The sequence below is a fragment of the Amphiura filiformis genome, chromosome 9, assembly GCF_039555335.1.
Source record: "Amphiura filiformis chromosome 9, Afil_fr2py, whole genome shotgun sequence".
Lineage (NCBI taxonomy): Eukaryota > Metazoa > Echinodermata > Ophiuroidea > Amphilepidida > Amphiuridae > Amphiura > Amphiura filiformis.
Window position 1 is genome coordinate 59,747,831 of NC_092636.1, and position 127,806 is coordinate 59,875,636.

The window sequence follows — 127,806 nt, forward strand, 5'->3', positions numbered from 1 at the left end:
ATTATTTGTATTTAAAAGAGAGTTTTGAAAAGTCTTGTCCGAAAGGTCACGGCATAGTATAGAAACCTAGCTAATAGTTATTGTATGAAATTAATTTTTATTAAAATCAATTTCACACGCCTCTTTAATGATGACTATTAAATATTCAACTTGACGTTGTGACCACTTTCTATTAAAGTTCCAACGGGGAATTTCTCAAGTGGATCGATTATCAATTTAGGATAATAATTTAATTTAGCATGATGAAATGTATATACTATTATATAATCAACTAATAATTGTATTTAGCATGATGAAATGTATATTAAAAGCGGCTGTTACCGCATGCGGAACTGCACCAAATATTTTGTAGTTCCGCATGCGGCCGGGCATGCGAAAATAAATTTTCACTAGTATAACCAATGCGTAATTGTGCCAAATATTCCGCGTGCCTCCATATTGTCTTGATTATAATAATATGACCGCTCGTATATTGTATACATTTTATAAAAAAAAAAAAAAAAATTAAAAGGGTTTTTTTTAATCTTAAAAATTCTTCAGGTAGACCAGACAGAGACCTCCCGGGGGCACTCCCACTTTGGAGGTGACGCGTATGTAGGGCTGTTAAGACCCCCTTTTTCTGCGTCGCTGTCACCCAAAGACCCCATATTTTTTACGAACACATGCTCTGTCACCCGAAGACCCCTATTTTTCCATTTGATCTGTCACCCAAAGACCCTTACAAGTTCAATTTGAACAGCAACTTTCATTTATCACTGATTTTGTTACTTATTTTGAAAAAAAACAAAACAATGAAATTTGAAGCCATTTAGACCCGGCATTTAGAACTCGAAATTCGATTTTCGAGGTTTTTAAGGCGCTGTTTTGGCTCTCACCCAAAGATTCCATTTTATAAAAAGGTCATGTTCACCCAATGACCCCATATTTTTTACATTTTGCTCTCACCGAATGCCAAAAATCATGCTCTCACGTATCACCCAATGACCCCATATTTTTTTACATTTTGCTCTCACCGGATGAAGATTCCATTTTATAAAAAGGTCATGCTCTCACCCAATGACCCCATATTTTTTTACATTTTGCTCTCACCGAATGCCAAAAATCATGCTCTCACGTATCACCCAATGACCCCATATTTTTTTACATTTTGCTCTCACCGGATGCCCCTTAGTGCGAAAGTGTCAGCCCTACACAATATCCATTTCATTTTGAAGTGTCCCCACCCCCCCCACCCCAGGACATACCTGTGTGCCCAATACTGACTTGGTCATGCTGTGATAAAATTAAAAGTTGTTTTCTGATCTTGTTGCTGCTATTGATGCGCATGCATCGTTTGAGATCAGTGTGAATTGATGATTGATCCACTTGAGGAATGTCCGATGGGTTCTTATAATAGAACAATATCAAGTAGATTTATAATAGTCACTAATCATCATAAGAGGCGTGTGAAAATGATTTTAATATAAAATTGTGTACATATTTTAGGCCAGACTCTGCCGATCTTTGGAGAAGACTTTATTTTTTAATTACAACAATGAAACTATATGCAGAAATTTGGAACAAGACTTTCTTCTTTAAAAATTTCAATAAATAAAACATGTACAACATACTGTAGGCCTACGTATCCGGAACTGTGCATCTCGTCTTGCATTCCCTCATCATGCGGACATGCGAAAAACATGTACCGTACATCCCGCATGCGGACCTGCACCAAATATATTACATTACCGCACGCGGACATTCACATTAAATGCATGCGGAACTACACCAAATATTTGACAGTTCCGCACGCGGGCATGCGAAAATACCGCATTCGGAACTGCACCAAATATTTTGCAGTTCCGCATGCGGACATGCAACAAAATAGGTATGACAAAAATTTAGTAGGCCTACATTCGTGGTGAAAAATACGTCAGGCTCTTAGGTGTTTTTACTTTTTTTAGTAATTAGTTTTAGACAATCAATGATCGTCGCATGTAATTAATGTCGCATTTTTGTATTTAAAAGAGAGTCTTGGAAATTAAGTCGTGTCCGAAAGGTCGGCATAGTATAGAAACCTAGCTAATAGTTATTGTATAAAATTAATTTTATTAAAATCAATTTCACACGCCTCTTTAATGATGACTATTATATATTCAACTTGACATTGTGACCACTTTCTATTAAAGTTCCAACGGAGAATTTCTCAAGTGGATCGATTATCAATCAATTTACGGAGGACAGTAATTTAATATAATTTAAATATTGCACATCCCCATGCGGAAAAACACCAAAAATATTGCAAATCCCCTAGCGGAAATGCACCAAAAATATTGCAGTTCCCCACGCGGAAATACACCAAAAATATTGCACATCCCCATGCGGGAAAAACACCAAAAATATTGCACATCCCCTGCCGGAAATGCACCAAAAATATTGCAGTTCCCCACGCTGAAATACACCAAAAATATTGCACATCCCCATGCGGAAAAAACACCAAAAATATTGCACATCCCCTGCCGGAAATACACCAAAAATATTGCACATCCCCATGCGGAAAAACACCAAAAATGTTGCAGTTCCCCTAACGGAAATGCACCAAAAATATTGCACATCCCCTAACGGAAATGCACCGAAAATATTGCACATCCCCATGCGGAAAAACACCAAAAATATTGCACATCCCCTGGCGGAAATACACCAAAAATATTGCACATCCCCATGCGGAAAAACACCAAAAATATTGCACATCCCCTAGCGGAAATGCACCAAAAATATTGCAGTTCCCCACGCGGAAATACACCGAAAATATTGCACATCCCCATGCGGAAAAAACACCAAAAATATTGCACATCCCCTAGCGGAAATGCACAAAATTTTACAGTCCCGCATGCGGTACTGCACATCCCGACCTGCATTCCCGCATGCGGGAATGCAGGTCGGGATGTGCAGTTCCGCATGCGGGACTGTAAACGGAAGTGTGCAGTACCGCACGCGGTACTGCACAATTCCGCGTCCCAAAAAATAGTTCCAAATAGATCAACAACCAATCACACTGCGCCTTTGCCCTGACATCAGACGCAAATTAGTCTTTTTAATTCGGTCTTTAATTATATTTTTATACTAAGATACGGTGTACCATGAGGGACATGCAAACTTCAATCAGTTTTTGAAAACTTCAATCAGTTTTTGCAAACTTCAATCAGTTTTTGCAAACTTCAACAAGTTTTTGCAAAATTCAACCAGTTTTTGCAAACTTCAATCAGTTTTTGCCCGGGTTTTTGCATTATTATGTTGATGGATCCAAGTTGTGATAATATTGGATCCAAAACATAATAATGATAAAATTGGATGCTTTACGCCCAATATTTATTATTTTAAAACTCATACTAGCTCGACCAATAAATATGGGCTCAACCGATCCAATTTTATATCAAACTTCAATCACTTTTTGCAAACTTCAAACCCTTTTTTCGCTAAACTTCAAACCCTGTTTTTGCTAACTTCAAACCGGGGACTCGGGGGGGTTCACTCGTATACCAAAGTGGTATGCATGCTCGTCCCCAAAAACATCGAAAAAGGGTTGATTTTTGGCCTTGTGGCGGCGTCGACGTTTTTAGAAAAAAAGGGTGCTTTTCAGGTAAAGTTTCGACGTTTAGGGTATATTTTTGCAACTTCAGTGGGTTTGTTTTAGAATTTACGGTCGTGTGTCTTGAGCTCGCCACCAAAAAAAGTTGGCGACGTTACATTTTGCCAAAGTCGACTCAAAACAAATGATGATATCTCTGTCAAGCAAGAAGGTATTGTCATGCTTGTGAGCTCTTGTGGTCTCATTTTATTGCTAAATAAAATGCACTTTCAACCCTGTAAAAAGAAATACTTGAACTTTTGTAATACTGACACTGTGCTTCATAGAATTCAGAATGGGCAGGGTGGTGGTGGGGGATGTGGTGGTGGGGGATGTGGTATACACAAACTCTATGGGATTGGTATTTTTAGTGCGTAATCTGCTTCTGTAAAGGCTGATCTTTTGGTTGTTTAGATATGTTGGTTAAGGGATGTATAATGGGCGGAAACCTGGTTTGGATTCCAGAGAAGTGTGCCTGTAAGAGACACAGCCATCGGAAAAGGACCAGCTCAGATCGGGCACCAAATAAGTTAATTGCAGTTCAGAAATTGCATTTCTTTTCTCAGCCTTGGAAAAAAAACACAGGAAGAGCTGGGAATCGAACCCGGGACCTCCATGTTGTAAAACTCAGTACATTACCACTGAGCTAAGTAACTACTGCGAGAAGTGTGATAGTAATCCTTGTTATTGCTGAATAGAATAAATCAATACTTATAGGCCTATTTATCTAATGTACGATGCAATTCAAAATTAATAGACGTTCCATAGGGGCCTATAAACTATAGGAATATGTGTGGAATGGCTATAAATCGATCAATCAATCAAGTTTTCAAGTTATCAACAATCAATGATAAAGCGATGAATCATGGAATATTATTAATTACTTACTAATCTACCAAATAAATAAATAAGTCAGTAAATAAACAAATAAATAAATAGGCATAGGCCTAAATTAATCAATACATAATGCAGAACGCAGTAAGTATTTTAGGTACAAAATTCTATTATTCTATTATTTAAATTATAATTTTCTACTGTACACGCAAAGGACCTGTGCTTTTAATATCCGCGCCTAACCATGCTAACCAATGTTCATGCACTCAATAGTTACACTTCACTGTATCCCTGTAAGAGTATCTATTGACCTCAGGGGGGGAGGGGCACTCAACCTTGGAGGTGACGCGTATGTATAGGGCTGTTAAGACCCCTTTTTCAGCCTCGCTGTCACCCAAAGACCCCATATTTTTTTACGAACACATGCTCTGTCACCCGAAGACCCCCTTTTCCATTTGATCTGTCACTTACGGGTAGACGAGGTTGGTCGAAGCAACCTAAAAATCGATTTTTATTATCTAGATCAATATATTATTGAAAAATAACACCTTGATGTTTTGCAAAAGTTACTTTGCCAACTTGCTTAATTTATTGTTGTTATACAGGTAACACAACTTCTAAGTTCCCCCCTAATACTTTTGAAAATAAGTCGAAAATATTTTACAAAATGTAAAAATGTAAAAAGATATGTATAGCCCTGTTTGCTTTACCCCTGTGGACCAATTTATAGCGTCACACATCATTGCGTTCAGTCACAATGGTCAATTATGTAAGAAAAGAGGCCGTTTTAAAAGTTGCACCTGAGCCCATATCATTTTCTGTATTTAGGGATTCAATCATGTGTCACCGTTGTTCATCACCGATTAACAACGGTGCGTCTGCGTCGTTTGCGTGGTTTACTTCGCGAGGACAGCTTTAGCTTTAGCTGCCCTCGCGAAATAAACCACGCAGACTACGCAGACGCATCGTTGTTACTCGATGATGAACAACGGTGAAACATGATCGAATCCCTTTCAACAACGAAAACAAGCTAACGGTCGTCTAATTCACACGATTATTTCATGAGGAATGACCAGTTTAGTCATTGTCACTAAACACAAGCATCAATGCTTTCCTGTTGATAGCAGCAAAAGAACTACAGAATAAAAGAGCAGTATTTAGCCGCTTCCTCCAAAATAATGAAAACATCATGTAGCGCACACAGGTTCCAAGTATCCCAGACAAACGATATGTCTATGGTATGTCTATGCCAAGTATGGCAAATTTCTGACGCGTATCGCGTACTAACGCGCTTCCAATAACTTGCGTTTGCGTATACGCTACTAGCAAATTGTGGATTCATCACGGATTAACAACGATTGGCGCCTGTAAAAAGGTATAGGAAAAATTGTTGAACAAACACATGAATAGGCCTGGCCTGCTGAATTGTTTGAGAGTTGACTCCTATGGACTCAAATGCAACTTTTAACACAGTTTAAAACGGTCTCTTTTTTACATAATGAACCATTGTGACTGAACGCAATGACGTGTGACGCTATAATTTGTTCCATAGGTGTAAAACAAATAAGGCTACACATGTCTTCTTACAAGTTTGCATTTTGTCAAATATTTTCGATTTATTAAAAAAGTATTTAGGGAACTTACAACTTGTGCTATGGGCTCAGGTGCAACTTTTAAAACGGCCTTTTTTTTCTTACACAATTAACCATTGCGACTGAACGCAATGATGTGTGACGCTATAAATTGGTCCACATGGGTAAAACAAACAGGGCTATACATATCTTTTTAAAATTTTACATTTTATTAAATATTTTTCGACTTATTATAAAAAGTATTAGGGGGGAACTTAGAAGTTGTGTTACCTGTATGAGTTATGTACGTTTTACAAAAGTGTTGTTGTTTCAGCCCTCTTTACAACGTAACTCAAGAACCGCAGCACCTATAAAAGTATATCTGTGATATTTTAGTTCTTCTACACACTCGCTATGAATTGAGCAATGCAGTTTTTGCCAAACCTCACTACCATTCGTAAGATGCCGTGAACTACCAAATCACAACAGTTTAAAATAATTAATACCCTTAAAGACCCTTACAAGTTCAATTTGAACAGCAACTTTCATTTTTCACTGATTTTGTTACTTATTTTGAAAAAACAATGAAATTTGAAGCCATTTAGAACTAGAAATTCGATTTTCGAGGTGTTTGTGGCGCTGTTTCGGCTCTCACCCAAAGATTCCATTTAAGAAAAAGGTCATGTTCTCACCCAATGACCCCATATTTTTTACATTTAGCTCTCACCGAATGTCAAAAATCATGCTCTCACCCAATGACACCATATTTTTTACATTTTGCTCTCACCGAATGCCCCTTAGTGCGAAAGTGCCAGCCCTACACCTATATCCATTTCATATTGAATAGCTTTGCTCCAAAGCCAACCTATTTTCCACCCAATTGAAAGAAAAAATGAAAAACCATGCCATATGCCCTCTGACACTAATAGTAAAGACCAGCTCGCCTGGCGGCTCGGTGAGTGGACTTTCGCGGTTGGTGGTTGGGGTAGACCAATATCTTAGGTAGACAGTGATCTTTACTGCATAGTGGTTCTACTTACTTGTTGGTGACTTATGTAGCTTGCCTATAATAGTGAAGCTTGCCTTCGGCAAGCTCTGTACATGTGCATGTACTGCTGGGAGTGGTATTAATTTTTTACAGAATGGGCAGAATTTGTACATTTTCTTTACTAATACTAGTCACTTGCTTGGATTTATTTTACTTGGGGATCACTGGATCTTCTAAGGTACTGCGAGGGCTCTGATCAAGAGCTAATATTGAAGTGCCCCCCCCCGGGCTATTGACCAGGTGCTAAAGTGGATGCTTTAACAGTACCCAAGCAAGTGTACATATCAAGGTCATAGCAGGGCCTAGGGCCACTGATCTCTATACACTGATCTCTATTATGCAAAGAATGGTCAAAGGTCAACGTTTCCAAAGAAGTACCTGGGTGGGCAAGCTTTCGTGCGGGATACATAAATACATAATACTCACCAGTCGTGGCCTTTTTATGAGATTTGATACGGCGCCGAAGGCTAGAGCTGTTCCATAATTTAGTCCGAAACCCTGTTTCCAGACGAAAATTTGTGTGTTGTTACAAGGAATTCAAAGTAATTTTATCATGAAGTGACCCACATAGAGGAATACGATATCTATCGTGAGCCAATCTGCATTATGTTGCCTGCAAAAGCCGACGATCAGGTAAAAATTCTAAAAGGAGCGTGACTAGATATTTTTCTTAATTTAATGATAAGCTTAAAATGCATTGAAAACGCCAAATTGCAGTCACAAAATATATAATAAATATTAGTAAATCACCAAAGCGAATGGTAACGTAGGTATGTGGAAAAGAAGTGCAATAGCAATAACAAAGTATGTGCCCAAAGAGTTGTCTTTGGCATGTCGCTTTTTTTGAAATAAAAAAAAAAATATCAAATTTGGGGAAAACGCCCCAAAATTTGAAACAAACATGAATCTTCCAAAATAAATACATATTCGCACTCGGCGGTACCTGCCGCTGTGATTTGGGGTAACTCGTTGCGTCCCATCTACAGATACCTATACTTCAAGTTCGCCCATACCCCATGCCTTAACAGATTTGGCATCGGACTATAGGCTATAATAGTTTGTAGCTTTGAATAATCTCCATAAAAATGTTTTTAAGATGCGGTTGTCCAACTGCTTATTGAGGGTAAATATTTTGTTCCTATTTGAGCTCCCTGAAAAGCCTTGGGACTTCAAAAACTAAATAAAACATGTTTTATATGAAAAGAAAAGATTGGAGGATTGAACAGACACACAAATGTGATGCGATCAAGCAAAATCAGTCGGAACTCGGAAATATTGATTCTCGTATAGGGAATGTGTAATGGGCGGGAACCTGGTTTGGATTCCAGAGGGAGTGTGCCTGTAACAGACACAGCCACCAGAAAAGGACCAGCTCAGATCGCGCGCCAAATAAGTTTGCAGTTCAGAAATTTCATTTTTTTTTTTCTCCGCCCATACTGCAGTTACTGTCCGTTTTCCTATACACAATATACACAGTGCTCTCACCATTGAGCTGTGACCTGTACAAATCGTGCCATGTTAGAAGTATTTGCCTAGATAACGTCAATGTGTGAAACATAACCGGCCAATATTAAAAGTACTCTCAAAAACTTCTAGCAAATATATTTCTCTAACATGACCTAAAATTACAGCTAGGTTAGATGTTCAGAAATATTCGTACTTTGGTAAAATAGTGAGTGAGGGCAAGGCATAGCTAGCCAACTCCCGTGTTAATTGAATGGAGATTTGACCGAAATTTTTGGTAACCGCTCACTTCTGAAGAATGCCACACGAAAACGGTACAAGCTACATTTAAAGTACTCTCTGTTCGATCATCATGATGAGTTTCTTATATAGTATGCCGAAATTGGGTACTGTAGGTGATTGACAAAGGGTCGTACTTCGCTGATGAGTAAATGACAGTGAACATGAAAGTCAGCGCCCATAACCCTAGTTAGTAGCTAGTTAGTGGAGGCCGTCGCGGGACTGATTATTGATTATTGAAGTGCTTTATTTGGTCATGAGAGCGCGATTTAGGGCAAGAAAAAAAACCGGGACACTTTTGGAGACATCATCATCATCATCATCATCATCATCACTTTCTACATTTTTTCTAAACAACATACTGTTTTAATAAGATTTTTTTCTTAAAATGCATGTAACAACTATAATAATTATTGTTTAGAGCGTGATGAAATAAAACATCACGATTTTCATCACAAAACAAATATAATGCATAAGAAATCGTTTGTTTTAGAGCGTGATGATGAAATAAAACATCACGGTTTTCATCACGAAACAAAGTAATACATAAGAAATCCATTTTTCGTGAGTGATGAAATAAAACATCACGATTTTCATCACGAAACAAAGTAATACATTAAGAAATCGTTTGTTTTAGAGCGTGATGAAATAAAACATCACGATTTTCTTCACAAAACAAAGTAATATAGGCCTACAAAAGAAAGAAATTTGTCGAGAGTGATTAAATAAAACATCACGATTTTCATCACGGAACAAAGTAATACATAAGACATCGTTTGTTTGATTGCAATCAACCGCGACAGTTCGTCTCACACACATAACAATGCACTGCGATCAAATAGGTTGATGACAACATTTGATTGAATGGACTGCACTGCGCCATGATTACGGTGAAGGACACCGGTTCAAATCCTTTGTTTGGAGTATATGGAGCCAATCAATAATTTCACGCACAGCCTCTATGCAAGTTAGAGTTTACACACGCTGCAGCTGGGGTGATCGATCGAAGCTGGTTGCCGTTAGTGATCGAATGCATGAGCTTATTTGCTTTACTGAATCGATTTACTGGATTAATTTCCTGTTAACTGGGTTTAATGCCACAAAGGTCGAATCGGGTTTGCCGTGGACCATAAGTGCATCATGCTTGAAAAAAATAGGCGGAGCTGGGAATCGAACCCGTGATCTCCCTGTTGTAAAACTCAGTGCGTTACCACTGAGCTAACTGACAATTAGCTATGAGAAGTTTGATAGTAATCCTTGATATTGCTGAATAGAATAAATCAATACTGATAGGCCTATTTATCTAATGTAGGCATACGATGCTATATATTCAAAATTAATAGACGTTCCATATAGGGGCCGGGCATAGGGGCCTATAAACTAGGAATATAATGTGAAATGACTATCAATCGATCAATCAATAATCAAGTTTTCAAGTTATCAACAATCAATCAATCAATAATAAACCAATGAATCATGGAATATTACTAATTACTAACTAATATACCATGATGCAGTCATGTCTACAGTAGAATTCAATTCGACCTTTGCAGGACTTAAACCCCATTAAAACCAGCAAACACAAAAACGTTTTAAAAACGTTTTAAATAAGTTATATTTTGGCTTTTGGTTTAGGTAAAAACGTTTTAATAACATTAAAATGTCGGGTTATATAAAGGTCATGATAACGTTTTAAAACGTTTTGTATGAAAACACACTACAACAATATTTTTAAATGTTTTCAAAAATGTTATTGTAAACTATTTTTGCAAACATTTTTGCCAAATATTGTGTCAATACTTAAATAACACAGAAATGTTCTTAAAATGTTTTCTTAAAAACCTTTTAAAAACATTTAAATGTCGGGTTATATAAAGGTCATGAAAACGTTTTTAAAACGTTATTGAAAATATTTTGGGCAAACATTTTTCGCAAAATATTTTTTCAACCCCAAAATAACATTCTGTTTAGAATGTTTTGTATCACGTTTTCAAGAATGTTTTTGGAATGTTATTAAAACGTTTTTATATCCTTTATATAACCCGACATTTAAACGTTTTCTGTAAAACATTTTTGTTTGCTTAGCAGTAGGTTATCAAAACAATGTTTTTTAAGGTTATGAAAACGTTTTATACTCTTAATATACCCTTTATATAACCCGACATTTAAACGTTTTCTGACAACCTTTTATAACCTTTTGCGAATGATGTCGAAAACGTTTTGTGTTTGCTGGGAAGCTATTAAACCAAGATAACACTCATTGAAAGCAGCTCAACTGATTAAATCATATCTTCTCTTGTTAAATACACACATCATATGTTTCTGCTTTTACACGTACAATGGAGCAATGTGCTGGGATTATACTTTCAGTTGGGTGAACGATTATAAAGCGAGCACTAGAGAACAATTCTGTGTGGGCTTTTGTTTACGAAATGAGACAAAACACTGCTAATTGTTAACCAGCGTTCTTGAAAATGAGAAACATGGTGGTTTGCAGACTTAACACGGTTTGGAAATAATTTCTTCATATTTTTTGGTGTTATCTGTCGTTTACATATCATTCCTAAAACACCAAAGTACGAATATTTCCAAACATCTAAATTAGCTAAAAATTTAGGACATGTTACAAAACTATATTGTCTAGAATTTTAGAAGAGTACTTTTAATATTGGCCGGTTATTTTTCACACAGCGACGTTAACTAGGCATATCCCCATTCTTTTAACGTAGGCTATTTGTAGAGGTCACGCGTCAATGTGAAAGAGCACTGTGTATTATGTATAGGAAAACGGACAGTAACTGCAGTATGCCAAATAAATAAACAAGTCAGTACATAAATAAATAGGCATAGGCCTAAATAAATAAATAAATACATAATGCATAACCCAAAGAGGGAGGGGTTGGGGAGGGGCAGATTCACCCCTGTGAGAAGTCTTGGGAGGGGAGGAGGGAGGAAGAAGGGAATATGGAGAATGAGAGGGGCCTACAGGAAGGGATCGAGAAAGAGGAAAAATGAAGAGAAAGAAATAATGAGAAGTAAATAAAATGATAGAAAGATGAGGACATTATTATTGGAATCAGAGGGAGAGTGAGAGAGGACAAGAAGAAAGAAAAACAGAAAGAAAGAAAAAGAAAGAAAGAAAAAAAAGAAAGAAGAACTTGGAGAAGGGAAGAGAGAGAAGGAGAGCGAGGGAGTGATAAAGTTAGTACAGAGAAAAAAAGGATGTAATAATAATTATTATAAAAATTCGACGACACAAACCAACATCGCCTGGTTAATAATTACTTTGTACAGCAGAGACACTAAAATCAATACCCGGGATCGATACACGTGAATGTGCTATGCACGATTTGATATTCAGACGATAAATCGTTGGATACCGGGATAGAAAATTATGAATATCTCCCGTAATTTTTTTATTCTAAAGAAGACATATTTTTTTGCTTGCACTTGAATACCGTAAAACCCCGTCTACAAGGATATACCCAAGAAACGCCCTCAATAAAATTGGTTGCTTGTTGTATTTGGAATTTGAGCAAATATATACTGGCACTGGGTGGCTATGCATTCCATCTAAGTATGTTGTAACACCAATCAATTGTATTGACATAATAACGACTGTTTCGTATATCAGGATCGTATAGCTCAATTGATAGAGCGTCAGACTTTGGAACTGAAGACATGCTGAAGAGAGCATGGTCCGGGCACCGGTTCCGTTTTTTCATTCTCGTTTAATTTTAACTTTTGACATGTTCTTTTTATCTTTCTTCAAATCTACCTTTCTACTTTTAATTTTAGGTGCGTTTTTTTTTTTTTTAGTTTTTTTAGTTTTTTTTTATAGTTTTTTAGTAATTTTGTGGTTTTATAGAAACTAGTAAAAGCATTTATTCTAAATAATAGCGAAACCCACGGTTAGACAGATGTGTGTAACTACTTGTCTGTCCTCGTCTTTGCAATAAAACCTATGTTGCACCTTTGTGCCATCCCAATTCTTGAGGTAGGGTGCGTTTTTGGCTTAAGCACGATTTTGTTTCTACTTGAAATGAAATGAAAATAAATATTGTTCTGTTGCCACAATTGCAGTTTTTCAATAAAAAAATAGATGAGGAATAATAATTATTCCATATTTGAATCTATTGTCCCATCAAGAATAGAGTGTCTTCAAAAACTTCAATCAATTCATCTGACAAAGGAAACTATTCTGGTCATTCAATTTTGTTTCGCTTGCACCTGTTATATCACAGGCGTTGGTAGAGAAATGAAAATATGTGCGTTTGAGCGCCCTCGGCGAATTAGCATATATTTATTTTCTTCACGTTACGTCATAACAGGAATAATAGACAAAGGGATAGGCATCCTAGTCTGCTGCCCTCTTTCGAAATATGTATCCTAGGTCTCACAATAGGCGGATTAGCGGCCATTTTGTCTTCGACATCACGTGTCCTTATATTTTAGTACACAAATATATAAGTTAACAGGTTTACTATTTTAAAATTATATTTTGAGTATACAATATATTCTGTGAGTAAATAGATCAAATGACGATGATTGTTTAGGTATTATATGCTTGATAAAATTAAACTGTTTGACCAGCTAGTATTCTCCTCCGCCGTCAGTGTGATTCCAGTCACTCCACGTACCGTGTTGCGAAGGTGGAGGAGTCTAAAGCTGTATTGACGAACACGCATGCGTTAAAAATATGTAGCCTAGGTCGAACAATAGCGTGACGTAGTTTCCGGCATTGTTCCTATGCACTTTCACCCTCCTGGTCATAATGAATGACTTGGGTGTGCGCCGGGGCGTGTTAGTGTTTGGTAGTCACTTCAGGTTGGTAGCACCACGCAGCACACACGCTTTTTCAATATCCCGGTTCCGTCTCAACTTCAGTGAGCGTGGCATTGGTGTTAGGCCTATATGAATATGACGGCCGCAACGAAAGAAGACATTCAAGAGTTACTGAATCAGTTCAAAAGTAGCCAAGCAGAGCTAAAAAGTTCGTTTACAGAGTCACTACAGTCAGCAAAGGAGGAATTTTGGCAAGAAAATAAGAAAACAGCGGAGTGTTTTGAAAAGAAGTTGGCGACGGCCTCTGAGACAAAGTGGAAAAGAGAAGGAAATAAACGGCAGTACGAGTTTAACCAGTTAAGTTTTCGTTCCGTTTCTGTAGTACTTAAAATGATTAAATTTATTAGAAGGATAATTCAGTTACTATCATGTTTAATAAGAAATGGTTGGCAGCAGCTTTTCTGGTCAGTTGTAATGGGTCCAATGGACCGTGTCACAGTGGACCGTATATTATCAATAGGTCTGTTCTGTGTGCAAGGTTAACAATAGCAAAAGGGCAGTGATACGCGTGGCTCACCTTTTATAGAAATTTTGTTCAATTGGTATGAGCTAATGTGTTTGAGTAAAAAGAAATCATCCAGCGTGGAAATGTATTGAATTATCTCAATTGGTTGATTGGCGCGAAATGTGCGATTTGGCGCGTATATGATCTGATATGAATTGTCTCTAATAAGTGTTACGTGTTATTTACTTGTAACATAGATCTGTTGACGACCTAATAACCAAGGCCATTGATGACCCAGTTGATGGTAAGGTGCACCTACTTTAAGCGAGAGATACCATCGGTACAAGACAGAAGTTTATAAGACTGGCTGACATCAGCGAGCATGGGTGGGCGACCGTGTCAGAGTATGAAACCAATGAGTTGGCAGCTGATGAGGATGATCACAAAAGAATTCAACGGGCCGAATATCGAGCAGGAAAAAAGATCAAGCAGAAGCAAGCTAGCAAGCAAGCGGCAAAAAAGTTCAAAAAAGATGGCGGCGCTTCCGTGGGTGGTGGTTTTGGTATGCCATGTTCTTCTAGTCAGCTTTTTCGTGCAGGAGGGTCCTTCACTGGGCCCATCAGCAGGCAAGGCAAAGGCAGTTGCTACTTCTGTGGGAAGTTCGGCCACTGGAGAGAAAGTTGTCCAGCCAGACGGCAGCAGTTTAGTACAAACCAGCCGCAAAATGCAGGAGGCATCTAAAGTAAATAGAGCTAAAGTTAAGTATGATAATTCATGTAGCGTATGAATGTGTCTGTATTTCAGATGATATAGTATTTGATTATGAGAGAAGCGAAGGTAATATTGCGATCAAGGTTTCAGGTAGGCTAAAAAGCCACGCCCAGTTTTGGCGGGAAATTGGGGCACCACAGTTTATAATGGAAATTATTGAAAACGGATACGTAATTCCTTTTTATGACGAGCCTCCGATGCAATCATCCAAGAATAACAGGTCTGCGTATAATAATCACGAATTTGTGTCCGAGGCCATATCTGAGCTGGTAAAATTGGGGTCTGTAGAAATTTGTCAATCTCCCCCACACGTTATTAACCCACTCACTGTTTCTATTCAGCCAAACGGAAAAAAGAGGCTAATTCTTGACCTGAGGATGGTAAACAAGTTCATTCGCAAGCAATCTGTTAAGTTTGAGGATATGAGAACAGCACTGCTGTTTCTTAGGAAAGGTGGTTTCATGTTCAAATTTGACTAAAAGTCCGGGTATCATCATATAGAGATTCACCCTATGCATAGAAAATTCTTGGGATTCTCATGGAATCTCAATGGTAAAGTGCGTTATTTTAGATTTTCGTGCCTGGCATTTGGTTTGAGTTCGGCTCCATTCATTTTTACTAAAATAGTTCGACCGTTGGTAAAGAAGTGGAGAAGCGAAGGCAAGGCAATTGTAGTATTTCTAGATGATGGTCTAGGTTTTGGTGGGTCTGTAGATAAAGCAAAAGAGGCTAGTGATAGTATTAAAGCCGATCTGATTAAATCTGGATTTGTGCCGAATATCCAGAAGTCGATTTGGAGCCCAACAATAACATTAGAGTGGTTGGGATATGATATTGATCTAGAATTGGGTGCATTTGGGGTCACCGGAAGAAGAGTTCAAGACATCCATCAAAGTACTACCACTATTCTTAACTACAAAGACAATAGTGGGAATTTAAATGGGAAGGCTAGACTTCTGGCTAGTGTGGCGGGAAAAATTGTTTCCACTAGCCTGGCAGTTGGAAATATAGCAAGATTAATGACGAAATCTTTACATGTCTGTGTAGAAGGTAAAGAAAACTGGGAATCCTTTGTTTGTGTGTCGGAAGAAGCCATTAGTGAATTAGAGTTTTGGCGGGAAAATATTCGTACTCTCAATTGTGCAAAAGTAGAACCGAAAACAGCAGCATCTAAAATAGTATATTCAGATGCAAGTAGCACGGGCTACGGTGGGTATGTAGTAGATATGTCAGATGATATTGCTCATGGGCAATGGAATCAAGTTGATGCAAGACGAAGCTCGGCATGGAGAGAGCTTAAGGCCGTAGAAATGGTCATGGCTTCATTTGTTAAGAAGCTTGGGAATCATGTTGTGAAATGGTTTACGGATAACCAAAGTGTTGCAGCGATAGCAACAAAAGGCAGTATGAAAACTGAATTACAAGAAATTGCTTTGAACATTTTCAGAATTTGTGTCCAAGATAATATATCTTTAGAAGTGGAATGGGTCCCTAGATCAGACAATGAAAGAGCTGATTATATCAGTCGCATTATTGATGCTGATGATTGGGCTATCTCAGATTATATATTTGAGAAATTGGACAAAAGATGGGGTCCTCATACAATGGATAGATTTGCCACTTTTTACAATGCAAAGTTGCCAAGATTCGATTCGAGGTTTTGGAACCCAGGTTGTGAGAATATATACGCATTTACTGTGGATTGGTCTAATGAAAATAACTGGTTAGTGCCACCTATCCACCTCATTCCAAGAGTCCTATTTCACATGATGCGTTCGGGGCAGCAGGAACTCTTATTTGCCCTCAGTGGTATTCGCCCCTTTTTGGCCGATATTGTTCCCAGATGGACAGACTCCTATAGTTGGAGTGGTGGATATACAGGAATTACAGTATTTTCCTGGTATGTTTGTAAATGGCAGATACAATAACGAGCAGTTCGTTAAACAAATAGCCAGAAGTGCTATTCTGGCGGTAAGAGTCAAGTTTTAATCGAATGCGTTGAGCAAAATCGGTTGGATTTGAAATCCTAATAAATTTGATATTTTAAGAGAAACATATTCTGTAAATTGAGTATGCCATGATATTGGTAATGAATTTTCGAGGAAATACAAAGAACTTTATATAAATGAAATGCAACAAATATTAAAGCTTGCAACGAAGATAGTTACATGCTAATATAGCAGGAATTTATGAAGATTGATTTGGTACTCGATGCGTGAAGGACAGCATTGACAAGAAGTGAAAATTAAGAAGGTAGAGTAATCCGACAGTAGGCCTAAATACATTTGACTGCGGAATTCTTAAAAATTGTTTTCATTTCATTTGCAGGTAATCTTCCAGAGTGGTATATGGTCAGATGCGGGATACGAAGAGCATGATGAACTGAACAAATTAGCATCAGAATTGCCTGGTGTGACATTAAACTCTAGAGCCGAGTCAACTATAAAACAATATGGGGGAGCATTTTGCAATTGGTGCACATGGGCTGACAGATTTGGAAAGTCAAAAATTCCAGCGGATCCCTATTATGTTTCATTATATCTCATTCATGTCAGTCATTCAGCCAACACACCAGCACCTATTTTGAAAGCCACTGCTGCTATTTCATGGGCTCATAAATTGGCAGGGAGTTCAGATCCTTGTCTTTCTCCAATTGTTAAGAATGCTGCTGAGGGTTTGAAACGTAAATTAGCATCTCCTACCGTTAAAAAGGAGCCTATAACAGCAGAAATTCTGGTTAAAGTATATGATCACTATTGTGCAGATTTGTCCATCAAGAATTTGCTTACTATTAGAACTGTAACAATGTGCTTGATAGCGTATGATGAACTTTCTGAGATAAAAAGAGAGCATGTAACATTTGAGTTATCACATATGTCAATTCTGATTCCTTCTAGCAAGACGGACATTTATAGGCAAGGTAAATCAGTTATTATAGCACGTCTGACATCAAGAGTTTGTCCTGTTCGTATGTTACAGAAGTATTTAGAGTTAGCTCAGGTCCAAGATTCATGTTCATTCATTTTCAGGAGTTTGTCTGCCACAAAAATGGGTTACAAATTGCGCAAGGATAACCGACCAATGTCATATACTAGAGTTCGCGAAGTCATTTTGGATGCGCTCAAGCCAATAGTTGGCGACACATCAAAATTTGGTGTTCATAGCCTGCGTTCAGGGGGTGCCACAGAGGCAGCTAATGCGGGGGTGCCTGAAAGATTATTTAAGAGGCACGGCAGATGGAGGTCTGATTCAGCCAAAGATGGCTATGTCAAGGAAAGTTTACCAAAATTGCTTTCAGTTTCCCAATCGTTGGGATTGTAGATTTCCCTGACTTTTACTTCATTGAGCTCACGATTCGCTGTGGACGGTGCAAATAAATACCAACACAACGCAAGCTTATGTATTAAAAAGTGTTTTATTGGCGGGCATTGGTGTCGTTCTTTGGGAGTATAGTGGAGAAATGAAAATATGTGCGTTTGAGCGCCCTCGGCGAATTAGCATATTTATTTTCTTCACGTTACGTCATAATGAATGACTTGGGTGTGCGCCGGGGCGTGTTAGTGTTTGGTAGTCACTTCAGGTTGGTAGTACCACGCAGCACACACGCTTTTTTTCAAAATTTTTGTTAAATCCAAAAATTTTAATGTGTATTTTAAAAGGTTTTGCCTCTGTCGGTTATCCAGGGTGGGTATTTGACTGATTGTTCGGGGAGGAAAGAATTCAATCATCAGGTTGACATGAGGTAGAAAGCCATGGGTCATCGTACGTTCTAAATATAAATCCAAAAATAGTAATCAGGAGTTTTTTCAAGAGTTTTCGTAGCCCGCTCCTACCGCGATTGTTTTCTTTTAGGCTTTAGGCTTCCCCATTGTATTAGTCTAGGATCCCACTGCATTGTTTGTACAAGTAGAGTAAGAAAAAAGAATCACAATTATTTATATAATTGTGCCTGCTCTCATTGAGCTCACGATTCGCTGTGGACGGTGCAAATAAATACCAACACAACGCAAGCTTATGTATTAAAAAGTGTTTTATTGGCGGGCATTGGTGTCGTTCTTTGGGAGTATAGTGGAGAAGGCACACTTCTCTTGTCTTCACCGAAGTAGTGATGTAAACACTAACATGATTAATTACCATAGCTAGCAATGGACATACACTATTTTTTGTTCCACTTGAACCCATACTATAGGCTATTCGCTGTCGATGTGATGTAATTAATCGGATTAACTACCATAGCAATTGATGAATACAATTTCGAATATATAGCCCTGCACTTCATCGTTCACGTGGCACCTATGCATTAAACCATAGTTTGGTGACATACGCGGGTGATTAGTGCAATCTGCTTGATGGTAGTTATTGCGATTATTACGTCACTTCGACAGCGAATTGTAGTATAGACGAATCCAACAAGCCAAGTGATGGTCAGAATTTATTCGGCCATTATACGCTGGTGAAGTTGCGTAATTAATCGGATTAATAACCATAGCAATAGGTGAAAACAATTTTGAACATATCGCGCTGCGCTACAAGCAGGTTACACTCATCACCTGTACTGTGTATGTCTGCAATCATAGATTGAATACAATACTGGTCTTTTCAAAGATCTTACAGGTGCAGCATGATATGGTTCAATGAAGAGGTACCGCCTGAACGTATCAGTGTATAACGCGGTATATTCAAAATTGTTTTCACCTATTGCTATGGTAGTTAATCCGATTATTACGTAACTTCGCCAGCGTATTGAATAAAACAGGAGGATGTGAGTTCATAAGGGCAATGTCGGGGATAGGTCACAATCGATGTGGAGAGATGAGAGGTCCGACCAACAGCCATAGCGATTCAACTAATTCCAGCGGACGGTCTGTGGCTAGTAAGGAATCGTCTTTGACCACATGCGCAGATCTGTCTCGTCAGGAAGATATTTAATATCCCGAATTTATAATAGGCCTATGCCTACCAGTTCCATCGTATAACCGATCTGCTAGAGAATATTTGTTACCATGTTTAATAAATTCGTATTTATCGTATAATAAAATGTAGCCAAATGTATATTATGTGTCACACGGTTTTCTGCTGAACCACTAGCAGGCTATGTTACCACATCTATGACAATGACAAAGGTGAATTTTGATGATTTTTACGATCGTCCGGATGAGCAAATCACTGAATGGGTCTTTAGTTCCCTCCCTCCTTATCCTGCCAATATTATATGAATCAAAGAAAAATAAAGAAAAAATAAAATTAAACAAGAAAAAAAGACAAAGAAAAGAAACAATAAAAGAAAAACAATATAATAAATTAAACTAAATATGAAAAAAAAAAATGATCACGAAAGGAGTCTTTAGAAAATGCAAGAAAATATAAATGAAAAGTTTGAACAATATTTTGTTTATAAAAGTTTGTGTGACCGTGATGAGGCTCGAACTCACCATCTTCCGATCTAAAGAACCAAAGTCTTATGCCTTGCCAAGTGAGCTATGCTCGTGAGATGCGAAATAAAGATAAAATAATACATTGTATACCTGCTTGTGTCGGTAAATGATTTGCTCAAATTCCATAATGATATAATATTGTGGAGGGCGCTAGCGTGAAATATGCTATCATCACAGTCGCTTCTATTCCTTATAGACGGGTTTCTACGGTATATGTGTTGAAAGGTTTGTTGAAAGGTTATGATAGTGGTTAGCTTGCGTATTGAGAAAGAATCGTGCGTATTGAGCTCAGCGTAGCAGTGTCATCGCCCCGATATCTTCATGGCAGAAATCGCCATGGTAGGTCAAATCCACCGCCACGCATATAGTTTTGTGTCGCATAAGAGCCGAAGGACATCTGACTAAGGCTACTGACAATAGCCCCGATTAGCCCGGTTACTGTCCTCGCTGTGTGTTAGTCAAGCATGGTACACCATAGGTCATATGGTTTTAGACTACCTTCACGATTGGCCTATACACTGCGCTATATAATTCGGCACATATAAATCAAAATTATTGTCAGTTTTTGACTCAAGACGCAAGCTAGTATCTCAAAGCGCAAGCCAGCGACTATCATATCTGTTTAATATATATATTCAAGTGCAAGGAACCACATCTGGTTTCTTTATACGAAATCATTTACGGGAGATATTCATCATTTTCAAACCCGGTATCCAAAGATTTATCGTCTGAATATCAATCGTGCATAGCACATCCACGTGTATCGATCCCGTGTATTCATTATGTGCTGTATAGTGTAATTAAAAAAATATTAACCGGGCGATGTCGGTGTGCGTAGGCGCGCCACTCGTGGAGGCAGTCTAAAAGCAGATGAGCAGTGGCGTATCGTGGCCGCTCCTACCCGGGGGGCTGAGGTAATTTCAATTTTGCCGCCCCTTCCTCAAGAGCCCAAAAAGGTCGACTAAATTTTTTTCGGTGGTTTGAAAAAGTGAGCGCCCTAAAAGCAACACATTTTGATGTATAGTACCATTTTTTCACAATTTTTTATACTTTTTCCGCCCTTTCTTCTTTACTAATTCTTTTTGCCACCCCTTCTTCTTTCGCCGCCCCTTCGTTTTGCCGCCCTTTTTCTTCCGCTGCCCCTTCGTTTTGGCCGCCCCCTGCTTTTACCACGGGGGACTCGCGCCCCCAAAGGCCCCCCCCAAATACTCGCATGATGACCTCATGGCGTATACCATGCTCACTCACAAACAGAGAGGTCAGTCACCGGGCTATTGTCAATAGCCTTAGTTGGATGTCCCTCAGCCCATTATGCATCTCAAAACTATAAAACAGGTCGGAACAAAATGGCCATGCGTGGCTGTGGATTCAACCTACCTAATCGGGGCGATGACACTGTGCAACGTTGTTCAGTAAAAGCATGTCAATATAAAGCTTGTACCATAATGGTAATCCAAAACTTTTGAATACAGTATATTAGGATCGAGGGGGGGGGGGGCTCTAGTTCGAATCCTTTGTTTGAAATCAATCAATATGAGAAAGCATGTAGGAACTCCAATATGAACAAGGCATAGTGGTTGGCATTAGCCTTTTAGAGGTATGGCGGACACAATAGGATGGCGTCAGGGATATTTGTCTTTGTCAATATTATACATGTTTATACACATGGGTTATTACAAGAGTCAATAAACATTCAATTAACTATAGATAATGGACTTAGTTTGTGCAATGTAGGTATATTGAACTTTATCTGAAGTAAATAACATGCTACACAGTTTTCTATACAGAATGATGAGGCCTTTTGTGATGAGGCCTGACCTCGACCTGCTAGTTTTGATTAACCAATCAGTTAATGTGTATTTTCAGCATGTGATGGCTATAAGCCAATTACAAACATGTTTCTAAAAAAGGCTAAAAAATTCCTACGCTGGACAGACTCTTGGCTAGGTTAAGTGCTAATAGTAAGTTGTCATGTTGGGCAAGATTAGATAAAGGCATACAAACTAGGGTATGAGATATTAGGAAATATTTCCTAGCCTCTTATAAGCACATGGTTGGTGGGCTATATAGATATTCAAGACACAGGGTATGTAAGGGATAAACTGTGCATATGAGATGTGGGTGCAAGTGGCATCATTTCACTGCCGTGAAAAAACAGCGTGACTATCAACTTGAACACCGAAACAAATGTTTACATTGGTGTCAGACCTATTATAATGATACAATAATTAGCCCCCAGCAATGGCTTTCATTTTAACCGTTATTTGTTAAACTGAGATTTGCATAGGGGTGCGTTCCTAATGAACTTGTTCAAAGATTTGAGACTTTTTGAGAAATTAATGAATTTATCGAATCGCTACTTTCATACAGTCACAATTAGCAGCCATGCATGAACACCATGAACACAGGAGTAAAAAATAAGAGTCCCCGACTAACACAAAAATGTTTTTAAAACGTTTTAAAAGCGAAACATGTTTTGATTTTGGTCAAAATGTTGTTATAACATTTAAATGTCGGATTATATGAAAAACAATATAACAACATTTTACAAATGTTATCAAAATGTACATTATATTTTTGCAAACATTTTTGGCCACTTTGTGTTAGCTGGGTGAAGACTTCGGTATAACTTTAACCAAGGCTCTTCAAAACTGCACTATTATACCATGACTGAATACAGTATAGCTTTTTTAACATGGACGCATGTGAAATGGATTCTGTTACAATAAGGGGATGTGCAATAATTACCTATAATGAGCCCGGTGGGTAAAATTTCCCAACGGCCTGCCAAAAACGGCTTGCCCTGTTTCGGCCCGTCAAAAATCGCTTGCTCAAACCTCTCGGCTTACCAAAAATCTTTGCCCCCCTTGTGCACATGTCAAATATTTGGGATCCCAATTTGCAAACCCTAAATGGTCTAGACATATAGGGGCCTATTGCGAGTGCAGCGAGCAGGAAAATGTGCATATTTAACTGTTTTCCTAAGCCTTTTTAGAGCGTTTTATTTAAAAGGCGCCTCATGAATGTGTGCCCCAAATCGCTTGCCCCCTCTCAGCTTGCCAAAAATTGCTTGCCCCTTTTTGGCTGGCCAAAAATGTCCTCCCCCCCTCCCCATGGCTCATATTTATTGCACAGCTGTTTAGTGGTGGGTGCTTTTTTAATTTGACTGGGCCATCTAATAGGCACATAATTATACTGACGAATTTTTACGGTATCACAATAAAACTTAAAAATGATTTTGATCCAACTATAATACAACAGCGATGAATCTACTTAATAGTATATACAGTAGGGTATATAATTATTAGTATATACAGTTCATATCATTTTGACACTTTCTTCGCGAACAGCGGAATGAAAAAATGTCTTTGTTAATTAAACTTAATTTATATAGTCAATCAGGGCAGGTGATGTAGATTGTGAATAAAGCCGTCTGATGCGCTGACTGAACGTCTGATCAGATAGCTTCGATTCGTGAGATGACAGTAAGATCATTGGCTTCCTCGATGTCCTGTCTCCCCCACTTTTCCCACAGCATGATCTGTAGAACAAATGGTGCATTTGGGTCTTCGATACTCTGACACTCCAATACGCGATCACTGCCTACATGAAGCAACTGAGTCGTAGGACCTTTGATTGGGTACTTGGCTTCAAATACCGCTAACGCCTCCCCAAACTTGTTTTCTTTCTCACTACCTACGTAAACCGCTAGAATACCTCCTTGGGTTCGTCCAACCCAAATAGTGTCTTCAACGTTCAAGATAGTGGTGACCTTGGCGCGTTTGACGCCCGCCTCAATTACAGGCAGATCTTGATCTGGGAACGCATTTGCTGCTTCGGCGTTCCCGTTTGAGGAAGAGCTACTAACTGGCAAGACCTGTTCCAGAGATTCTACTGCATTTGACAAAGAGTCTCCAGGACGTCGTTGACTATTGCCACAGGAGAAGGTGTTTGTTAAAGTACGGGTAGCTGCATCATAGCGTACAATGTCATGAGAATCTTGTACAAAACACCATATGCTACCACTTGTGTAGCAAAGCCCTCTCACATCATTACTAGCAACACCTTCCTCATCATGCTCATCTGTCAATACGGGGATCACTATGGGATCGAACAACCCATCGGACAGATTGAAGACGCGAAGATTATTTCCGCAACTGATCCAAATTTCGTTTCTGTCCTTTACTGGCGTGATACATTGGCATGGGGCTGGCTCGACGCTGATTGTTATCGTGTTGAGATGATTCCATTTCGAAATTGGTTCATCTGTTAAGGTTTGACGCTTGAAGATAGCGACTTTGCCATCATTCATACCAACGAAGAGAATACCATACTTATGGCCAGGTAGCTGATGTGGTATCTGTATATATATAGCATGAACAAAACAATCATATAGTAGTTAAATAAACGGTTCCAAAAAAAAAGTAGGTCTCCTCTAAGACATTTTGGTATAATCCAAAAAAAAACCCAAAAAACAAACAAAAACAAAAAACTACCGGTACTTGATCAAATCAATTTTCTTGTTTTAATGTTTGGAACATAGTAGACCGATTAGTTCTGCATCAAGTTTGCTGTTTTTTGTTGCTACTTTTAAAAATCTTCATTGAGAAATACAACCATTTTTGGCCAAAAAAGTTGCTGCATTTGTCTACAAAGATTTGAACAACAATGATTTTTCTTCAACCAACATTCGGCCTTACCAATGCACTTCCATGTTTCTCCGTACACTTATGATAATATATTGAGGAAGGTTCAGACGAAAGCCTTGTCTGGTTGAGAAGAACAAGTTTGCCTGCTACTAGGTTGTACGTCTTGATAATCAGTTCCTGGAAGAAACAGGCAAGTGGAATTCTAATTTAGCCATTTATCTAAAACAAAATCTACAGTGTACTTCTTAACATTAATATATTGATCTTATTTACATGAAATGAGTCAAGGAAGCCAATAATCGCATTTATATATCCATAGATCTTCCAGTTCTTGAGTTATGACAATATATATTTATATCAACACGAACGTTTTGGGCGTTTCACCCGTCCCTTGAAAGATCATGCACATGGGGCGGAAATGTCACCTCTTATATCAAGCCTTAGGATCTCCTGTATAGAACACACACCATTTCTGTTGTGTGTCAGCTTTATTTATCTCAATATTTGAGTGAAAAAAAACCCGCTAGGTAGTGCTCCTCTCCGATCCACCTTGAACAAAGCGTAGCGTAAATGATAATATTGAGCTGCAGGCCATGACATTGATTCTTAATCTATGACGATGATGGTAACAGTGATGAGAATCGACGAAAGGTAAGTTCACAGAGAACATATCCACTTAATAACCCGTTGTCTCTCCTGGTGTATTGAAGTTAAGTTACTCCTCGCAATCATGTAATAGACTACACTTTGTATGGCCCTTCAAGTTTCAGGGCTCCGTTAAGAAGTATAAATGCGCTAGGGGTATAATTACTATTAGATCTGTCAAAAACATATCCATCGCGTACATATCATATAGCATACTCAGCGTAAGACTCAGCCTACTCGATAATGTTATACAAGGGGTCTTTTTATCTTTTCAGTTTCCGTAAGTCTTTTGTTCAGATACACAGCAAAAAATAAGGAGTAAAGTGCTACCGACTAAAGTATGTTGATTAAAAAATAGACCAATTATTTACTCATCAACGAGTAAAAGACGATATTTGACACAACTCTTTAAAAGAAAAAAAAATGGTCAATGGAAAGAAGTAAAATATTTTAATCGCCACATTGTATTTTACTCAAATCGCGTAGTAAATTCAACACGCGGAGTAAGTTTAATTCGACGACGTATTAAAATTCATGTCCATCATGGCGTATAAAAGCGGAGCCGGGATGCGGGTGCAGTGTCTGCTGGTGGAATGGAGTTTGTCAGCAGTACAACCAATGTTTGAAGGTACTAATTTCATTACTATTATTCATAACTTTATGTCCATATACCTGTTACACAATTTAGAAATCTTATTGTATGATTTGAACCGGATATAGACAGGTTTTTAAGTTAGTTAAGCTTATCAGTAATTGTCATCGGCTCACCATGCTAGCTGTGTATTTGCGATCGTAACTAATGTACTAGTCTGAGCAACCTCGAAGTACATACGCTGATGTGGACCAGGCCCGGGGACCAGGGGCGTAGGGTAACTTGGGGCAAATTGGGACACAGGGTAATTTGGGACAGTGATTTCGGAAATACTTTTATACCTTAAAATAGTCACATTTTGCCCTTTTTTGCAACAAAATAACTTTGATATAATGTCTATTTATATTTCAAACCGTTTAAAAGTACCATTCTTCATTAAACAGGAACTTCTGAGGGCCGTAAGCTTAACACATCAAAATAAGTATTCCATTTGTTTGTCATGTCTAAGCAGAGGTCACGACTTGTGGCTCAATATCTGAATCAATGGTCCGGATTAGTGTTTCTCAAATTAAAAAATAACTTCTAAGCTACCCTTTCAATTAAATAAGACAAAATTGTACCTTTTTTCTTCGAAAATTATAAGAAAAGCTTTCTTTTAGAAATATGCCAAATTGGGGTAAAATGGGACGCCATTGATTTACTGTGTGCTAACTCAAACTGTCCCATTTTGCCCCAACAAAAAAGTCCCATAGTAAATCAATGGCGTCCCATTTTACCCCAGCTGTCCCATTTTACCCCAGCCTCTGTTACAGAAAAATCTTGCAGTGGGGTAAAATGGGACGCCTTAAAGACACCTTAATAAAATAATGAAGCCGGAAGCCGACCGGCACCAATTTTTGTGAAACGTAAGTCTACTAGACTCTTGGCGATGTACATTTTGTTTTGTAGTGGTCACTTGTCGCAAGTTGCCGGGTATTAGTATTATAGCCGAGTAAAATCTGGTGGGGCAAAATGGGACATTAGGTGGACCAATTTGCCCCACTTCCCCCTACATGTAGCAAGCGGATAGGGTGGACAAAGTCCATGGGCCCCAAGCAAAAGCGAAAATGAAGTGGATAGGGATCAGGGCTGATAAAGGAGATGTTTAGAAGGCCTCACACTACTCCTTGTCCATATGCCCCAAAGCTCTTGCTACGTCCCTGATCCTGATGTTGACTCGTGCCACATAACTTTTGTTGCAGTTATATGTAGTAGGAGAGTGAAACCATTGCAAAATATCACTTGAAATTTTTTTCCATAGGCAGTTTTCTTTTTCAGTCCATTTATAATATTGATCTATATTTTACTTACAGATCAGATGTGACTTTGGGATTTTTGTGCTGCCCTACCTCTTTCCAGGAAAGGTATTGAAGAAAGATGCACGAACGTCAGTCAACAGGTATATTTCTATCAATAATGTTGCATTTAACTTGCCAATTTCTTTGTGCATTTCAGAATACATGTAGTTCATTGAATGTGTAGTTCATGAAACCTCAAATGCCAAGGGGAAAACCTCCTATATAACCCCTTATCCTCACCGACAGGTGTTGGCTATCGTGAACTTTGAATAATCAACCGCGAATCTTATAATTATCTTGTTTACCATTTCTGTAAATTCTTGTCTCCTAAAGTTTGTGTCCCCTTGAAAATAGCATTGCCCGCTATCACAGGAATAATAATATAATAATTATAAAGATATTTTAAATATTTGCAAAATCGCATGAAAGTAGAAATGCCAATGCAATGGGTGATTACAATGTAAATTACATGTAAATATGTCATATTTGCTTTAATATTTCAAGAATTTCAGCAAGAGTTTTCATTTTTGGTTATATACCATCTGACCAATTATAGACAGTTTAAAAATAAGACATGCATAAATTTACTTATTTGTGTTTTAAACCTTCCATCTGCTTCATCACTTTCGAGTACCAAACAAATTTTGATTTATGGTTGATACAATGAAAAGGTGGTGGATTTTCTATTTTAAGGCAGCTTTATTTCACTTGAATAGTCCCAATCCATGAAATTAATGTCCTTTATTACATTTTCTTTTTATTTTACATGTTTCAGGAAGGCACAGCTTTGGACTGGTTCCTCGCCAACTTTACTGGACGCACGCTGCCATTTATATACTTGTGAAGCAAGTTGAATCCAGAACTGTGTTTTTATATAAATGGATAGGCAAGCTTTTTCAATGCGCAACAGTGATGAAAGTTGTAGAACTTGTGGACAAGATATACCAAATCCTTCACACACAATGACTTAGCATATCCAGTACAGGCTGATCACTGCTATTTGGCAGTTCCTGGACACTATATCAGCTACTAAAGAACCTGGTAACATTAGACAATTCTTGAGTGTTAAAACATAATGAAGTGAAGACTTAATTTCTGTCCCATTTAAAACACTCAGCATCTATAACATTAATTTTCAAATGACTTTTTCACATCAAAAGTTTTGGGAGAGGTGGCAGGCTTCTATTCTATGTTTGCTCACATTGGGTAATGAGACAATAAACATGCTATATTGTGATTTATTTGATACCTATTTTGAAAATAAAACCAGGAAAAATGCAGAATATTATATTTAATTTTGTATTCTTTTCATTCTAAATACTGCTTTGTTCCAGCTGCAGATGGAGCCTCAATACAACTCGAAAGTGTTTTTTGCTTAATATTTGTTGAGTAAAATACGTTTCATGTTGCTCAAAATGTTGAGTAACACTTTACTATTCATCATTTTGCAAATCTTTTCACTTAAGTTTTACTCAAATAATGAGTAATCGTTTTAATCAACACTTGCGTAAACCTTTACTCAAGGTTAAACGAGTAAATGTTTCCTTGTTTCAGAGCAAAAAGGAGCTACTCAATATTGGGTAAAATTTAATCAACAAACGTTGAGCAAATATTACTCCATAGTCAATGAGTAAAATTTACTCTCATCTTTGAGTAAAAAAGGAGCTACTCAATATTGAGTAAATTTTACTCAACAAAAGTTGAGCAAATATTACTCCAAGTGAAAGAGTAAATTTTACTCTCATCTTTGAGTAAAAAAGGGAGCTACTCAATATTGAGTAAAGTTTAATCAACATGTGCTGAGTAAACAATTAATCAACCGAAGCTGAGTAAAAATTACTCAAAATTCGACTAGCTCCCTTTTTACTATCGTGATGAGTAATATTTTACTCAATATTGAGCTTTTATTTTTTGCTGTGTACGAAAACGCAAGGGATTCAGTAAGTTACTGTAATCTGACTTCATTGTTAACTCTGAAGTACCAATCAGCTTATTTCAATAGAGGTGATTGCTTATGTCAATAAAACCGGGAGAGAAAACATTACGTTAACACCAGTGTTTTTAATGGTCTAGCGCCCTCTCGTCTTTACATTGGTAAATTGATCTACATTATTTTGACAAAATGCATGCCAATCCGAATGACAAAGTCCACTTTTTTCTGTAAAAACGTTGCAAATAAGGTCCGCTTATGAGCCTGTCGAGCCCCAAAGCACTTGTGCATGGTCACAGTGTCGCCCTTCCATCAATGTCTATTTCTATTCCCTATTTTGCTTCCTCCTCCCCCCCCCCCCATGATCAGTCTCCCCACTCCCTCCCGGTCCATACTCTCTCCTCTCGAGTGCTTCTTTTTCTAGTCTTTCCGTCTCTCCCTCTCCTCTCTTTCTTCCTCACCCCTCCCACTCTCACTTGTTCAGTCTCAAGTATTTCCCTCCCTCCCTCCCTCCCTCTCCCTCTCCATCCCTTGCGAAATTTATCAGTATGATCCATGACTGAAAATAAGCTCTGCAAAAATAAGCATTTAAAATAAACCCGAGCCTTGCATAATAGACCCAACCAATTACCAGATTAGCTTGCCATTGGTACGAATGAATAGAATACATTATCTTTGCTCCAATGCAATTCTTTTGTATTGCATTTCAATATAAAACATGATTCCCAAATCACCACTTGTACGCGCCTCATTGGGAGGTATTTGACCATTTTAGACGCTCGTTTCATCGCCAATATGAAAGACTTTTGCTTATAACTTGGCAAATGGTTAGTATATATTTCAATGCATGACTATTTTTAAGAGCCACTTACGTCTAGGCGTAAGTGCATATACACCAAACACAAGTCAATTGAAGCCGTACAATTTACCGCGAATTTAGGACCGTAAAATTTAGACTCTTCTTTTGTCTAGATTAGCACCCAACCGCACATCTCAAGGTTTTATGTAAAAAATCAATATAACTTACCAAAACGAAAACTGAAATTCACGAGCTTCAAATTTTCAGTAACTAACAAAAGGCTAGAATAAAAGATTGGTTACACCTGGGAGACTACCACTTCAGAATAACAATGACTTACAAAAACTTTTACAGATACGGAAACAGAAACTGAAAAGATAAAACGACGGAAGATGTACAATGGGCACGAATTAGTCGAAAGACCTATAGTATCATCTACATACCGCCGTCCCAACGACGTGTGTCCTTTCAAATGCGAATGCGCATAGTACATGTCCAATTTCTTCTTGGTCTGCAATCTTGATAACTTTGCCGTTTATGTCTCCTGTAGCCACATCACGTTCTATAACCTGGCCATCGTGGTTCCAGATATACACCAAGTACTTGTCATCCGTATCATTCTATTGGAGTGGAGTGACATCATAATGAAAATAGAATATTATGTCAATAATAAAAACGTAGTGATTGATTCACTTAAAACTAGCAAAGAACCAATGCCATCCAAGAAAGACAAATGAAATGGATTGGCCACACACTTAGCCTCCCTAAGGATGATCCACTTAATATAATGCTTCATATCAACCAACAAAGGACCAGCGCATAAGAGGGCAGCAAAGCCCAAGAGTACGAAGAGAAACCTATGTTGGACGACGCCCTACTTTTACGAAACCAGAAAGACGGTCCAAGATATAAGTTAATTGAGAAAGGTCGCGTCCTACTGCTTCATAGCGGACCGATATAAAGAGAATAATAAGAATAGTATCAAATAAAGAATATAATGCAAGAATAAAGGACTGTGAATTGGTACCTGAAAAGATGAATATAGTAAAATAATATGGGAATGCTATTAGGTGAATCTTGTATAATCTCAATGGTAGAATCAACAAAGTAAAAGTAATGTAGACGTACCTGATCATCACAGTTTGTGTACAAAACCGCAGTTGGGTCGCTCTGCAGCGCAAGACCTCTTCGAAGACATGTGGAACTGAGGTCTTGCAAGGTATCTAGCACCGCTTTCTCACTCGGTCTATCATCAGGATTCACTCTCCAGCAGTCCTTCATTAAGCTTTCCATATTAGGCAACTGCGGTCGCATGGAGTAGTTGAAATACTTAAAATCCGGTCTGGAACCTGCTGTGACTTGCGATACAGTATTGAGATACGATGTGTGTAGAAATGGTGTTGTGCCACTTATCAAGTGATATAGGACCATGGCGTACGAAAACCAATCGACCTGGGTGAGTTGGGAAGTGGTGAAAAATCATGAAAATAAAAGAAAGAAGACAGTGTGTTTAAGTTAAAGTAGTATGATAACGGGTTTTCTGGTGTTTATATTTAAATAAAATATTTGATGTACTAGCGAAGACGTTTTTTGGCCTAGATGGGAGCAGAGTTAAATGTGCGACATAATATTTAGAAATAGATACGGTACCTTTTCGTCAAAAGCGAGGCCTTTAATGATCTCCGGTGCACAAAACTCATTTCGGCCAACGTCTCCACGAACTCCTGCTACATCCATTTCATGCGATATTCCATAATCAGCCAACTTGATATTGATTGGAGACCGAATTTCAGTGGAGAACAGCAACACATTGTTGGTCTTGATATCTGCGTGAATAACACCTACACTATGGAGATAGCTTATCACCGAAGCTAATTGGTATGCAATCTTGAATGATAACTTTCGCGGGAGAACGGATTCATGGACAACCTCGCCTACAACAAATTCTCGAATTCGTTGCTTGTATACGTCATTTATATAAGATGCCAAATCTCCAGAAGGAGCAAGCTCCATAGCGAATGCAAGTCGCTGAACCGATACCCCAACCAACTCAAGAACGCACGGGTGGCTGAGTTTGGCCATCATGCGTACTTCATACCGTAGTCTTGGAAAGGCACCCATAATCGAATGCAAGGCCGTTTGAATTCCTGAACCGGATTGCGACGAAGTCGAAGATGTTGGAGAAGGCACGCTGCCTGCTTCATCTCCAATCAATAAGTCAGAGGAAGATGTTGACGACGGTGAGGATGACGAGGACTGACTTTGCGGTTGATGTTGTAACCATCTGCGGAGCAGGGTTTTCACGGCAACATGTTGCCCACCATACTGCGCGGTGTAAACTTCACCAAAACTACCTTTGCCGATTCTGACCGGATCCAATATCAGCTCTTCGTCGTTCAGGTGCTCTACGGTAAGATCTGCCAAGAACAAATCAGGAGCAATCGCTGCCGTTGGAACAGTATCACTTGGATGCTTCGGGCAGACAACGAATTTCCGACCTTTAATGGACGTTGCCCTGATCAACTCTTCCAAGGTGAAAAGGTGGTACTTTGTGTCTTCGGGGATCTGTTGACGACTTTCTTCGGAAGTGTTAGTTTGGAAATTCTGAACGCAGATTGGACATGGGATGTATCGTATAACGCGTGGCCTACCGTCCAGTCTATTTTTGGTTAGACCTGCAGAAAACAACCACAACAAACTAACGTCATTTTTTGAGTCCGTTATACTACTGGCGAATTTAATACTTTCATGATTATTGGATTACAAAATAGGAATTAGTGCAATGAAAATTATTAATCTCATTTTATATCCATTATTGCTTATGGAGCAATAATCGATATAAAATGTGATTAACAATGAGATTGACACCTGAGTTTATCCGATTCAACTGCGCTGAAGTTAAAGCTTCGTGGTTGATGTAAAAGTCAAGGATTTAAATCTTTTCAACATTGATAATTATTAAACATAAGCATCGCATGGGCTGCAACTAGGCGTGTTTGGTAAACTAAGAACACCGCTGTTTTAGATGTATTATAAGTTGCACAACATTCGGTCATTTATCATGAGCGGACAGAGGAATTATGACGATGTAAATATCAGTATCGTTATCGTATTATCGCAAAATGTTTAAATAAATTACTACTAATGTTGTTTCTGCAGTTTGCGAGCAAAATCTAACGTCTCATTTACCTGGATACCATTCTTTCATCAACTTTTCAATGTGGTCGACGATAAATCCCAATGGAGAAAACAAGTTGTCCTTGCTCAGTAAAGTGATACGCAAACTGGGATCATTGAAAATCTGCATAGGCTCGATCTTAATTTCACCATCGTCATGGCGGATGAATAGTCCTTCTTGACTAACGCAAGGCAGAATGTGTTCTAGTTGAATCCTGGAAAGAAAAAAAAACCCAGTATTATAAAGGGACAATATGATTTTGTCAACATCGTAACCTACCTTCTAGTATGTTATTGTAACATATTGTCGTGGTAGCAGGGTTTAAAGGCCTGAAGTGTTTATTTGCGAAGTCGATACTATTCTGTCAAGTCTAGTAAACACACAATAAGAGTGGATGGGGAACAACCTAAGTCCAACTGACTGGGGATGGAGATCACAAGATGGAATTCTTGTTCAAGTAGAAACAGAACTCGCTGTTGCACCAGACACATTGCTCAACATGGTATCATGTAGATGCAAACAATATGCAACAACATGACATGCAGCTGCAAGAAACTTGAGACTCTTCTGTACATTTATGTGCAGCAAAGGCTGTGGTCAGTCTTGCAGCAACACAGCACCTGTACCAGTTGGGGACAATGAGGAGGAGACCCAACCAACATTGCAGAACATTAATGCAGAAGACACAGTGCAAGTTGATTAAGTATACCATTTGATTGCATTACATCACGTGGATACCGATGTGAACATTGGCTTAAGTAATCTTGGCATGTCATGTTGTTACGGCCATCTTGTTGGAGGCAAATAGAAAATAATGGTAACTATTGTATTGTACACATGGTAAAAGCACTGAATCAATATTGTAAAATAATGATGGTAATAATATAGTGAATTTGGATGATGTGCATTATAAGTCTGCTTACAAATCATGAGTTTTGAACTTTCTCCAATGCCAATTAACACATCTTAAACACTTCTTAGGCGGTCATTTTGGACGCCATCTTGTATTTTGGCTTTATATCTAGGTATTGAAATCCTTCGAGTACATTTTGAATATATCCATTGTACCTCAAACCTATGTGAGATATTTTGTATATGTATTTAACAAGTCTGGTTGAAAACTAATTTTACTTACTAAAATGGCTGCCATTTTGGCCGCCATATTGGAATTTGGCTACTTAGGATCATTGAAACCTCTTGCAAATGTTTTTAAAACATTCCTTGTACCTCAAAATATATATTTAGATGCTTTGTTTGTGATTTTAACATGTCTGGGTGCAAAGTTATGATAAAAACTGAAAATGGCGGCCACTTTGGACGTCATCTTGGATTTTGGCTACTTAGGATCATTGAAACCTCTTGCAAATGTTTTTAAAACATTCCTTGTACCTCAAAACATATATATTGATGCTTTGTTTGTGATTTTAACATGTCTGGGGGCAAAATTATGATAAAAACTGAAAATGGCGGCCATTTTGGACGCCATCTTGGATTTTGAAGGAAGCACAAGGGGGATTCTCGGGGACTTTTGAAATTTGATTCTATACATATTCCTGGACCTATCCTGAAAAAATCAGCTTGTTATGAGAAATGTTAACCTTTTTATGATATATGAGCTAATACTATAATTGGCCTACAAGTATTTTGGCTTGAATCAATGCTTATTGTAGACTGAGAGCGAATGCGATTTGACTTCGCTCATGTTCAGAGCCCAGATGCATCATCAATAAAGTTGTTTTCATAAAATCATGACCTACACTCTCTGAGATGTGCTCGGCCAAGAAAAGTGAGAGAAACGATTTTCGTCAAGAAAGAGACCAGCCCACCCTTAATAGGGACGGGGGCCGAGAACTTTCCAAAATCTATGACACTTTGCTTCTAGAAACACCTGACACAAGGTCAAAAAAGGACATTGTCAACAGGAAGTAAATGTTATACATCAGTCATTCACCAGTATCACACCGCTGATGACGGAGTATGGTTACTCTGAAATTATTCGGACAAAAACGTGAGTGTTGTTGACTAGTTTTAAACTTTTCTTTGATGTCTACTACCAACACGTATAAATCTCTACACTCTCGTTATGTCTTAGGGTTTGGATTAGAATTAAGGTTAGCATATAGTTGGGGTGGCGAACACTACAATGCTCAAGATGAAACGGGTTGCGTGATAAATTCAATCATTTACCTGAATTGATTCAAATCATGCTGTTTAATAGAGACCAGCAGTCGTGCCACAAGACGACTCCAGAAACCTGGTGGTGTGTAAGCCATCTGGTACCACCTCATCAGTTTGTTTTTGTATGGGTTTTCTCCAATAGTCTCAATCCAAGGGCGTCCATAAGGAAGGGCAGACGGTATAATGTACTTACGAGGTTCAATTACGGATTCTGGGCTAGTAAAAATAAACAAAGTGTTACGTATGTTACTGTTTCGATGGTATTGTAAGAAAGACAAACTCTCGAAAGATTTTGTACACCATCACACCAAACTACAATGCAACTGATCAATAAGAAAGACAAAGATACAAACATATTCCAATAGCAATAAATACAGTGACTATGGTGAAAAAGTTATACTTTATATTATAATACACACTATATTAAGAAATTGTTTAAACGTTGTCGTGAGTCTCAGGTTTAAAGACGACAACGAATGCCTAAAATTGAACGCCATGTCGATCCTGGTTTCAGCTATACTTACTCACCAAGATTTGATTGTGGACAACACAATTTCAAATCTAGCCAGTAGCTGTAAATACTCCTTGAAATTGTGTTCTCCAAATCCGGATGCTAGGGAGAGTCGTCTGAGTTGTGATTCTGTGACAATTCCCTGGTGTTCGTTGATATCGTTGTTCTTGAGTCGGACTACTTTTACCAATGTGTTTGATAACCAAACAGGGTCCAGGAAATAGAGTCTTGTAAGCTTATACGAATAGTCTTGTATATGGATCAAAGTTCCGCAATGTTGAAGGTATTCCACGACTAACAAATAAAAAGCAAAAAGTCTTTAATTTTATTTTAGTTCCCCAAATGCAACTATTGATAGAACTAAAGAAATGTTTGTCTGTATTCAAGTATCAAGATTGTAATTTGGGATTACCTTCTTCAACGTCTTTCGTAGTCTCAATGAAATTCCCTGGCATTTGTTCAATAGTGGCTGCCAGTTCGGCTTCAGTTAGGAATGGTTTGGTGTTTACTACTACACCGTCTTGTAAGATGCTTCTTTGGCGCTCCCTGAGTCTCACATACGACAGCTGCTCTTTCAGGTCTACGAACGATCTCGGGACCTGGAAAATGTTTTCAAATTATCAATGCTAACAATAAGTATCGAACCTTTGCTATAATCATCTTACGTCAGGGGGAGTGGGAGTCATAAGAGGGAATCCGATTTGTTTTGGACGTCTTTGACATGTGAGGGGTGAATTTTTTTTTAAAACGTGAACTATGCAGGGAATGTTAAGTTTTAAATGGAGAAAAAGGGGGTAAACAAGGGACCCAGCAAACACAAAACGTTTTCGACATAATTCGCAAAAGGTTATTAAAGGTTGTCAGAAAACGTTTAAATGTCGGGTTATATTAAGGGTATATTAAGAGTATAAAACGTTTTCATAACCTTAAAAAACATTTTTTGATTATCTACTGCTCAGCAAACAAAAATGTTTTACAGAAAACATTTAAATGTCGGGTTATATAAAGGGTATAAAAACGTTTTAATAACATTCCAAAAACATTCTTGAAAACTTGATACAAAACATTCTCAACAGAATGTTACTTTGGGGTTAAAAAAATATTTTGCGAAAAATGTTTTTGGAATGTTATTAAAAACGTTTTTATACCCTTTATATAACCCAACATTTAAATGTTATTAAAAGGTTTTAAAAAACATTTTAAGAACATTTCTGTGTTTGCTGGGTTCAAATATTTTAACATAATGATATTTAAGTGTGGACACAATATTTGGCAAAAATGTTTGCAAAAATAGTTTACAATAACATTTTTTGAAAACATTTAAAAATATTGTTGTAGTGTGTTTTCATACAAAACGTTTTAAAGCGTTATCATGACCTTTACATAACCCGACATTTTAATGTTATTAAAACGTTTTTACCTAAACCAAAAGCCAAAATATAACTTATTTAAAATGTTCTTAAAATGTTCTTGTGTTTGCTGGGGAGGAATTCAAAAATTGTGAGCAGACGCGAAGGGGAACGCGAAGTTGTCGATTTTTTGGGGGGTTTTGGCCAAAACTCCCACTCCCTGGCGTAAATATTGAATAGTACCTTACATTATTGACTTCACCTTAAGCTCATCTTTATATCATTATATCGACGATCTATTGGTAATGCCTTTAAATACTCCTCAGAAATATATTTGAATGACAAGAGCCTGATACTAAGCAACAACATCATCATTAACTCAGATAGAAACATCTTATTATTTTTGTATTCAGTTCATAGGAAGACTCACATAGCAAGACGCAACTTAAAAATCACAACTTGCCAAGTGAACAAGCATATTTACCTCTCTGCCCAACATAAGATACCTACGGTGACCCTTCGTATATGTCATAGTAGTTGCATGATTATATATCAATCGCTTCAGATCCATAATTCCCTCTGAACTCGCTGGCCTGGCGTCAACTTCAACAAACGTGAAATCGGTGTCTTGAAACTTGCGCGCGAAAGCTGCAATAGATTCTGTTACGATTTGTTGTCTGTTGTGTTTGTATCTGTCGATATGGGTTCCTACTGCTATGATTGGACTTAAAGGTGCCCTTGCCTGAATGAAATAAAATGCACGTGTGTGTCAAAGGAAATCATCTCACAAGAATTCATCATGTTCATACAATGCTAAAAATTCACATACATGTAAAATGAACTGAATAATGCACACCCGCGTTCCGGTTACTCACGTAATTATTGAAGCGACATGTTGCAGTAGATTCATAATACGGATTCCTTTACTTTAAGCAGCCAATTATCAAGAAGTTTAAACTAATCTAGAAAGCAATTTATTTGGTTACCGCCCAGTTACATTCATTTGTTAAGCTTACCTTGATGTTCAAAACATGGGATTCAAGTTTTTTCATGCTTTCATCGTCACGCTTGGTCATATCCCAAACCAGTAAGTAGATAGAGTGTGGCGTCAAGAAAGCTTGATGAATGACAAGAAAATCATCACTGCCCTTCAAATCCCAGATTGTGAACTGAATATCCTTTTGTTTGATTTAGAAATAAAATAGATTTCAGTGAAGTCATGATCTGAATGTATATACAAATTGACCACCTATCGTCATGATTTCTGTATACAGACGAATAACAGATTACTATAGACCGTTCTTATATATTCCGTGAAGTCTTGTACTGCTAACATCGCCCTCTATAGTTAATATAATACAAAGGGACAAGCTATAGTTACTCTGGATTCGTCAATATGAGGAAATCACAACAATATGTTACGTTATGCTATGGGTTCACAACCTTCTTTGGAACGCGACTACATTAATTTCCTTAATGTTCAACCGCTCGCGACCTGATGTAAAATTTGTTTCACATGCCCTTTTTATTTATTTTATTTATTTATTTATTTTAAGCTTTTCCCTGGGTAGTCTCGCAGCCTCAATTGTTGAGCTGGCACAACACCTATACGAACCTGGTTTCCCCATCTTTTATTCTTTGAAGGCGAATGAAAGACTCTCGAGTTTAGCGGTTTTGGGGATTTTATAGCTCTACATGACGTTCAACGGAAGAGAATATGCCCCGCTAACACCACAACGTTGTAAAACTACAACTTATCGACGTTGTGACAAGGTTATATGACGTTGTGTTTTACGTTGTAGGCCCTACAGCTTCAGTCCTAGAGCTACTCAGTATGTCAAGACAATAAAACAACTACACATATCAAGGAAAGTTACAGGCCCCTTGAAAACAAAGAACGGAGTGCTGACTTACAACATTATTTTCTGCAAATGCATGTACTAGACTACTTTTGATTACCACATTCCTGTCAAAGTTCAGAGAGGTTTTTGAGATAACGTTTACTCCCAAATCTGATTGTGGCCACTCGCTGCCTGTCAAGCTGCACAGTAACTCAGTTTTGCCAGTTTGCTGCAAAAGAAGGTAAACATGTATAAGGATCGTGTAATTCAAACTTGACCTACACGTTTCTTTTATTACCGAATGTCCGACCAAGATAAAGTTCATTTCTCGGCCAACACCAACACTAACATAAATACAACACAAACAACACTACCACTATTAAACACCAACACAATTAACACCAAACACCATTACCACCACCACCACCACCACCACCACCACCATTACCACCACTACCACCATCACCACCGACAACAACAACAATAACAACAGCAACACCACTACACGTTACCGAAGGTCCGACCAAGATGACTTTCATTTCTCGGCATTCTTCGTATCGCAGGAACCTCTTCCGAAGTGTTTGTTTGACTAACTGTGTCTTGTCTTCCACATTGCGTTGGGTCGATTGCCGAAACAGCTTTGAAAGCTCCGATGGCTTTTTGATTTGAATCGGATCAAATTTCAACTTGACCAAATCTCGAAGTGCAGCTATCTGATCTGGTAAACATGTTATACATGGGTTCCTGTACCAAATAATAAATGATTATCTGCCTATTATTATGGATGTTACAATGTGACGTCATACAACAGACTAGGCATGTTGGCCTGTGCTTTTAAACCAGGCCCCAAATTAGGCTATTGAACAGCATAACGATAGACAAGTTCATTGCCTTTTTTTAAATAAATACTACGCTCTATAGCTGCAATTATTGGGAAGTTTTAGAAAAGCAGTACAAAACGTTCAAATATGCAACATTTTCTAGACCATGCAAGCGGATTGTAAGGTTTAGAAATTGGGAAAGGAGGGGCACAGATTTTTTTTGGCAGGCCGAGAGAGGGGCAAGTAATTCAAGTGCACTTTTGCAGACCGTTTGCAAATTGTACCCCGACTCATAAGTATTGCACATATTTTAGAAGACTCACCCTCGAATGTCAAGGTACTGAAGATGTCGCATTTGACAAATAGAGTCGGGAACATCGTGCAGGTCATTGTAGCCTAAATTCAGTGCCTTCAATATTGTACCAAAATAGTCTGGAAATGACAGCTCTACAGGCTCGATGTACTCCCTATGAAATAAAAATAAAATTAGAATTTTATTAATTATACGTACTTTTGTGTTATATCAAAAAGTCTTGAAAATATGTAATAAGGATAAGGGTGTGCGGCCACATTTGCAACTTCTTCTCTACGAATAAACCCTTTTTTCAGTTTCGCAATGACCTGCAATTGCGAAGTAATTTAGATAATCACTCACATGGCAAGCTATATACTTATTTTTTATTCCAAAATTTCAAAAGCGAATAAAACCAGGCCTAGAGCCCTTTTATCTTTTTGGTATAAACTTGTTGCCTAAAGACTTCAAAAATGTTAAGCCTCAATTTTGTCAAGTTACCAAAATTTTGCTCAATAGGCAATCAATATATGTGATGCGATCAAGCAAAATCAGTCGGAACTCGGAAATGCTAAATTTTCAATTTCTTATCAGATAGTAAACAGCATTTACAAAGCTGGATTTTGCAGAAAATCCCATTGAAATTGAACAACTAGTTCTAAAGATATGAGCAATTAAAGAGTTTCCAAAACAACAGGAGACAAAAGGAAATATTTCCTTTCTTTGACTAAATCTCAAAATCAATATTTCCGAGTTCCGACTGATTTTGCTTGATCGGATCACATATATGTGACTGTACAGCACGAATGAGCCGTAAATGTCCTCAATTGTATTCTGAGTTACAGTGTAAAATGGGCATGAAGGTCGTATTCATAGGTATTTCTATTTGGTGCTACGTGTATCTCATTAAATGAGGTACACGTAGCACCAAATTGAGGTACCTATGAATACGACCTTCATGCCCATTTTACACTGTAACTCAGAATACATTTGAGGACATTTACGGCTCATTCGTGCTGTACGGTCACATATATTTAATCATATATGTATATGGTCTAAAAAAATTATTTGATTGGCGTAACCCGGCCGACCCTAAAAGTAGACCCGACCCGGACCTTTTTTTTAAATTTTTTTTTATTAAAAAATTAATAAATAATATAAAAAAAATTGAAAATAAATAAATTTTCAAAACAAAGAAGAAAAAAAGTTCCAAATCATTTATCGAACGAAATTTACAGCTTAACACGGCTGTGTACTCTAGACATTGTTTCTTTCGCGAAATTGAGTTTTTTTGATATGTTTGTACATTGTTATGTTTTTTATGAATACAAGGAATGAAAATCCAGATTTGTAAACTCCAACTGCAATATTTTAAAGATTTTATTTCACTATTCCACTCGTGTTTGAAATTGAAAAGGAAAGAAAATCTTTGTTGTACCAGCAGGGTACACGCGCGCAACAACGCATCGCGTTGCGTATCGCGCAATTTGTTAACGCACAAATACGCTACGCATAGGCGACGCTTATCTGCATGCGCGGCGCATCTTATGGAAAAGCACTGATTTCACACAAACCTAGTGGTCAAATGGCTCCGTTTTAGCTGATAAAATGTGGGTTTTTCAAGTTCTTTCCCCGATTTAAATATCAAGTTATGAATGGATTTCGCTCAAACTTCTCAAGGGGCCGTGGATTTACCCGATGTTCATGTAATGTAAGGTAGAAAAACGAAAACTGCCGCATTCTCCTGTGAGATTCGATGAAAGTGCAAAATGTGACCACTTTAAACTTCAACGGCCATTATTTCAATGTTCATTTTCTCGGTAAAATGACTATCTAGGTACACGATAACTCAATAAATACAGCATCTATATGTAAGCAAATATGATCATCGTAAGAAGCATGATCGACTCGAGAAACGGTTTTCCCATTTTTTTATATTTTGGTCTATTTCCGATTTTAGGCATCATTTTGTGCAAATCGGCGTTTGTGAATTTTAAAAAGTTCATTTTGATGCCTTATATGGTCAATATCTCAAAAAATAAGGCCAATATCAAAAAACTAAAAAAATCTTTTTTGGAATGAAGCCTCAAGATTAAAATAAAATATTTTGGAAAGAGTGTTTTTTTGTTATGATGTACCAAACAAATATTGCCAAAAACTCACTTTTTTGTGATTTTTTTCATAACTGTTGTTTTTACACCAAATCTATATTTATATTAAGATTCATTGATGTCTTGCCTTTATAAAAATGTATACTTTTATATGTCTTGCGCGAATAATTACAAAGTTATTGCACTTTGAAAGAAGAAGAAGAAAAAAAAAGAAATCCCGACCTACCTACCCTCATTTTTTATGTTACGCCAATCAAACAATTTTTTGTAGACCTAAGTGACTGTTTGATACACGAAAATCACCACTTCAGACGTTTCTGTTTCAAATTAGATCCCTTTAATAAGACCCATTCCAAATCAATTCCGAAAGACCCTCTCTTCGATAGTGGCCGCCAAACACCCTTACCAATACTCTATTAAAGATCCAGGATACCGTGCGATTTTCTTGGCCTTCCATACGACTAGATGATTGGCTGAAAGGTCCAACTTTGCCAAAGAAAACGTTTTCCACGTGTCCTTGTCAGGTAGCCGTCGAATACCCGTGTTGCTTAGGTCCAGATTTTCCAGCATGGTTAGCTGACAAATTGTGTGCGGGATTTTTCTGAGGTTATTGCTATTCAGATTGAGAATTCTCAATGATTGACGCCAGTAAACGTGAATACTTGGTATCTCTGATATCTGGTTATGTGACAAATCCAGGATCTCCTGCGAGTGAAATATAATATTTAACTAGACTTAGCTGTGGTCTAAGACCACGAACACAGCCGTGTTGTGACCCCTTAATGACCTTTGACCCAAAAATATATGAAAGCCCCATAGACATTGGCTAATGTCAATGCACATTTGCACGTGGCATCACTATGCCATGTTATTTTGGGCAGAAGGGGCATTTTGAAGGTTTTTCGTCTCAGACCGGAAGTGGCCCCTTGATGACCATTGACCCAAAATGAAAAAAAAACAAACACATATACACTGGGTAACCACAATTCATATATGAACATACCGTTACTGTCCTTTGTTTTTCTTAGCTAATAAAAATTTTTGAAGGTATTTCGTTTTATACCGGAAGTGACCCCTTAATGACCTTTGACCCCAAATCTGTGTACACCCCATACACACTGGCTAACACCAATGCATGTGTGCAAGTGGCGTCACTGTCCTACGTAATTTGTGGAAGAAGATGCATTTTATAAGTATTTCGTTTTATAACGGAAGTGGCCCCTTAATGACCTTTGACCCCAAATTAAAAAATACCACATATACACTGGGCAACCACAATATATGTGTGCATATACCGCTGCTGTCCTACGTTTTTCTTAGCTAATAAAATTTTTTGAAGATATTTCGTTTTATACCGGAAGTTACCCCTTAATGACCTTTGACCCCAAATCTGTGTACACCCCATAGACACTAGGTAAGTACAATACATGTGGGCAAGTGGCGTCACTGTCCTACGTAATTTGTGGGAGAAGATGCATTTTAAAGGTTATTTCGTTTTATACCGGAAGTGACCCCTTAATGACCTTTGACCCCATATAAAAAAATATCACATATACACTAGGTAACTGCAACTTATATGTGAACATACAGTTACTGCCCTATATTTTGTTTAGCTAATAAAAAATTTTGAAGGTATTTCGTTTTATACCGGAAGTGACCCCTTAATGACCTTTGACCCCAAATCTGTGTACATCACATAGACACTGGTTATTAACAATTCATGTGTGCAAGTGGCGTCGCTGTCATACGTAAGTTGTGGGAGAAGATGCATTTTTAGTTGAAATCATGTTTTTGACCCCTATGACCCCTGCGTGACCTTTGACCCCACAAGTTTCATGTGACATGTAGGGGCACGGTCAATGATCATTGTGACCAAGTTAGGTCAAAATCGATGTAAGCGTGTGAGTGCTAGAGCAAATGTAATGGTTGACAGAAGAAGAAAGAAAGAACCTGTAAAGAAAAAGACACAGCCGTGACTAACGTCACGGCTGTGTAAAGATCATAATAGTTGTTATCCCCATACTGTTTGATTTTAATCGTAATAATTTAAGGGATCTAAAATGAGCGTTTATTGCATTTCGACAGTATTTTTTGTGGGACATGAGAGCACCTCAGACCTATCGAATTGCATTCTGAACACGAAGCATGTCTTTCTGATATCAAATAATTTTCATTTTTTGAAAATCACAATATAATACAAATTTTATGACAAATTATAAAAAATTGATATTTTTCAAATTTTGATATATAACAGTCCTCGAAGTAAATTATATAAATCTAATGATATATTCTTAAAGTGTATGTAGCAGGAGGAAAAGCCGACGGTCAATTGAAAATTTTACCTTTCATATTGAAGATATGGATTTTTTCCCCAAAAGACCTAAATTTTTTTGGTGTTTTGGGAAAAAAAATCCATATCTTCTATACGAAAGGTCAAAATTTTCAATTTATCGTCGGCTTTTCATCCCACCTACATACACTTTAAGTATAAATCATCAAATTTATAAAGTTTACTTCAAGTACTGTTAAATATCAAAATATCAATTTTTAATGATTTGCCATAAAATGTGTATTAAATTGCGAATTTCAAAAAATCAAAATTATTTGATATCAGAATGACATTCTTCGTATTCAGAATGCAATTCGATATGTCTGATGTGCTCTAATGTCCCAAAATAAATACTGTCCAAACGTTCATACCCCAGCCCTTAAAGAAACCAAAACAGTTTATGATGGTATGGTTTAGGACGGATGATGATGATGATGTTGTTGATGGACAACAACAAAGACAACGATGAAGATAACGGCGATGTCATGACGTCACTGCTGCTGCTGCTGATGATGATAACACAGACGATGAGGGCAAAAATTCTAAAACAACAACGATAATAGCACAAACCATTGGACAATGCCATGGCTTCTTCATTTGTTCTAGATGGTTGTTTGACACTTCAAGACGCTTCAATCTGCTTGCCACCGATAACCTTTCAGGTAAACATGTCAGCTCATTAAATGATAGGTTGAGTTCCTGTAGCCTTGTACACTTCCACTGCGGTTGTTCTTCACCTAATCAAAAAATCGAAATATTAAACAATTAATTAGGGATAATACCAGCTTCATCTTATTTCACCATAAGTGGGCAAAACATACCTTCCGCTTCAGTGACTCCAATGGCTGCAATTTTGTTTCTGGCCAGTGACAGCATCTGCAGTTGTGGCATCATAAAAACGTCGTTGGATATATATGTTAGTCTGTTGCTGGTCACTTTGAGATATATGAGACTGTAAAAGCAAGAAAATAACCAATTTGTTGTTTGTGGCTTTCATGTTATTCTTATGTGCCGTTATTCGTGCACTGTGTAAAGAATACTTTGATGTCTTAGTTGTATTATACGACTAAAATCAATACTTGTAAGGTAATTGCACGTTATGTGAAAAACACAAGGCACTTGAAAGATTGTTGTTTATCACTGCGGCCCAAGGTCACCCCCCCCAAAAAAAAAAAAAACCACACATTTTCAACATATTCAGGGACTTCCAGCTAAGAATCGCACATCCAGGTAAGAATCGCACATCAAAGACATACTGCAACAATACATTGCAAGGACGGGACAACTGGCAGTTAGTTCTTTGTCCAGGTAAATTCAAAGCTTGCTTAATTTTGCTACGAAAGCAAACTAATAAGAATCGAACTCGCACTGATTGAGTTATCCTAAATTATATTTGCTAAAGCAAGCACACATACGAAGCTATACAATGAAATGCATATAAATGTAAATGAGAGGACGGGGGATGAGCATATGTTTGCACGTACTGAGATTGATACTTACCCAGATTGATCCGGTTCGGTTTGTTCTGAATTCGGTAGTTTTGTAATCTTGTTGTTAGACAAATCTAAATATTCCAGCCACGGAATTCCCCAAAGTAGCATTTCTGGAATTGCTTCTAGATCGTTTTGTTTAAGATCAATGTGTACTAAGTGAGTATTGTATCTCGGCCGTTGCAACCAAGTTTCGTCAAATGATGGTAGTTTCCTGTTGTTCCAATGCGCACAAAGCCGCTGGAAAGTGATATATTGTTTACGTGTTAAAAAAGTAAAGAGAAAAGTTGTTTTTCTACAAGAATGGATTCTCAAGAACGTCACGAAGGAAAGGGGTGAAATCATAAAGACAGTCACTCAGAAACGTTAGTGTCCACAGTCAGTACTATCTACGCCCGGTAAAGTATTTATTTTCCGTTGACTGACCCATTGTAATGAGCCGGATAGCCGTCGGCCTAGCTGCTTTGGCCATTGGCCTCGCTATTCGAGCTTCCCGAGTCACGCTCCTTTATCAGGTTTATAATAATCGCAAATTGAACATTTCCAGTTAATATTTGTTTATATTTTCTGGAACTAGTGCGTAAATCCTTCGCTCTAAAAGAGTAAATTAAAGTATCCCTAAAAACCGCCCTTAGTAACTGAATAAGGATTGGCTAAGGTGTGACCAATCAGTTTAAAAGTAGACTATAGCCTACTCATTGATTGTAAACTAATTAGGTTAGAGTACCTCTTCGTCCTCCTCATCGCTAGCTACCCAAACCTCAAGTATGTGTGGCATAGTTTGTCCCATAAGCTGGATTACTTCGTCTGAAAGCTGTTGAATACAATGCTCTGGAACTCGCACAGCATATCCTGAGACGAAAGTTACGACACCACGGTACAAAACAACAATTAAATTAATTAAATTGATACAACACCCTCCTGAACAACATATCCAAAAAGGGCACAGGGGGAAAATGTTAATTTGCATATTTTCAAAATGGCCGCTAATGCAGGCCTCAAATTAAATTGGGGGAATGTGGATAAAAATCATATATTATTGCATTGTATTCATTATTAGGATTCAGAAAAAGTATAGTTTGGCCTATCTCCGATGTATAGTTCTTGTGTTATAGGCATGAAGGTCAAATGTCAAATTTTGGTCTTCATCATCAAAAAAAAAAATAAAAAATAAAAAATTACACGTAAAATCGCCTGCTTCTGCAGATCGGGAACAAAGGGAAAAAATTCCAGTAAACATGCAAATAACATCTTTTTCAAATTAAAATTTTTGATTTTGTCCTCATTTTGCTGAAGGGGGTGCTAAAACTCAAATTTCGCAACATGGACTCTCATGCTCATCGGCAAAGATCTCAGACCAAAAACAATGGGTTTTCATGCCTTTCTTTCACTTCATTGACATTAGTAAATAAATATATGATATTTATTTCAAAATTGTAAATTAAAATACCACATCAAATGCCCCATTGTTTAAAATTGCCCATCTTAGAGCACCGACCAGATGGTTCATGATTCAACTCAATTCAGTCACCTTTGCTACATAAAGACACGAAAGTGGCCCAAGCTGTTTTAGGACTCCTTTACACAATTGGCCATATCTTTGCTTGTATAGACCACCGATTTTATTGAACCAAAGCTTATGTAGTAGCTTATGAAATTACTTGGACGACCATTAAATGAAGCAATATTATAAGTGGCATGTTAGCCTAATACTATTTTCTAAATTGTATAAATATTTTTGCTACAACCTGTATATATGTATATAAAAATAATACATGCATGTGTGTTGGTGGGTCTGTGGGGTGTATTATGATTATTATGTTTCCAAGAAAAAAGAAAAGAAAATACATAATACAAACCATTTGCTAGTAAACCATTGTTTCTCGCAAAATTAGACCATGGTTTTTGTTTACGACATAGATTGTTGAGATGGCCTAGCCAGAACTGGGTGAGCTCTTTGTGTAGTCCTTTGCAAGCTTTCACCAAACACCCTATTACCGTAAGACCAGATACTAGAGCATCTGTGAACGAATCACAAGTATAATATTCGACTTTTATTGAATATAATATGTGTAATGCATATAATCATTTCAACGCAATCAACAAAAGTAGTCTATGTTACCTTTCATACTTCATATCTCGACTCTTTTATTACACTTTCTGACGGGCACACTTACCATGTAAAACCCGTAGTACGTAATGCAACATTTGATTTATCAACAAGCTGCTGGTAATTGGGACAAATAAAGTACTATTTTTGATGAAATTATAAGACAAAAATGATGGAAATTATCACTTCCTTGGTGCTCACCATATCTTACTTTATATTAGACCAGGTATGGGAGGTGCGTCGAGAGTGATAATATCTATAATACCATCAGCAGAATTAAAGCAGTTAATATTAAAGTATATACTATTATCAGGATCAGAAAGATCATTTGGATAGGTCGCATACTGATCGAGGAATTCATGACTGGCACTGAAAGATGAAATAGACGACACATAAAAGGGCAAAGATAAATAGAAAATAGAAACTACATGGGAATGCTAGAGGAAAACATCCGTATGTGGAATTCAAAAGAAAAGAGACGAGGAATGATTAGAGAAGTTATGACCTAGGCTACCGTATTCTGTTCTTGCAAAGCGTATACAATGTAGAGGGCTTTGAGCAAGTGCAAAATACGCTATATATAAATGATTCATTAGACAGACACTATTAAGAAAACATCTATAACTATTACTGACACTTTTGTCGTTGTATTATTTTATTGAAATTTGCTAAATGGTATCTTCTCATGATTCCGTACAGTTACAAAGCCTTACCTTCATTCCATGAAATCAATTTATCCACAATCTCAGCATGACCATGCGATGTAGCAATTTCCAGAGACGAACCCTTTATATAGAAGATTAAAATGAAGCCTATTTATGTGAACATTCAAGGATAGTATCGCTTCTCCTTCTCCTCTCCCCTTTAATTTCATTACCCAATTCCCCTTCGTTCCAGTCTCATCACATTCCTTTCCACTCATGCAATTTCACGCTTTTCCATTCCATTTTCATTATTCCCCTTACATTTCCACAAAGTATACTTCAAAATACGTAACAATCTCTTGTACTGGTAGAATATTATCATCACTAATAAGTGAAATGTAATCGTTATACCTTTTGTACGCGAACGGATGGATCAGCCCCAAGAAAGAGTAGCCATACCACGGTCTCTAAATCGCCCCTTTCGCACGCTGCCGGAAGTAATTCTTTGGCTCTTTCAGGTTGTCTGCTGCCATCATCGGTTGAGAATAGTCCGTGTCTTACTTCTGGAGTCAGTAATCCTAGCTTCCCCACAAATCCTTCTGGAGAGAAGTTGTCAGGATCTTGGATGTACTGAAGTAGCTGGTCAGCTGCTGATTCTATAACATTAATAAATACATATTCTTGGTAAAGTAAAAAATTAAAAATAAACCCGCTAAAAAATCCATGGATTTATATATAGCGATATTACATCTGGTCACTGTGCTTTACAGAAACGAGCTAACCACTATGGCAGTAGACCATAGTATGCCTTTTTGTGAAAACTCAGAATAGTTATTAGCACTTATAGAATTTGATACATATTACATTCTATGTTAGCAATCCAATGATAATATCCTAATCCTAACGCTAATTATAACCATATAACCTAAACCTAAAAAAGCTACAAAATGTAGATATTCGAATCAGTTCACTTCCTCAGCAACAAATACCCTGGATTAGATCATGTCTGTATTAAGATTGTGAAACTGACTGCGAGGTATGCACATGGATATGGCTCTCTGTACACGGGACTGGCGGCTTAACGTCCCCTCCTAAATCTTGCCGTTTTCGATCACAAAATGAGAGCAACTAGTCTTTCCAAAATGTGAAAACATTTGTGTTAATTTCGTTGACATGCTTTTTACAAAATGCATATACATTTATCTCTTTTGAACAATGTAATTTAGTAATGTTAACATAATCAATTTAGTTATAGTGCATTGATTATAATATTATTCAGCTATATACCTACCTAGGTCTTCCTCCATTTATGCTATCCAGCATTATATTGATGATTAATAACTGAACTTCTTTGAATTCACCTTCTTTCCCCTATGTCGATATCTCGAATGTCACACTTATTGTTTTTGATTTTGAAGGTCAAATTAGACAGAAAAACAATGCAATTAAATCACGAGATCTCCGAAAACTCCCCAGCGACCCCCGCTCTTCTGGGAAGATCGATGTTGTATTTACTAATAAGCATTGTTTAAACACTCTAGCAGGTAGAACAGTTAAATGTTGCACCTAACGAAATATGATTAAGATAATATCGTAATCAGTGTGTTTTGCATCACGAGTTGATCAAATGATTTGTCTGTCAGAACTTCATACCAGGGAATAACCTTTGATTGCTGATCAATTTCAGTCTTTGTATTCATATAACCTTTTAGCCTGTTCACAGACGTTATGAATGATTATCGGAGCTGTGTTACTACAGGAGACAATAAAGCGCCGCTATGCACCCATGATGCTTGGATATCTCCAAAAGAGGTAAGCTTTAACCAAAACAACAACAACCAGAAATAGCAAAATCAACAACAGGAAGTAAAAGGTAAGGTAATTGAAATATAAAAAGAAAACGTAAAACATGGGGGTGGGGTTTGTCTGAGAAGTATCAGGTCCCGGTATGCGGTCAAAAGGGGAACCGGGAGGGGGGCAGGTTTTGGAGGATGTTGTGTCAAATTAAGCATGACCATTTTTAATTTTTTTTGGATGGAGAGGGGGGGGGGGGTGAAATGAGGCTAAAATTTCGATTTTGAAGCCATTTTTAAACGTCACCACGGTCAAGGTCAGGTCACATATTGAGATGGGTTTGTGTATGTGATGTGTGTTTGGGTCTATACGTCACATTAGTGGGTATAAGATCCATTTGCCCCTCCCCTCAAAATGTGGGTGATAGCGGATATTTGTAATGAGTGAATTTTGTTTACAACTTAGGAAACAAGTTATGTAATGAAAGATCAAGCACAATTATCAATAATATTATCATCGTATCCAATGTTTTCAAAAATGCTGATTATATTTAACTGATCATTTGAGGAGTGTTGTATGATACTCTAGGCTGCAGTTGCCTACAACGAGCGATTGGTTTTAATCCAATGAGCTGGTTTGACCTTCCCAAAATAACAACACACAGCCCAGCTTATTGGTAAAATCACATTCAACAACTCTTCCTATACTTGTGTACAGGAGCCAACCGTTGTTAATCCGTGATTAATCCACACTTTTGCTGTACGCGTATACGCGAACGCCAGCGCACATTCGCGTGAGCGCGTAAAATTCGTCATGTCTGGAATCTGTGTGCGTATGTGTGTATCTGTAACAAAATGTCCTACATAGTATTCGTTTTTATTGTTATATAAGAAGGCAATATTTTACCCCGTGTGGAGCTCATATTTTGACTTTGACAATTTTGCTAATAACTCCAGACTGATAAGTCGTAGATAGGTCAAAGTATATTTTTTAATCTTTATGACCACAGGAATATTTTTAAATAGGTTTTAACCAAAATTTTCCGCGTAAACGTTGACTCTGGATATCTCGGAATTTCCAACAACTCAGATTGTTAGATTCTTATTCTCAACAACTCAGATATCAACATAAAAGCAAAAATGTTAGTCATACCTAAATTTAAACACAATCAAGTTCTGTGCGATGAGGAGAAACTCTCGTCCAGTGAGATTTTACAGAACAACAAAATAGCTTAGTGTTTTTGAAGTACAACACATTTTGAAAGAGTAGTCAAATGTTCATTCAAAGTTGGATCCTGCTCGTTTTTCATACAATCTAATATCCAGGCCTAAATGAGGATTAAATATGAATCCGGTTCCAATTGCTTGTTTTAAGTCTTTTCTGTATTTCTGTAAACATGGTAAATAGCATGCCACTTTTCACTTTTCTAAAAAATATGATACTTGCCCGAAAGGTATTGGGAGATTCCTTTTTACAGGTGTGCACTCTAGAGATCAAACGTGTACATGTTATATCATAAAATTGGATACTGGTAAACTTACAGAGACTGCTTTGTTTCCAATTTAATGTATCTTGACTATGCAAACAAGCTAGTTAACATGGTATCATTTTCAGCATTTTTGACATCTACTGCTGACAGCAATGACACATTACAGTTAACTAGCTCAATGCATTACCACATTTGTTTCACTTTCTGTATCATTTGCAACTGCTTTAGGCTCATACATTGATTGATTGAAAATTGTGCACTCACCCACATGTTGTGCTCCTCCAATTCTCAATTACCGTTGGTGCATCCAGCTCTTCCCTAATTAGCGACTCCAGTCCACATCTTCCCCAGCCATCAAGATACTCCCACAAAAAAAAAAAAAAAGAGAAATATTATTACATCTAAGAGAATATAATGTGAATCAAATTAATAAAACCAAATTTGGGTGAAACAGCCTCTACAGACAATTTAAACTGACTGAAATCTTCCACCAACTGCCTAAACCAGGAATGTTTCTGTTTTTAAGAACCGCGAAAGCCAGGTGACCACATTGTGCTCAATAATCATGATTATGGTCAGTGTTTCGATTTTGGCCACAAAACGCCAAATTACTTACCAATCTGTGAAATTACCCTGTAGCTGTGTCTGGTTGTCTGACGAAGCAAGGCTGCTTAACATTTAGCACTGGGTGTCGATGGTTACATAAACAAGCAATCAGGTGAAGCATTGGTTGCACAGCAAGCAACCAACCTGGTTGCAGTCCAACAGGCAATCAGGTAACCATGGATGCAAAACAAGCAACCAAACCTGGTTGCACAACAAGCAACCAGGTGAGGCACGGTTGCACAACAAGCAACCAGCCTGGTTGCAATACAAGCAACCAGGGGCACTGCCCCTGCCTCTGATCCTACTTCCGTCGATCAGAAAATGTTAGTTTATATAACCATGTACCCCAAATCTGCCTGACAGGATCATGAACCTGGTGGTGAACAAAATAAGAAAGACAAACGATTTGCATGGGCAAAAAGGATGGTCTAGTTGATAACCTCAATTAATATTGCCCTAAGTGTAAACTTGTGTATGACTATCATATTATATACTTTGACCTATCTACGACTTATCAGTCAACATTTGGTCACAATCAACTGCCTAAAAATGAATTCAGTATTTTGGAAGTATCGGATAAAGATTGCCGTTTTATTCAGTTTTATTGCTGATATCAACAGAAATCACCGATCTTTTTGTAAGGCTGGCTGTCAATGATTAACTGACATCCTTCATGAAATAATCGGGGAAATAATCATATGAATTATACGATTTTTAGCTTGTTTTCGTTGTTGAAAGGGATTCAATCATGTTTCACCGTTGTTCATCACCGATTAGCAACTCGCGTCCGGCGCGTCTGCTTTAGCTGCCCTCGCGAAGTAAACCACGCAGACGACGCGGACGCATCGCATCGTTGTTCATCACCGATTAGCAACTCGCGTCCGGCGCGTCTGCGTGGTTTACTTCGCTCGGGCAGCTAAAGCTGCCCTCGCGAAGTAAACCACGCAGACGACGCGGACGCATCGTTGTTAATCGGTGATGAACAACGGTGAAACATGATTGAATCCCTAAATTGCTCATCGCTAACAACTGAAGGTTTATTTGTTACACCATAATGTAGCTCAGACTTGATTGACAAGCTTGAAATCTAAAAATAGCCGGGAAAGTACCTGGCAATGGTATTGATACGTATTTGAACATCAAAACAGTAAACAGACCTTGTCCTTGAAAGGAACTCGTGACTTCTTTGGTCCATAATATATTGATCAAGGCCCATAATTGATTGATTAATAATAAATGATGTACAATATTCATGGCCAGCGGTGTCCAATTACTATAATCAAAGAAATCAAATAAAAAAATTAAAGGGAGTCTCCGGCAATCATGACATTATGTCTTTTATGTTAGAAAAATATTTATCAAGCACGAATCACATGGTTTTATTTAAAACAAACTCATAGTGACCATAAGAACGAATAAGCACAGTCGGCTCTCAACACACGATACACACCGACACCGGCTGGCTAATAATTACTTACACCAGAGATACTAAAATCAATACCCGGGATCGATACACGTGAATGTGCTATGCACGATTTTGATATTCAGACGAAAATCTTTGGATACCGGGGTAGAAAATGATGAATATCTCCCGTAAATGATTTCGTCTAAAGAAACCAGATGTGGTTCCTTGCACTTGAATATATGTGTTGAATAGATATGATAGTCGTTAGCTTGCGTCTTGAGAAAGAAGCTTGCGTCTTGAACTCAAAAACTGACAATAATTCTGATTTTATATGTGCCGAATTATATAGCGCAGTGTATAGGCCAATCGTTGGTAGTCTAAAAGCATATGACCTATGGCGTACCATGCTCGACTCACACACAGCGAGGTCAGTCACCGGGCAATTGTCAGTAGCCTTAGTCAGATGTCCTTCGGCCCATTATGCGTCTCAAAACTATTAAACAGGTCGTAACAAAATGGCCATGCGTGGCGGTGGATTCAACCTACCATGGCGATTTCTGCCATGAAGATATCGGGGCGATGACACTGTGCGATATTCAAAATTCGCGCGCCAAAATTGTCTAAGTGCAATGACGTAATGGTTATTTGTGCTCAATTGTCGTCAGCCTTCATTGTATTAGTGGGACGTCATTGCACTCGAAAATTTCGTCGCCCGGGAAATTTGAATATCGCGTGTTGAGACGCGGATGTTTTTATTCGGTTTTTTTGGTCACTATGAGTTTATTTTAAATAAAACTACGTGATTCGTGCTTGATAATCATTTTTTTACATATACAGGGTGTAACAATAAGATTTGTACAATTGCATTTTGACTTCTCAGGAAAAAACTAAAAGAGTTACGGCAAAAATGTAATATGCAATAGAATTAGTGATATCTGGGCTAAAAGAACACGCTTAGTTGGTTTCTTTACTAGCTTGGGTTCAAAAGTTATGTCCGATTAATTAAATCGTCCAGAAAACGTGTTGGGCCACTTTTGCCATGTTAGCGTATATCAAGTTTGAACCGCGTTGATTGTGTTTATCGTGCATTGAACATCAAAGAACTGACACAGTGTTTCTTCATATAATTAACATGAACTTAATAATAATATGATATTTCTTTAAAATCTATAAATGAAGTCATGAAATCTCTTTCGAATTATCTTATAAATAAAGTAATTTCTCATATCCCTGAGATATCATTGGTAAAACTGAGAACAGTTTTTGCACCCATAAGTACAAAACAATAAAAATTTGAAATTAAGTTCAGCTGGGCTGGGCGACCACTTTTGCCAGCATTTCTGTCAACAAATTTTACATACTTCTCATAGTTATATGTAATTGTATGCCTTGAAGGAAGATGTGAGTTTGGAAAATGAGCTATAAACAATGGTTTTTGCTTGACTCCATGTGCTACCGAATGTCACAACCATAAAAATACGCTCTTCCAACGTGAATTGCGGTTGAAGGTGGTGAGCTGCAGCCACGATTTCTAGTAAATGAGGTTGTTATGTTAGTGCTTAGTTGTGACTTTCAAAAACTCAAGGAGATATTCTATATATTATGTAATCATTTCTACCACTTCGAATACCCCATTGTTTAAATTGACCTATCATAAGAGCACCGTCCAACTGGTCCATGGTTTAACTCTATTCAGTCACTTTTGTAACACTTAGACGAAAGTTAAGTGGCCCAAGCGGTTTTAAGACTTGGTTACATAATTGGCTATATCTTCACTTGTACACCTACGATTTTATTGAAACAAAGCTTATCTGGTGGCTAAAGAAATTATCTTGATAGACATATTAATATCAAACCAAAAAAGAGGCGGCATACTTGTGTCATTCTATTTTCAAAATTGTACAAATTTTATTGTTACACCCTGTAAGGCATAATGTTGTGATTGCCGGAGACTTTCTTTAAGACTTTGCGTCTAACGTCATCTGTCTATCAAACTCGGGCACGATTTGTTTATAAGTGTCGTGATGATCGGTAAAACATCGTACCTTATGGTTATTGTTACACCTTCAAATATACAATTGCAAACCGTCTCAAAAGTTAAGTCTCAGTTAAATATGAAACTTTCTTTCCTGAAGGCACCACGTGAACAATGCCTAGAAAAGTTGCTTTTTGCCTAGTTTCGCCATTTACTGCGATTCCATTTCTCAGATCGGCACCAGATGAACCAACCTTCCTTTTCGGCGCTATTAACCAATCAAGGTTCGTTGGGAGTTTGATTGACAATGACGTCAGTCGCAAACTAGTCTTTTTAATTCTGTCTCAGATTATAAATAGTGTTGATATACTGTCAAAGCTGCTAATACTGCTGTCCATGTTGGCCAAATTAGACCTCCAATTTGACAAACAAGTTATGAATTAGCTTGAATTAAAAGAAACAATGTCGTATTCTATGTCTTGAGATCAAATTCTAAAAAGCTGGTAAATTAAAATATAGAAAAAATATTATGGTATCTGTTGTAGGGGCTGATGCGTCTATTATAGAGATGGCCGGCATCAAAGAAAATACCACTGGATGCATGGGAGGTTGCACAGATAAGAGACTCCAAGACTGGATAAGGGAAGATGAACACAATGTTAGTATGATAACTTTCATAGCAGATTTTCTAACATTTCAGATTTTTTTCGAACAAACGTGATTCTAAGAAATGTCGCACGGTGTAAGCTGCCGTCATCTTACGTTTGGATAAAAAGTTATCGCAGGATATTAACATGTTTATAGGTGTCATCACGTATTCATCAAAAACAAGGGGTCGTTTTGGCACCTTTAAAATGAGGTGCTTTGACAGTTAATATAACTGTGATGACGATTTTGATATTGCTTTTAACAACTGTACATTGCATATCAACATCAACGGCTGACAATGATAACTTGCGAATACAACAAAGCAATGTTGGAGAATTTTGCAACATATGAAACATAAACAATAGTTTTTTTGCCTATATCGTTACTTATAAATATCCAATTTGGTTCTGTAAATAACATATTATTTAATTTAGAAGCTTGTGATGATTTGATATAATTCTTTTATTCATTGACTCTGTCAGAAATTGACTGCAGATTGGAAAAACAAAAATATTGTTCACCTGTATTCAAAGTGGCTTGATCATCCGAGATATTCTACCGATCTGGTTCAGATAAACCTATCTCATAATGGCCTCCAGGTTATTCCAGAAGTGTTGATTTGGGGTCTCCCAGCATTGCGATCTTTGAACCTATCCAACAATAAGCTTACCACATTGCCGTTGCCAAGTTCTCCAGATCAAATCCAATTTTCGAAGTAAGTATAACCAACATTGTTTCACGCGATCAACGCAAAATGTTTCTAAATTTAATGACCACATACGTCTAGTGTAATCCCATTTTTGTATTTGTGATAATAATGATATGAAATATATCTTAAAATTTTATTCTATAGCTATTGTTTTTCATTTAGAACAACCGTTAAACTCCTCCTCCTTCTTCTTCGGCCGCCGTCACTTCTGACGATTGGCTACCATCTGGCTGCATCTCCTTCTTCCAAGCTGTTATGTACTGAGCTAGACGCTTGGCTTGCACTAGGTTCATTGCTATTAGTGTTAAACCATTCTTTCCTCTGTCATCCTCTCGTCCTTTTCCCTTCAACTTTTCTTTCTATTGCTTGCAGTGTTAATGCATTGCCACTTCCTCTGAGGATATGACCAAGGTATATAGGTTAACTTTCTTGTTACCAACTCTCCGAGCAGCTGTCTCTTCACACCAAGTTTCTGTTTGTTCTTTTCTCCTTCCAACTGATGTTTAGCATTCTTCTCCAGAAACACATTTCAGCAGCAAGCACCCCGGTTCTCATCTGCTTTAGTCATAGTCCAGCCCTCCAAGCCATAGAGGAGTACACTCCATACCATTATCTTGATCAGTTTCATTTCAGTTCTGTTGCAAGGTTTCGATCATTCCACAGATCCTGAAGTTCAATCATTCTTCCTTTGGCCATTCCAATCCTGGCTTTGATGTCTGCCGTGCAATTTGCATTGGATGTTTTCACCGAGCCGAGATACTTGAAGTAGTTGACATGTTCAACTTTTTCTCCATCTATTTTGATGTTGTTCTCTTTTCCTTCTGCCTCTGCAACAAGAAGTTTTGTTTTCTTCACATTGAGTTTGAGATTCATATCTTTGCCAGTTATATCTTTCGCTGTTGCCAATCTTTCTATGTCCTCTACTGATGTTTTAAGGAGTGTGGTGTCGTCTCCATATCGGAGATTAGAGATTAGTATGCCATCTACTTTGATGCTATAAGTCTGTATCCACATTATAAGCGTCCCTCATCGCTTTCTCTGTGTTTGTCACGAAAAGATATGGTGACGCACTGCAGCCCTGTCTCACACCTTTAGTCATGCTGAACTCATCTATATTTTCACCATTCCATCTGATCTTTTCTCTCTGGTTTACATACATATAGAATGATTCTATGGCTATTGTTTTTCCTTTAGACCAACCGTTAAACTATATCACTGCAATCTCGACATATTAAACGTCATTGCAGGCGGCATAGGTCACGCGACACGTGACGTTCGAGGCTGGCGAAAATACAAGGCTGACAGCCCCATTCAAAATACACGGTTAGCATTTATAAATTGAAAAATAACATACGTACAGTGTGGTACATTGTCGTACCCCAACGGTTTTAGAGTAAGATAATTTTGCTTTGACACCACATAACAAATTTAGAATTGTTTGTGAAGATTTCATGATTATGTGTTAATCCAATGGCGACGTCAAAAATTGCGATATCGCTTCCACCACCGCCAACTAATTGGTCTTTTCTCTTATTGCAGATTAGAAAGCTTAGACCTATCAAACAATCTTTTCGAAACGTTCCCTCCTGCCATCTGCCAATTGACGTCTTTGTCTAATCTTGTCATGAAGAACAACAGAATAAGTCAACTACCAGCGACACAGGATTGGTCTTTGTATCATCTGAGGAACCTCGATTTATCCCATAATTTGCTGAAGCATGAAAGCTTACAGTACTACACAAGGTATAATGTTAAAATACATTTAAATCTCATGAATGACAGTCTGCTCAAATCTTGCAAAACTAATACTGAAACACAGAAAATCTAGGCTATTAAAAAAGCTACGGATTTAAACAGCGCAATTACACAAGATCATTGAGCTTTACAGGATATCGCTAACCACCATGACCACTATGGCCCAATACACATCTTATAAACCATTTAGCATATAACTCAGGGAGAACCCTAGTCAGCCGAAATACGGTATATAATTACATTGCAGCCAGGATCAGCTACCCAAGTTTTATGAGGGTAGACCTGGATAATAATTAGTATTAAGTTCTTTGCTCGATTTAATTACCGATTGAGCTGACTGGCATGTGTGTCATTGAAAAAAAACCACACAACAACAATAAAAAAACCCCCAAACAATGCAGGCATGTAACATACAGTATTCTTCTACTGCATTTTTTCAGACAAAATTCTACATCCAAACGGTGGTTTAGGAGACAGGAGGACGACGAGCTGACAATAGCACTGACAGAAATCGAGTTCCCACAATGTGTATGTTCCAGTTTGATCTCACTCAACTTGAGTAATAATCCTATTATGGACATACCGTGGTCGATATTTGAGATGAAACAATTGCAAGTTCTCAAACTAGATGGGTAAGAAATAAATTTGGTAAAACATTCATGTCTTTAAATATTTTTTCATACACGTACCAACATTTCATTTCATTATTTTTTGCTTTGTATGAACACTCAATGATTCGTAGAATATAACTTTCAAAATCATTTCTATACCTGCAATTCATGCACCTTTTTATTTATCTCAAAAAGGCAGATCAAGAAGCAGAAAAATAACCTAATTGAAGACCTATGCATCCTTTTATTTGTGTTATTGAAATTTATGCAATTGTAGATTACCAAATTTGGAAAGACTTCCAAAAGAGCTTGGCAAACTGAACAATCTACACAGATTATCACTGGACGGAACAAATATATCGTATCCACCAGAAGTCAAGGAACTCAGTGACGGGGTGCAATCTACAAGCAAGATCAACGTGATTAAACAGGTTTTATGGAATAAACTCTATGACTGTCGAACGTCGAGAGTTATGAAGCTGATTATTATTGGTCCTGAGGTGTGTACAATAATCAATAAGATCACGTTAGAATCATAATGTTTCTACAGTACTTTTCAAAATCGCGTTTATTTGGCACGTCAAATCACTGTGCGGAAACAGCTATCAAAGTAAAATTCTTTTACAGCAATGTTTTAAACATATTGCAAACATTGACGACGTAACGGTTTTCCTATCTTAACTTTTGTTTAAATTACCAGAAAAGCGGCAAAACCCACCTAGTTACACGTTTAACAGACTCGGCATGGCCAATGGAGGATAAAGGTGTGAATATCCAAAACTGGTGTCTGGCATTCACCAAGAAGCAACGGGTAAGAAGTATTAAGAGTCTTGAAGGTTTACCGTTTACCATTTGATCACCTCCTGCTAATCTTTGTAATTAATTTTCTCATGGTGTTCCTGAACCAAGAAAGTCTACCATGCTGCAGTCTTTTGCTTTTCAAAGAATCTTTGTGCAATGTATGGGTGTAGTGGTGGTGATCATTGGCGTGTGCAGGTTTTCAAAGGTCGGTGGGGGAGGGAGGGACGGGTCTCGTTCCTCGGACTGTTCTAAAATTTCAGCAGTAATAGCTAATTCCCCAATTTCCCCATCGGGTGTATTTAACCCGTCTGACTGACAAAAGGGGCACGTACATGCCCCGACCGCCTTGATCACGTCACTGGTGGTGGTGGTGGTTATGGTGTGTAGGGGTGGGTGTGTTGGGGGTATATAGGCCTATGTGTTTGTTTCATATGAAAAGGTTTGACTACAAAACGATTCTCTTATAAATGCATCTACGCACAGTTTCCACCTCGATACACCTGAGCACACAGATATTTCCAGCACAGCGAGTCTAGCCTACGCAGTCTGTGTTATACTACACGGTTGAGTGCATAGCATCATAAGAGCTGTGTGAGATCTAGTGGAAAATAGTGATCTGTGATTGGTTTTTCTCAGAACCTCAAGTGTTCCCTTCATCCAATCAGGATTTATTTTATATCGAACGAAAGCTAAGACCTCCCCCTAAAAACACTTTTCTCATTAGGTCAACAGATAACGAAATTCAATGTTATATAGCAAGGCGAATGTGGTAAATCTGTTGAAAACTACCTATCCAAGCACATTTTTCGACCAAATTGTAGCTTTTAAAAGTCAGAACCCCAAGTGATCCTTACAATATTTTTCACATTTTATGTCATTAAATGAAAGAGCACACTTATATTGTCCATATACTAGCCTCATGTCAATGAGCAATGGCCAATTCTCTTTAAATTGCAAATCTTGTGCAAAAAGTTTCGCATATTTTCGTCTGTTTTGTCATACGGTTGTAAATTCAATGAACTATGACTTTGCTAAAGATCTCTTACAAATTGATATGAATTGAATTTCTAATCTATTTTCTGAAAAGCATGCATAGGTTCCCAACCCCCTGTTCCCAAACCTCTAAAAAGGTTTCATTATACTCATATATCTTCAGTTCTCAGCATGGTCCCTTCGCAACACTCGCGCTCTGTGTAGAAACCGGTCTCAACAGTGTTGCGCGTACTACACAGCTTGTTCAACGAATGAGGTACCAATATTTCAAGACGTTATTTCATTAGCCAATCAGAACCCACTTTCCGTATTTCCGCACACACACTACATCGGCAAAAACAAGGGCGAAGGAACTTTGACAAAGGCCCAGAATAAATAGTATACTGTAGTGAATTGAAGGTACAATTTCGAATCCTGCTTAAATTTGCTGGATGTTGTACAAAATAAATATCATTATTCACTTTGATACAGGTCGGGTCTCCAGGAGAAATTCAATTCACCGTATGGGATTTGAAAGGAGGATCGTCATATGCAACAGTCAACCAATGCATGTTAACCCACAGAGCTATGTATATCCTTGTATGGGACCTAAGAAATGGCAAAGAAGAGATCAGTAAGCTGCAACAATGGATCCTTAATATAAAGGTAATTATTGAATGGCAACTTCAGATGTAGATCTCAAGAACATTTAGTTTCAAAGCACTGTTGTATTACATGGGTAATAAGCCTGTAAATATGCTGCACAATATCCGATGTTTACAAAAAACAAAACAAAAGAAGAGAATAATCATTAAAATAACTTTTTCTAACCACGTTTTAATGAAGTTTGTATAATTTTCACAATAATAATTCTTTCGTTCATTAACGTGTTTATGTAATTGAAACCATAAATTGTCAAATACAGCCTGTCTCAAAAAAAATTGTGCAAGTGAAAAGCCCTCTTTGGCAATTAGAAAATACAGTTGTGACATAATGCTTACATCAATGTCACAGGCGTAGTCTTAGCTCTCATATGCCGTTTGTTCTGTTCAATTTGCTTGTTTCAATTTTGAGATATGTTTATTTAACAACGAAAGGGTAAAATCACAATTGTGCCACTTTTACCATGTTTACTAGTGAAGAGAGCTGTACATGTAAATCAATGATAGCTGATGTTGATGCGTCTAATGCACTCCAGTGGCGTAGCCAGTGGGAGGTGGGGGTGGGGGGGGTGGGTGGTGAGGGGCAGGGGGCCGGTTCATGTAAGGCCGTCGGTAGACGGAAGGTGTTGGTGAAAAAAAATTGGGTTAACAATAGGCTATTATTCACCCAGGGTGACCGGAAAAAGGGGAGAATTATCACAAAAAAATGATGAAAAATTGTGAATGAAATTGAATTTTACATAAAAATTGTGTGTTTTTATGTTGGTATCGCCTATTATCCTTTTTTTTCCCTTTGTTTGCTCTTCAGTTTTTCAAACCATGCAAAAAATGTTTGGGTCAACAAATCACAACTTCCGTCGGCAAACAATATTTCCGTCGGTACATTTACAAGTTGTGCCCCCTCGGTTCAAAAATCCTGGCTACGCCACTGATGCACTCCCCATTTCGGGGCGCATGCATTAGACGCATCAACATCAGCACGCGTGCATTATTTTGTCTAATATCTCTCCCAACAAGTAATACGCGTTCATTAACCTATAACATGTATAAGTGCGCAATATTTGTTTGTCTTTTAACATGTCTTAAGTGACTAAGAGAACAGTATTTACCACGATAAAATCATTGACACGCACTTGCAGAACAGCAAAATCTGAAATCCATTTTTACAGCAGAATGTGAAATATTTATTTATTTTTAAATCTCTTTTAACTCTATTCACGCGGGTGTCAACTGCAGACGACAAGTTTCCAAAAAAAATTTAAAAGTCAAAAATTTCAGAAATGTGAATTTTCATGACCATATCCGGAATCAGCATGAAAAATGCATCAAAATGAGTACAAACAAGCCTAGTATTGGTTCATTGGTTCTTGAGATAGCTCTTGATATTTTGAGAAAATATCTCAAAAATTGGGACTTTTGATGTTGAAGCCTATGGCTAGCATGCAGAGCATTAAGTGGAAAAAGAGAATCATCATTCCTGCATCATGATAAAACAGTCAAAACAGTCAAAAAAAAATTTGTATTGTGTAATTTATGCATTCTTTTGATTTCACGAAGGAACTCTTGATAAACTAAATGCTATCACTGTTACATATGTTACATGTAAAGCCCCTTCCCTAGTAAAAGTGGCACAATTGTGATTTTACCCTTTCGTCTTTAACTAAACATATCTCGAGATTAAAACAAGCAAATTGAACAGAACAAACGGCATTTGAGAGCTCAGACTACACCCTTGACGTTAATGTAAGCATTGTTTCACAACGGTATTTTCTAATTGCCAGAGAGAGTGCTTTTCACTTGCACAATTTTTTTTGAGACAGGCTGTACATGTTAATACATGTTAATTTCCAAATTGAAAAAAAAAATGATATGACATAAACACACGGAGCGTTTTCTTTATTGTTTTATTAGGATTATCATACTACTCAAGTTCCATAATACACCATTCGGCCAATGAACCTTTACTTTGCGCAAACAGATGTGATATCTATACTTTATAAAGATCAAATTCGGTTAATCATCAATCCACGTCCCAATGATAAAACACAGATTGAAACCAAACTTTTTACCTATTCCAAAGGTTATTTAAACTTAAAGTGCTCGTGACTACCACAGCAAATCAAACTCATGGTTTCTAAACAAAATCAGCATGAACCGCATGTAAAGTTGCCCAATGTTTTTCTCAACCATCGGTTTCTATAAGACAGGGAACTATCGGAAGTCGCTGGAGCCAATATTGCAATGTCACCAATTATTTTCTTCACCATTGGTTTCTATGGGACCGAAAATGGTCAAAAATCGCCGGGGTAATTTTCAAAAATCCTAATTGGGCTACCAAATCGTGTGTTTGGCAACCTTGAATAATTGTTGTGGTTCTCTTATACTGATGAACCCGAGTCAACTAAATAAACATGGTAAACCGTCGATTTGTATTATACCGTACCGACCAACGGACTGCAACATCTATTCATCTATTGTTTCCGATTAGAGCGCTGGAAAATGTTGCCAATTAATATTCGTGACCCGGCAGCACAACTGAGCCGTAAATTTCCTAAATTGTATTCTGAGTTACGGTGTAAAATGTGTACGAAGGTCGTATTCATCGGTAACTTAAGGGAGGTGTCATGAGCGAACCGTGGTTTGGATTCCAGAGGGAGGGTGTCTGTAAGAGGCACAGCCATCAGAAAATGAATAACTGAGATCGCGCGCCAAATAAACTTACTGCAGAAATTTTCCAAGTCTTTAAAGAAATAGGCATAGGTGGGAATCGAACCCGTCACCTTCCGGTTCTGAATCAACGGATAGTATCACTAAGCCAACTTTCTATCTGCACTAAAACCTGTGATATTAATTCTTGATAATGCTTAACGGAAAAAATCAATACTAATGTACGATGTCATTCAAAATCAAATAGAAATCCCACAACTAAAGTAGCAATCGATAAATCTGCTCACTCAATCATCAAATAATCAATCGAAAAATAAATAAATAAATAAATAAATGTGTCCGTTCTCTCGAGCCCCAAAACGTCATTAAATAAATAAATAAAATAAATAAATAAATAAATAAATAAATAAATAAATAAATAAATAAATAAATAAATAAATAAATAAATAAATAAATAAATAATACAAAAAGAAATTATAAATTAGTTTTTCTAGGCCCTAACGTTGGAAAAATAAAGCAGCATAAGAAAAGTGACAGACGCACGGTTTCGAACAAGCGACGCCCAGAACAGCAACTTAGAAACCACAACGCCTTAGACCGCTAGGCCATAGAATCACACAGTTTCTTCGAAGTCAAAGAAATGTATTAACCTTTAACGTTACGCAATATTGGCACATGACACGGGCACATGTCTGCGGGTAAAGATACTGCATGATCGAAAGGCGCATAAATAATCTAAGGGTCTATCCCTGAAGTTAATGGTCATTGACATGTAACCAATTCTTTGTATACCAGTGTATATACCAGCTACAGTCAACATATAAAAAGAAGTATATTGTTAGGCGTAGACGCAATCATCAATGCGGGAAGTATAAAACCATAGTCGCCACTCGTGCACTTGTTTGAGTCCACGGGTATTCCGAAAACAGCCTTCAACCCTGAAATCAGAGGTCGGTTTTGGGTTGTTACATGCAAAATTATAAAAGGAGCAAGACCAGATATCAACGTTAAATCACGGTAAGCCTAAAATCGCATCGAAAACGCCAAAATGCAGTCACAAAATGTATAATATTACTAAATCACTAAAACGAATTGTAACGTAGGTATGCAGAAAAGAGTTGTATTAGCAATAACAAAGTATGTGCAAAAAGATTTGTCTTTGGCATGTCGCTTTTTTAAAATATCACCAAAAATATCAAATTTTGGAAAAACGCCCCAAAATTTAAAACAAACAAGAACCTTCCAAAATAAATATATATTAACACTCGGCGGCCAAGTCACTACCTGTCGCTGTGATTTGGGGTAACTCGTTGCTTCCCTTCTCCAGATACCTGTACTTCAAGGTCGCTCATACCCCACGCCTTAAGCTGGCCCGACATCTGTCTCATTTTGATAGTCAAAAACTAATCAATAATCCTATTGTTGAAGTGGATAATAAGCTGCTACCTTAGATGGCTATAGAACTTTTAATAGCTCTGGTCTTTGTTTGCTTTGGCTAAATCCTGTTCAAGGGGTGGGTTACCAGGCAGTGTATTTTGCACAGGTATGCATAACCAACAATTAACAATGAGAGAACTTTCTTAAACCTCGTTGACTTGGGATGATTTGAAATGACCGCCAATTATGACTGTTTGATATTTATTGCCAGCAATGTGGAAAAAGAGACACATGTAAAAACGTAAAAGCTATAATTTTGTTGAAGAAGCAAAGTTTAACAAACCATAACCCCGCTTCTGGATATCGTTTGAAGTCAAATGATATACCATTTTTAAGTTTATGACGTTTATTTTTTAAACACGAAATAAAACAAAATTGACCGGGGGAGGAATTTACGGCTCATTCGCCGTGAACGGTCACATTCATGAGAGTGTACTTTCACCGTCCAGAAATTGTTTTCTTTTCCTTCCTCTGCATACTATTTCTTAGGCCCACACTCTCTTTCCCTCTCTCCCTTTCACCCCTTCTCCATCTCTCCCACTTTCCCTCCCTCCCTTTCTTTCTTTCTTTCTTTCTTTCTTTCTTTCTTTCTTTCTTTCTTTCTTTCTTTCTTTCTTTCTTTCTTTCTTTCTTTCTTTCTTTCTTTTTCTTTCTTTCTTTCTTTCTTTCTTTCTTTCTTTCTTTCTTTCTTTCTTTCTTTCTTTTGCCTTATGTACTGTCGGCTATTCAATCACACCCGTGGGCTGTATGAGAACAAAAGGTACCTCTCGCTCAAGTTTGCGCTTTCACGCGCTTTCGTTTGATTATTGACCGCATTATTGACCGTAGCCTGCCTTGTAAAGCGTTAATACGCTGTCAGGTCAGTTACCGATTTAATGACGGAATCCCTTTGTCCTGAACAAAAGGTACCTCTCGATGAATAGCGTGTCGGCAAACCAAATCGGCACAAAGGAACACTGCGTTACGTAATCTATTGCACCTCCATGTAATACAAGCTCCTTGGTACCAACTGAAGCGGGCGAAGTTATTAGTTCACCATGTTGAAAAGTCGGTTTTCATCGCTACCCGCGCTCGGCAACTCGCAAGAGAAATCACACCACTAAAATCAAGTAACATAGTAGACGATGTGAAAGCAATCATACTTGTTGACATTGGTAGCAGTTGCCCTGTCAAATTGAGAAAAATTCTTGTTCTGATGCAAAGTCGCAAATAAAGATTTATTCCAGGACTATTTGAGTTGATATTATTTTATTTTGGGGGAGTTCTGAGGCTTAGAGACACGAGTTTACTCAACAATATAAGTATCCAGGTTTGTGCAATTATGCTGTACACGATCTCACAATGTTAGCCTTCCGATCTTTGTCTATAAGAAAATACTCACTTGAACCAAACAATTGCTTTATAGGTGAAACAATTCCATTTGAATAGCTGCTATTTTACACGGTAACGTATACAAGGGATTATATTTGTGGTGTGGACCCGTAAGGCACTGCACGGGTTGTAGAGGGATGGGTTGTAACAGCCTGGTCTGTATACAAAAGACAAATCACATGTTTGAAAAAAGTGGCACAATACAAAATTAATATAACCTGTAATGAACATAATTGGTATCTGTCTCTCACCTTTGTTTCCAATGGACATTTTATTGTGAAATGTCATTGTACAAGGAATACATTAAAAAACATTCCACATAGCCCCCGAATGAAAAGTATTTAATTATCTTTGTAATCACTCAAAAAGCATTTTGTGTGAATTTTATAGCCGAACTACAAGTGCTATTAAATTTTTATGAGCCTTTTTATTTTACATGTAAAGTCTATGGGGGTTACGATTAGAAATGGACGGCAATATTGAAAAACCCTCATTTTGGGCCATTTTAGACACTAAAATGCCCATAAAAAAGAGTAGCACTTAGTTCGGATGTAAAATTCACACACAATGCTACTTGAGTGAGTACAAACATAATTAAATACATTTCATTCGGGGGCTATAGCAAAAACAAAAAATGTCCTATACCTTAATGGTTATGGAACCAAGGTGCTCTGTCTAATTAAAACCCCGGGTTGAAATTATTAACTTCATTTTGGGTAAAAATCAAATGAAGCAACAGCACTCATGATTATAGTTACTATTGACATGTAAACTAACCCATATTCTAAAGCCTACTCTGCACCGTATCGCAAGCCAAGTGAATCTGCTTTACCTTTCACAAATTCACTCAATCTTCTCGCCCTATAATTGAGCTACATCGGTTTTTGCTAAACTCATAATGAGTGAATATGGGCGCTGGAAGTGGAGCCTTGGAAAACTATTCTTCAGGTGGCATCTATTTATGAATAGGGAGTCGGATGCTGTATTATTTATAACTGTATTAAGACAAATCGGTACGAATTCACCCGTTACCATTACATACTGCAGTTACTGTCCGTTTTCCTATACACAATACACAGTGCTCTCACCATTGACGCGTGACCTCTACAAATGATGTATGTTGGAAGAATGGGCACTTGCCTAGTTAACATCACTGTGTGAAAAATAACCAGCCAATATTTAACTTATTCTCCAAACTTCTAGCAAATTTATTTCTCTAACATGACCTAAAATTACAGCTAGGTTAGATGTTCAAAAATAGTCGCACTTTTGTAAAATATGAGTGAGGGCAAGGCATAGCTAGCCAACTCCCCGTGTTAATTGAATGGAGATTTGACCGAAAATATTGGTATCGGACCGCTCACTTCTGAAGGATGCCACAAAAAACGGTACAAGCTACATTTAAACTATTCTCTGGCAATCATCATGATGAGTTTCTTATATAGTATGCCGAAATTGGGTACTGTAGGTGATTGACAAAGGGTCGCACTTTTGTGTTTTAGGAAGGATATGTAAACGACAGATAACACCAAAAATATGAAGAAATTATTTCCAAACCGTGTTAAGTCAACAATCATTATGTTGCTCATTTTCAAGAATGCTGGTTAACAAAAAGCAGGCCATTGTCTCATTTCGTGAACAAAGGTCCACTACCATTGTTTCCTTGCGTTTCCTTTATAATCGGTTACCCAACTGAAGCTATATTATAGCAGCTCATTGCTATATCGCACATATAAAACAGACACATGTGCACAGCCAGAGAAGATCCGATTTAATCAGTTGAGCTGTTTCAATGAGTGTTATTTTGGTTTAATAGCTTTTAATGGGGGTTAAGTCCTGCAAAGGTCGAGGTGAATTCTACTGTAGACATGACTGCATCATGATGCGAAGTTCAAAAAGTTCTTTACCTATAGTTTCACCTTGTTACTTTCAGTCGCAATGCCGGGGCCTCAAATCCCGCATCATCATTGCCGGGACCCACTTAGATAAGATACGCGGAAGACACAGAAGGAAAGTTAAAAACCACATAGGATTCTATTCCCAGCAGCTAATCGGCGACAAGTTCCCTGAACTGCGGGAAAATATGATTGACGTAGATGGAGAGGAGACGGGATTTGAAAGTATCGTCAATTTGAAGAGACTTTTATTTTGCACTGCGTCAAATATAAAGTATCGGTCGAGGTTTAATGCGCTAGAACAGCCTTTTGCTGGGAGACAGGTACGTGTTGTTTCTAATCTTCCTTATTTCAGTCATTTTGGTTAGTCGTGTAGCGTCATAGGGGTACCATGGTAGGGACACTTGCTCCCCAACTGCAGTGAAATGTTTGGAATGTTCTATTGTAAATAGCCAACAACAGGTGTGCCCCCTTAATCCGGCTCTACCCTTAATCCGACTCGATGCCCCAATCGGATGAGTCACGCTACACTTTTGATTGTGGCTGTAATCAAAGAAATATCAATGAGGGGTCAAAGACTCAAAGTAGCCGCGTGCAGAGTTGCATTTATAGGAATATGCCGCTAAGATGCTGATTAAGAGTGTTTTGTCTTTATAGATACCTGGTGCGCATATGATTTTAATGGATCGTATTAACGACAAAGCAAAGATACATCAAGAGAATTCAACTCCACCTATTATGACAGAGGAAGAACTGATAACCATCATAGGAACTATCCCCTCACATCGCATTGAGACACCGCGTGAAATTGATGAAGGTAACAGACGGTTTGCGCGTTCCCTAAAATACAACACTCCTGCCTTAAATTAAGATTACATGCATGTACCGTGCGAAATCGTAGGCATATTGCTAATTCATGTAAAAATGTGACACTCCTCGTTTGAATTTCTTGGTAGCTGTTCAATACCTTCAGGACTGTGGTAGAGTGCTTTGCGTAACCGACCATACCTACCGACTGACACGACTGTATTTCCTAGACCCTTCGTGGTTATGTGATGCCCTCATGGACGCGATGCATGTCAAGAACAGTTCTTACGAGCAAGAACTACCTGAGGGTATCGTAGCCACGGAGCGTCTGAAAGCCATCGGTAAACAGCACGGATTTTCTGAGGACACCGTGGAAGACTATCTGCAGTTACTAGCTCGATTCGAAATCGCATTTCCACACTCGGAAGGAAGGTAAGCCTAAAATGGTACTCTCATTGCAAAATAGCGTGTCCTTAAGACACATATAATTGTGAGGTTTAGTTACGATGTGCTATTGTGCAGAAATTGAGTTGATCTGGGTCAAATGCGCATATGCTGAATACGGAAATCGCGCCCCGTGCATGACAACCATTCAGCCCTCCGTCTGCAACCTGTTGTCTTGATCCCAACCGGTTTGTGCTCTTTCGTTTGTTTAGTGACGAAAGAGACCAAGCCGTTTGGGACCTAGACTACATACCCCTCGTCCCAAAAATTAATAAATGTCAATTAGCTTTTAGGGTACAATAAATCTGTAAGAGCTACCCTAGCAAACACAAAAACGTTTTAAAAACGTTTTAAATAAGTTATATTTTGGCTTTTGGTTTAGGTAAAAACGTTTTAATAACATTAAAATGTCAGGTTATATAAAGGTCATGATAATGTTTTAAAACGTTTTTTATGAACACACACTACAACAATATTTTTAAATGTTTTCAAAAAATGTTATTGTAAATTATTTTTGCAAACATTTTTGCCAAATATTGTGTCAATACTTAAATAACATTATGTTAAAATATTTGAACCCAGCAAACACAGAAATGTTCTTAAAATGTTTTTTTCAAAACCTTTTAATAACATTTAAATGTCGGGTTATATAAAGGTCATGAAAACGTTTTTAAAACGTTATTGAAAATATTTTGGGCAAACATTTTTCGTTTAGAATTGTTTGTATCAAGTTGTCAAGAATGTTTTTTGGAATGTTATTAAAACGTTTTTATACCCTTTATATAACCCGACATTTAAACGTTTTCTGTAAAACATTTTAGTTTGCTGAGCAGTAGATTATCAAAAAATGTTTTTTAAGGTTATGAAAACGTTTTATACTCTTATATTTTATACCCTTTATATAACCCGACATTTAAACATTTTCTGACAACCTTTTTAACCTTTTGCGAATGAGGTCGAAAACGTTTTGTGTTTGCTGGGACAAAGTTTAACATTGGACATAAATGCCCGACTTGGAGTTCAGGAAATTGATGTTCACATTTCATGAGTGTTTTTCACATATGATGGCTGGGTTACTGTTAAGCGTAACGTAGACCTATTAAGATAATATATCAAATCTATAAATTATATTGAATCGTCTGAGGTACATTTCAACTTCCTTTAATATGTACAACAAAAGGCATGTGACGAATACCGTTTCACCCGTCTGAAGGTACAGACGTGTAAGAAAAACATTGTGATTGTGAAAAGCAATAACCCGTGACCTTGGATACCACTTTTTTCATTAACCATTTCCATAGACATCTGATTGTGTCCAAGCTGCCTTCCGCGTTGGTCATGGATCCCACATCCAGCTCAACCTGTTTTGACACCCTCTACCGATGGTATAAGATGCCCGATGTACCAGCTGGATTCTGGAGTAGACTTGTGTCACGGATAAGAAAAGATATCAAACGTATCAATGATGAGTACCGGAATCTAGAACACGCTCCATCTTTTCTCAGGTGATTTATGTAAAAACACGATGATCTAAAAATGGACTATCGCCGGAATTATCTCGGTCCCAGCCGATTGGTGTTCCTCCGTCACTAAACAACCGTCTGGCAACAACCCGTGAAATGACGATCGCTGATTGGTTAATGAAATTCCAAATAAAACTGTTTCAAGTTCAATTGTAGTCTTGGTCCCAGCCGATTTGTGCTCCTTCGTCACTAAACAAACCGTCTGGCGACAACCTCATAGTACGTCTTTTCTGATTGGCTGAACATCAACGCCATAAATACTGGCGTTAAATTTTGCTGTCAATCAACGCTGGGCTTCTGCGCATGCAGTGGTTGATGGACAGCTATGCGGTTACATAAATCCACACAATGTACGTGAGTACGCGCTGCAAGTTGCGTACATGAAAGGCGATATCGGCCGATCGGCGCCTCAGTGGCTGCTATTAGCTAGCGTACATTTTTCATTTGCGGTATCTACAAAGACTACAAATAGTGTCACTTACACAAGTCACGTCCTATAGCCAATTGAAAACAGTTTTATTTGGAAATCCATTAACCAATCAGCGATTGTCATTTCAGGGTTGTCGCCAGACGGTTTGTTTAGTGACGGAGGAACACAAACCGGCTGGGACCGAGACAAGTTCAATTGGCTAGAGGACGTGACTTGTGCAAGTGACACTAAACATAATAGGCCCCGCACTATTTGTAGATACCGCAAACGCAAAATATACGCTAGCTTAGCAGCCACTGAGGCGCCAATCATTTAATATCGCCTTTCATGTCAGCGACTCGCAGCGAGTACTCACGTACGTTGTGTGGAGAGCTGTGGATCTATGTAACCGAATAGCTGTCCATCAATATCTGTGTGTCCATTAACCGCTGCATGCGCTGAAGCCCAGCGCTGATTGACAGCCAATTCTCAGTCTTAACATTTTATGATGACGATGATTGGCCAAAGAAAAGACGTACTATGAGGTTGTTGCCAGACGGTTTGTTTAGTGACAAAGGATCACAAATCGGCTGGGACCGAGACTGTCGCCGGAAAGACGACCAGACCTGCGCGTTTATGGAAATAAAATTAGAATAAATGTTGGTGACTTATAGTATGCTACACGGTCTACACCTGAATTTGCAAAAAGTATAAATCCGCTACCGTGATGAAACAGAATCATTTTGCTTTAACAAGGTGCGCTACCGTAGTGTTGAACCGTGTGGATGGTTGGGGTGAGGTTAACGGATTGACAAAGCACAACACTTTTCTTGCGTGGATTTGAAACTTTTATGACCTCGAGCTGTATAGCTTTTGCGATTCGAAACCGTTACCGCATTAGCATTGTGCCTTGTGATCATTTTACTTGTCCTAACCCAATTCAAAATATAAAGTCTTGAGTATGACGCCGATAACATTCCGTTGTCGACAATGTTACTTCTGCTGCTAATGTTAGTGATGGTTGTGGCCATTAAACTGTGTTTAATTAATCTCAATCATTGTTTTATTTAAATCCACACACTTTTATGTAGTCACGGTCCTCTGCACCTGAAGGAAGCTTATATAGCTGTAGCACAGCGTGACATATTCATCCGACACAGCGATGGAGAAATTAGGGTAGAACCGATGCGATTTCCAGACGGGTATTCGGGTATCCGGTTGACCGTACGTTGTCGACATAAAAGGTTTCGTCCTATGGGATATCTTGTCAGTCACATTGAAAATCTGATTGACGAATGGTATCCAGGTAAATCAAGTCATGTTGTTGTTTATGATATAATTACTGCAAAATACCTGGTCATGTTTCATAATGTGTATTATTATTTTTATTATTATTAGTGTTCTCATTATTATTATCATCATTATTGTTATCATTATTTAAATATCATTTGTGTTATTATCACAGCTCTGAGAGATGGCAATTCAATTCGCTGCCTGATACCCTGTACTGTTTGTATGACAATAACACCTAAAATGGACGTGGATAGTAACAACAACGAAATCGGTCAATGCCACATCTTTCCTCTCGGGAATCTAGCTGTTTCAGCAACTATTCGTAAAGCTTCAAGCGTAATATGCCAACATCACAAGGATATCCCCGTTCCACTGAAAGATCTCGTACCTGATCTTTTCCTTGACGATCTAGACATTCATCATTTGGATTATAGCAAATTGGAGAGCACTGATAAACTTGGTCAGGGTGGATTTGGCGTGGTATTGTCGGCAAGATATCTAGGCCAACAGGTGGCGCTGAAGCGATTACTTACGAAAGTATACGATCGATCATCAGAAATATCAGAAGAAGAAGTGTATGCAGTTCTAGACTGCATTCCAAAATTACGCGTAGAGGTAGCCATGATGTGCCGTCTTCACCATCCATATATTCTAAAACTGATCGGAGTCTCCATACAAAATCTCAGCTTTATTATGGAGTTTGCCCCTTTAGGAGATCTACATTCGGAAGTAAATCGGCAATACCGATCGCGTAAATCGGACCATTTCTCTCGTACAATCGTCCACGGGACTCTTCTTCCCAAAGTGATAACCTACAAAATCTGCCGACAGATCATCATGGCGCTTGAATACATGCATGGAAAGAAGGTGATACACACAGATATAAAGACGGATAACGTGTTACTCTTTTCACTTGATCCAAGAGATCGGATCAACGTGAAGCTGGCTGATTATGGAATCGCACACAGCTTGGATGAAATAGGCGTAAGAGGATTTGGTGGGCTCCACGTGTTCTGTGCTCCGGAAATAATGGCGGGAAAAGCATTCAAAGAAAAGGCAAGACGAGTGATAACAAAAATAAAGCTGTATTCAAATAATTGATGCCCAATAATTGTCAGTGAATTTTGACAAGACTGTCCTGGTTTCTCTTCTTGTTTGACATTTCGCTTGTCCGACATTATAATCACTTCTGTTGAGACAATCAACAACAAAGTCGAGTCGAGAACGAGTGGATTTTCGAACAAACAAGTCAACTAGACTTCCTTGTCAAAACAATGGTTAAGGTCGTTGCCTTTGAGGCAAAAGGGTCCCGGGTTCAAATTATGTAGGTCATTTCAAGTATATAGGTACTATCACTATGTGGTTACCATAAGTATTTAAATATTCATTTACACTCTGCGCGTAACAACAACATCCATATTCACATCCGCATACTATAAGGCTCTAAATGTGATCATGTGCACGGGAGGTCAAATTCGTTCATTGCAAAATGCTTATTACCTTTATGTTCATCAGGTGGATATTTTCTCTTGGAATGCTGATCTACCATGTCATGAGCGGTGTTGTGCCATTCCACGAAATACCAGACTGCGTCCAGGTCAGGCAGATCATATCTGCTGGCACTCGACCACATTTTAGCCACCGAAACTACAAAATGATACCACACTTCGACTACTTGAAAGATGCTTTGGAATCATGTTGGCAAAACAGTCCCCACACTCGCCCATCAGCGTCGGAATTGCATGAGGTTATGAGACATCCAAGTTTCTTATGTTTGGAACATGCAATGACAGCATCAGGAGATAGAGATGCAATCTTATATGCAAATTCATCACTCGAATATCAGGTAGGCTTATGTTCTTGATCTCAAGATATTTCTTTCTTTGTTAATTGAGAAGATAAACAGCTGGTTATATTCAAAGGTCTTTAGGCGACCTGGTACTACACTCTGATAAATTTTGTGACTAATTTTGCATTTTTCTCAAAAAATAACTACACACTGGTAACAAAAGTTATGTATGTACCTGAAAGATCAGTGTCTTTGAAAAGAGCAGTTGCAGACATACACAGGTGATGAGTACATCCCGCTTATTGTGCGGGGCGATACATTCAAAGATAATGTGTACCCATTGCTATGGTAAGTAAACGGGTTACGTAACTAATTCTACGGCTAATTGGTCGTCATATTGCATCATCCTGACTTTTGAGGGCGTTTTTGCTATGATCGCAACCCCTACTCGTCGTATCCGCCAAAGTTATTTCACAGGATATACGGATTATATGAATGAATGTATAAATAAATGAATGAATGAATGAATGAATGAATGAATGAATGAATGAATGAATGAATTAATAAACGAATAAAAAAAATTACGGCAATTTCTATGTACATTGCATCTATACATATTTTATTACTTAGACTGATGAAGACCATTGCATATTTCAATGGCAAGGAGATGGCGAAAGAAGATGCTTTACTAAGTATGAAACAGGCACAATGACGGAGAGGAGAGAAACATTTCCTGGGGATCGAGTTACTTGCGCCATGGCACATGCAAATACCCATGTCCTAGGAATAATGGTAGGAGCAAATTACGCATTTTCCGCAGAGATTTTCCGTATGTCGAACAAAGTTTTTTTTTTCATTCCATTGACATAATGTTTCTTATAAGATACATGGCATTTTTGTTTTTAAGGACAGGCTTTTTATTGAAGTATTGATGGCCACATATTGTACAAATTTTAAGAAAATAAAATAGCTTAAAACTGAATGAAAACTCAATGTCCACTTTCCTCATAAACCCAGATTTTAAATACCCTTTTAAAAAAAAAACCGCCCAAGAATTAAGAACGAGCACTTTGTTTTTCATAAAATTGGCAAGTTGTGGTATTCGAACATAGAGGTGTGTCGTGTTTCACTAATAAGAATTTGTCCTTTCTATTATAAAATTTATGCTTTAAGCTATAAAATAGCCGCTTGAAATAAAGGTGCATCAATTTGCCATATGTTTCATCACCGAAAGCTTTTAATATCCAAGTCGAGTGATTTAGCATCTCAAATTGTTAGATATTGCAATTTGTATGGCTTTTGATTTAGGACCAGTCAGGACGTAAAGCTATTGACATCTATGTATACAATGAAGGTCATGGGCAAAGATGGCGACTCTCTCACTCTGCAAGACGCAAAGTAGGATATACAGTAAGCTCTCTATGCTGTAGTTTGGACACCAAGAACCAGGTAATGCATTTAAGACATAATATTGTATACCTTTAGGAAAACATGGGATGCTGAGTTGATCCTGGGTGCGATGGTTACTTCTAGATGTTGGATGATTGAATACTGTGTCTTGCGTTTGCTCATTTTCTTCTGTGCCTAACAATTTGAAATTTGTTCGGCGCCTGACGAAATTTAATAATGAAATAATAAAACGAAAGAAAAAACCAACAGTTACCATTTTGCTTATAATTTTGCACACTGGGTCGAACCTGTATAACTCCAAGGTGTATATTCTTCTATTTCATTTGAAATCTGCCCTGTTCCTGTGGAAGTCCACAAAGAGAATTATGTTTTTCAAATGGAATTGTTAAGGTTATTTATTTTGAAACTAATACTCCCCTTGTATATGGTTTTATCTATATCTTCCAAAGAGTGAGTATTTCAAAAGGAAGCTACCCAATTATCTATTCTATTTGAAATCCATACTCCCTCTTTGGAAGAAATTATCTATATCTTCCACAGGGGGAGTGTGGATTTAACTAAAATAGCCCATTTTATTCACTTCTACAGATCAAGTACTTATTTGTCGGTCAGGAGAATGGAACAGTTTCCATCTTCAAACCAACTTCAGTAGCTTTGTCATCCGCCAACGTGTTGTCATTTCACCACGATCCGAAGATTCTGACGCTGAGCATCACTCCGCAAACCTGCGTTTGTATGAGTCCGTCAACCGATAACAGCCGTATGATTGTCGGTTGCGGTAACAAACTGAAATTTATAACAACTAAAGAACTTCTTGTAGAATATGTTTCGATAACCGTGTCCAACAATGAAGATGACATCGTGGAGAGTATCGTAGTGCGGGATGACGACATTTGGTGCTTTATATCAGAGTCATCTATGATTGGCTGCTACAGTATGGAACGTAAGGAGTTACGTACAGCAATAGACACTAGTGAGAATGTGTACGGAAGGTCATGCGCTTCACAGATTCACAACAATTGCGGCATGCCACCATTCTGTACTTCAAATGCTTTGACGGTTGGAGCGGTGTTAAAAGTAAATGATACGCTTTGGATAGGCAGAAGCGATGGCAGTATACTGGTTATCAATATCGACAGAAACGTGTCTCCTGAAAAGGGCATCGGATATCCGCTAGCTGTTCTAACAACCGATTTGATGTCAAACCAAAGTCGACGGAATATTGGTGCAATACGCAAGCTGTATCTTAGTACGAAGAGTATTGTCGCATATGCAGATACAGCGGAGCGCAACGAGAGGCGGTTGGTTGTTTGGGAAAAGTGGGGCAACAAAGAATTCAAATATTTTCTTGATATGGATGACGTATTGTAAGAACTACGACGTTTGCGCCCATTGCGATGCGACAGAGCGACAGGGGAAGCGACGAGTTGCCCCAAATCACAGCGCCAGGTAATGACCAGGCCACCGAGTGCGAATGTGTATTTATTTTGGAAGGTTCATGTTTGCTTTAAATTTTGGGGCGTTTTTCCCAAATTTGATATTTTTGGTGATATATAATAAAATAACAAACTGCAGAACAAACTTCAAAATGTCCAGCGAACATCAGTATCGGCTGATTTTCAGGAAACGCAAGTTTGACTCATCACTTCAGTTTCTATCAAACAAGACATTGTCTGCAAAATTCTCTCTCTTGTTTATAAAGCACTTTGCGGACAAGCTCCATCTGACATCATTGACATGTTTCAAGTTCGAGTTACGCAAAAGGCAGCTTAGATCATCATGCTCAGATGGTACCTCTCTTGTTGAGCCAAGAACTCAATGTGTTTCATTTGGTGACCGAACTTTTCTATGCTCCCAGATTGTGGAATAAACTATCAGGTCAAATTTAAAAAAATACCTTTGAACAGTGTAAGAAGCTCCTGAGGAGCCACATATTTCAGGATGCTTATCAGCAGTAGTTTTTGAGCTAATGAATATGCACCGTTGAACATTCTGAAATGATTTTGGCGTTATGACACAAATGTGTTTGATTAATTGAAAGCGACATGCCAAAGACAAATCTTTGGGCACATACTTGATACAGCTTTTTTCCGCATACCTACGTTACCATTCGTTTTGGTGATTTACTAATATTATAAATGTGACTGCATTTTGGCGTTTTCAATGCGTTTTAAGCTTACCGTGAAATTAACGCTGATATCTGGTCATGCTCCTTTTAGAATTTCTGTCTGATCGTCGTCTACTTTCACAATACATCAATATAACTGGCTCTAAAGGCGATGCTTTGAGAGCATTTAAAGGAGAATTCCGTAATCCTAGCATCCTCTTTTTGTGAGTTATGCATGATAATGGGTAATACACAGCTCCATAGGCCACTGTTGTAATTTTAGAAATTAAAATTTGACGATATTTTTGCTAAACGAATTAACCTGAAAGAAATGTTTGGTACACAAACATTATGTAGCCAGAGGTATCCAGTGATATAAAAATCTCAAGAAAAGTGGGGGATGAGGCTGTGGATCACGAAATGCCCTTTTAACTCCCAATGCTTTCATTGTTTATCACATAGAAAGGCACCTCGTTATTCCGTCTCCGACTTTTTATATTAATCACCAATTAAAGTGAAAACTCCCATCCCTAATAATAGACATAACAATATCGATTATTATTATATTCTAATTATTACATACTTCTCATATAAAGTGCACAATACTTTCACCATTTTGCAACAATATCTGGATCTGGGGATTCCCAGTATGTTGCAATAGTAAACAGACATATGGAAAGGTTTCTATACAAAAAAAGATTCTCTTATAAACCATCATGCGCACAGTTTCCACCTCGATACACCTGAGCACACATTTTCGTCCAAGAGCTCTCAAGCAAGCAGTGAATTGTCTCCGCACAGTCTTTGATTACGCTTCACGAAATCTCAAGTGTTCCCTTCATCCAATCATAATTTTCTATATCAAACGAAGCTAACACTTCCCCCTAAAAACACTAGGTCTTAGTGGCGTAGCGTGGGTCATAACATTGGGGGGCACCGACCATGATGGGGGGGGCACAAACCGTTGTTTGGCAATTTTCAGATTGATGGGGGAAGCACGCTACGCCACTGCTAGGTCAACAGATAACGCAATTCAATGTAGGTTTTAAAAGTCAAAACCTCAAATGTTCCTTTAATATTTTTCAAATTTTATGTCATTAAATGAAAAAGCACACTTATATTGTCTATATACTATTACTAGCGTCACAAGAATAAGCATGTGCCAATTCTCTTTGCTAAAGAGTGCTTACAAATTGATATGTTTTAAGAAATGTCATAAGGGACCCGGGTAAGCAGGGCCGTTCCTAGTGATTTTGCCGTCCTAGGCAAAGCCTCTCCCTGCCGCCGCCCCACCAAAGTCAGTCAACATTAATAGGTAAATTTTCACGGGAAAATTTTCTGGACACGTGACCAATGCGTATCAATGTGAGTGTAACCTCGAGCCTGATCTCTGACCCCGGCGGTGACCTCGCTATTCAAGTCTTAGTAATTTTGAATTGGAATAGTATTTTTGACCGCAATTTTGATAGAAATTTGTGCATTGCAAATTTATTGAATATTATGTTATCTTAATTTTTCACAATATCATCAAAACGTAATTTCAAAATATCTATCTACGGAAAAAATATTTATCTACGGAAACTCTTACCATAACATTATTAACTTGCGACAAGTAACTTATTTTGCCTCAAAGGAAGAATTCTTCCTATTCAAATACATTGGAAGAACACCCGCTGTGCTCGGGGTCGCATTCCATAATGCTAATATGTCTGCGCCCATGGGTGTCACGTGTCCAGAAAATTTTCCCGTGAAAATTTACCTATTAATTCTGACTGAAAGTATACCAAAAGAGTGTTCAGTTTTTGACCTATTTGTATACTGCCCATGACCGTTTTCCTTCTTTTCTGTATTTTTATCCCACTTTTTGTTCTTCTCATTTTTTTTTATCCGCCCTCATTTTTATTTCCCTTTTCTTTCTCCATTCCCGTTTTTTCTTTTTTCGCCCTATTGTTTTTGCGCCCCTCTGTGTTTGCCGCCCTAGGCGAACGCCTTACCTGGCCTAATGGTCGGAATGGCCCTGATAAGGAACTTCCTGATTATTACATGATTAGGGACTTCCCATCTCACATGAAATATGTCGCAATACATACACTTCTCATTGTTTTTAAAAAGTGAACTTCGACTTCCGGGATCACATACATTCTTGCCCCCATGCCAGCGGTGGATGGCTTTGGTGGTACCCGTGCTTTTTCTCCTCACTGGTTCAGAAGTGCCTGACAACATGAGGCGTAATGACAGCTAATGACATCAGGGCACTAGCTTAATTGACTTGGCGTGAGCGGAAGTGAAATAGTCATATAATGTGAGAAATACGCTGGGTGATATGCATCATAGACCATCGAAACGATTTTATAGGTTATTTAAAGGTTATTTCCGCGGGGAATTCCGTTATTTTCTTTTGACATGCAATGCACAACTCGTGATACAAATCACACTGATTTGTATATTTACATTATTTATCCACATTTCATTTACATTACGTTCACATGTGTATTCCTGCTTTAGCTGATAGGGTGCTAAAACAAACCCACTTGGTATAGGACATTGTGTTCTTTGAACAGCTGGGGTCGGTGCGGATGTGGTGCGGATGCGGGGAGCTGTCGCCGATCTCATGATAGCCGGTCGGGTGATTTCGTGATATTAGGCCTATTAATCGTTCTTCAGTCTTATTGACGTTCAAAATCCAAAACAATTATCTGAAAGTATCACATTCGAGATATGGACACAGAAGGAAAAATGGTGGCGGGATTCAAAGAACTGTAGTTATCAATCATTAATCTAGTGCTGATTGCTGTATAGTAAAGCATGGAGGAAAATATAGGTAGGTGGTTATACGTGTTTCGAAAGTTTTCGGTTTTAGTCAAATATAATTTAGTCTAGTGGCAATCGCCATGACCAGGCGCATGACCTTGCTCGAGAATATCAGGAGAAACTGTTTCTAGGTGATATTGACCTGCTGATTCTATTCTGACCCCCTGAATTTACATGAACTTGACCCTTTAATTGGACATGAAACGGAAACTGATTGCAAAAGTTAATGAAAGTTCAAATCAAAATCATGATTTCAAAAGTGTTACGAACGGTTTCAATGACATATTGGTGAGAGGGGGAATATAAGAAGCACTCTTTTATTTTGGAGGGGAAAATTATCAAATGCGCCCAATTTGTGCAATTTTGGTGCATTAATCTCTGCTAAATGTCATTCAACCACTGACCAACCGCATAGCATTATTCGCAAAAGGTTGCCAGAAAACGCTTAAATGTCTGGTTATAAGAGTATAAAATGTTTTTATAACATGTATTCAAAAACATTTTTTGAAAACTTACTGCATAATATCCTAATATAATGTTAGTTAAGGGATCGGATAACAACGTTTACACAGTATTATTTGTGGGACATGAGAGACATCAGACACACCAAATTACATTCTGAGTACGAGGAATGTCCTGATGATATCAAATAATTTCAGGCGGCGGATGACATGATCGAGCCGGCAACTTGTGAAACCGCCCAATATAATCGGTTAGTTTTATTATCAAACCCCAACGGTTTTAGTTTGTATTTATATTATTTATCAACATAGGCCTATTTGTTTGTGATATTTCAAGCGTTTTAAAATTTCAAAATAATCCCATTCAATTACACGGTTGACGATGAAAAAGTACTGAATTTAGAGAATGCAATGCGGCCACCACCTGAATAATTTGATCGATAAAACTTGTTGTACGTCATATAGGTACACTTTCTAATTCATCCAAACGAAACATTTTGTCGAAACAATATTTTTTTTTTTAACCATTTTAGCTTATTACATAGGCTACCACTACCGTTTTCATGTCTTTAATTTCGAACATTGTATACTTCTGTATTTGATGTGAACACTTTCATGGTTAATGAACCACAAACTTGGCACGACCTTCAACCTTGTAAATTTATTTCACTTTTTGTCACGTCTAGACTAACCGGCTTATTACGTATGAATTATTCAGTAATATTTTAAATTTACCATCTTGCAACTTAATCATCATCTGCTGGTCAGGTACATCCACCCTCCAGACTAGTTTGTAGCCGTTCCTTCGCACACACTTTATGGTTTGGGTTAGGCCAATTTTCCGGGTCGACTCAATGGACACACTGCAGCAAAGAAATCGAAACCTTCCAATTATATGAAGGCGCAGACCCAAGAATAACACAGGTTTCAGGGCTAGGGCTAGACTAGTTTTTAGTTATGATTGTTATTATAATTATGGTTAGCATTCGGGGTAGGAGTTAATTAGGGCGAGGTTAGGATTGCGGTTGTGGGTGGCGACCACTATTGTAAAGTTGCACATTACAGCCACTATATCAAGAAATCGTGGTTTTGATATTGTTTTAAATATCATAGAATCAGCAGCTGACCAGCTACTTCAGTACATCCAAGATCCTGACAACTTCTCTCCAGAAGGATTTGTACAACAACTAGAGTTGTTGGCACCGGAAGTAATACAAGGACTATTCTCAACCGATAATGCCAACAGACGACCTGAAAGAGCCAAAGAATTGCTTCCGGCAGCGTGCGAAAGGGGCGACTTAGAGGCGGTGGTATGGCTACTAGTTATGGGAGCTGATCCATCCGTTATAGCACAAAAGGTATTAAGAATTCTATTTGTGTGTGCATGTGGTGTGTTGGATGTGAATTAGGGTATAGGAAGGGGCGGAACAAGGGGTACAGGGGTGCCAGTAAGTCTTTCGTGCGATGGGGGAAAGGAATGTTTATTTCAAAATAAACAGGGCCTTTTCAAGTTCCTAGTTTTAGTTTTGGTCTTGGTTACCTGGATCCCATTGTCGTAGCTATGCTACTAGCGGAATATCGCTATTGTATCCTTCATCATCATCACAAGCTTATTCCAATAAGATCCTTCATGAGCTGCATTTCTGATCTCTGCTTAGGAAAGAGTAATATCCCTCGCCGCTAGTACTCTTAATTTGTCTTCCCTGCCTCCTTTTGCCATGTTGCGGGTCATATAAAGCATAGATATATATATTTTTTTTTTTGAACAAGTTCATTAGGAATGTAGGATTCAACTGTAAATTTTGTTCATTTTGAACAATTCCTAAATAAAAACGAAGAATATCGGCTAGGGACTTGGCCACATTATAACCGATAGAGCCAGTAAAATCTACGATGGGTCGCAACGGGGTTCCATCTTTGTGAATTTTGGGACTGCCATAAATTCTTGGAACATTTTCAGAGGTGGGATACAAGAATTGCTTGTCTGTCTTCTTGATTTTTTCCTCTTTTTCAAGTCTCTGCAAGATGGAAACTAACTCTCTTTTATGTTTTGCCGTTGGATCCCTGTCTAATATGACTTCAACCTAATAACCACAAACAAGAGAACGCATCAACGTATTCTTAATGAAATCTCTGAGTGGACTACTTCAATGAACCTTAAGCTGAAACCAATTAAATGCAAGTCATTATCCATCGTGAGTGGCAAACCCACTCCAATTACTTTTAATCTTGGAGAAAATGATGTTAATACAATTCAAGATGATCCTCATAAATTCCTTGGATCTCATTTATCATTTTCTGGGAAACAGGGTGATGTGTTTGATCATGTCTTGGACCATTTTCGTACCCGGCTCGATCGTATTGACAACCTTCTTGTCAGAGGTGAATACAAGGTGAAGATCTATAAAAATTACCTCCTTCACTCTTGCCGCTTCATTCTCACCGTCCATGACTTGACTAAAACACATCTCCTTGCTCTCGATTCAGTTGTTCATAAGTACATTAAAAACTGGTGTGGTCTTGCCAGACCCGCTGCCACCGAGGTTATTCATATTCCCCACCTGATGGATATCAAGTCAGTGTATCAACTTTACCTTGAATGTCATGTTTCAGCTCATTTGTCTTCAAGAACAAAAGCCGACTCCAAGGTCAATGTTGCTCTTGACTCCCGCCTTGAAAGGGAGAAAAAGTGGGCTAAAAATTTTTCCATCACAACTTATTGTCAAAACGCTATTGATCATGTTGATAATTCGGACAGCAATGTGCCATACAAGAAGCTGAAGACTGACTTGACAAAATCCATCAAGGACGAGGTCACTGAGAGCTGGGTTAACCATTTAAAAAATCTTGTGGTCCAGGGCGACATGTTTCGTATTGCACTCTCAGAAAAATCTGATTATCTTTGGAAATCTTTTATTTACAATCTTCCTAAAGGCATCATGAAATTTATGTTGAATGCTTTCCTTGACACCCTTCCCACTAAAATAATCTGAGTCGCTGGGGAAAAAGTTAAATACCAAATGTAACTTATGTGGTCATCACGAGACCCTCCATCATGTCCTTAATCACTGTAAAATCATGCTTGATCAAGGTCGGTATACTTGGCGTCATAACTCTGTTCTCCGCATAATCATGGATACTCTCAAAGATATCAGTGACCAGTCCTGGAAATTCTACTGTGACTTAGATGGTGCCACTAAAATCGCTGGTACCACAATCCCTCCTGATATTCTTCCCACGCAGCAAAGACCAGATCTGGTTCTCGTTAACGAAAGCTCTAAATCCATCATCGTTATTGAGCTCACCATTCCTTTCGAGCAGAACATCCACAAAACCCATGACTACAAACAAAATAAATATGCCGGTTTAATCGCTGATTTGCAAGAACAGGGTTATGACGCAAAGTTATTTTGTATTGAAATAGGCAGTAGAGGCCTCATCACAAGCGCCAACAAGTGTAACCTGAGTTCCATTTTCCCCTTAGTTTCAAAAAGCCAAAAACCAATGAAACGGGTCTTTGATAAATGTTCAAAATCACTCAGTCAACGTGCAATCCTGTGTTCTTACTCAATTTTTTATTCAAAATATGACCATGACTGGTCGATTTAAATCATAATGCCGTCTTTTAGACCATATTTTATCGTTTTGTGCAATTGTTTCGGGGCGGGTCCCTGTCAACATTTTTTATGCAATATTACTTCTAATTTATAATATAATATTATTGTTGTATTCCTTTATAAACTGCATTTATGTGTTGTATTGTCCTGTTGTTTAATATGCCTGCGGATGTTTGAGCCTGGTCATGTACCTTCTCAACCCTCCTGTCTGGCCTTAAATGTATTCTTTTCAATATATCTGTTTTATGTGTATTATGAATAAAATTGAAATGATGAAACTAACTAAGTCTTAGGGTCGCTAAGGAGGGCATCCATTTTTTCCTGATATTCCGTTTTGTCCATGACAACCGTGGCCCTGCCTTTGTCGGCCCCCAGGACCATGATAGACTCCTCTTTTTGGAGTTGTTTAATTGCGATGCGCTCATCTTTATTGATGTTAGAGGGGGGCAATTTTGCCGATTTTAAAGTGCCAACAATCTCAGCACGTAATTGTGCCGCTTCCGGTTTGGTAAGCTTCCAACAAGCTTTCTCACAAGCTACAATATGTTCATCTACAATAGACGGCTGATAAAAGGATACAACCCATAAAAGGAAACAGCCAGATGTGATGAGTTGCCAGTCTGTTGAAGCCACTAGAGTAGTGGTGAAACGTCACTAAAACGTGAGTCAAAAACTTCGTTTTTACTTAGGAATTGTTCAAAATGAACAAAATTTACAGAAGCATAGATATTGATTAGTTCATCTGATGGTTTCCGGAGGATGTGCCCGAGTCACTTCATCTATCGTTATTGAGCAAGGTGTGAAAATGGCTGCTGATTGGTCATCTGGTACAGAGTTACATTGGATACCCTAGCATATTAATGGATCCCAGTTTTATTCTGTAGCATTTGGTGGCATAGTTGATAGTCACAGCCATACAACAATATTGATAAGCAAGCTGTTCGGAAGATACTGATCTCGAGTTCAGTGGGAATGCTTCATATCCAGATTCAGACAGGTTTCCAGAAGGCAGCCAATGCAGGAGCTCTGCTAATATAGCTTTCGCTGGAGGCTATCATTGATCCAAGGTGTCGTAAATCTTCAAATCCCCTAATTTCTTCACCATCCATCTTTGTATGAGGTGTAATAACCTCTGTTTTTCCCACTTCTTCCGACTGTGAGATTGTACCTGCAGCTGGGCGTCTACCTTGCTGCCAGATAACAGGGCAATGTCAAATGATCATTCAAAACTTTGGCAGGCTCCCTCCTAGATCTTCTTTGGTGAGTGAAAACCAATGTCATTCTTCAGCTTTTTTCAGCAGGAAGTCAATGACGATAACAGAGAGAATTGGGGCCAGTACATTTCCCTGAAGTATTCCTGTGGTAATATCACATTCTCAGTCAGAAGGCCGTCAACAAACAATGAACTTCAAGAGTGGTTGTTTAGCACTCTGATTGCCTTCACAGTCTTCTCTGGAATGCCATAATGTCTCAAAACACCGAACATCATGTTGCTGTGGATGAAGTCGAAGATTTTTCGAAAATCGGTAAATGTTACAAATAGGAGTAACTGCTGGTTCCTGGCTCCTTCCATTATTCTTTTCAACATGTTAATTTGATCTGTACAGCCTCTTTCTAAAACCAGCCTTGTTTTGTCTCAGGATTGGGCAACAACTGATTCTATTTGATAGAATGGGCCTCTACATGGAACGTACTTTTTGGAGCAACTAAGTGCCAATCCATCACAGTTTCCAACCGCAGAGATTCTGTCGGCAGTCATCCTAGCCTCCAATTCTTTGGTATAAAGCTCTCAGAGGCAGATAGTGTGGACCTCCGTGGTCTCACCCTCAGCAGAGATTTATCTTGGAAACCTGTTATAACCAAGATGGCAAAGACAGCGGCCCAGCGCACTGGTCTGCTCCGCCGTGCTGCACCCTAATTTAGTATGGTCACATCTAAGATGGAGTATGCTAGCACAGCTTGGCATGGAGCAACTCCTACATCACTGTCAAAGCTAGATACAGTCCAGAGGCGTGCTGTTCGCATCATCGATCAGTAGGTGCCACTACTATGTTCCACCGAATGTTCTATGGGAATGCCCCTGAGTTACTATGCCAACTACCTGACCAGCTCCGGACTGACCCTCGTCTTCGCCGCTCAGTAAGCATGGTAAAATCTCACGAACTTGCAATTCAAATTTCAAGATCTAACCTTGTATGTTAGTCATTAGCGCTCTTTCATTCCATCTACAGCCCGCACATGGAATGCACTCCCGCCTCACATTCCTGGAATTGTGAAACGGACCAGCTTCAAAAAGGAGGTTAATAGCTATCTAGGCGCCAACCCGTCAGCTTTATCGTAAGGATAACAGATGTTAATGCCTTGATATGTCTTGACATGAAAAAAACAAGAATTCTATTGTACACCTTGGTAGCGATGGCCATCAGACCTCTGTAGTTCGTCATTAAGGATAAGTCTCATTTCTTTGGAAGTTGGATAATGATGTTGGTATTGCATTGTCTAGGTGCGTCATATTTGGCAAATACCTGTATGCAGATTTCATGAATGGTTTCTTGAATGAATTTATCACCATTCTTCAGGTCTTCTGCTGTCACTTCCTTATGCCCTCCCAATTTTCAGGGCCCTGATGGCTGCTACCGTTTCTTTTTACCGAGTTATTTGGTTAGACCAGTTTGTGCTGGTTCAGGTGGTGATGCGGATGAACTTGTTCCAGCATTAAGCAGGCCTGATACGTAGTTTCTCCATTCTGATAAAAGCTCATCTGTACTGTTGATCTGTCCACCATCTCTCCGTTTCACTGTATTGGTCGTAGTATATTTCTTGGTAGCGATTGTGTTTAATAGTGATGTTCCCATACCCTATCAAGCTCTCCGTGTGTGCCTGCCTCAAAGAGTTCTTCCATCTGTTCTTCGGTGATGTTTGATTTCATCACCATGATAAGAGGCTGTCAAAAAAAAGCATGTACGTGAGCGTTCTTCTTCCCTGATAGCTCCATGCCCGATAGAGAAATGGGCTAAGGTAAGCACTGATTTCTAAAACCGGAAAGGTATGTGAAAGTTTGGGCTAGTGTTAGGTTAGGGTTGTTAGGATTAGGGCCAAACCTCCATCGGGGTATTGGAAATAAGCGACTTCCCTTTGTAAAGGATATTACTACCCATTTTCTGAATGCACTCTACAATGACTTAAGTCACAATGGTACTACCCCCCCCACCCCCACAGAGGGTCAGATCTGAATTGTAGGACGACGATGAAGATGAGCAATGCGTTTTTCGATTGTTCGCACTAACTTTGTTCTTTAATCTTATTAAAACAGGGATCCTCTTTGGAAATTGCTACAGTGCATGGTCACGCTGAGATTGTGGACAAGTTAATTTCATGGAATGAAGGTAAGGGTCTGTATATTAAGATTGATGTGAAATCAAAAGAAATTATATTTCATTATGAACTGATGATTGAATTAACAGAAATTGAAATATGCATTTTATTACGGAAGATGCGGTCTGTGTTCCCTATTCCAAGAAATACAGCACTAAATATTTTGGATTAAAAATATTATCCAGTTTTTGCCAAATTAAGCTACATCCTAATCCTTTAGTCAGTGCTAACTGGCGATGAAAGTGTAATTTCGATATTTGGTCAATTTTTTGAAAAAATGCGTTCTTAATGGCCTTTTTATATCCTTTGACATTGAAGCCCAAATACCAATTTCAAGTTATGCATTGTAAATTTTGGAAAACACATTGTCTAATCCTTTTCATAACCAATTACCAAAATTAAAATGTTTCGGCTATACTCACAATTTTGACAACATGCAAAATTGCTTGTTTTTGGACCAGTTTCAGGCAAATTGCAAATTGTTTTTAAAATTTTATTCCCGGTTAGAACTAACTAAAGGATTGGGATTTAGTAGCTGTCTTTCATTTGACAAAACAAAATGATATTTTTTAAATTCGGTGCTGTATTTTACTGCAACCAGGAGTAGTTCATGCATCACTCAGCGTGCATCAGCCATGACGTGTCGCGTCTGATTTGGATGACAACAGATTTGCTGGCCCGATATATCCGTCGTTCCATGCTCAATTTTCACAAATAAAAGGTGTCAAATTATAGAAAACTAAATATTTCGGAATTTTGTTTTATTAAACGACTCAGTAACACGAACAATGGTGGATTATATAAATGAGTAGTTTATAGTATAGGTCCATCTCAGGGAAAAAAATACCGCTTTTTCTTACAAAACCATACTTGGAATGTATGTTACTCTGGCTGAAGGAAGTAAATTAAGCCCAGTGGCTACCTTAATTTTTCCTTAAATCCAAGAGATTAAGATCATTGTCTACCATAGGGAGTGTATGGGTCGGATTGGAATAGCCCATTCAAGTATTGTGATTCATTCCTAGGTGCTCTGGAATCTCGTGATACGGTGATTGGATGTTTGAGGAAAGCTTGCGAAGGACATCACAGAGAGCTCATCAAGTTCTGGCTAGGCCATCTCAACAATCTATATCTTTACAAAGAACCATGGTCTAATTTCGTAAGAAACAATAGCCCACTACCTGGTTTGTATTCCATTTTCGTCTATTTATTACGTAATATTCGAGGGTTGAGAGCCAGAAAGCCTCAATTCACTATCACCTGCTCCCACAAAATGAGCATAAAGTCGCCATGGCACTATAGAAGAAACAGTCAACTTATCATGACAATATTCAATAGAGAACAAAAGACATTTATGCTCATTTTGTGCAAGCTGGTCATAGTGAGTTACGGCTTCCTGGTTCTGAACCCTCGAATTATGTTTGAATATATACCCTGCTGATTCGATCAACACGCATGCATCACAAACACGCATTCATCCACACGTACTCACGTACAAACCCAACACATCGATAACAATGTTGACTTTCTAATCCAGTAATTTTCACTTTCATTTATATAATATGACACGCTCATCCTCACCCAACCTCATAAACCATATGTTTTATGTAATGTAACCATATAAAATTATTCAATTTATTTTTTATCGTGTTATTGTCTTTAAGGATATGCTTTGCGTGTTCCAAAGCATTGTATTCAACAGCTTTCAGACGCAGTAATTCAGGTTATGGGCGAAACTGTGCAACACATACTTGAGGCTTGGGTAGATAGCGACGAGGAGGAAGTAGACGAAGAGGTAATTGAGAGAATCCAAACTATAAACATGAAAACGACTGCTCAGTGCCAGAAGTGGGTAAGTGCAAAAGTTGCCCTGTGAACACTTGGCAATTTACACACAGTAGATTGTACTCATCTACATAATATGAGCTCATATGGGAGCTACACATGGCAGCTATTGCACATACCCACTTCTGGCACTGAGCAGTCAGATTACACTCAGTCGCTGAGCATTGATTTGTTACTACTAATGTACAGCCTGTCTCAAAAAAAAATATTGTGCAAGTAAAAGCGCCCTCTTTGGCAATTAGAAAATATTGTTGTGACATGATGCTTACATTAACGTTAAGGGCGCAGCCTTAGCTTTCAAATCCCGTTTATTCTGTTCAATTTAATCCCGAGATATATTTAATTGAAGGTTGAAATCACAATTGTGCCACTTTTACTATGGAAGAGGGCTGTACAGTGTACATGTAAATCAATGATAGCATCAAGTTTATCAAGAGTTCCTTCGTGAAATCAAATGAATGCATCGATTACACAACAATACAAAATTGTTTTTACTGTTTTTACTGTTTTATCATGATACAGATACAATGATTCTCTTTTTCCATTTGAAACAGATTAAAAGATAAATAAATATTTCACATGCTGCTGTAAAATTAAATACATGTACATGTCAATAATTTTATCATGGTAAATACTGTTCTCTTAGTCACTAAAGACATGTTAAAAGACAAACAAATATTGCACACTCTGTTGTAAAATTAAAATCATGTCAACGAAATATTGCATGTCGTACACGTTTGAAATTTTACTGAGCAATTGTTACATAAATAATTTCTAATCCTACAAATGAATGTTCTTTTATTAACTGTGCTGTACAGGTATTTGGATATAACATTCTATTTAATTTTCTAAAGTGGCACAAAAGGGTTTTCATACTTTTGTGTTTAGTGAAGCAGATCTCTTGATTGCCGAAATCAAAATGAATGAAACAAACGCTATTTGAAAGCTGGGACTGCTCCCTTGACGTTGATGTAAGCATCATGTCAGAACAGTATTTTCTAATTACCATAGAGAGCGCTTTTCACTCGCACAATTTGTTTTGAGACAGGCTGTAGAGTAGGCATACTTTTACCGGAATGGTCAACAATAAGTCAGCGACATTCAGTTCTATAGATACTTTATTTTGCTGCTAAGATCGAATGATGCCGACACCAGGTTGCACAAATGGGCTTTCCAGTTGAAATCCATATATATCCATACCCTCTATGGAAGACATGACCTTAATCTCCCACACAGGAAGTGTATAGAGCCACCCATTAAGGTAAACCAAATTAAAATCCAATCCCCCTGTGTGGAAGATTATTCAGGTCATGTTCTTCATAGGGGGTGTATGGATATCAACTGTAGTAGCCCAATGTAAACAAATAATAGCGGGAAATATGCACAAAATGTCGGTAATATGCGATTGTTATAAGCGAGTGTGTACTCATATATCTCATAAAGCATGAATTGATATGATCTCTATTTCCATGATATGATTTGATATGACCGGCGGTGACGTCATAGCCTTCGCGTAATTCAATCGGTGAGTCTTCCTGTCAATGGAAAAAGAATAATCGGTGACGTCATAGCCTTCGCGTAATTCAATCGGTGAGTCTTCCTGTAAATGAAAAAGAATAATTTACGGTGTGGATACTGATGTTTCTAGAAATTGATCACAGAGTAATTAAGATTTCAACCCTCAACGTCGTGACATTATTAAAAACCAGTCTTGTTGAAAATGCCAGACTGCCTTCTTTGAATATGGTTTTCCTTTGTAACACGTAAAAAAATCACTTTCCAGCGGCTTTGTGCGCATTGGAACAGCAAGAATCTACCATTGTTTGACGAAACCTGGTTGCAACGACCGAGATACAATACTCACTTAGTACACATTGATCTTTCACAAAACGCTTTCAAAACCATTCCTGAAATGCTACTTTGGGGGATTCCGTGGCTGGAATATTTAGATTTATCTGACAACTTGATTACTGAATTACCGGATGTAGGACAAACCGAACCGGATCAATCTGGGTAAGCATCTATTTTCTGGGGAAAGCCCTATAATGGTAGTGGCCACTAGGCCACTAGTATCCAATGTAAAAGGACGCAGTCACGAAAATACATGACTAAACACTGCCATGTTCAAGTTATGTGTTTTGGAATTGGTTTTGGTCACGTGGTTTCTTTTGGATTTGGATTGAAGCTGTATGACTTCCGATATAGGCTAGTTGACTTCTATTCTTAAGTTATTTATTGCTCGAAAGAAATGAAAAATGGGGGAGAGAGCTGGAGAGAGATTGTGTGTATGGGATGAGAGGTTAGGGGAGAGAGAAAGAGAAACAGAGGGGAGAGAGGGGATTCGAAGGGGGAGGGAGAGTGGAGTGGAGTAGTGTGTAGGGTATATGAAAGTGTAGGGGGAGAGGCGAGTTGAGAGGAGAAGGAGACACTGAGGAGAGGAGGAGAGGAAATAGGAGAAGAGGAGGTACTGTTTATATAGGTGAGGGAGCCGAGGTGAGAGGTATATGGGTTGTGCTCTCCGGGGACAAGAAACCGATTCGTAATCAAATTATCTCCATCATCATCGCTTATGTCTCTAAGCACTCTAATTGGGTCAATAAATTGCATTTGTAGTCGCTGATAGCTCTACAGATATTCAAGTGCAGCCTTACCTCAAACAGAGTAATCAATAATCAGTTGACAACGGCTGAGATTCCGGGAGGTACAAAATTTGAAATACCAAGTATTTGACAGTGCAGTGGCCGCGCATAGAATTCGGTTCAGCCACAAGCTTTGTAATGGCCACGAAAGTCAGTGGTAGAATAATGCAGTAGTACCCAACGTACTTCATTGTGTAGAGTTACGTACGTATAATCCAGTGGTGTAAGTTACTTAAAGATCGAGGGGCAACTTGATCCTGACTCAAAATATGTGGGTGATACTAATTAATTTTGTCTGGCTTATTCTTTTGCAGTCTCATATATCTGAAAGTGACCAGCAACAAACTAACATATATATCCAACGACGTTTTTATGATGCCACAACTGCAAATGCTGTCCTTGGCAAGGAATAAGATCACATTTATTGGACTCATTGAGCAGGAAGGTATGATTTGGATGTGAAACAAATTTAGAGATAAAATTCCTGTGTCTTACTTTTAATTAGGTCATACTTTTAATTAATCCATGTATGCAGCTCGTTAAGGCCACCAGGGACCCAAATGATAACCTTAGGGGCACACCATTTCTCAGGAAATATAGCCACCTCAAAGTCCCGAATTATTAGCCATTGGCTCTCTTAAATGTTGTGAATATAAACTGTAATATTATGCCAACGCCTACCAAAGTTCAGACTAAAGAGTGAAACAATATAAAACTTCCATTATTATCAAATATTTGTTTTCTTTTTAAAAAAATAATTTTGGTTAGGTGATGTGCAACCGGAGTGGAAGTGTACAAGTCTACAGGAACTCAACCTATCATTTAATGAGCTGACATGTTTACCTGAAAGGTTATCGGTGGCAAGCAGATTGAAGCGTCTTGAAGTGTCCAATAACCATCTAGAAGAAATGACGAAGCCGTGGCATTGTCCAATGGTTTGTGTTTCTCAACAACAACAACAACAACAACAACAACAACAACATATGCAACAACATCATCGTCATCATCATCATCACCATCTTCACCATCAACATCATACGCGGGGGGGGGGTGTTGTGGTGCGAAGGGTGCAATGTATGGGAAAAATTAAGAAGTCCCCAAAAAATCCCAATAATTAGGTTATTATGCTTTATTGGTCAAAAGTCAAAAAGAGGTCCAAATTTCTAGAGGAAGATACACTTTTCATAAAATCGCCCCGGGAAAGGTCCACAATCCGCACCCCACCCCAAAAACATATCCTGCGTACGGGCCTGGGATCACCCAATGAGAACTCCAGCACCAGAAGCAGCACGTTAAAACACTGCTTCTTTACAAAAAGTTGCAGGTGCTGGCAAATGCAATTGTCTGCTACCCGGCACAATAAGTAGTCCCTCCCTTTCTGTACAGCTATCATGTTTATTGAAATTATCGGGAATATTTCTGATTTTTACATATTGTTTTTTATGCACAGGAAATTCTGGACCTATCGCATAATGCGATATCCGAGATACCAGATGTTCATGTTTACTGGCGTCAATCTTTGAGAATTCTCAACTTGAGTAGCAATAACCTCAGAAGAATCCCGCACACAATTTGTCAGCTGACAATGCTGGAAAATCTGGACCTAAGCAACACGGGGATTCGACGGCTACCTGACAAGGACACGTGGAAAACGTTTTCTTTGGCAAAGTTGGATCTTTCAGCCAATCATCTTGTCGTAAGGAAGGCCAAGATGAGGAAAATCACACGGTATTATGGATTTGGTTCCCCATCTTTCACACAGTATTGGTAAGGGTGTTTGGCGGCCACTATCGAAGGGAGAGTCTTTCGGAATTGATTTAGAATGGGTCTTAAAGGGATCTAATTTGACACAGCAATGTCTGAAGTATTGATTTTTGCGCTCATTAAACAGTCATTTATATATATTATGACTGTTTATTGAGCGAAATGGGAATTTTGGAATCAGAATGGTAGGGAAAAAAGATAAAATTGTTTTAGACCTAGTTTTGCTCGGTTGTCAAATTGTAGAATAAACCATACTTAATCATTAGTTAAAAGTTAACATTGCAAACTAAACAAAGGAATTGATTCAGAGAGAAGAAGGGTATCGCGTCGATGTGGCCGCACATCCATGTCACCAATTTTTAAGACTATATTTTTGTACAAACCAGATATTAGACAACATGATATCTGTGACGTAAGTACGTATGAACAATAAAAGTCTATAATATTTTTTATTTCTTAGGGAGTACATCGAGCCTGTAGAGCTGTCATTTCCAGACTATTTTGATAAAAAATTGAAGGCACTGAATTTAAGCTACAATGACCTGCACGATGTTCCCGACTCTGTTTGTCAAATGCGACATCTTCAGTACCTTGACATTCAAGGGTAAGTTGATCTTGTAAAATATATGCTCTTAAGGTCTGTAAAGAGGGCGGACCGTGGTTAGAATTACAGTTAGACGGTGTCTGTAAGATCCCCCGCCAAATAAACTTAGCAGTAGGCTTGTTCAGACGATCGATTGTAAAGTCACTTGTAAGTGCTTTCGAATGTAAACTTGCAAGTAGTGCCCGTCTAAACGCACCCACATGTAGCTACATGCAAGTTACTTTTGACGATTTTACATGTAAGATATCTTACATGTAGCGTGAACAAGACTTGCATGTAACTCGCATTGTGTATAATCATGCCATAAGTTACCAGTGAATGTCACGCTTACTTGTGAGTTGGCTTACAAGTCCCGTGTGGACACACACTTGCTTGTAGGGTGGTTCGAAAGGCAAGGTTTAGGGAAATCATGAATTCCAACATTTTTGCAAATATCTCCAAAACCTTTCATGATACAATCTCAAGTGAGTTTGTGCTTATGTAGGGATATGTTGGCCATGTTATGAAGGTAATAAAACCGTTGCCATGGTAACCAAGCAGTCGCTATTGGCTTCTGACCAATCACATTAAAAGTTGGGTTTTTCCTGTTTTTTCGCAAATCACTTCATTTTTCCCAATAGAAGTATACTCACATGTTGAGTCATGTTCCTGCACACCTCCACTGATTTTCCGTAAAAATCCCAGTGGAGGGGGGTCAAAGTGAAATTTTCGTTTTTTGGCCACAGATTCCATATTACTTACAAACTTTTTACGGGAAAATCAGTGGAGGTGTGCAGGAACATGACTCAACATGTGAGTATACTTCTATTGGGAAAAATGAAGTGATTTGCGAAAAAAAATAGAAGTCCCATAACCACGATAACTAGAGTTTCAATCAGCCGTCTACTCTCCGCATGTACTGTGTTATGCTCAGTGGAGGCGCCAGGAATTTTTCGGGGGGGGGCATTGAGGGACAAAGTGAATTTCAGGGGGGGGGCAAAATCAACAATTAAAATCAATTTTGGGATTTTACTGGGGGGACACGGGGTGGGGGGAGGGGTAAGAGTTCAGACTGGGGGCATTGGCCCCTCATGCCCCCTGGCGCCGCCACTGGTTATGTTTTGTAGTGACGACTGATTAACTTACAGACCATATCGTGACGGACTTCTGAAAATATTAAATGCGACTTTGGTTGTGCGCTATAGCGCGACTGACTAGCGGCACCCGTGTACCGCGCCGTTTGTGACAAGATCGCGCTCTGAAGTTCTTAAAACAACAAGCTCGGTCAAAAGGTCAATTTGGATACAACTGCGCATGCTCTATGCCACCGGAATCCTGTTGCAAAATTCGTCACTTTTTTCCACGTAGTTTTCTCAGTCGTCAATCCAGACGGTTGATGACTGAGGGCAGCAGTCTAAACTAGAGTAACAATCGACCAATAATTCAAGTATTCAAGTAATCAATCAATCGATAAATGCATAAATAAGTATATTATTATTAATAATGATAATGAAAAATAATGCAGTTACACAATTTCTGTATTAGTATATCAATCAGCAAAACGTATGGCAATGTTATGAAAGAGTAAAAGAGACGAAATGAGCTGTATCAACAATAACAAGTATGTGCCGAAAGATTTGACTTTGACATGTCGCTGTCTTGAAATATCAAATTTGGAAAAACGCCTCAAATCTTAAAACAAACACGAGCCTTCCAAAATAAATCTACACGCGCACTCGTTGGCCTGTGGGGGTGGTAGGTCGCGTATCTTCCCCTCTCCATGTACTTTAGTTTGCCTCTTACCCACCTCTAAAGAGGATTAATCCCAAAAGTTTTAAAATATTTCCCAATAATTAAGTACTTACTTGTAGTGCATATTGGCTTTTGTTATTTTTCTCATGAATGATCATTAACTCTAGAAAGGAGTTTGTTGCATAAATGATAAATGATAAATAACTTTATTTAGAAAAGGTAAGGAACTATTGTTATGCTTGATGTATAAATGAACACTTCACTGTTCAATAGTATTTTTTTATATATTTGATAACATTAGGTTTAAAAGATCAGGCTTAGTATGTTGTATAACGTCACATGTCACATCATCAATTAGGCATTTGATAATTTATCATTTCTCGTAGGAACCCATGTATAACATGTCTACCAGACCAGATGGCTGCCCTTCGAGATTTGGTCAACTTGAAATTTGGTTCTATTCAAATCAAACATCCTTCGGAACTTGCAAAGCTGTTTTGTCAACCGACCGAGCGCAATGTGGAAGATAAGACACATTTAGTCAAACAAACACTTCGGAAGAGGTTCTTACAATACGAAGTATGCCGAGAAATGAAGATAATCATGGTCGGACCTTCGGTAATACATTTATGATGGCATTGTTGATGTTGGTGTGGTCGTGGGCAGTGCTAATGTGGATGTTGATGGTGGTGTACCTACGATATGAAAAATGCCGAGAATTGAAAGCCATTTCAGTCGGACCTTCGGTAATATGGCAGTGTTGATGATGGTGGCACTGTTGATGTTGATGATATCGGCGATGCTGGTGTGGATATTGATGCCGGTGTTGTCAGTGCTAGTGTGGATGTTGATGTCGGTGCAGTGTTGGCTGCGTTTGTGTGGATGTTGATGTTGGTGTTGGCGGTGCTGGTGTAGCTGTTAATGTTGGCGGTCTGGTGTGGATGTTCATGTTGGCGATGTTGGTTTTGTGGTGGCATTTGCGTTGGTGTTGTCTAAAGAACTCATCTTGGTATAGTGGTGATGCTGTTGTGGTGTTCAAGTTGATGTGGTGGTCATGTTGGTGATACTGTTGGCGTTGGTGGTGTTAGTGTACAAGTTGGTACGGTTTTTTTACGGATGGCGATGTAATGGTGCTGCTGCTCCTGGTAGTAGGGTGGTTTTGATGAAGATTCTACTCGTTTCATTTTTACAGCTATCAGTTTGTTTGATCATACGATCCGTATACCAGCAGACACACATCTTTTTATAGAGAAATGGTTTAAATGGCGGGTTTTAATAACATTCATCAAACATTTTTGAAAACGTGATGCAAAACGTTCTCACAGAATGTTATTTAACTGTTGACATTTTTTTGCAAAAATGTAAGCCCAGAATATTTTACAATAACGTTTTAAAAACGTATGATAATTTATTAAAACGTTTTGAATAAATGTTTTATGAACATTTTTGTGTTTGCTGGGTATATGTACCTTCTTTTGCAGCAAACTGGCAAAACTGAGTTACTGTGCAGCTTGACAGGCATTGAGTGGCCACAATCGGACTTGGGAGTAAACGTTGTTTCCAAAGCCTCTTTGAACTTCGACAAGAAAGTGGTAATTAAGAGAATTATAAACACTCCAAGAAAAGTAAGTTCCCCTCTATATCCTTATATCTTCAGAACCCATGTTGCGATTGAAATGGGTCTGTGTATAGTTCATCAGACATATCACATCAACACTGACTGAAAGAAGGCCCATTTCAAAATGGGCAAAAACGTGTGTTCTTTGACGGAGGATGATCAGGCAGTGTAACTTTTACTGCCTGACGCTGTATTCACATGTACGAAGTAATGATATCCACGTGTTTATGTAAGAATTTGTCTCGTCTACAAAGCCTACACTATTCATCCAGAAAAGGATGATTGCTATTGGCCTCTCGCAGGCTACTACTTCGGTCAAAGAAGTTGCCCGTACAATGAACGTCAGCCAAAACGCAATTAGGAAATTGCGAGTAAAGTTCACAAACTGATGACGTGAAAGACAACCAAGAGGTGGGAGGCCAAAGGACACTATTCAGCAACAACTGATCGGTCAGTGTTGGTATGATACACCTAATGACGTGTACTAACCCACCCATTTCAATTGCATAATAACGCTTTGAAGATATACGGTAAAATGTAAAGGGGAACCTACTTTTTTTAAAGTGTTTATTACTTGTATTGGTAGCAACAATGTAGATAGTCAAATATAAGCTGGTATTTACTCAAGGAATATGTAACTTACCCATCCTTGATACGTATAATTGCTTTTGTCTGAGTTGACATACTAAGTAGCTTAATAGCCCGACACTTAAGCTCCATAAATTCATCATGGAGAACCATAAATTAAAAAAAAAGTAAAAGTACATAAAACCGGACAATCCGAGAACCTGGCTGCGGTTTCTCCTTTCCTTTGTGGAGTAAAATGAGAACTTATGTCCTATCCCAACCAGTGGAACGCGACCCATAGAATCATGAGCTCCATGTAGGAATAATGTAGGACATTTGATATCGGGTCGTGAGTGTTCCAACATTATTAGAGTCGCGATCCAAATAAGGTTGGGAGCCCAGAGTATAACTTAACATTATGTGGCCAATCTGCAGACTACGATTTCACTGACATCTATATATATTTCTAACTCAGCAGGATATTCAGTTCACAATATGGGATTTGAAAGGCAGTGATGAATATCTTGTCATCCATCAAGCTTTCTTGACGCCACACACTATCTATTTACTCGTTTGGGATATGACCAAGCGTGACGATGAAAGCATGGAGAAACTTGAACCCCATGTTTTGAACATCAAGGTAATCTTATGAATGCAACTGGGTCGTAACAAAGAAATATTGCTTGATTATGAATCTATTGTAACATATCGTTTCAACAATTATGAGTCAGTAGCCGTAACGCAGATGTGCATATTCAGTTTCTTCTACATTTCCAAGCATTGTATGAACATGATGAATGAATTCTTGTAAGATGATTGACACACATATGAATTTTATTTCATTCAGGCAAGGGCACCTTTAAGTCCAATCATAGCAGTAGGAACCCATATCGATAGATACAAACACAACAGACAACAAATCGTAACAGAATCTATCGCAGCTTTCTCGCGCAAGTTTCAAGACACCGATTTCACGTTTGTTGAGGTTGACGCCAGACCAGTGAGTTCAGAGGGCATTATAGATCTCAAGCGGATGATATACAACCATGCAACTACCATGACTTATATGAAGGGTCCCCATAGGTACATCATGTTGGGCAGAGAGGTAAATACGAATGTTGCTCATTTTAGGCAAGTTTGTCATTTTAAAGTTATATGTGATTATTCTTGGAAACCTGGAAGATGAATCCAGCGTAGCTGCAACCATCAGAAATAGGATATTTTGAACTAATCATCTGTGTGAAGTCCTAGTGATGCATAATAGCACCACAGAAGTATTATTTGTGAAGTATTGCCAAGAAAGTATCAATGACGATCTCGATATTAAGTAAATATTGTTTTGTTAATGATTATGTAAAAGTTCAATGCTTGATATTAGTATTCGTACTTTGACAAAATTGTTTAGGTCCCGAGATCGTTTATACACTTGAAAGAGCAACTGTCGCATGCACAAGAGAATTTACCAGTACAGCGGCAGCATGCACAAGATGGTGTACCAGTAAGTCCCAAACCGTTCTTAACTGAAGCCGAATTGGCAGCCATTATTGAAAGAATGTCAGGGAATTTCATTGAGACTACGAAGGAAGTTGAACAAGGTAAATCCGTAATTATAAATTTGATATTTAAAAAGAGGCAAAAGATTGTTTATCCGATTTAGACACAATAGTATTTACTTCACCTTCAGTAGTTGGAGTATTTACCTGGTCTGTTAGTATCGTTTGTTCGGTACCGTTACGGAATACCCTCCGCGCTGTCCGTAAAAGAGACTAAGAGAGAACTCGTTGTAACTAACGGAACCAACGGACAGCGCGGAGAGTATTCCGTAACTATTCCGTTTATTCTTTGATCACTAATTTAGAATTTAGAGTTTGTGATTCATTCGCCGTGACAGAATTTCAAAAGAATTTGATGGCGTAAACCGCAACTGGTGCACGTAAATATGGTAAACCGTCTTCTAGCAAATCGTAAATGCTTAAATATTTTGGTATCTAGTCCTACTTTAGGACCCCAAAGTGGTTTGATACGAACCAACTGTTGAAATCAAATGTAAATGAATATATATCTCAACATGTGTCACATTTTGACCTGTGATACAATTTAATATAATAATTATGTCATGATCTTAAACTTATTATTTTTAGTCGTAGAATACCTTCAAGATTGCGGTACTTTGATCCATATACAAGACTATACGTACAAGCTTACAAGACTCTATTTCCTGGACCCTGTTTGGTTATCAAACACATTGGTAAAAGTAGTCCGACTCAAGAACAGCGATATCAATGAACACCAGGGAATTGTCACAGAATCACAACTCAGACGACTCTCTGTAGCATCCGGATTTGGAGAACACAATTTCAAGGAGTATCTACAATTATTGGCTAGATTTGAAATTACACTGTCCACAATCAAATCCTGGTAAGACTATCAAAGCAATCTTGAGCCCAATCTTGAACCCAACTGCAATTCCTGCCCTATCTAGATATCCAACTGAAGAAAGTCAGGTATCTTGAGCCTTATTATGGTTTCATACTGTCATGACGCATTGCAGACAAACGGACATACTCAAGGCTTGTCATTGGTTGATACGTCATGCCGCTTGCCGCAGCGGTAAGCGCTTTGGAAGTCCTGATCCAAGTCCAGGCCCCGTTTTCAAGACAATTACGAATTTTAACAAATCCAGGACAAAATAGCCCAGACTAGGTTATCCTCATGACTGTGACCATGGTAAATAAATCTTCTTTATTTATAGGTAAATAACTGCGCATCAGTTTTTTGGAGGGCATTGCGAAAAATCTAAACATTTTGCCTGTGGAACTGAAGAATATCCCGAAGTGCGCAGCCCCGAGGGTTATTTCGAGGTCCAAAGCAAAATGTTTAGATTTTTACAATGCCTGACATAACGGATGCAAAGTTATTAACCGAATCGTCATTTATAACTCAACACTCAACCACATCTCAAGATTTTATTCTCTGAAATTTGTTGAAATAAACAATTTTAATCACAACTTATATTTCGCCCTTCAAAAAAATCGACCAGGCCTAAAACGGACTTACCAATTACGCGCAATCACGCCATGTGCAACTACGGTAGTTGCGTGCGAGTCAAGTGTTCCGGCGCAACGTATGTATGGTATACGCACAAGCGTAAGTAATTCCTCGCTACGTCACTCGCGGACGTCATTGTTGGATATCAATAACCTCCGCGCCGGTGTGCGTATATTATCATCTAACGAGCAATTTGATTGGGACGCACATATGCGGAGACTCATTAATAAACGCGATGCGTGCGATCCAATCACATCTAGTTATTTTTGAAAACGCGAACGCAAATCGAGGTCATCAATTAGAGGTTAATAACTGCGCATCGGTTATTTGGAGGCATTGTGAAAATCTAAACATTTTGCCTTTGGAACCGAGGAATATCCCGAGGGCGTAGCCCCGAGGATATTCCGAGGTCCAAAGCAAAATGTTTAGATTTTTCACAATGCCGATATATTATTCGATGTAAAGTTATTAACCTCATTCATCTTTCGTCACTTTAATCTCTTCACCTTACAAAATAACATGAAATTTTGCTCAAAAGTTTATAAAAATAGATGATTTTTACATCTTTCCTTTACAAAAATCGATCAGGCTAAAACATGACGACCAATAACAAAAGTGCGTATCACAGTCTGTGCAAATATGGTAGCGCGCAATCCAAATACGGCAGCCAGCGCGCGCGCAGTTTGTTCGACGCACAACAACACGCAAACGCCGGTCAATTGTGTGCGTCTTTGGAACAATTACGCATTTTGCGGTCAATTGTGAGATATTAATGACCTCGATTTGCGTTCGCGTTTTCACAAATAACTAAATTTAATTGGATCGCACGCATCGCGTTTATTAATGAGGTTATGAATATCTCACAATTCACCGCAAAATGCTTAATTGTTCGAAAATAAATATTGGTTACCTCCGCGAGCGCCATATTGCGCGTCAAACAAACTGCGCGAGCGCTGGCTGCCGCATTTGGATTGCGCGCTACCATATTTGCACAGATTTTGATACGCACTTTTGTTATTGGTCTTCCTGTTTTAGCCTGATCGATTTTTGGAATGGGAAGAGGTAAATTTTTTAGCCAAATTTGTGTTATTCTGTAAAGTGAAGAGATCAAAGTGACGGTTATGAATGAGGTTAATAACTTTGCATCGGTAATATGTCGGGCATTGTGAACAATTTAGAATTTTCACAATGCCCTCCAAATAACCATATTATACCATATGAATACTAGTATTTGACATCATAAAACTGTTTTGATGTAATTATTATGGTGCCCATTTGTCGTGGGGGAAATAAATTAGGTGGACATTTTGTAGCATTGGGCAAGTTTAATTTACTGGGTGGGCATTTACCTCCCTTTGTGGTATTGTCTAATATTGTGTTTCATTGAAGTGTGAGATGATGCTTCCTTGTACAAAGTATTTCGTTTGTATATGTCTTTCTTACATATTCCATCGGAACAGTAAAATTCGTATTTATTTTTACTAGCCGAGAATCCTGTTCTTTAAACGAACCTCGTAAGTACATTATACCGTCTGCTCTTCCTTATGGACGCCCTTGGATTGAGACTATTGGAGACAACCCATACAAACACAAACTGATGAGGTGGTACCAGATGGCTTACACACCACCAGGATTCTGGAGTCGTCTTGTGGCACGGCTATTGGTCTCTATCAAACAACAAGATTTGAATCAATTCAGGTAAAATAAATAAATCTCAACACAAACTCCAATCAACAGCAAACACAAAACGTTTTCGACATTAGGTTAGGTTAGGAAAGGTGACCAGAAAAAGTTCAAATGTCGTGTTATATAAAGGTGTATAAAGATTATAAAACGTTTTTATAATATTCCAAAACATTTTCTGGAAAACTTATTGCAAATTATTCTAACAGACTGTTATTTAAATGTCGAAATATTTGGCAACAAATGTTTGCAAAGCATTTTTATGATAACATTTCGACAACATTATTAAAATGTTATTAAAACGTTTTTTACCAAACCAAAATAGAATCCATTTAATGTTTTTAATAACGTTCTGGGTTTGCTGGATCTTTTAATGCCACCCCTTATCCTAAACCTAATCCTAATTCTAATCCAGTGACCACCGCTTCCCATGACCATATCAACAACAAAAAAATCATATTTTCGTTATCAGGATTCAACTAGAACACATTCTGCCTTGCGTTAGTCAAGAAGGACTATTCATCCGCCATGACGATGGTGAAATTAAGATCGAGCCTATGCAGATTTTCAATGATCCAAGTTTGCGTATCATTTTACTGAGCAAGGACAACTTGTTTTCTCCATTGGGATTTATCGTCGACCACATTGAAAAGTTGTTGAAAGAATGGTATCCAGGTAAATTAGAATGGTTATCGGATACAGGCTGTATCAAAATTACTGGTATCCCCACAGCTTCCACTGATTGCGAGAGGACGGTAAGAAGCAGTTTTTTAATAAGTGTCAGAACTGACGGGTACCATTCATTCTGATACAGCCTGTATAAATCCTTTTGTTTCACAAACTGCTCAAACGGGATTCATAGTAATGGGCTCTGCACCCCTGTGAAAAATATGCCCTTACACTACCACACAAGGTGGGGTGCAGACTCAAAATGGAGCTACCCATTCTGGTAACTCCACTTAAAAATTCATACTCACTGTGTGGAAGATTAAGGTCATGCCTTCCATAGGGAGTTTATGGATTTCAACTGGAATAGCCCATTTCCATTCAGCAATGATGCATGTGGAAGAGATTCTCATGGTTCGTAGCATCGTATTGTATTTTCCAATGTTAAATAGCGGTTTTAAAAACTCACGAATGGTTTTCCTGATTTAGAAGAAGATGTAAATTTCACCCCGCTTCAGCTTTTGCAAACTAAATCTGCTCGACTTATTTTCAGACAACACAAACGCACTCAAACATCCCTCTCCTCCAGTCTCTTCTCTTCTCTGGTTGCCTGTTGCCGAAAGAATCCAATTCAAGACTCTCGTTCAAGCACACACGGCTTTCTATCTTTTTTTTAATTTCTAGCTATATTAGGGTGACTACTACACTCTTTGTAAAGACTCCGCTGATATTATTGATGTCCCACGTCCTAAGATATTGGCTATTTCCCGGGATTTCCTATTGATGCCTCCGCCTTTGGAATGATTGATTGATTAAATCGCATCTTTTTATTTTTCCTTCTTCTATATTTTACTGCAATTTTTCTATCTTTCCTTATGTGAATCCGCGTCGTGTTTGTGTAAAAGGCGCTTTATAAATCTCATTGTTTATGTTTAAGTTGAATTTGCTATGGTTGATATATTTGCAGGTCTAACCAAAAATAGACTGGATGGTAGGCCACGTGTTATACGATACATTCCATGTCCAGTGTGCGTCCAGAATTTCCAAAACAATACTTCTGATGAAGAAGGTCATCAACAGATCCCGAAGACCAAAGATACCACCTTTTTACGTTGGAAGAGTTGATCAGGGCAACATGCATCGAAGGTCGGGAATTCGTTGTCTGCCCAAAGCATCCAAGTGATACGGTTCCAGCGAAAACCCTTGCTCCTGATTTGTTCTTGACAGATCTTGCGGTAGAGCACTTGAACGACAAAGAGTTGATACTGGATCCGGTCAGAATCGGCAAAGGTAGTTTTGGTGAAGTGTATACCGCACGATATCGTGGGCAAACTATTGCCGTTAAAACGTTGCTCCGCAGACGGTTACAACATCAACCGCAAAGCCAGTCCCCTTCATCCTCTTCGTCGCCGACATCTTCCTCTGACTTATTGATAGGAGATGAAACAGGCCCCGTGCCTTCTCCAATTGCAACATCTTCGACTTTGCCTCAACCCGGTTCAGGAATTCAAACGGCCTTGCATTCGGTTATGGGTGCCTTTCCAAGACTACGGTATGAAGTGCGCATGATGGCCAAACTCAACCATCCTTGTGTTCTGGAGTTGGTTGGGGTATCGATTAAGCGACTTGCATTCGCTATGGAGCTTTTACCCTCTGGAGATTTGGCATCATATATAAGTGACGTATACAAGCAACGAATTCGAGAATTCGTTGCAGGCGAGGTTGTCCATGAATCCGTTCTCCCGCGAAAGTTATCATTCAAGATTGCATACCAATTAGCTTCGGTGATAAGCTATCTTCATAGTGCAGGTGTTATTCACGCAGATATCAAGACCAACAATGTGTTGCTGTTCTCCACTGACATTCGTTCTCCAATCAATATCAAGTTGGCTGATTATGGAATATCGCATGAAATGGATGTAGGAGGAGTTCGCGGGGACGTTGGACGTAATGTGTTCTGTGCACCGGAGATCATTAAAGGCCTAGCTTTTGATGAAAAGGTATTGAAAGTGGCAATAATAATGCGTAACAGTCTGCAGTATTAGCGTTGCTGTCCATAGTCGTCCGTGTTGTTAAGGAATCGGATAGCAACGGTTGCACAGTAATTTTTGTGAGACCTGAGAGCACATCAGACACACTAAATTGCACGAGGAATGTTCTGATATCAAATAATTTTGATTTTGTGAATTCGCGATATAATGCCAATTTTATGGCAAATTATCAATATCAAGTTAAAAATTATTTGATATCAGAAGGACATTCCTCGTATTCAGAATGCAACTTGATGTGTCTGATGTCCTCTCATGTCCCACACAAATACTGTCCAAACATTGCTATTATATCCCTTAATTGATCCAAACTTAATCTTAAAGGTCAAAATATATTTTTCACGTTTAAACACCAGCAACTCTACTGTTATAATACTACTGAAACTAGTTTAACTTTATATTTGTCTTCTTACACCCACTTTTCTAACTCCCCAGATCGATTGGTTTTCGTATGCCATATTTCTATATCACTTGATAAGTGGAACAATACCATTCCAAGATGAAACGTATCTTGCTACTATATCGCAAGTCACATCAGGTTCCAGACCGGATTTTAAGTATTTCAACTACTCCATGCGACCACAGTTGCCTAATGTTGAAGGCTTAATGGAGGAGTGCTGGAGAGAAAATCCTGACGATAGACCGAGTGGGAAAGCGGTAATAGATACCATGCAAGACCTCAGTTTCATGTGTCTGCGAAGACGTATGGCGTTGCAGAGTGAATCAACTGCTGTTTTGTACACAAACTGTGATGATCAGGTATAGAAACATTATCTTGTTGATTCTGCCATTGAGAATAGATCAGATTCTCCAGATCTTATTTTACTCTATTCGTCTTTTTACATAGTACATTGTACATGTAGATTTAAAATCATTTATTTTTAAATTTTATTCGTATTAACTTATACGATTCCATCTCTATCTCTCTGTCGTTAATGAAGAAGTAGGGAGCGACTTTTTTCCAGTAAGCTCCATCTTGGACCATCTTTCTGGCCTCTTGAGGTGAAAATTAGACGTGATCAGAGAAAAGCTTCACTCGTACTCTTTTGTAAAGCATGCTTTGCTGATAAAGTATTGTATAAAGTGGTTTATTCTGAGGGAGACGAAGTGTGTGATCGATCTATCTCCCTTTGATTTCCTTGGATGGTATTGATTTTATGTATTGGTTAAAATCAATTTTATATTTTCATTATCTTTCTTAAATCGTGTCATCACTTCACTTTTTGAATAGAATGATACCGATAATAAGTACTTTGTGTATATCTGGAACCACGATGGCCAGGTTATAGAACGTGACGTGGCTACAGGAGACATAAACGGCAAAGTTATCAAGGTTGCAGACCAAGAAGAAATCGACCAAGTACTATGCGCATGCGCCTTTGACAGGACACACGTCGTGGGGACGTCGGTATGTAGACGACATTCATAATAATCTTATTATTTATCACTTTTGATAAATAAAATATGTTTACTAGTCTGTGGAATTATATTTATCATGTAGGCCTATATTTTTGTCTGAAATTCAACACAGCAATGGAGATCAATATGCCTTATAAATCCTAAATCCTATGCTGCGGTTACACATTCCATAGAGCAAAATGGTCCCATGGTTCGATAGGACTTTTCTAACAAAACCACTACTAAAAGAATGCTCTTGTTGACATGAAGTTTGCATTTTGTTTCTTTCAGAAACTGATTATCCAGACATAATCTAGTAGCTGGCAAACTTGTTCTTCGCAACCAGTTAAGGCTTTCGTCCAAACCTTCCTCACTCTATTACCATAAGGATGAGAAACCAAGAAGCGCATTGGTAAGGGAGAAATTGAAAAGCGCAACAAATATCATTTGTTAGTGAAACCTTTGCCAATTTTCAAATAAATATTCTGAAATAGAATAACGATGTAAGATTGTTCAAATTGCCAAACGTTCTTTCTCGACGTGACGACAATAGCGATGACAATGGTATTAATTATATGATGATGATGATAATGCTGATGATGACTACGATGGTAGTCAATTATGATCAGGTTGTAGATGAAGAGGAGGAACAGAAGGAAGAGGACCAATGCTACTCTGCTACTATATATATACATGAGATGTAATCAACCTTTGATTTGTTTATGCTATTTTCTATGTACAGATGCCACAACAACAGCGCCTACCTGGCCATAAGTATGGCAATCTGTTTGTTGGCATGGATGATGGCAAAATTGCTATCTTCAAACATCAAACCTCAAAAGATGAACCAATTTCGAAATGGATTCACATCAAAACCTTAACGATCAGCATCGAGCCAGCCCCATGCCGATGTATCACACCAGCAAAGGACAGAAACGAAATTTGGATCAGTTGTGGAAATAATCTTCGCGTCTTCAATCTGTCCGATGGGTTGTTCGATGCCATAGTGATCCCCGTGTTGTTAGATGAGCATGATAAGGAAGGTGTTGCTAGTAATGATGTGAGAGGGCTTTGCTATGCAAATGGCAGTGTATGGTGTTACGTACAAGATTCTCATGATATTGTACGCTACGATGCAGCTACCCGTGGCTTAGCAAACACTTTCTCATGTGGCAATAGTCAGCAACGTCCTGGGGACTCTCTGTCAAATGCAGATCTGCCCGTAATAGAGGTAGACGTCAAACGCGCCAAAGTCACCTCTATCTTGACTGTTGAAGACACCATTTGGGTTGGACGAAGCCAAGGAGATATTCTAGCTGTTTACGTAGGTAATGATAAAGAAGACAAGTTTGGGGAGGTGTTGGCGGTATTTGAAGCCAAAATTACAACCAAAGTACACACGACTCAGTTGCTTCAGCTAGGCGGTGATCGCGTATTAGAGTGCCAAAATGTCAAAGACCGGGGTGGACCATTTTGTCACAATCTCATGCTGTGGGAGCAGTGGGGAAGGAAGGAAATCGAAGTAGCCAATGATCTTACTGTCATCTCACGACTCGATGCTGTCAGACATGACTAATAACTGGTGATGGACACAATAACCTTTATAAGCACTTTATAAGTACAAATTCATGTTATCACGTGCGTATGGATATCTGTAAACCGTACGATAGAACTTCGGTTAATAGCAAAACAAATGAATGTAAAAGTCATGTACTATTGAGTATATCCACCCATGGGCGAAAAAGATCATGATGCAGTCATGTCTACAGTAGAATTCATCTCGACCTTTGCAGGACTTAAACCCCATTAAAAGCTATTAAACCAAGATAACACTCATTGAAGCAGCTCAACTGATTAAATCAGATCTTCTCTGGTTGTGCACAAGTGTCTGTTTTCAATGTGCGACATCGCAATAAAGCTGGTATTATAGCTTCAGTTGGGTAACCGATTATAAAGGAAACGAAAGGAAACAATGGTATGTGTACCATTGTTCACGAAATGAGACAAAGACCTGCTTTTTGTTAACCAGCATTCTTCAAAATGAGCAACATAATGATTGTTGACTTAACACGGTTTGGAAATAATTTCTTCATATTTTTGGTGTTATCTGTCGTTTACATATCCTTCCTAAAACACAAAAGTGCGACCCTCTCCAAACATCTAAATTAGCTAAAAATTTAGGACATGTTACAAAACTTTATTTTCTAGAACCTATTTAGAATAATTTAAATGTAGCTTTTACCGTTTTTTGTGGCATCCTTCAGAAGTGAGCGGTCCGATACCAATATTTTCGGTCAAATCTCCATTCAATTAACACGGGGAGTTGGCTAGCTATGCCTTGCCCTCACTCATATTTTACAAAAGTGCGACCATTTCTGAACATCTAACCTAGCTGTAATTTTAGGTCATGTTAGAGAAATATATTTGCTAGAAGTTTTGGAGAATAAATAAAATATTGGCTGGTTATTTTTCACACAGTGATGCTAACTAGGCAAGTCCATTCTCCCAACATACATCATTTGTAGAGGTCACGCGTCAATGGTGAGAGCACTGTGTATTGTGTATAGGAAAACGGACAGTAACTGCAGTATGTAACAGACCATTTCCAAACAGTCAAAGTCTCAGCATCATCCGATACTGAGTTCCGATTGTTCCATGAAATGCGACAGGCGAAACAGCTACGCATGTACCTCGTACTTTTACGGTCTTTCGCGTAAACGCGAAGACATGCAAAGCTCTTTGGCGTATGCGCGAATGCACGCAACGCTGGCGTGATTGTTAGACAAGGCACGATTCGGCCCTTATGAATATGCGAGAATTTACAGCATACAAAACACGGACACTTTGACTGGGTGTGAATGGTCTTTAGTAGTCTGTGTTTCCACCGCTTTTGCACAGCTGGCTATAAATCTTTGTACTACGTCATTAGACATGTTCGATCCACAGAGTTAGCTCTTGAACCTTTCAAGCGTTAGATTAGCCACATTCTGATCTCAAAACTGAGGACATTGTAAGAGTGGATTAAAAGGGCATTTTGCGATCCACAGCCTCATCACCCCACTTTTCTCATAAAAGTTGAGATTTTCATACCACTGGAAACCTCTAGTTACATAATATATATGTACCAACAATTTCTTGCAGATTAATTCGTTTAGCGAAAATATCGTCAAATTTGAATTTCGATCAGAACGAAATTGCAACAGTGGCCTCTATGGAGCAGTGTAATACACATAATCATGCATAACTCGGAAATGCAAACTCGGAATAAACTGAAATTTTGGAAATAAGCCTTTTTCGTGGATATCTACTGAAAAATGTCATAAAAAGAGAAATGCTAGGATCACGAAATCCTTCTTTAATGAGAGATAAAACTTTTGAATTATTGATTGGTGCCGGTCTCTAAATCCAAATTCGGTATAAACCAAAATTAACCGATATTTTGAGTATAATTATTTCTGTCTAAATTCTGGCATCAAATCCGTCAGGATTGTGGTATTCTTATACTTATACTATCAGCTTCTATATTAATCGTACGTGTTTTTGATGTACCTTTAACGACTCCTGTAGTATTCGCTGGTGACAAAACTTCCAAATCCAAGTTTCCACGCACTCTTAAATCCTGTAGACATTGAAAATGTTTGATGAAAGACTCTGATACAAAAGAGCATGATGGAAAGTACTCCTATAATTTGTCGGCAATCAAAAAAAAATTAATAACAATTTTTATCTAGTTTTGAAAAATTAATAATTTTTTTTTACGCCAGATTTTTTTGTTACGTAGTCCTAAAGAATTTGGGCCAACTGTTTTTTTGGATTTTCTCCACAAATTAGCATTTTTTTAGCATATGTACAGTGTATACTTTTATATACTTAAGACCAACTATTTAGAAGTTACGAGGCCCAAATGTTTCCATAATTACACTTTAGACAATATTTAGAAATATTTTCAATGTTGTTGCTCTTCGTCACCTTTTTTTCGGATGACATTGTTTACACAGTATACATGGTATACAAAAAAGTCATTATCCTACTCACACCCCACGTTGATCACATGCCGGTCATTTAATGACAATACTTTCTTCAGGTTCACGTTTTTGGAACACCCTCATTGCCATCAGAGAAGTAAAGCACCTTCTTTGAAAACTCTTTAAAACCTCACCTTTTCACATGCAAGTTTTCTATTAACTTTTTGTTTGGTCTATTCAATTCATGCCTTGTGCACTAGTTTGTAATGCGCTTTGAGCTGTGAATAAGCGCGGTATATAAATGTAATGTATATATGTATTAGTTTATAATGAAAAACAAATACCTCATGAATTTAAAAGTCTTAGGTCTTGCATAAAAGTGAGGACGGAGGATTGAATATTTATGAGATTCCGATAGGGACATTAGGAAGTGAATGTGCTGATGTCATCCCACATTTGCCACCAATGCACGTGTATCAATACATCTCGTTAATACCCTAGATCGTTGATGTGACAATCGCAGTCGAGCAATGTTCGGTTGGCAACCATTAGATAGAATAGAATCGCATAAATCAAACCAGGGAACCAACTCGACGTGAGGTTGCTAGTACTCAATTTATCAAGCTATTCGTCACTGACATTTGTCAGGTTTAGGAAACATGTGCATGTTTTACCACAATGTTTTTGCGGCTAGTGTACAAAGCAAAACGTCTGAACGGACTATAATTGATCATTTCAAGATTGTTCGCGACAGAAGCTCGTCTAATAATCTTATTTTTATATTTAATCACAAGCAGTATTAGTGGACTTGAACATGTTGAATGCAAGGACAGTCACATTTCTGCTACCTAATTCGCCACATTTCTGCTACCTAATTCGTCGTCAATCGAAGAATTACTTGTTACGTGTAAATTTACCGTGACCATGTTGTCATAGTTTCATGTATCATTAATTAGAACACTGTACCAAACTGTCTATTGCATTTTCTGAAATGTGTACGGAGACTTCTCAAAACTTCAGCTCATGATGAATTTGACATCATCAAATCCAAGATCAATAGAAGTGTCAACTGACGTGGGAAGTTTGTACATAGATTCAGAGCTAACACCTTCCTCTACTACCAACCCGTTGTTCATCGGGTATCTTCTAGTAACCATTTCTGCGTCATTTCTGGGCACCGTTGGAAACCTCCTAGTGTTGGGTGCACTTTTTGTACACAAAAGACTCCGCGTTCTCAGCAACGTCTTCGTTGGTAATTTAGCAATTGCTGATCTGTGCGTCTCAGCCATTATTAATCCGTTTTCAGTCGTTGGGGTACTTAATGGCGACTTCCTCATAAGGTATCCGATGATTTGTGGCACCATTGGTGCTCTTTGTATCATCAGCTGTACCTGCTCTATGTGGAACATTGCGGCCATATCTTTAAACAGGTACATAGCGATTTGTCACCGTTTAACCTACCACAAGATCTACAACCGCAAAACAATACCATTCATAGTGGCTTCACTATGGGGTCTGTGCTTCATACTGGATCTCCCAAATGTTCTTGGATGGGGAAGACATGTTTTTGACACAAAAGCGTTGTACTGTGCTTACGATTACACGACAAATTATGGATACACTTTGTATTTAATAACATTCGGATTTTCAATACCTATGTTTATTGGTAGCTACTGCTACGTGCGAATTTTCTTTTTTTTTAAGAGAAGCAAAGAGCGCTTGAAGAATTTATCAAAATCAGATCGCCACCACAGCCGGATCAAAACAACAGATATGCGCTTGTTGAAGTCCATAGGAACTATATGGGCGTTGTTCATGTTGATGTGGAGTCCGTATACTACGATAGTTATCTTTGACTTTAAAGGTACTTGGCCACAATGGTTCTTTATTCTTTCCATTGCCTTGGCTCACACTAATAGTTGCATTAACAGCGTTTTGTACGCGGCAACTAATCGCAATTTTAGAGAGGGTTATGTTATTTTATTGAAACGTGCTTTATGTTACCGGAGAGGCCGCTTGCATTCCGAGGTGAATATCATGCTAAATAAACGCCTAAAAGGGGCTAGTTCTTCACGGGCAAGCGATGTACGCGCGGATCGTTTAGGGTGTCAAAGCCGTTAAACAATCTAAAAAATGGTCTTTGACAGGCGAATACGTTAATTATACATTTACATGAAACGTCAGAATAATGGTCGGTTGTGCAGTGTTGGGTAGTAAAACATGACCAAAATAACCCTTATCCTCCTCAACTTACTGTTACGGATGTTTGAATCCCGTACCAGAAATATCTTTTGGACAGATTGGAAAGGAGTCAAAAGAAGATATCAATATCAAAAGTGTTGATGTCTAGCAAGATGTCTTCATCTGACTTGACCTATGAGTCAAGATTGACTGAATTTGAGTTGAGTCAATGAGTTGTTTAAGTTAATATTTTGTTTCAAACTTATTAACCTCCTTCCGTTCTTGAGTACTCTCTTCCATCTGTAGTAAACAAGGATAGGTATCTTCATTGGACCTCTCCCGCAAATGTATTTCTGAATTCTGTCTTCGCACATATTCTTTCCTCTATTGTGGAACAAACTCTCTATATCTGTCTTCTCTGCAAATGCTCTTTCTTTTTCTAAGAATCTTTGTAAAGAACATTTGAAAAAAAGTTTTATTACTTTTATTATGCATGTGTCAGCTAAACAATTATTTTGATGTTCATCATGTAGGTCTAGATGTATATTTGATTGGTACGTGTGGTTTTGGGTGCAGGGTGTGTGTGACGGGTTGTCTGTGTGAATATCTGTAACATGATTAGCATAATTTTCTACATACAATTATTTGTTGAACATGTTGTCTATAATTCATTGTACTCGATGATAAGTAGATTTTGTTGAATATGATTTTCTCTCTTTAAAAAATTGTATGTTGGAATTTTGACTGTGTTCAGAGGAGGCTAGTGCAGCTTGTACTTGCATTATTTTTTGCACGCTTTGAGCTTTTGCTTTTCCTGTTGGTTTCATTTGATTTTGTTGAGTATCCCCTGTATCTATTTAATTTTGTATTTATTTTTTGTATTCTCTTTTATATATGAAATATGTTATGTACAGTGTACTTCGGTTATATTTATAAATGCGCTTTTATAAATACGCACGTGACCACCTCCGCGGTGGAATTACATAAGACAACTGTGCAGCAAAATTGTCTATTTTGTTCAACTTTGTGATTATATTGTTAACCTTTCCGTCGTTGAATATTTTTTCCGGCGTCAAATACTTTCAAAATGTTGTTTTTGATAACATATTACAAACTCGGAATCCCTCCATGTGTAATAAATTTGCTATTCAATTAACACTTTAATTTGATGATATTTATCTACAGAGTTCCTATCCTTTTCTGTATAGTGGTCAGTGCATGAGGATTTGGTCACGCTTGCTGGTCTTGGTATGTCGTGCCCATGAGTCACTTGTGTATTTATAAAAGCGCATTTATAAATATAACCATGATAAGTTGATAACCGAAGTACACTGATGCAAATGGAAAGAAAATCACTGTATCTTTGGACTTACAAGTCTAGGTTTTTCCTGAATTACCATTTACTTGCTTGTATTACATGTATATTGTTTGTATTTTAGTAATTCAACTAAATATTATCTAAATATTATGTTATTATTAACATAAGACAACTCACGAGGTTCAAACTTGCTTTCTATGTGTACAAAATGTAACATGGTCCACCATAATATATGAGAATATATCATTCTCACACTGACTCCCAAAATAGAAACAGGTTACGTTCATGTACCATGTGTACTGATGAATCAAAATTATTCATTCTCAACAGTAGCGTAGCCAAGAATTTAGTATGTGTACTAGTGGGGTGGGAAGCCAAATATTTGTCCCCATTTGTCAATTTTTTGTCCCACTTTTAGTCATTTTAATGACATTTTACCCTTTTTGTTTGTGCCAATTTCCTGCTAGGCTCCCTGGGGCTCGCCCTGGCTACGTTACTGGTTACGTTCCCAAAAGCAAACATAGTTCTTGGTAATAATACTCCTTCATATTCATATCTGTGGATCTCATACCATCGAAAAAGAAACTCAAAACATACCTAGGCCTTTTTGCTGTGAGGATTTTCTGCTCAGCTTTTGGTATTTTTTATCATAAGTAGTTTTAATTAGATGTTTTTGGTTTATAGTTTCTTGTTGTAGTTATAAATATGTTAAGGAATCGGACAGCAAAGTTTGCATACTATTTTTTGTGGGACCTGAGAGCACATCAGACGTGTCTGACGTGCTCTCATGCCCCACAAAAATACTGTGTAAACGTTGCTATTCGAACCCTTAAGCGCCTAGATCTTGCAGGTTAGGCTCTATATAGATCCTTATTGTTATGTTATGTTATGTTATGTTATGTTATGTTATGTTATGTTATGTTATGTTATCATGGTTATGTTATGTTATGTTATGTTGTATTATAGAATATGGGATAATGTTTCTAGAATGGAATTTTTCTATAAACTAGTAGATATTAATTACTCGGCAGTCCTGTAGTTTTATGAGACAGTGAAGAAAATATGCAGTTGATGCTCTCACAGCAGAGCATCATTCAGTCGCTGAGCAGACGAAGATCGTAGATTACGCCAAAGTGCGCAGTCATCCCAAATAAAGACTTTATATTTGACAAACTGAGCTCTGATTTATAATACAGTGACAGTTCTGTTAGATTGGATCGGAGCAGATTGGGATAAGTAGCTGTTGTAAATGCGATCTTAACTGATGTCAGTTGTTGGTAGTTATTCTTTATTTGCGATGTATAATTATGTAAAAGCATTGTCCAATCATATTGTCATAAAAATAAATGGTTAACTTGTTTTGACTCACAAAACGGTGTATTGTTATGTATACTTGAGTGATCTTGGGTTAAATGTGTTTTTTATTAAATTTGCAGGATTATTACCGTCATAAACTTTAAGAAAAGGGGTATGCGTAGAAATTCGGTTGAATCTTCCGATTCTCCCAAAATTTCTTCTTCTTTTGAAAAGATGCCCCAAAAAAAAAAAAAACAACAACAACAAACATTAACACTAAAGATTGATTTCAAATATTTATATATATAATTAACAATTCAGATGAAATGAAAATCATGGATACATATGTATGCCCTTTGAAAAACGATCAAGATAGCTATGTGAACTTGGAATTAATTTATTTTCATAAATTGATTCCAAGTTCACAATAATTGATTCCAAGTTCGCAATAATAACCATTATAAAATTGTAAACGTTTTAAAACGTTTGAAATTTTATAATGATTATTATTGTAGGGTATGATAGCTGTACCTGCTCTATGTGGAACATTGCGGCCATATCTTTAAACAGGTACATAGCGATTTGTCACCGTTTAACCTACCACAAGATCTACAACCGCAAAACAATACCATTCATAGTGGCTTCACTATGGGGTATGTGCTTCATACTGGATCTCCCAAATGTTCTTGGATGGGGAAGACATGTTTTTGACACAAAAGCGTTGTACTGTGCTTACGATTACACGACAAATTATGGATACACTTTGTATTTAATAACATTCGGATTTTCAATACCTATGTTTATTGGTAGCTACTGCTACGTGCGAATTTTCTTTTTTGCTAAGAGAAGCAAAGAGCGCTTGAAGAATTTATCAAAATCAGATCGCCACCACAGCCGGATCAAAACAACAGATATGCGCTTGTTGAAGTCCATAGGAACTATATGGGCGTTGTTCATGTTGATGTGGAGTCCGTATACTACGATAGTTATCTTTGACTTTAAAGGTACTTGGCCACAATGGTTCTTTATTCTTTCCATTGCCTTGGCTCACACTAATAGTTGCATTAACAGCGTTTTGTACGCGGCAACTAATCGCAATTTTAGAGAGGGTTATGTTATTTTATTGAAACGTGCTTTATGTTACCGGAGAGGCCGCTTGCATTCCGAGGTGAATATCATGCTAAATAAACGCCTAAAAGGGGCTAGTTCTTCACGGGCAAGCGATGTACGCGCGGATCGTTTAGGTGTCAAAGCCGTTAAACAATCTAAAAAATGGTCTTTGACAGGCGAATACGTTAATTATACATTTACATGAAACGTCAGAATAATGGTCGGTTGTGCAGTGTTGGGTAGTAAAACATGACCAAAATAACCCTTATCCTCCCTCAACTTACTGTTACGGATGTTTGAATCCCGTACCAGAAATATCTTTTGGACAGATTGGAAAGGAGTCAAAAGAAGATATCAATATCAAAAGTGTTGATGTCTAGCAAGATGTCTTCATCTGACTTGACCTATGAGTCAAGATTGACTGAATTTGAGTTGAGTCAATGAGTTGTTTAAGTTAATATTTTGTTTCAAACTTATTAACCTCCTTCCGTTCTTGAGTACTCTCTTCCATCTGTAGTAAACAAGGATAGGTATCTTCATTGGACCTCTCCCGCAAATGTATTTCTGAATTCTGTCTTCGCACATATTCTTTCCTCTTTTGTGGAACAAACTCTCTATATCTGTCTTCTCTGCAAATGCTCTTTCTTTTTCTAAGAATCTTTGTAAAGAACATTTGAAAAAAAAGTTTTATTACTTTTATTATGCATGTGTCAGCTAAACAATTATTTTGATGTTCATCATGTAGGTCTAGATGTATATTTGATTGGTACGTGTGGTTTTGGGTGCAGGGTGTGTGTGACGGGTTGTCTGTGTGAATATCTGTAACATGATTAGCATAATTTTCTACATACAATTATTTGTTGAACATGTTGTCTATAATTCATTGTACTCGATGATAAGTAGATTTTGTTGAATATGATTATAAAAAAAAAAAAAATTGTATGTTGGAATTTTGACTGTGTTCAGAGGAGGCTAGTGCAGCTTGTACTTGCATTATTTTTTGCACGCTTTGAGCTTTTGCTTTTCCTGTTGGTTTCATTTGATTTAGTTGAGTATCCCCTGTATCTATTTAATTTTGTATTTATTTTTTGTATTCTCTTTTATATATGAAATATGTTATGTACAGTGTACTTCGGTTATATTTATAAATGCGCTTTTATAAATACGCACGTGACCACCTCCGCGGTGGAATTACATAAGACAACTGTGCAGCAAAATTGTCTATTTTGTTCAACTTTGTGATTATATTGTTAACTTTCCGTCGTTGAATATTTTTTCCGGCGTCAAATACTTTCAAAATGTTGTTTTTGATAACATATTACAAACTCGGAATCCCTCCATGTGTAATAAATTTGCTATTCAATTAACACTTTAATTTGATGATATTTATCTACAGAGTTCCTATCCTTTTCTGTATAGTGGTCAGTGCATGAGGATTTGGTCACGCTTGCTGGTCTTGGTATGTCGTGCCCATGAGTCACTTGTGTATTTATAAAAGCGCATTTATAAATATAACCATGATAAGTTGATAACCGAAGTACACTGATGCAAATGGAAAGAAAATCACTGTATCTTTGGACTTACAAGTCTAGGTTTTTCCTGAATTACCATTTACTTGCTTGTATTACATGTATATTGTTTGTATTTTAGTAATTCAACTAAATATTATCTAAATATTATGTTATTATTAACATAAGACAACTCACGAGGTTCAAACTTGCTTTCTATGTGTACAAAATGTAACATGGTCCACCATAATATATGAGAATATATCATTCTCACACTGACTCCCAAAATAGAAACAGGTTACGTTCATGTACCATGTGTACTGATGAATCAAAATTATTCATTCTCAACAGTAGCGTAGCCAAGAATTTAGTATGTGTACTAGTGGGGTGGGGAAGCCAAATATTTGTCCCCATTTGTCAATTTTTTGTCCCACTTTTAGTCATTTTAATGACATTTTACCCTTTTTGTTTGTGCCAATTTCCTGCTAGGCTCCCTGGGGCTCGCCCTGGCTACGTTACTGGTTACGTTCCCAAAAGCAAACATAGTTCTTGGTAATAATACTCCCTTCATATTCATATCTGTGGATCTCATACCATCGAAAAAGAAACTCAAAACATACCTAGGCCTTTTTGCTGTGAGGATTTTCTGCTCAGCTTTTGGTATTTTTTATCATAAGTAGTTTTAATTAGATGTTTTTGGTTTATAGTTTCTTGTTGTAGTTATAAATGTGTTAAGGAATCGGACAGCAAAGTTTGCATACTATTTTTTGTGGGACCTGAGAGCACATCAGACGTGTCTGACGTGCTCTCATGCCCCACAAAAATACTGTGTAAACGTTGCTATTCGAACCCTTAAGCGCCTAGATCTTGCAGGTTAGGCTCTATATAGATCCTTATTGTTATGTTATGTTATGTTATGTTATGTTATGTTATGTTATGTTATGTTATGTTATGTTATCATGGTTATGTTATGTTATGTTATGTTGTATTATAGAATATGGGATAATGTTTCTAGAATGGAATTTTTTCTATAAACTAGTAGATATTAATTACTCGGCAGTCCTGTAGTTTTATGAGACAGTGAAGAAAATATGCAGTTGATGCTCTCACAGCAGAGCATCATTCAGTCGCTGAGCAGACGAAGATCGTAGATTACGCCAAAGTGCGCAGTCATCCCAAATAAAGACTTTATATTTGACAAACTGAGCTCTGATTTATAATACAGTGACAGTTCTGTTAGATTGGATCGGAGCAGATTGGGATAAGTAGCTGTTGTAAATGCGATCTTAACTGATGTCAGTTGTTGGTAGTTATTCTTTATTTGCGATGTATAATTATGTAAAAGCATTGTCCAATCATATTGTCATAAAAATAAATGGTTAACTTGTTTTGACTCACAAAACGGTGTATTGTTATGTATACTTGAGTGATCTTGGGTTAAATGTGTTTTTATTAAATTTGCAGGATTATTACCGTCATAAACTTTAAGAAAAAGGGGTATGCGTAGAAATTCGGTTGAATCTTCCGATTCTCCCAAAATTTCTTCTTCTTTTGAAAAGATGCCCCCCCCCAAAAAAAAACAACAACAACAAACATTAACACTAAAGATTGATTTCAAATATTTATATATATAATTAACAATTCAGATGAAATGAAAATCATGGATACATATGTATGCCCTTTGAAAAACGATCAAGATAGCTATGTGAACTTGGAATTAATTTATTTTCATAAATTGATTCCAAGTTCACAATAATTGATTCCAAGTTCGCAATAATAACCATTATAAAATTGTAAACGTTTTAAAACGTTTGAAATTTTATAATGATTATTATTGTAGGGTATGATAGATCCCGTCATATTTGAGCTGAAATTTGCTAAAACTTTCATCGACATAAGTCCAATAATTATTTCAATAAAAAAGAGTGGTTAAAAGTCTTATTTTGGGGGGAATTAGTACAGGCGTCAATGGAAAAATCAAAAATTCAGACATGTTTTGATTATAACTGATTTTATAACTTTTTTACTGATCATGCTGATTGTTTGATATAATACGCGCACTGATGATGATTCAGTTAAAACCTTACCATAATTTCAATTAGAGGTCACTGTGCTATTTTTGTCACAATTGTGTGTTTAAAAATAGCAAATCTATGTAGTCTCCCTCGATGTGCCTCTGTATGGTTTGGAAACAAACTGCCGACTGGAGTTCACAAAACAGTGAAGATTATGCAGTCAGTAATAAACATCTCACCAGAAGAAAGTCTTACTATTATTAGCACTCGAAGAAGAAATATATTATTGTGATGACCCCACACAGTCAACCGGATGAAAAAAAATAGGTTATCTCTCCCTTTCAGGAGATATACGTCATTGATTGTGCGTAAAGCCATAGTCTCCCGCGATGTACGGTATCTGCATAGTTTGGAAACAAACTGCTCAGTTCACAAAACAGTGAGGATTATGTAGTCAGTAATAAACGCCTCACCAGAAGAAAGTCCCCACTTGTTTGAGTGGTCATAAAAGTATTTTTAACACAATGAAACAAACCAAAAAAAAAACACGCAATAAAATGGCTAAACTTGCTAAAAAAGATTAAATATCGTATATTAGATGATGTAACCTTTTAAAACTGTTACCCCATAATTTCCCTCATTCTTCAAGCCCTGCCCTCTATCGGGGGCTAATTTATAGTTTTAAAAGCTTCTTGGATGTATACATATTTCGCGGTTAGTGGTTCTTTGTTGCCCTGCAATCTATTTGGATATCCAAATTTAGCGGTTAGTGGGTCTTATTTATTATTTTGACACAAGAACCGCAAGACATTTTGACCTGAAAGTGCGTTATATGAATCTCTTTAGCACTCATACACTGCTGGGATTTTTCTTCAATCCTGTCAATAAAAGAGTTCCGATAATGAAAGAGAAATGGAGCGGGGAAAGAAAGAACGAAATTATCGACAGATACGACACAAAATGAAATTGAATTCAGAAATCATAGCACCCTAGGGACTATAAACAATTCGCAATCGAACGAGCGAAGCAATACTTGATTAATTGAGATCCGGTATGCCCAGGTGTATCATTTACTTGTATCAGTCATTAAAGTGAAAAGAAAAGAGAACATAATCAAGTGACAGTGAGAAAAATAAATACCGTTCTCTCAATCATGATAATGTTCAAACGAAAATAATAACGGTGACAATATTTAAAGGGGTAACCCTATTGGTTTAGGATATGGAGTTTCTTCAAACTTACGTACAACAAAAATAATAATTAATAAATTTTGGACTTCTATAGCGCTCATTCCCAGAGGTTTCGAAGCATGGTAATTTCGCTGCCAAAATGTCAAATATCGTCCTCTTTAAGGGATCTAAAATGAGCGTTTATTGCGTTTCGACAGTATTTTTGTGGGACATGAGAGCACCTCAGACCTATCGAATTGCATTCTGAATACGAAGCATGTCTTTCTGATATCAAATAATTTCAATTTTTTGAAAATTACAATATAATACAAATTTTATGACAAATTATAAAAATTTGATATTTTTCAAATTTTTGATATATAACAGTCCTCGAAGTAAATTATATAAATCTAATGATATATTCTTAAAGTGTATGTAGCAGGAAGGAAAAGCCGACGGTCAATTGAAAATTTTGACCTTTCATATTGAAGATATGGATTTTTTCCCAAAAAGACCTAATTTTTTTTTTGGTGTTTTGGGAAAAAAAATCCATATCTTCAATACGAAAGGTCCAAATTTTCAATTGATCGTCGGCTTTTCACCCCACCTACATACACTTTAAGTATAAATCATCAGATTTATAAAGTTTACTTCAAGTACTGTTAAATATCAAAAATATCAATTTTTAATGATTTGCCATAAAATGTGTATTAAATTGCGATTTTCAAAAAATCAAAATTATTTGATATCAGAATGACATTCTTCGTATTCAAAATGCAATTCGATATGTCTGATGTGCTCTAATGTCCCAAAATAAATACTGTCCAAACGTTCATACCCCAGCCCTTAATAAGCGTCTATGTTTAAAATCAAACAAAAAACCTTCATTTTATAGTTTCTTTTGTAAGAAGAAACAGTTTCATGTCAACATATAGTTAAACGTACATGAATAATGCCAACATTTAATCACACAGGAGTATCGGGAAGCTGTTACTAACTAGCAGAAAGCTTACGGAATTTTTGTGTATGTGTCGATTTCTTCGAAGTGAAATTTGCTCATTACGTTTGGGTTTTGGAAAGAACCTTCTGTTAAATCATGCATGACTCAATTACAAATCTTTACATGTTCTTCTTGTCTATTGATATTTTGAATAGTGTTTATCTTTCCCTAATAGATAGCACCCTGATCGATTCTTCCTGCATATCAATATGCTTCATTTACATTACATTACAGAGATCGGACACTAATCCCTACCATAACAAACCATGTAAAGGTGATACAACAGGTCTATATTACAGGATTAGATTAGTAAACTATGATCTATTTGCAAGTATTATAATATATTGATTGAGCAGGAAAGATGTGATACTATTTTTTTGTATAGTAGTCTAGTTGCCGGCGTGCGATATTTTTTTTCCTAGTCAACATTTGCATCACATAATACATTTACATGGAATAGGCCTATGAGGCTGGATTGAGCTGTGTTCAGTTTTATACGGCGGATTTATTGCCATAATTATTACCTCTTACTTAACAAAAGAAAAACAAATTTATTCCAATTAAAATTCTACCAGGGTTCGAACCCACAACCTTTTGATTAACAGTCGAGATCGAATACCACTACGCTGTGAGTGCTTCTGCCAGAAATGCGTTTGTTCATCATACTTATTGATTACGGAATAAATCGCAAACACACGATATATATATATTACTTGTCTATTACTAATAAATACGTATAATCTCCAATCTATGCGGTTCCTATGCAAATGTTGACTAGTAAATTAATATAGGCTGCCGGCGGCGTCAGGTATACATAGAATGTTTTTTTTTATGATGATGACATGTATGATGCAAACTCATAGGTTTTGTGCGTTTGGCAATTTGGGAGGGGTGGGGATGGGGTTCAAAATGACCCCATAGGATTATAAAATCAAAATTTCAATTGCTCAAATACCTCTTTCAAATATATCAAATTATTTACATAAATAAACAAAAATAAATAAATAAATAAATAAATAAATAAATAAATAAATAAATAAATAAACGAAAAAAATTGAACAAATTGTAGCGTAGTATTAAAATCATAAATATAACCATTGCTGGCAGGAGGACTCGAACCAACGATATTGACATTAGCAGTCTGATGCTCTACCATTGAGCTATGACAGGATCTAGTGATAAGGGTCGAATTTTTAGCTTATACAGTGTTTGTCAGTGTTTGTCCGCCTCGTGAAAGAAATAAATATAAAATCTCAATTTTTAATTTAAATTTATTTGATAATTTTCTAACCTATATTTTCTTTAGAGCAGGGACAAATATTTCCCCTTTTATCTAATTTGACCGCTATATAAGAATCTACTTCTTTTATTACTGATTTAATTCCACGATTTGTTCCATTAAGCAATATCAAGAAAAGATTAATGTCACACATCTCACAACAGATATTTAGTTGGCTTAGTGGTCTTGCACAGTGCTGTTTAACCTGGAGGTACCGAGATCGATTCCCACCTCTGCCTGCAATTTTTTTTAAAGACTGGGAAATAATAACCTGACATTCGCCGTACTTCAGAAGCGGAGTTATAACTTGTTAAACTTTGCTCCTTCCGTAAAAGGGTACATTATTTTGGCACTACATTATTTCTTTTTTTCACATTGCTGGTATTAAATATCAAATGGTCATAATTGGCGGTCACTTCAAATCATCCCCAACTGAACTAGGTTCAGGAATTTCCTCTCATTGTTAATTGTTGGTTAACCCACCACTTGAGAATAAAGGACTATGATAGGTGCAACAGGATTACCTACGGGATTATCTCAAGGATATAATTCTGTTCTCCATCCTTTTCTTACATCTTCTCTGATATGTGCTAGTGTCGATGGTTATTGTTAAAAGGCAATAAGGTGTGTAATTGCAATATTTCCTCTGAATAGGAAAGACTCTCTACATCGAGTTATGTATGCTGGTGGTTCGCAATACTGTTATTTAAGAGAAGGTATCTTCCAAATCCAAATCCAAATGCTGGACATACCCAGTACCCACAATCATCCATGCCAACAATGGACGTGGGAAACCTCGTTAGCGTGGTTACCACAAATCGACGTTTTTTCACGATTTGGAACGTCAAATTTCAGGAGAAATATGATGTATTAAATGATACCAAAAATCTCATAAACAATGAGGTACATCGAGGGATTTTATTTATTTTATTTATTTTAATTTTATTTAATTACCTTTATTGCACAAAAACATCAAAATACGTTGTCTGGTGCAAAAAGGTGACCCCGAACAAGCACAAGGACAACAAAGTGGGGTCCTATCAGAATAGGGCAACATTATTGTTAAAGTTATTATTATTATTTCAACTCGTTACTTCGATGCATTCGGTAGGCCGGCATACATGTATATTATAGGGACTTGGGCACACATCGGAAATTCAACCAGGGATTCACGTTCTTGCAGCAACATTGCCACGCTGTTCTCATAAGTCACATCAAATATAAAACTAATATGCCTCAAGTTTAGTAAAATATCCAGTAGTCACAATGAAAACAACTTTAATCATCTTTCCCAATAAACCTATCAACTTCAAGAAGTTCAGCGAGTTGTTCATTGTGCGGCCGGTAGAACTTTGGTAAAAGCTGTTTGCTTTTCAAAAGTATAATGCCAAAGCTACGTTCGCCAT

The 127,806-nt window shown here is 37.8% G+C and overlaps 7 protein-coding genes and 1 long non-coding RNA gene across 11 annotated transcripts; 6 read left to right on the forward strand and 2 right to left on the reverse strand.

The window, feature by feature from the left end:
• Positions 1-14,925: 14,925 nt before the first annotated feature.
• LOC140160434 (uncharacterized) lies at positions 14,926-16,792 on the forward strand. Its single transcript, XM_072183669.1, is given in 1 exon segment — positions 14,926-16,792. A coding segment is annotated over 1 exon segment (1,782 nt). The 5' UTR covers positions 14,926-15,010.
• Positions 16,793-26,131: 9,339 nt separating this feature from the next.
• LOC140160377 (uncharacterized) lies at positions 26,132-28,690 on the forward strand. Its single transcript, XR_011859975.1, has 3 exons — positions 26,132-26,221; positions 27,538-27,623; positions 28,298-28,690. It is a non-coding gene; the product is annotated as an uncharacterized lncRNA (long non-coding RNA).
• A 6,922-nt stretch (positions 28,691-35,612) lies between these two features.
• Positions 35,613-50,412, reverse strand: LOC140160189 (leucine-rich repeat serine/threonine-protein kinase 1-like). Its single transcript, XM_072183466.1, has 17 exons — positions 50,397-50,412; positions 49,565-49,761; positions 49,175-49,247; positions 48,211-48,372; positions 47,079-47,203; positions 46,362-46,591; positions 45,683-45,813; positions 45,432-45,598; positions 42,939-43,237; positions 40,453-40,596; positions 39,821-40,052; positions 39,382-39,537; positions 38,484-38,645; positions 37,952-38,209; positions 36,531-36,717; positions 36,136-36,412; positions 35,613-35,823 (listed from the first exon to the last, which is right to left on the reverse strand). The coding sequence occupies exons 1-17, from the start codon at positions 50,410-50,412 to the stop codon at positions 35,613-35,615; spliced, it is 3,027 nt and encodes a 1,008-aa protein (XP_072039567.1).
• Positions 50,413-58,355: 7,943 nt separating this feature from the next.
• Positions 58,356-58,745, reverse strand: LOC140160190 (uncharacterized). The gene has a single exon (XM_072183467.1). The coding sequence runs from the start codon at positions 58,743-58,745 to the stop codon at positions 58,356-58,358; it is 390 nt and encodes a 129-aa protein (XP_072039568.1).
• A 610-nt stretch (positions 58,746-59,355) lies between these two features.
• LOC140160191 (leucine-rich repeat serine/threonine-protein kinase 1-like) lies at positions 59,356-71,145 on the forward strand. Its single transcript, XM_072183468.1, has 8 exons — positions 59,356-59,474; positions 59,927-60,118; positions 60,375-60,597; positions 60,798-60,908; positions 62,363-62,536; positions 69,941-70,225; positions 70,560-70,719; positions 70,859-71,145. The coding sequence occupies exons 1-8, from the start codon at positions 59,356-59,358 to the stop codon at positions 71,143-71,145; spliced, it is 1,551 nt and encodes a 516-aa protein (XP_072039569.1).
• Positions 71,146-82,124: 10,979 nt separating this feature from the next.
• Positions 82,125-107,238, forward strand: LOC140161236 (leucine-rich repeat serine/threonine-protein kinase 1-like). Of its 4 annotated transcripts, none has more exons than XM_072184691.1 (19): positions 82,125-82,505; positions 84,070-84,314; positions 89,887-89,959; positions 90,974-91,132; positions 91,613-91,743; positions 93,577-93,806; positions 94,747-94,877; positions 95,201-95,367; positions 95,883-96,199; positions 96,657-96,800; positions 98,918-99,149; positions 100,013-100,156; positions 101,195-101,356; positions 101,564-101,821; positions 102,122-102,311; positions 102,858-103,134; positions 105,250-105,462; positions 105,920-106,122; positions 107,081-107,238. In XM_072184691.1, the coding sequence occupies exons 1-19, from the start codon at positions 82,490-82,492 to the stop codon at positions 107,236-107,238; spliced, it is 3,450 nt and encodes a 1,149-aa protein (XP_072040792.1). In that variant the 5' UTR covers positions 82,125-82,489. The 4 variants fall into 4 exon arrangements, with proteins under 4 accessions (XP_072040792.1, XP_072040793.1, XP_072040794.1 ...); XM_072184692.1 differs by having other exon boundaries at positions 100,013-100,123; positions 101,192-101,356; XM_072184693.1 differs by having other exon boundaries at positions 100,013-100,123.
• On the forward strand, positions 107,237-110,424 carry LOC140161238 (leucine-rich repeat serine/threonine-protein kinase 1-like). Its single transcript, XM_072184696.1, has 5 exons — positions 107,237-108,113; positions 108,597-108,920; positions 109,393-109,569; positions 109,851-109,971; positions 110,302-110,424. Exons 1-4 carry the CDS (start codon positions 107,643-107,645, stop codon positions 109,869-109,871), a joined length of 993 nt encoding a protein of 330 aa, XP_072040797.1. The 5' UTR covers positions 107,237-107,642; the 3' UTR covers positions 109,872-109,971; positions 110,302-110,424.
• A 1,388-nt stretch (positions 110,425-111,812) lies between these two features.
• On the forward strand, positions 111,813-116,104 carry LOC140161237 (melatonin receptor type 1B-like). Its single transcript, XM_072184695.1, has one exon. It carries the CDS (start codon positions 114,548-114,550, stop codon positions 115,643-115,645), a length of 1,098 nt encoding a protein of 365 aa, XP_072040796.1. The 5' UTR covers positions 111,813-114,547; the 3' UTR covers positions 115,646-116,104.
• The last annotated feature ends 11,702 nt before the right edge of the window (positions 116,105-127,806 follow it).

What these genes read in the sequence shown, in the direction of transcription:
- LOC140160189 (XM_072183466.1), bottom strand. An exon ending in GGGGCGATTTAGAGACCGTG is followed by an intron (nt 49,248 to 49,564) that starts GTATGGCTACTC and finishes TTCTATATAAAG; the next exon opens with GGTTCGTCTCTGGAAATTGC. An exon ending in TCATCTTGGTCGGACCTTCG is followed by an intron (nt 39,538 to 39,820) that starts GTAACGTGTAGT and finishes CTTCTTTTGCAG; the next exon opens with CAAACTGGCAAAACTGAGTT.
- LOC140160190 (XM_072183467.1), bottom strand. Translation starts at nt 58,745, where the DNA reads ATGTGGATACAGACTTATAGCATCAAAGTAGATGGCATACTAATCTCT.
- LOC140160191 (XM_072183468.1), top strand. Translation starts at nt 59,356, where the DNA reads ATGAAGAACAACAGAATAAGTCAACTACCAGCGACACAGGATTGGTCT. An exon ending in TGATTATTATTGGTCCTGAG is followed by an intron (nt 60,598 to 60,797) that starts GTGTGTACAATA and finishes TTAAATTACCAG; the next exon opens with AAAAGCGGCAAAACCCACCT. An exon ending in ACCGCGTGAAATTGATGAAG is followed by an intron (nt 70,720 to 70,858) that starts GTAACAGACGGT and finishes ATTTCTTGGTAG; the next exon opens with CTGTTCAATACCTTCAGGAC.
- LOC140161236 (XM_072184691.1), top strand. An exon ending in CAGTACCTTGACATTCAAGG is followed by an intron (nt 96,801 to 98,917) that starts GTAAGTTGATCT and finishes CATTTCTCGTAG; the next exon opens with GAACCCATGTATAACATGTC. An exon ending in CCCATGTTTTGAACATCAAG is followed by an intron (nt 101,357 to 101,563) that starts GTAATCTTATGA and finishes TATTTCATTCAG; the next exon opens with GCAAGGGCACCTTTAAGTCC.
- LOC140161238 (XM_072184696.1), top strand. Translation starts at nt 107,643, where the DNA reads ATGGGTGCCTTTCCAAGACTACGGTATGAAGTGCGCATGATGGCCAAA. An exon ending in ACACAAACTGTGATGATCAG is followed by an intron (nt 108,921 to 109,392) that starts GTATAGAAACAT and finishes CTTTTTGAATAG; the next exon opens with AATGATACCGATAATAAGTA. An exon ending in CACACGTCGTGGGGACGTCG is followed by an intron (nt 109,570 to 109,850) that starts GTATGTAGACGA and finishes TGTTTCTTTCAG; the next exon opens with AAACTGATTATCCAGACATA.
- LOC140161237 (XM_072184695.1), top strand. Translation starts at nt 114,548, where the DNA reads ATGATGAATTTGACATCATCAAATCCAAGATCAATAGAAGTGTCAACT.